At 43.2% G+C, this 144,179-nt stretch overlaps 2 protein-coding genes across 2 annotated transcripts; both read left to right on the forward strand.

The window, feature by feature from the left end:
- The first annotated feature begins 24,016 nt into the window (after positions 1 to 24,016).
- Positions 24,017 to 111,499, forward strand: LOC120063035 (glutamate receptor ionotropic, delta-2-like). The gene is made up of 5 exons (XM_039013151.1): positions 24,017 to 24,138; positions 35,165 to 35,360; positions 86,164 to 86,330; positions 100,019 to 100,259; positions 109,032 to 111,499. Exons 1-5 carry the CDS (start codon positions 24,035 to 24,037, stop codon positions 109,458 to 109,460), a joined length of 1,137 nt encoding a protein of 378 aa, XP_038869079.1. The 5' UTR covers positions 24,017 to 24,034; the 3' UTR covers positions 109,461 to 111,499.
- A 5,396-nt stretch (positions 111,500 to 116,895) lies between these two features.
- Positions 116,896 to 117,795, forward strand: atoh1a (atonal bHLH transcription factor 1a). Its single transcript, XM_039013886.1, has one exon. The coding sequence runs from the start codon at positions 116,896 to 116,898 to the stop codon at positions 117,793 to 117,795; it is 900 nt and encodes a 299-aa protein (XP_038869814.1).
- The last annotated feature ends 26,384 nt before the right edge of the window (positions 117,796 to 144,179 follow it).

Consider the following 144,179-nt stretch of genomic DNA (forward strand, 5'->3'; position numbering starts at 1 on the left):
TAGCACAAGCAAGTTTCATGCTACGTTTGTTCAATAATGGACGGGTGGGTTAATAGATATGGACAGACATTGTCTATGGCTGTTGCCTATATGTGCATCCCAAATGGCACCCTATTCCCTGCAATATGCCCTAGTCAAAAGTAGTGCACTATAGGGAATAGGGTACCATTTGGGATGCACAGATAGGCAATAGCCATAGACAATGTCTGTTTGAACACTTGCAGCAGGATCGTCGATGCGAAGATGAATCATGCGGCAGGTCCCTCTCAGTGCTGCAGAATTTAATATTTATTCATTCCCCTCTCTGATTCACTTCTTGGAGCATCACTTCAGCTGCTCTTTACTGCAAATGTCACACCCAGTTGGTGTTCTAGTGTGAGGAAAAGGAGAGAGGAGGGATTGGAGGAGTTCCAGGCCCTAGGGAACAGTGACTGATTTGAGAACAGAATCTGCAGTTCAAGAAACTCTCTGTTTCTGACTTTGTATTGTACTACCTCTTCACAGGTACACACACGCACACACACACACACACACACACACACACACACACACACACACACACACACACACACACACACACACACACACACACACACACACACACACACACACACACACACACACACACACACACACACACACACACACACACACAGCCTAGTATCTCTCTGCATCTCTCCCACGTACATTCTCTCTGACTCTCATCTTAATGGATAGCTCTGACAGTGCCAAGTCTTCCCTCAGTAATGGAGAGAGAGAGAGAGAGAGAGAGAGGGGGCAGTGTGTGTTGTGGTCTGTGTTGCGGTGTGTGTGTGTGCTTAGTTAGCCTCACTATGGGAGGGTTACAGACTAAATCCAGGCCCAGATAGGCTAATTTCCCTTCCACCTCAGCCCTTTCTCTTCTGATTATTCTGATGTGAGAGACAACAGTGAAGCTGGCGCGAAGCCGGACGCCCTGCTAGCATGCAGCACCTCCCAGCACCTCCCAGCTCCTAGCTGCTACCAGTAATTACAGCTGACACATCACCCGCTCTCGCCCTAATCCCATCTCCCAGCATGCTCTCTGAGCACTGCTGACCTCACTGCTCAGCTCCCTGAGAATGTGTGCGGCAGACGTTGTTTGGCGGTGTGGGTGACACACGGCAGCGTCGGAAGGCGTTCCGCCACACCTGTCACATCCTGTTGAACACGACCAGTGTCAGAGCTGACATCACATTTGTTTCACCTAATGGGACCATGGCTTGAGCTCACATGAGACAGGTCCTGTGGGGAGGCATCTTCGTCACTTCCTGTTTTGACACCACAGACGGCCAGCTGCAAACCTCAGGGTCAATACTCATTTGTCAAGGTGTCAGGACCCATTTATTTTTTTTCCCCCTTCTAACTTTGGGATTTGAGGATTTTGTCACAGAATTTTGTCTAAGGGTGAATTCTAAAAGTAAAACTTGGTTAGTGTGAATTTGTGGTCATATTAAGATTCACTTTCACTCAGACTGTAGAAAAAGAGCAGTGTTTTAGGCAGGGCTGTTACACTTTGCCTTTAATCTCTTTTGGTGACTGAGAGCTTCAACACTATTAAATCAAATAAAAAATGAGATTCCTGCAAGTATGATTTTAATGAATCAAAATGTAATTGAATCTGCACGACAAATTGAATTGGAAGGATCAGGTGTCAATTTAATTCTACATTCGTGTTTCAATCGGCAGCAGTATTTAAGTACCTCTCTGTCTTTTTCCCAAGTAAGAGAGAGATATTATATTGGAGGAGCATAGAGTTACCTTCAGATATTTCCTACTTATTTTTATTCTTCTCAGTCAAAGTGGGTTTGGAGATTGAGCAGACATATTACCAAACAAATGAATAATACATTCTGTAGCCCTATCCCCCCAAAAATAGCAGGCTGAAATAGAACCTATGCCGCTGATGATTGTCAACCCCTCTCTGGGCGATACTAACAGACAGACAGTGATTCTACTGTAGGTTGACATTATATATGTCTGATTAAGTGTGCCAGTCCTGACTGAGGATAGCAGTCCATCTTCCATTTCGTATAATATGCTACGAATTACAATTAGTATGATATGATTACAATTCGTATGATATGTTACGAATGTGCAATACGTATGATATGTTACGAATTCCAATTTGTTGTGGCTGACGTTAACTAGGTGTCTAGGTGGCTAACATTGCCTAGTCTAGGGGTTGAGGTTTAAGGTTGGGGGTTAAGGGGTTTAAGGTTAGGGTTAAGAGTTAGGATTATGGGTTAAAGTTAACAAATTAGCTAACAAGTTAGCTAACAAGTAGTTGCAAAGTAGCAAAACAATTGTAAGTAGTTGCAAAGTTACTAATTAGCTAAAATGCTTAAGTTGTTCGCAATGTGATTTGAACACACAACCTTTGCGTTGCTAGTCGTTTGCATTAAACACCCACCCATCCTCTCTGACCAACCTTCCTCTTTAATTTTTTGGGCTACTGACTTATCTAACCATACCAAACATAACATATCATAGTAATTTAAGCATCACAGCTTTTCATTTACTATGTAACGTCTAAGCTTTGAGGCCAGGCTGGAACAATAATGAGTAGCGCCATGTCTGAGAGGGGGGCGGCTCTGTCATACCGGTACAGCATTTGTGTGTGAATGGGCGGTGGGATTTCAACATGGGGGGGAATTTAACATGGGCGGGATTTCATCATGGGCGGGATTTCATCATGGGCGTGATTTCATCATGCCACACAATACAGCATGTGTTTCCATCCAACTTCTTTCTAACCTTCAAGAACCACTGTCCTTCATGACTACTACTTCAGGACAAGATCTCGAGAACTCATCATGAAATGATTATAAAAAATTCAGCTAGCCTCTGTCTCCATCCAGGGATGATGCCTCAGTACTAAAGTAGAAGTTAAATATTGAGAGTGACACAACTTCAATTGAATATGAGCTTCTCATACAAAATTACCGTCAGACTATGAGCTGAAAGAGCTGAAAGAGCGTGACGAGTCACGGGAGATCTGCTGAGGCAAGACAGACTTCAAATGTTCAAGTCCAAAACAGACATTGGCCGCAATTTTCTCCTGTCTTTATTGTGTCAGCAGACTCCAGATCCCAAGTGTCAACTCATCTCGTGTCAAAACTAGCATAAAGGGGTTTCGACGATATCAAAGTCTCAACCTTTTATGTGATTGTTTGAAGTAGCCAGGTCTGTCTGCACTGATGTACTGTAGTCATGTTTTAACCCTGTGAAATGGGATATTTGAAGGTAAGGAAATCAGTAAGGCCTCAAAGAGGTGCACTCAACCTCAAGGAGCACGTCCACAACCCCTGTTCACTGCCAGGCAGAACCACTTTGTTTACACACGCTACTACCACCACCAGTGCCAAGTCATATCCATTGAAATAGTGCTTTTACTTATTTTTGCGATTCAATGTTTCAAACATATTGCTCACCATATTTCTGCTGCAGAGGGAAAAGAGAGGGGCCATGAGAAAACAAGTGTTGGTCAGTCATGTAAAAAGTGCAACAAAAAGAATTGGCTTCCTATCCTATTTTGCCTTCAAAAACTTAAACCGAAATTCTTTGTTCGGTATTTGTTGTCCGTTTCAAATATGGGTCCGCTTGCTACATACTGTATCGGCTACTGTACTGTGTACAGTGTCATCTATATTTATGCAAGCAGCCGTATTAACAGTGGCAAAACTGGCTCTGAATTTCCCCATTGTTATACTGCGAAACCTGAAATTATAAACATATTTTCATTGATTCCGAGATGGGGGGGAACAAACCAAGTAAATAAGCTGAAAGGATTAGCTGACTCTGTTATTTTCCTTTTCAACATCAGAGGGATTTTGCTGATGTGGTTCAAAAGGAAATTTGTGTTTTCCATAGAATTGTGATGTCAGGCTTGGGAGTTTATCTTCCACCTCCATATGTGGCAGCCAGACAGGGCTGGATTCACACCGGATATTTTTTGCAAGGAATACCATTTTCCCACTGGGCTAAAGACAGCCGTTCAACTGATTGTGGACTATTGATGACACAGCAACCTGCTCCTAAAGGCAGACGTAGGTGCAACCAGTTCAAAAAGGCTGCGTTTCGGTTTCTACATGCACCTCCACTTAAATGGTGTGCGATAAAGGCAGACGTAGGTGCAAAAGTGCTTCATAAGTACACTTCCACGTTGCCTCATCAACATCTGTAAATGTAAATGGCAATCAATTTTGATTCATGACAAATATACCTATCCCCTCTGGGCAAAGGTATGTTGAATCAAAAATCGGTCAACATATTCTTTCAACACACTGCCGTTGAATGTGAATGGATATTTTGGTTGAACTCGCCAAAAATGGGTCAATGTACAATCATTTTAACTAGATTTCAACCACAAATCAACAACAGGATGACAAGAGTTGGTTTGTTTCACGATGAGCTAATTAAAATAGCCACCAATATCTGCCCGGGCGGTTTCCTCTCTGTTCTCCGACATGCTGTAGTGCGACGCCGTGTCCTCTAATATGTTCTTGAAATCAAACACTCACTTTAGCAACAGATACATGACAAATATAACTTTTTCCTGTCTGTTCCAGGAAGTAGTGTGATGTCTTGTTCTCTGATATTCTTCGAATCAAACATTCAAAAAGATGTGAAAATGCAAGGAAGTGTAATAGACAATTATACAGCGAGCTCTGCAGGTATAATTTAGCGTAGGATCTTTTCTGGGGCTCCAGGAGCCATACAGGGGAATCGATAATACAGTAGGTGGGAATATCAGGCATGGCCATCCTCCTACTGTCTTACTGGCCATCAACTGTTCCAGGAACTGTTTCATTAGCTAAAGGTTGGGACATACAGTATGAGAAGACCGTAAGTTAAAAAATCTATTTAAGTAGTTCCTGTTCCAATTATGTTCCTATCTTGGGAAGGCTTAAGACCTTTTCAGTGGTGAAACATTAACTCTGTGAAATGAGTCCAATATCTCTCCAGACTTCATTCAAGAAGAAATGCCTCAACTCGAAACCCGACTATTGAATAATTAGAATTTCGATCATTTCTTAATTCAATGACAAATTGCGTTGACTTTCACATATGAGACCAATTAAATGCAGAGCTCCCCTGGGTGAAAAAGGACCATTTGAATATATATATTTTTTATTTTTATTTCACCTTTATTTAACCAGGTAGGCAAGTTGAGAACAAGTTCTCATTTACAACTGCGACCTGGCCAAGATAAAGCAAAGCAGTGCGACGAAAACAACAACACAGAGTTACACATGGGATAAACAAACGTACAGTCAATAACACAATAGAAAATCTGTATACATGCAAATGAAGTAAGGAGGTAAGGCAAAAAATAGGCCATAGTGGCGAAGTAATTACAATTTAGCAATTGACACTGGAGTGATAGATGTGCAGATGAGGATGTGCAAGTAGAAATACTGGTGTGTAAAAGAGCAGAAAAAAAACAAAAAAACAAATATAGGGATGAGGTAGGTAGTTGGTTGGATGGGCTATTTACAGATGGGCTGTGTACAGCTGCAGCGATCGGTAAACTGCTCTGACAGCTGATGCTTGAAGTTAGTGAGGGAGATATAAGTTTCCAATTCGTTCCAGTCATTGGCAGCAGAGAACTGGAAGGATAGGCGGCCAAAGAGGTGTTGGCTTTGGGGATGACCAGTGAGATATACCTGCCGGAGCGCGTGCTACGGGTGGGTGTTGCTATGGTGACCAGTGAGCTGAGATAAGGCGGAGCTTTACCTAGTAAAGACTTATAGATGACCTGGAGCCAGAGGGTTTGGCGACGAATATGTAGCAAGGACCAGCCAACGAGAGCATACAGGTCGCAATGGTGGGTAGTATATGGGACTTTGGTGATAAAACGGATGGTACTGTGATAGACTGCATCCAATTTGCTGAGTAGAGTGTTGGAGGCTATTTTGTAAATGACATCACCTAAGTCAAGGATCGGCAGGACAGTCAGTTTTACGAGGGTATGTTTGGCAGCATGAGTGAAGGAGGCTTTGTTGTTAAATAGGAAGCCGATTCTAGATTTAATTATGGATTGGAGATGCTTAATATGAGTCTGGAAGGAGACACCTAGGTATTTATAGTTTTCCATATATTCTAAGTCAGAACAGTCCAGAGTAGTGATGCTAGGCGGGCGCTCGGGTGCGGGCAGCGATCGGTTGAAGATCATGCATTTAGTTTTACTAGCGTTTAAGAGCAGTGAGTCGGCCCGAGAATTGAACTCTGTGCCACCCCCATAGAGACTGCCAGAGGTCCAGACAACAGGCCCTCCGATTTGACACACTGAACTCTATCTGAGAAGTAGTTGGTGAACCAGGCGAGGCAGTCATTAGAGAAACCAAGGCTGTTGAGTCCGCCGACAAGAATACGGTGACTGACAGAGTCGAAAGCCTTGGCCAGGTCGATGAAGACGGCTGCACAGTACTGTTTTTTATCGATGGCGGTTATGATATCGTTTAGGACCTTGAGCGTGGCTGAGGTACACCCGTGACCAGCTGGGAAACCAGATTGCATAGCGGAGAAGGTATTCGAGATGGTCGGTGATCTGTTTGTTCACTTTGCTTTCGAAGACTTTAGAAAGGCAGTGCAGGATGGATATAGGTCTGTAACAGTTTGGGTCTAGAGTGTCTCTCCCTTTGAAGAGGGGGATGACCGCGGCCACTTTCCAATCTTTAGGAATCTCAGACGATACGAAAGAGAGGTTGAACAGACTTGTAATAGGGGTTGTGACAATGGCGGCGGATAATTTTAGGAAGAGAGGGTCCAGATTGTCTAGCCCAGCTGATTTGTAGGGATCCAGATTCTGCAGCTCTTTCAAGACGTCAGCTGTCTGGATTTGGGTGAAGGAGAAGTGGGGGGGTGGCTTGGGCCAGTTGCTGCGGGGGGTGCAGAGCTGTTGGCCAAGGTTGGTGTAGCTAGGTGGAAAGCGTGGCCAGCCGTAGAGAAATGCTTATTGAAATTCTCGATTATCGTGGATTTATCGGTGGTGACAGTGTTTCCTAGCCTCAGTGCAGTGGGCAGCTGAGAGAGGTGCTCTTATTCTCCATGGACTTTACAGTGTCCCAAAACTTTTTGGAATTAGTGCTGCAGGATGCAAATTTCTGTTTGAAAAAGCCTTCGCTTTCCCAAATGACTGTGTATATTGGTTCCTGACTTCTCTGAAAAGTTGCATGTTGCGGGGACAATTCAAAGCTAGTGCAGTGCGCCACAGGATGTTTTTGTGCTGATCAAGGGCAGTCAAGTCTGGAGTGAACCAAGGGCTATATCTGTTCTTAGTTCTACATTTTTTGAAAGGGGCATGCTTATTTAAGATGGTGAGAAGGCACTTTTGAAGAACAACCAGGCATCCTATACTGACGGGATGAGGTCAATATCCTTCCAGGTTACCCGGTCCAGGTCGATTAGAAAGGCCTGCTCGCAGAAGTGTTTTAGGGAGCGTTTGACAGTGATGAGGGCTGGTCGTTTGACCGTGGACCCATCACGGACGCAGGCAATGAGGCAGTGAATGAATGAATGAAAACAGCAGAGGTGTATTTAGAGGGCAAGTTGATCAGGATGATATCTATGAGGATGCCCATGTTTACGGATTTGGGGTTGTACCTGGTAGGTCCCTTGATAATTCGTGTGAGATTGAGGGCATCTAGCTTAGATTGTAGGACAGTCGGGGTGTTAAGCATATCCCAGTTTAGGTCACCTAACAGTACGAACTCTGAAGATAGATGGGGTCAATCAATTCACATATGGTGTCCAGGGCACAGCTGGGAGCTGAGGGAGGTCTATAACAAGTGGCAACAGTGAGAGACTTATTTCTGGAGAGATGGATTTAAAAAAAATAGTAGCTTGAACTGTTTGGGCATAAACCTGGATAGTAGGACAAAACTCTGTAGGCTATCTCTACAGTTGATTGCAACTCCGCCCCCCTTTAGCAGTTCTATCTTGATGGAAAATGTTGTAATTGGGGGTGGAAATTTCAGAATTTTTGGTGGCCTTCCTAAGCCAGGATTCAGACACGGCTAGGACATCAGGTTTGTGAGTGTGCTAAAGCAGTGAATAAAGCAAACTTAGGGAGGAGGCTTCTAATGTTAACATGCATGAAACCAAGGCTTTTCCGGTGGCAGAAGTCAACAAATGAGAGCGCCTGGGGACACACAGGGCCTGAGGTAACCTCTACATCACCAGAGGAACAGAGGAGGAGTAGGATAAAGGTATGGCTAAAGGCTATAAGTACTGGTCATCTAGTGCATTCGGAACAGAGAGTAAAAGAAGCAGACTTCTGGGCGTGGTAGGATAGATTCAGGGCATAATGCACAGACAAGGCCATGGTAGGGTGCGAGTACAGTGGAGGTATACCTAGGCATTGAGTGACGATGAGAGAGGCTGCATCTCTGGAAGCGCCAGTTAAGCCAGGTGCGGTCTCCGCATGTGTGGGGGGTGGGGCAAGGGAGCTAACCGAGGAATGTAGAGCGGGACTTGGGGCTCCGCAGTAAAACAAAATGAGAGCTACCCTAAACAACAGTATACAAGGCATATTGACATTAGAGGGAGGCATAAAGCAATCACAGATGTTGATTGGGAGGGCTAAGACAACAACGGGTAAACAGCTAAGACAACAACAACAACGGGTAAATGGCGATGAACAGGCAGAGAGGGTCAGTTAGCTACACACAGGGCCTGAGTTCGAGGCTGGGGCCGACAGATAAACAAAATGAAGTACCGTGTTAATGAACAGTTTAGTAGGCATCAGCTGTGTAGCCGAGTGATCATAGAATCCAATCAGCAGCAATGGACGTCAGTTTGAATATGTCTGTTGTATATGTCAGTTTGTCTGTTTCTCTGGCTGTCTGTCGATCGGAACTGTTCAGTCAGTCATGTTGTGAACATAGCACATTATGACAGTAGGGGTTGCATCCCAATTGATAACCTATTCCTATTACTGTGCACTACTTTTAACCAGAGCCCTATTTGCCCTGGTCAAAAGTAGTGCACTACAAAGGGAATAAGGCGGTCCATTTGGGACGCAGCCTAGCTCTGATGCTGAACCTGAGATGCTCTCCGTCCTTTAAGCTCTTCCACAGACACATGAAACATGTCTGAGAGATACATGAATGTGTATGAGGAGTCCGTTTGAATGCGATCACACAATGTACCCCCGCTGTATCGTCTGTGTGTGTATGTGTGTGTGTTGTCTGTGCATGCGTGTGCGGTTGTAGCAGTTTGTATGTGTGTGTGTTTGCCTTTGGGAAGCTCTTAGAGCTCCATGTGTGTCTGGAAGCATGTACGTCTCCTCCATTATAATGAGACCTGCTTCTTCATTCACCTCCAGTCATTTTAGGTGTCAGTGTTTAGACATGACCTGAATCACAGAGCAGCGCCAGGAAGTCATTGGATGGCTTTGAAATGGGTTTGCCCCTGATACAATCTCTGAGGCAGGTTAACTTTTTAAAAAAGTGCCTTACAGGGTGCTAAAATGGCTTCACGGTGAATGAGACAAGAAAGCAGCAGCTTCTCACCTTGCCGTCACGATATGGTGTGAATTGAACAAGCAGATATTACAACACAACATTAATTTCCTTTCTTCTGCACGTTACTTCCTGAGGACGGTGAATCTGATGAAAGTAATAACTCTTGGGACCTAGCCATGCTCTGACACGTTTATCGAGGAATAGATTGCCTCACATTCAAACAGGCTCATTCCACAACATTCACCCCACTCCTCCCCCACCCCCCTCCTCACAAAGGAAAATTATGCTGCCAGAGCCCGACAGCGATGCTATTTGTTTGGATCAAAGGTGAAACCATACATTATCATAACGTGAACAAGTACCACAGCATGTTCAGTAGTATAATGGTTAAAGATTGTATTTGTGTCTGTCCTTGGCAATACATGTAATACCTTGTACTCAATCTTAGACACACAGAGGCCTACACACAGCGAACAACTAAACCCACTAGACAATAATCCAGCGCCATGGCAACTATGTAATCCTGTTTATTTTGAAGTAGCGCTCAGGGCGAGATAATGCTTCCACAGTAGATGATACATATTCAATAGCTCTCTTTGGCGACTGTGCACCCGTGGGATGTGTCCCGTCATTATTGGCACTCTCGCTCGCACTTCGCGTGCCAGTAACCCCTTGCGCTTCTCTCCCGGCAGCTGCAACTAAAGAGATCTCCTCTGACTCGTCATTTTTTATTTAAAAAAATGTATTTTGATGATTTACCGCAGCTGAAAGTTCCAGTGTGGTTGCGTGGTACACTTTGAGAGCGGGGACCGGGCATCAAAGCGTAAACTGTATGCAAATTGATGGCATTATTTGCCAGCTAGCCTCATAATGGGATACTTGATGGGTTGAATAAATTGCAGTCACGCGGAACCTGCCGGTTTGGCTTGGTGCCGGGAAAATGAAGGTGACATGCAGAGGAAGCTGTACTCCCCACCCGGGAAGTTTTCCTTAAGTTAGTTATCATCAGGGAGCTCTTGGAAAGAAAAGAAAGAAAGAAAGAAAAACAGATAACAGCACTCATCAAGAACTACAATCTCTGCTTCTCAAGGTGCCTCCGAGATTTAACGCTTTACAAGGTAGCTACGTATAAAACCTTTGGATGTTCTGCACCAGTAGCTTCAAAGCACTTATTTGAAGTTTTCTTTAACTACTGAGTGTCAGAGTTGGAGTGGGAAGATATTTGGTGTATGTCAAAGCAACCAGTGCTTCCATATTTTATTAATGTCCTGTTCTTTTTTTTGCTCTGTTCCTGCTAATTTTGCTCACAGCAGAAAATGCAAAAGGAAAAGCAAAAACCACAGTGAGAGAGAGTACTTTTTTGACTTGCAAAAAAACGTTTCACTTTTGGATGAAAGGGTAACTTCTCTCTTGAAGATAGATCCACAACATGTAACAACATCGGTGATGTCGTGAAGGTAGTGTTGATGTAGTATTGTCGCATAAATAAATAAGAATCATCCTAAACGGGTCAAATCAAATCAAATTGTATTTATCACATGCGCCGAATACACTTTTACAGAGAAATGCTTGCTTAAGAACCTTTCCCAAAGATGTAGAGTTAAAAAATAATAATAACAAATAAAATAGTAACTAATGCAGGAGGAATGAAATGGAACAATGGAGCTATATACAGGCAGTACCAGTACCAGATCAATATGCAGATGTACGAGGTATTTGAGGTAAGTATGTACATGAAGGCAGGGTAAAGTCCAGATAGGCATCCAGATAGATTATAATGAGTAAAATAAAGAACAGAGTTGCAGGAGCAAATACGGTGCGTGTGTGCGTGTGCGTGTGCGTGTTGTGTCGGTATGCCAGTCTGCATATGTAGTGTATGTGAATGTGTGAGGGTTTTGTGTGGGAATGACAGTGTAGTGTGTGAGTGACTGTGTATACTGTATGGTGTGTATATCAAGTCTAGTGAATGTGGGTAGGGTCAGTGCAGATAGTTTGGGAACCATTCATTTACTATTTAGCAGTCTGGTTATTTACCAGTCATATGGCTTAGGGGTAGAAACTGTCTCGGAACCTGTTGGTCCGAGAGCCAATGCTCCGGTACCGTTTGCCGGACGGTAACAGAGTGAACAGTCTATGGCTTGGGTGACTGGAGTCTTTTTTCAACCTTCTTCTGACACCGCCTGATATCGTCATCATGGCGGAGGTGTTGTTGCCTACCCTCACCACCTGGGGCCGACCCGTCAGGAAGTCCAGGACCAGTTGCAGAGGGAGGGGTTCAGTCCAAGGGTCCTTAACTTGGTGATTATCTTGGAGGGCACTATGGTGTTGAGCACTTAGCTGTAGTCTATGAAGAGCATTCTGACATAGTTATATCCCCTCTTGTCCAGGTGGGAGAAGTGCAATTGAGATTGCAGATGACATGGCATATGTCAAGTGCAGACAAGTACTTGGGCACACATGTAGTCACATAAACCCTTAACACCCATCCTGATTTCACCCTTGTCTGAATAAAGCCAGTTTTATTTTAGTAACAAACTGACAGGAGTCGTCTGGTGGTGACAAGTAATTATACTGAATGACATTCACACTCATAAACCTTAGGTTACAGTCGGCAATATCATATGAATAAATGCTACTGAAAAAAATCGACTGTCTCTCAAGCTCATGGAGAAGTTATGACTAGTGGTGTAGTGGTGCCTGGAGAAGTGGGTATACTCTAATTTTGCACAAAACGTCACTGCCAGAAGAAGGAAAGGTACCCTGTGTGAAATGTTTTATAAGAAACATTTCTTATAAATGACCTAAAACGTTAACTCCAATATTGGTCTTTCACAGTAAGGCCAACCCAAGCTGTACTATGCAAGTAGGCTAATAGTAGGACTACTATTGAAATCAATAAATGAGGCTGTACACTGAGTCAGAAATTAACAGGTTTAAGATTTCTTTAAAAAAAAAAAAAAAAATGTATCAATTGCATGTCTATAACAATGCATAAACCACATCAGGAGACCACTTTGGAGGTATGGAAAAAAAATTGAAGAAATTTCGATTTGTGATTGTAGTAATCCTTTAATTAAAGTGTGCAGGCACCTAGCACTGTTGTTTGGTTAGCTGTTTCTGTAGCACACGAGATGAAGTTTGCAAAACAAATGGCTATAGGATTGATGCAAATAATCATGATGTCATTCTGCCAGGTAGGTAAGCATAGGCTACTTTGTAACTAGTTAACATTTAATTGAGAAGACAATTAGGCCTATCATTAGCATCGCTATATTTTTCCTGTTTCTTAATTGTTTGAAACCTGGACATTTTACCTCATATTATGAGGCATGTCTTACCTTGCTTCAAAGAAGCCTATTGCCAAAATCAGATGACGCAATCTCTATTGCACTCCACACTGCCCTTTGCCACCTGGACAAAATGAACACCTACATGAGAATGCTATTCATTGACTACAGCTCAGCGTTAACCATAGTGCCCTCAAAGCTCATCACTAAGCTAAGGACCCTGGGACTAAACACATCCCTCTGCAACTGGATCCTGGACTTCTTGACGGGCCGCCCCCAGGTGGTAATGGTAGGCAACAACACATCTGCCACGCTGATCCTCAACACGGGGTCTCCTCAGTGGTGCGTGCTCAGTCCGCTCCTGTACGCACTGTTCACCGATGACTGCATGGCCAAGAACGACTCCAATACCATCAGTTTGCCAACGATGCAACAGTGGTAGGCCTGATCACCGACAACGATGAGACAGAGACCTGGCCGTTGGTGCCAGGATAATAACCTCTCCCTCAACTTGATCAAGACAAAGGAGATGATCGTGGACTACAGGAAAAGGAGGGCTGAGCACGCCCCCATTCTGTAGTGGAGGGACGGGCTGTAGTGGAGCAGGATGAGAGCTTAAAGTTCCTTTGTGTTAACATCACCAACGAACTGTCAAGGTCCAAACACACCAAGACAGTCCTGAAGAGGGCACAACAACACCTATTCCCCCTCAGGAGACTGAAAAGATTTGTCATGGGCCTCAGATCCTCAAAATGTTCTACAGCTGCACCATCGAGAGCATTCTGACTGGTTGCATCACTGCCTGGAATGGCAACTGCTCGGCCTCTGACCGCAAGACACTACAAAGGGTAGTGCGTACAGCCCAGTACATCACCGGGGCCAAGCTTCCTGCCATCCAGGACCTCTATACCAGGCGGTGTCAGAGAAAAGCCCTAAAAATTGCCAAAGAGTGCAGCCACCCTAGTCATAGACTGTTCTCTCTGCTACCACACGGCAAGCGGTACCGGAGCACCAAGTCTAGGTTCAAAAGGCTTCTTAACAGCTTCTATCCCTAAGCCATAAGACTCCTGAACAGCATACCAAATGGCTTCCTGGACTATTTGCACTGACCCCCCCACACACACATTATTACGCTGCTGCTACTCTCTGTTTATTATCTATGCACAGTCACTTTAACTCCATGTACATATTACATCAATTACCTCAATTAACCTGTCCCCCCACACATTGACTCTGTACCGGTACCCCCTGTGTATAGGCCTGTTACTGTTATTTTATTGTTGCTCTTTACTTATTTGTTATTTTTCTATTTTATTTTTTATTTTTTATTTTCAGTTTATTTCGTAAATACTTTCTTAACACTCGTTTTTTCTTAAAACTGCATTGTTGTTTAAGGGCTTGTATGTAAGCATTTCACGGTAAGGTTGTATTCTGCGCATGTGACAAATACGATTTGATTTGAATTGCTTATGGTCATTATCCTGTTGTCTGTGGGCCTGAGCGCTCTGGGGCAGGTTTTCATCAATGATCTCTCTGTACTTTGCTCCGTTCATCTTACCCTCAATCCTGACTAGTCTCCCAGTCCCTGCCGCTGAAAAACATCCCCATAGCATGACGCTGCCACCACCATGTTTCACCGTAGGGATTGTGCCGGGTTTCCTCCAGACTTCACGCTTGCCATTCAGGCCAAAGAGTTCTATTTTGGTTTCATCAGGCCAGAGAATCTTGTTTCTCATGGTGTCTTTTAGCAAACTCGGCCATCTCTGGGAAGAGTCTTGGTGGTTCCAAACTTCTTCCATTTAAAAATGATAGAGGCCACTGTGTTCTTGGGAACCTTCAATGCTGCAGAAATGTTTTGGTACCCTTCCCCAGATCTGTGGCTCGACACAATCCTGTCTCGGAGCTCTAAGGACAATTCCTTATTCCTCATGGCATGGCTTGGCTTGGGACCTTATATAGACAGGTGTGTGCCTTTCCAAATTATGTCCAATCAATTGATTTTGCCAGTTGGTCTCCAACTCAAGGGTGATCAATGGAAACAGGATGCACCTGAGCTCAATTTCGAGTCTCTTTACCAAATGGTCTGAGTACATAAGTAAGTAAGGTATTACTGTTTTTTTTATATAAATATATATTAGCAAACATTTCTAAAAACCAGTTTATTTGATCCATTTTAGAATAAGGCTGTAATGTAACAAAATGGGAAAAGGGAAGTGGTCTGAATACCTACCGAATGCACTGTATGTACTGTATATGATGGTTTGTATAGTGTTAAGAGAATTTTGTTCTCAATGTTCATAAACTGAACTTCAATTAAACTACTCGGTCTGTTGCCAAGAATTTGTAAGGTTCTTTGTTGAAATGAAACAGACAGAGGCCAGTCTACAATAGTCAGAATGTTTATTTACGAGAGCTCTGCCCATCCTTACATGTACATTGGTTTATATACCTCTCATTTCGTCATAACTGTCCCTCCTCTAAGACAATGACAATATAGTTCACAAGTCTTCTCCTTCTCATACATTGCCTGCCACCTGTTATACAATCTACAACAAGCCCAAGACTTCCTTCCCTGTTATCAGTTCCACAGTGGTCACAAGTTGTCTGCCACAGTTCCTTGCCTGCTAACAGTCCCTCTTTCTTATGGACAAACATTATTTATTATTATACAGAGACAGGGTAGAATTCTGTTAGTTATAGTTCTACGTTAAATGTATACATCATTTAGTCATTATTTATAAAATTCATAACATATAGACACTATGGACAGTATATGAATAGAAAAGGTGTGTACAGCAGTAGGTATATTGACTAAAATTGTCACGCCTACTCCCGCTCTCCCTCCCTAGCGCCTCGAAGGCACCAGGCTCCCCAGCGTTCCGCACCCCTGCCACCATCATTACGCACACCTGCCTTCCCTCGTCACGCGCATCTGCAAATTATTGGACTCACCTAGACTCAGTCACCTGTTTATTACCTCCCATATATTTGTCAGTTCCCCAGCTCAGTTCCCCGCTGCTACATTGATTGTAGTTTGTCATTGTGCACCCATGTGCTGACGCTGTTCCTGATTTGTTCTTTGTCTGTCCCTCATTAAATGTTCTACTCCCCGTACCTGCTTCTCGATTCCAGCGTCGGTCCTTACAAGAATACAGTATACACAGTACTGGTCAAAAGTTTGGACACACCTACTCAGTCAAGGGCTTTTCTTTATTTTTACTATTTTCTACATTGTAGAATAATAGTGAAGGATTCAAAACTATGAAATAACACACATGGAATCGTGTCATAACCAAAAAAGTGTTCAACAAATCAAAATAGATTTTAGATTTTAGATTCTTCAAAGTAGCCACCCTTTGCCTTGATGACAGCTTTGCACACTCTTGGCATGTTCTCAACAAGCTTCACGAGGAATACTTTTCCAGTCTTGAAGGAATTCCCACAAATGCTGAGCTCTTGTTGGCTGCTTTTCCTTCACTCCATCTCATCCCAAACCATCTCAATTGGGTTGAGGTCAGGGGATTTTGGAGGCCAGGTGATCTGATGCAGCACTCCCTCACTCTTATTCTTGGTCAAATAGCCCATACACAGCCTGGAGGTGTGTTTTGTGTCATTGTCCTGTTGAAAAACAAATTATTGTCCCACTAAGCGCAAACCAGAAATGATGGGGTCTCGCTGCAGAATGCTGTGGTAGCCATGCTGGTTAAGTGTGCCTTGAAATCTAAATAAATCACTGACAGTGTCACCAGCAAAGCACCCCAACACCCTCACACCTCCTCCTCCATGCTTCGCGGTGGGAGCCATAATGCGTTTGATTGGCTCAAATGCATTAAGGAGGAAAGAAATTCCACAAATTAACTTCTAACAAGGCACACCTGTTAATTGAAATGCATTCCAGGTCACTACCTCATGAAGCTGGTGGAGAGAATTCCAAGCATGTGCAAAGCTGTCATCAAGGCAAAGGGTGGCTAGTTTGAAGAATCTCAATTGTATAATATATTTTGATTTGTTTAACACTTCTTTGGTTACCACATGATTCCATATATGTTATTTCATAGTTTTGATGTCTTCACTCTTATTTTTACAATGTAAAAAATTGCCAAATGAGTAGGTGTGTCCAAACTTTTGACTGGTACTGTACAGTACATATGAAGTCGGTTAAATAGTATGTGAACGTTATTACAGTGACCAGTGTTCAATGACTGTTCATAGGGCAGCAGTCTGATGCACGGTTGAGTACCGTGTGGTAGCCGGCTAGTAAAAGGGACTAAATTTCAGGGCAGGGTACTGGGCGGGAGCCGGTTAGTGGTGACAATTTAACAGGAGAAAGAGTCGTTTTTCGATCTCTCGGTCTCATCTTTGATGCACCTGTACTGTCTCTACGCCTTCTAGATGGTAGCGGGCTGAACAGGCCGTGACTCGGGGGCCAAGCCGAATTTCTTCAGCCTCCTGAGTTTGAAGAGGCCCTGTTGCGTCTTCTTCACCACACTGTCTGCGTTGACCATTTGTCAGTGATGTGTACGCCGACAAAGTTGAAGCTTTTCACCCTCTCCACTGCGGCCCCGTCGATGTGGATGGCGGTGTGCTCCCTCTGCTGTCTCCTGAAGTCCACAATCAGCTCTTTTGGTTTGTTGACGTTGAGGGAGAGGTTATTTTCCTGGCACCCCTGTTCCAGGGCCCTCATCTCCTCCCTGTAGGCTGTCTCGTCGTTTTTGGTAATCAGGCCTACCACCGTTGTGTCGTCTGAAAACTTGAGTTGGAGTCGTGCGTGGCCACGCAGTCGAGGGAGAACAGGGAGTACAGGAGGGAGCTGAGCATGCACCATTGTTGCAGAGGGCAGGGTTCTAAAGTAGTGTCCCAGACAGTATGACTACTGAGGTAGTATTATTCTGGTGTTTCAGACAACATGACTACTGAGGTAGTGTTAGTCTGGTGTTTCAGACAACATGACTACTGAGGTAGTGTTAGTCTGGTGTTTCAGACAACATGACTACTGAGGTAGTATTATTCTGGTGTTTCAGACAACATGACTACTGAGGTAGTATTAGTCTGGTGTTTCAGACAACATGACCACTGAGGTAGTATTATTCTGGTGTTTCAGACAACATGACTACTGAGGTAGTATTAGTCTGGTGTTTCAGACAACATGACCACTGAGGTAGTATTATTCTGGTGTTTCAGACAACATGACTACTGAGGTAGTGTTAGTCTGGTGTTTCAGACAACATGACTACTGAGGTAGTATTAGTCTGGTGTTTCAGACAACATGACCACTGAGGTAGTATTAGTCTGGTGTTTCAGACAACATGACCACTGAGGTAGTATTATTCTGGTGTTTCAGACAACATGACTACTTAGGTAGTGTTAGTCTGGTGTTTCAGACAACATGACTACTGAGGGAGTATTAGTCTGGTGTTTCAGACAACATGACTACTGAGGTAGTATTAGTCTGGTGTTTCAGACAACATGACTACTGAGGTAGCGTTAGTCTGGTGTTTCAGACAACATGACTACTGAGGTAGCGTTAGTCTGGTGTTTCAGACAACATGACTACTGAGGTAGTGTTAGTCTGGTGTTTCAGACAACATGACTACTGAGGTAGTATTAGTCTGGTGTTTCAGACAACATGACTACTGCGGTAGTGTTAGTCTGGTGTTTCAGACAACATGACTACTAAGGTAGCATTAGTCTGGTGTTTCAGACAACATGACTACTGAGGTAGTGTTAGTCTGGTGTTTCAGACAACATGACCACTGAGGTAGTGTTAGTCTGGTGTTTCAGACATGACCACTGAGGTAGTGTTAGTCTGGTGTTTCAGACAACATGACCACTGAGGTAGTATTAGTCTGGTGTTTCAGACAACATGACCACTGAGGTAGTGTTAGTCTGGTGTTTCAGACAACATGACCACTGAGGTAGTGTTAGTCTGGTGTTTCAGACAACATGACCACTGAGGTAGTGTTAGTCTGGTGTTTCAGACAACATGACCACTGAGGTAGTATTAGTCTGGTGTTTCAGACAACATGACCACTGAGGTAGTATTATTCTGGTGTTTCAGACAACATGACTACTTAGGTAGTGTTAGTCTGGTGTTTCAGACAACATGACCACTGAGGTAGTATTATTCTGGTGTTTCAGACAACATGACCACTGAGGTAGTATTATTCTGGTGTTTCAGACAACATGACTACTAAGGTAGTGTTAGTCTAGTGTTTCAGACAACATGATTACTGAGGTAGTATTAGTCTGGTGTTTCAGACAACATGACTACTGAGGTAGCGTTAGTCTGGTGTTTCAGACAACATGACTACTGAGGTAGCGTTAGTCTGGTGTTTCAGACAACATGACTACTGAGGTAGCGTTAGTCTGGTGTTTCAGACAACATGACTACTGAGGTAGTATTAGTCTGGTGTTTCAGACAACATGACTACTGAGGTAGCGTTAGTCTGGTGTTTCAGACAACATGACTACTGAGGTAGCGTTAGTCTGGTGTTTCAGACAACATGACTACTGAGGTAGTGTTAGTCTGGTGTTTCAGACAACATGACTACTGAGGTAGTATTAGTCTGGTGTTTCAGACAACATGACTACTGCGGTAGTGTTAGTCTGGTGTTTCAGACAACATGACTACTAAGGTAGCATTAGTCTGGTGTTTCAGACAACATGACTACTGAGGTAGTGTTAGTCTGGTGTTTCAGACAACATGACCACTGAGGTAGTATTATTCTGGTGTTTCAGACAACATGACCACTGAGGTAGTGTTAGTCTGGTGTTTCAGACAACATGACCACTGAGGTAGTATTATTCTGGTGTTTCAGACAACATGACTACTGAGATTGTGTTAGTCTGGTGTTTCAGACAACATGACCACTGAGGTAGTATTAGTCTGGTGTTTCAGACAACATGACCACTGAGGTAGTGTTAGTCTGGTGTTTCAGACAACATGACCACTGAGGTAGTGTTAGTCTGGTGTTTCAGACAACATGACCACTGAGGTAGTGTTAGTCTGGTGTTTCAGACAACATGACCACTGAGGTAGTGTTAGTCTGGTGTTTCAGACAACATGACCACTGAGGTAGTATTAGTCTGGTGTTTCAGACAACATGACCACTGAGGTAGTGTTAGTCTGGTGTTTCAGACAACATGACCACTGAGGTAGTATTAGTCTGGTGTTTCAGACAACATGACTACTTAGGTAGTGTTAGTCTGGTGTTTCAGACAACATGACCACTGAGGTAGTATTATTCTGGTGTTTCAGACAACATGACTACTTAGGTAGTGTTAGTCTGGTGTTTCAGACAACATGACTACTGAGGGAGTATTAGTCTGGTGTTTCAGACAACATGACTACTGAGGTAGTGTTAGTCTGGTGTTTCAGACAACATGACTACTGAGGTAGTGTTAGTCTAGTGTTTCAGACAACATGATTACTGAGGTAGTATTAGTCTGGTGTTTCAGACAACATGACTACTGAGGTAGCGTTAGTCTAGTGTTTCAGACAACATGACTACTGAGGTAGCGTTAGTCTGGTGTTTCAGACAACATGACTACTGAGGTAGTATTAGTCTGGTGTTTCAGACAACATGACTACTGAGGTAGCGTTAGTCTGGTGTTTCAGACAACATGACTACTGAGGTAGTATTAGTCTGGTGTTTCAGACAACATGACTACTGAGGTAGTATTAGTCTGGTGTTTCAGACAACATGACTACTGAGGTAGTGTTAGTCTGGTGTTTCAGACAACATGACTACTGAGGTAGTATTAGTCTGGTGTTTCAGACAACATGACTACTGCGGTAGTGTTAGTCTGGTGTTTCAGACAACATGACTACTAAGGTAGCATTAGTCTGGTGTTTCAGACAACATGACTACTGAGGTAGTGTTAGTCTGGTGTTTCAGACAACATGACCACTGAGGTAGTATTATTCTGGTGTTTCAGACAACATGACTACTGAGGTAGTGTTAGTCTGGTGTTTCAGACAACGTGACCACTGAGGTAGTATTAGTCTGGTGTTTCAGACAACATGACTTCTAAAGTAGTGTTAGTCTGATGTTCCAGTCCCAGACAACATGACTACTAAGGTAGCAGTAGCGGTAGTGGTGTTGAGAGGCAGTGCTCAGCCAGTTAGGCAGCAGCAGGCTCTACGTCGGTCGGCTCACTAACCTTGGACTGATTGGCATTTTCTTCCCCTCCCTGAGAGAGGTAGGAGCAGAATAGCCTCTCCAGTTGCCCTTAGAGAAATGTACAAGCATTCCAACAGCCGTGAAGGGTTCTTGACAGTGTTTCATGGCTTTTTCTCTTTGATTGGAAATCCACTCTGGGCTGAGTGTCCTGCCTGCACTGGCAGGACTGCCTGGCGGAACTTAAAGGGCCCTTTTTAGTGAGATGCGGACTCCTTGACTGGCAGACTGATCAGCTGACAGTCAAAAACAGCCATTTTCTGACCTTGGACTCACTTGTGGCTGTGGGAGAAAAAAAATTCAAAGCTAGCCCTGTGGACTGAGGTTGCCTGAAACCAAGCTCACTCACTCTGGGCAAACATGTTGAAGCCTTGAGGGCATGACTTTGATCACTGCCTTCACTGTGTATTAGGTTGGAGCTGAGTTTAACAAATCAACCCATGTGTTCTTGCTATTTTCCTAGATGGACCTGCAGCAGTGTCTCTTTCTCACTCTTTCTCTCTCTCTCACCCCATCCTCCCTCTTTATCTCTCTTCTTATCTTCCCCCCACACTCTACTTGTCTAAATGCATTTGTGGATTAGAAACGTGGTGCTGCTTACAGAATGATTTGTGTGAATGTATGTGCATGTATATGTATGTTTGCAAAGGAATGAAACGAAGGAGGGTGGAAGGGAGAGAGAGAGAGAAAGAGTGAGCTGGGTGGAGTAGCAGTGAGGAGTATGTTGCCCCTAGCCTGGCTGGAAATGGAAATCAAAGGCAGGCAAGGAGAACCTGGTCAAAATGGAGCAGCTGATTTGATGTGCATAGCAGGGTGGCTTTGAACCGAGTCGCAGGACTCCCTAATAAAAGTTGCATTACACTCTGGCTCATTTTCTAAAGATCAACATGCTACAGCCGAGAAAATGGGATGCAATCAGCTTCAACTACATCCTCCCATAGCAATCTCTCTCTCCATGGCAGGCTTTATCTTCAGAGGAGAGCTTTTCTCACTCACGCTGAGATTCCACCAAATAGTCTCCCTCTCTCTTGTGCTGTCCGTCTGAATCGTCTCGGTGTTATTCTAGTGTAATGGACAAGCATATCTGCACTCTTTGGCCATGTGAACATAAAGGGCTTTCACGTGAGACCGCTATGATCCAGATGGATCACATTAATTCTCTACGTAGAACACTGTCCTTTCTACTGCCACATTTGGACCCAACAGTCCGGCTAGGTCAACTGTACAGCAACAGGCACTTTGTTTACAAAACTCAACATAAGCAATCAATGTTCTAGTGGAAATTGTATTTTGGACAATGTTACATCCATCACACATTGTTATGTATACATTTGAGCAGCATGTCTATGAAGAAACAACCTATTCTGAAGTTCTGTCGGATGACGTCCCAGGTCAGGACCACTCAGAATACTTTCACAATCAAAGAACGGTCTCTAGCAGATCAATTTACATCCTTTTTTCCAAATGTGACTGCCCCTACCGGATGTCTTAATACTGTAATATGTTACTGTCTAGATATGGTTGACAATTCCTTTATTTTCTGTCAGAAATGATGGATGGGGTCCATAAAATGTATCATGTTGTGTCCCTCCAAAATGTTTTTTACTGATATTCACATGGCAGACAATGAAACTGAAATACATGGATATTACAATACATTAACAATAATACATTCACGTTGTAATCACAAGTGAAATTCATGACAATGTGTACATTCAGGGCACTCTGAATGTACACATGTACACACAGGGCACACACTTGAAAAAGCTCAAGGTCAAGTTCAAGCATCAACCAATCAGACAAGCATCGGGAAAACGCAGTGAAATCCTTGACATTTGGAAAATAATGAACAAGTGGATGGGCATGACCGATATTGTCCTGCTCAGTACCTACGGTTCTGGGATATTGCAATCTATATAAAAAAAAAAACATCCTTTCTGCAAATTCAAGACTCTCAAAAGGTTGAAGTTTGCTGTAAAAAGTCCTGAATTACAGTACCAGTCAAAAGTTTAGACACACCAGGTTTTTCCTACATTGTAGAATAATAGTGAAAACATCAAAGCTATGAAATAGCACATATGGAATCATGTAGTAACCAAAAAAATGTTAAACAAATCAAAATATATTTTATATTTGAGATTCTTCAAAGTAGCCACACTTTGTCTTGATGACAGCTTTGCACACTCTCAACCAGTTTCACCTGGAATGCTTTTTTTTAAGCAGTTCCCACATATGCTGAGCGGAAGCACTTATTTACTCAAGTGTTTCCAATATTTTGGCAGTTACCTATACAACATTATAGCCTACTTATCATATGTGTTTTATGAAAGCCTAACATACAGTCAAAGCACATAAGAATATTCAAACTAGTCTACAATAGCAACACCATTTTAACAGAACACAAATAGCATTCAGGCTATATGAGCTCATGTCAGCTGGAAATTTTATTCATAAGACAGATTAACCCAGAGGGCAGCACTGGATAGAATGGGTGTCAAATATTTTATTGAGTCTTTGCTGAAGGGATTGAAATGACTGGCACTTATTCCACATGTGAGCACAATGATCTGCGAGCTACAAGGATAAATTAGGCACATTTGTAACAGGCTTCAATAAAGGTGAGGCTGAAGCTCTACAGATCCATCACGGAGCTACAGTTGTCTTTCCCAGGAAGAGGCTCCCCTCTCCCTCCCATCTGCAGTGCAAAGTAAAGGTTTTGCATTAATACAGAGAACAAACCGGTGTGCCTTAGTCCTGACTGGCCTGTCTGCCTGGCTGGGGAAATACACACTCTACATAGAGCATACATTTGTCTCTTTATGAAAATGCAAAAAATGGAAGAAAACTATATTATATTGTCGAGTTGCACTGGAAAGTCTGCCTTTGTGGGTCGTAATATGTTGTCATGTGTGGAAATTTGTATACCTGACATCACAAATTAAGTTCCCTTGGAGAAATGTAATAATTTTATTTTCTCATGCCCAACCATACCTGCCATTTGGCTGACATTTTTCTTTTGTCTCTCGTCCTGGTCTTGTTATCAGGTGGTGAGGTTCCGTATACCACCCTGGCCACGAGGATGATGATGGGGGTATGGTGGCTCTTTGCTTTGATCGTCATCTCCTCCTACACGGCCAACCTGGCTGCCTTCCTCACCATCAGCCGCATCGAGAACTCCATCCAGTAAGTAACTGACACATCACCGCTCAGGGTGAAGTTTCCCCTAGGTACAAATCTAGGATCAGCTTTCCCTCCCCCAATCCTAACCAAAACCATTCGTGGGGACAATTTAAAACTGACCCAAGATCAGCTTCTAGGGGCAACTTCATCCTTCACCCCACAAAACCTCTGTCTTCATGTTTTAGTGAAACCTGTCACACTGTACCAGAAACAGTTTACAGGCCCAGGTTGAGAAAATGAAGTGGGGGAAATACTTTACATTTTAATTGGGACTAGACTATTGGTTCCAAATGAGTGTGGTTTATTCAATCCACATGCTAGATAGACATTGTGTTATGAATTTGTGGTAATGTACATGTTTGTGAAATTGACAGTCAACTGAGGACCTTATGGCAAGGCTTTCAGACAGTAAGTGTGTGCATTGTGTCTTCTGGCTAGTTCTCATTGTAGCAATTATTATGGAAGATCAAACTGATGCACAAGACAGACACACATACAGTAGGTTTACCTGTACCCAGACACATACATTTAAGATTAGGGAGGATAATAATTGGTTTATGAGCATGGCCTTATTTCAATTACAACCTAGCATACGAATGAACGTTTACAGCGTAGGTGCACAGGTTGAGAGAAAAATGTGAGTAATCAAGGTGACAGACAGACACATTCAATACCGCCTTGCACACTCTTGCCTGCATCTAGCTGATCTAGGATGTAATCATTAGTCCAAACAGTTGCAAACGAGAGTTTCTATTGGACAAATTCAGGTATGTTTATGCCCGTTTTGTTCCGTTCGCTTCCATTTAAGATTTTTTTTAACAGAATCGGCAGAATGAATGCACCCTGATCACCTGCAAACAGAGTTCACTTTCCTAGCAGCCACATGCTAGGAAATCACTTTGCTCGTTGTGTAATTCCTTCTCTCATCTACGCTCTCTCCCCCTTTCACCTTTTCCCTTCGCTTGTGGACTTCAATGCACAACACAATAGCTCTCTGTGACAAGGCGAAAAAACCTTTCCAAGCCAAACCTTCATACCATCACCGCTAACCGCTATACACAGCCAACATCATTGTCACCATATTAGCTAATGTCATAGTAAACATTGCTACTAGAACTAACACGTTAGTAAACCCACTACAATCATGCAGTACAGTGTACAGCAAGCAGTTCAGCAGTTACTCTCTGTTTCAGAAGTGCGAAAAAAATCCCCTGGCCCTGATGATCTAGACCCCCGCTTCCTACACCTAGCTGCAGACATCATTGCTCCCCCTTAACATGTATTTTTAACCTCACGCTTGATGTTAAGGAAATGGTCCAAGTTATGGAAATCTGCTTTTGTACTGCCTCTCCTGAAAGGTGGAGATCCTTCGCTACTTGACAACTATCGACCCATATCAAAATTGTCTGTACTGTCTAAGGTACTGGAGTCCTTAGTTAGTAGGCAGCTGAAGACCTACCTCCAAGAAAACAACATCTTAAATTAATTGCAATCAGGTTTTAGGTCTGGCCACAGCACTGTTTCAGCAACAGTTTTTAAATGACATCCACTGTGCTCTTGACAAGAAGTTACATTATGTGTCTGTCTTTATTGTTTTTTTGAAGGCATTTGACACTGTGGACTGTGTTAGTGCAAAGGTTAAAATGTTGTGGAATTACTGTTCATGCTCTAGATTGGTTTATAAATTACCTATCAAATCACACACAATGTGTAATGGCGGATGGTTGTAAATCTGAGTCCATAGAGTTGTGCTCAGGTGTTCCGCAAGGCTCCATTTTGGGCCCACTGTTGTTCAGTTTGCATATCAACAACATTGGGGATCATATTGAAATAGCGGGTGTTCATTTTTATGCAGATGATACTGTTCTTTATTCAAGTGGTAGTAGTTTCTCTTTTGCTTTTGAAAATGCCCAAAGAGCATTTAACATTCTACAACAGAATCTGTATGATTTAAAGCTGGTTCTATCAGGTATCAAGGTAAGACCCAAGTGCAGAATGTGTGAAGTAACAATGTTTATTGTAACAACCAGGGCAGGCAAACGACAGGTCAAGGCAGGCAGGGGTCGATAATCCTGAGTAGGAGCAAAGGTACAGGACGGCAAGCAGGCTCAGGGTCAGGGACAGGCAGAGTTCAGTAATCCAGAGGTGGAGCAAAGGTACAGGAGGGAAGGCAGGCGCAGGGTCAGGGACAGGGACAGGTGGAGTGGTCAGGCGGGCGGGTACAGGGTCAGGGCAGGCAAGGGTCAAAAACCAGGAGGACGAGAAAAAGAGAGGCTGGGAAAAGACAGGAGTTGACAGGACAAAAGCTGGTAAGCTTGACAAACAAGATGACCTGGCACAGACAGATAAAAAACACAGGTATAAATACCCAGAGGATAAGTGGGACACCTGGAGGGGGTGGAGACAAGCACAAGGACAGGTGAAACAAATCAGGGCGTAACATGTTCTGAATTTGGGTAAGACAAAATGCATGGTATTTTCAAATGCCAGGCATGTTACTAATCATGTCATTGCTACATTGACTGGACATACTATAGAGCAAGGCAAAGTGTACAAATATGTGGGTGTGTGGGTTGATGATAAGCTGAGCTTCACTGTTCATGTGGAGAACTTGATAAGAAACTCAAGCTGACAATAGGTTTTTATTACCGGCAAAAGGCTTGTTTTTCTCTGGAGGCCAGGAAGGAGCTGGTACGATGTACATTACTGGCGGTTTTAGATTTTAGTGATGTTATTGTTTTTATTTTATTTATTTTTTCAGCTTTATTTAACCAGGTAGGCCAGTTGAGAACAAGTTCTCATTTACAACTGCGACCTGGCCAAGATAAAGCAAAGCAGTGCGACAAAAACAACACAGAGTTACACATAAACAAACGTGCAGTCAATAACACAATAGAAAAATCTATGTACAGTGTGTGCAAATGTAGAAGATTAGGGAGGTAAAGCAATAAATAGGCCATAGAGGCAAAATAATTACAATTTAGCATTAACACTGGAGTGATAGATGTGCAGATGATGAGGTGCAGGTAGAGATACTGGGGTGCAAAAGAGCAAGAGAATAAATAACAATATGGGGATGAGGTAGTTGGGTGTGCTATTTACAGATTGGCTGTTTACAGGTACAGTGATCGGTAAGCTGCTCTGACAGCTGATGCTTAAAGTTAGAGAGAGAGATATAAGACTTCAGCTTCAGTGATTTTTGCAATTCGTTCCAGTCATTGGCAGCAGAGAACTGGAAGGAAAGGCAGCCAAAGGAAGAATTGGCTTTGGGGATGACCAGTGAAATATACTTACTGGAGCGCGTGCTACGGGTGGGTGCTGCTATGGTGACCAGTGAGCTGAGGTAAGGTGGGGCTTTACCTAGCATAGACTTATAGATGACCAGTGGGTTTGGCGACGAATATGTAGTGAGGGCCAGCCAACGAGAGCATACAGGTCGCAGTGGTGGGTAGTATATGGGGCTTTGGTGACAAAACGGTTGGCACTGTGATAGGCTACGTCCAGTTTGCTGAGTAGAGAGTTGGAGGCTATTTTGTAAATGACACCACAGAAGTCAAGGATCGGTTTGGATAGCCAGTTTTACGAGGGTATGTTTGGCAGTATGAGTGAAGGAGGCTTTGTTGCGAAATAGGAAGCCGATTCTAGATTTCATTTTGGATTGGAGATGCTTAATATGAGTCTGGAAGGAGAGTTTACAGTCAAACCAGACACCTAAGTATTTGTAGTTGTCCACATATTCTAAGTCAGAACCATCCAGAGTAGTGATGCTAGTTGGGCGGGAGTGTGCGGGTAGCAATCGGTTGAAGAGCATGCACTTAGTTTTACTTGCATTTAAGAGGCCTCGGAAGGAGTGTTGTATGGCATTGAAGCTCGTTTGGAGGTTTGTTAGCACAGTGTCCAAAGAAAGGCCAGATGTATGCAGAATGGTGTCGTCTGCGAAGAGGTGGATCAGAGAATCACCAGCAGCATCATTGATAGAGTTGAAGTCGGATGTTTACATACACTTAGGTTGGAGTCATTAAAACTCGTTTTTCAACCACTCCATAAATTTCTTGTTAACAAACTATAGTTTTGGCAAGTCAGTTAGGACATCTATTTTTCCAACAATTGTTTACTGACAGATTATTTCACTTATAATTCATTGTATCACAATTCCATTGGGTCAGAAGTTTACATGCATTAAGTTGACTGTGCCTTTAAACAGCTTGGAAAATTCCAGAAAATGATGGCATGGCTTTAGTAGCGTCTGATAGGCTAATTGACATCATTTGAGTCAATTGGAGGTGTACCTGTGGATGTACTTCAAGGCCTACCTTCAAACTCAGTGACTCTTTGCTTGAAATCATGGGAAAATCAAAAGAAATCAGCCAAGACCACAGAAAAGAATTGTAGACCTCCACAAGTCTGGTTCATCCTTGGGAGCAATTTCCAAACTCCTGAAGGTACCACGTTCATCTGTACAAACAATAGTACGCAAGTATAAACACCATGGGACCATGCAGCTGTCATACCGCTCAGGAAGGAGACGCATTCTGTCTCCTAGAGATGAACGTATTTTGGTGCGAGAAGTGCGAATCCATCCCAGAACAACAGCAAAGGACCTTGTACAAGATGCTGGAGGAAACAGGTACAAAAGTATATATCCACAGTAAAACAAGTCCTATATTGACATAACCTGAAAGGCCGCTCAGCAAGGAAGAAGCCACTGATCCAAAACCGCCATAAAAAATGCCAGACCACGGTTTGCAACTGCACATGGGGACAAAGATCGTACTTTTTGGAGAAATGTCCTCTGGTCTGATGAAATAAAAATAGAACTGTTTGGCCAGAATGACCATCGCTATGTTTGGAGGAAAAAGGGGGAGGCTTGCAAGCCGAAGAACACCATCCCAACCGTGAAGCATGGGGGTGGCAGCATCATGTTGTGGGAGTGCTTTGCTGCAGGAGGGACTGGTGCACTTCACAAAATAGATGGCATCATGAGGTAGGAAAATTATGTGGATATATTAAAGCAACATCTCAAGACATCAGTCAGGAAGTTAAAGCTTGGTCGCAAATGGGTCTTACAAATGGACAATGACCCCAAGCATACTTCCAAAGTTGTGGCAAAATGGCTTAAGAACAACAAAGTCAAGGTCTTGGAGTGACCATCACAAAGCCCTGACCTCAATCCTATAGAAAATGTGTGGGCAGAACTGAAAAATTGTGTGCGAGCAAGGAGACCTACAAACCTGACTCAGTTACACCAGCTCTGTCAGGAGGAATGGGCAAAAATTCACCCAACTTATTGTGGGAAGCTTGTGGAAAGATGCCTGAAACGTTTGACCCAAGTTAAACAATTTAAAGGCAATGCTACCAAATACTAATTGAGCATATGTAAACTTCTGACCCACTGGGAATGTGATGAAAGAAATAAAAGATGAAATAAATCATTCTCTCTACGATTATTCGAACATTTCACATTCTTAACAAAGTGGTGATCGTAACTGACCTAAGACAGGGAATTTTTACTAAAATTAAATGTCAGGAATTGTGAAAAACTGAGTTTAAATGTATTTGGCTAAGGTGTATGTAAACTACCGACTAAAACTGTATATACAGAGAAAAGAGTCGGCCCGAGAATTGAACCCTGTGGCACCCCCATAGAGACTGCCAGAGGTCTGGACAACAGGCCCTCCGATTTGACACACTGAACTCCCAGCACTGCAGGGAGTGCTGAGATGTTGGCCGGGGTCGGGGTAGCCAGGTGGAAAGCATGGCCAGCCTTAGAAAAATCCTTATTGAAATTATCGATAATCGTAGATTTATCGGTGGTGACAGTGTTTCCTATCCTCAGTGCAGTGGGCAGCTGGGAGGAGGTGCTCTTTTTCTCCAAGGACTTTACTGTGTCCCAAAACTTTTTGGAATTAATGCTACAGGATGCAAATTTCTGTTTGAAAAAGCTATCCTTAGCTTTCCTAACTGACTGAGTATATTGGTTCCTGACTTCCCTGAAAAGTTGCATATCGCGGGGGCTATTCAATGCTAATGCAGAACGCCACAGGATGTTTTTATGCTGGTCAAGGGCAGTCAAGTCTGGAGTGAACCAAGGGCTATATCCTGTCTTAGTTCTACATTTTTTGAAAGGGGCATGCTTATTTAAGACAGTGAGGAAAGCACTTTTAAAGAGCAACCAGGCATCCTCTACCAACGGGATGAGGTCAATATCCTTCCAGGATTCCCGGGCCAGGTCGTTTAGAAAGGCCTGCTCGCAGAAGTGTTTTAGGGAGCGTTTGACAGTGATGAGGGGTGGTCGTTTTACATTGGACCCATAACGGACGCAGGCAATGAGGCAGTGATCGCTGAGATCCTGGTTGAAAACAGCAGAGGTGTATTTAGAGAGCAAGTTGGTCAGGATGATATCTAAGAGGGTGCCCATGTTTACGGATTTAGTGTTGTACCTGGTAGGTTCATTGATCATTTGTGTGAGATTGAGGGCATCTAGCTTAGATTGTAGGACGGCCGGGGTGTTAAGCATGTCCCAGTTTAGGTCACCTAAAGGATATATATGCAGGCCTCAACCACTACCCTTAGAGCACTTGATTCAGTATATCATGCTGCCCTCAGATTCATTACAAATCAAAAACATCTAACACATCATTGTGATCTCTATCTACAGTGCTGTTGGCTGGTCGTCATTGACCTTGCGTAGGCTTAAACACTGGTATACACTGATTTATAAGGCCATACTAGGTAAAATGTCATTTTATCTCGTTTCTTTTTTAATCATGTCTGTAAATAAATATCATTTACGGTCCCATTCTCATTTACTTTTAACAGTACCAAGAATTAGAACAGGTCATGGAAGAAATAGTTTTAGTTACTCAGCTCCATGGTCCTAGAATTCTCTCCTGAACATTGTAAAATTTGATGATCTAGTCTCTTTGGTGGAGTTTAAACACTTGATCGATGTAAATATCATAGAAGAGTGTAATTGTCTTTAGGACAGCTGTTTTTTAGTCAAGACATTTGTGTTTTTTTAACGTAATATGTAATTGTTGTACTGTATGTGTGTCTATAGTTTTGTTTAATGTTGTGTATGTACGTTTTATCGTTTTTTGTCTGAAACTTTGTTCCCACTGCTGCTATTGGACCAGGTCTCTGAAAAAGAGATGTTAACTGAATGAGAAAAACCTGTATAAATAAAGGTTAAATTAAACAATAAAAAAAGTTAACTTGGAAGAGTTCCAGTGTTGGATAGCTTTAACCATCTAACTAACATAGTATCCCTCTCTGTTTGAGCCGGTTGCTTGAGTAGACTAAACTAGCTAGCTGCATTCGCTAGCTAAGTAAGTGAAAGTGAAAAAAAACTAACAAATATAGCTAACTCTCTCACTCTCTCTTGCGTCTCCTTCATTTTTGAAGAGATCATTTGTTAAAAACTGTTAAACTATTGTCTTTCTCTCTCTTCGAGTCAACTACTCACCACATTTTATGCACTGCAGTTCTAACTAGCTGTAGCTTATGCTTTCAGTACTAGATTCATTCTCTGATACTTTGATTTGGTGGACAAGATGTCAGTTCATGCTACAAGAGCTCTAATAGGTTGGAGGACGTCCTCCGGAAGTTGTCATAATTACTGTGTAAGTCTATTGAAGGGATGAGAACCATGAGCCTTCTAGGTTTTGTATTGAAGTCAGATGTCCTCCAGCTTTTCGTCCTCCAGCTATACCATGGTGCTACCACAGAGAGTGTAGTTGTGGCTACTGTAGACCTTGTGTTTTGATACATTTTGATAAATTATTTGATGACGTGAATATATATCGTTTTATCTAGAACTGATTACTTTTTAAATGTTTCGCTGTTTTTATGAAATTCACTGAGGAGGATGGTCCCCACCCTTCCTGCTGTGAGGAGCCTCCATTGCCTCACACTGCAGTTGACGGAGTGTGTATAAATGAATCCACGTGGGAATATACATTCGTAGCACTGCTCACTGCTCTCTCTAGCACTCTCTGTATCAATCAGGCAGTCTGCTGTTTCTGGAGAGATGGAGTGTCTGTCTGGGAAGAAGCCACATGGGCACATCCCCTCTCTAGGGGCCAGTGAGGGCCCTCTGTTTTTAATTTCCTGTGTGGCACAAATCAGATCTATCATCCTGTGGGTGACGTCACTCTCCCGGGCACAACGGGTAACTGGTTTACGAGGACTCCACTGTGGACTCTACGGTGTTTTAGGAGGATGAAACTCTGTGCACTGTGCCCACGCTGAAGGAAGACTAGAGCAGATCTGAGGGAGTGTGTGTGAGTTGTGGCAGGTAGAGGGGCACCGAGTCAACAGTTAGGAACCTTCTTCAACACCACGTCGATGTCTTCAACACCACATCCCACACCACGTCGATGGACATTGCATGTCTTTCCTAAGCCTTGTCTCTGTTTGCCGTCTCGTTGTCATCATTTGTTTGCTCCCCTCACGGTGCCACGCCTAAATCCCCACCGCTCATTTGGCAAATCAGATTCCGGAATGCCTAGCAGTAGTAAGTTAATTGTGCTTTAGCGAGAATATCTCATCTCCCTGCTCCATCTCGCTGAAGAAGGTTAGGGAAATAAAGAGAGAGGGAGAGAGAGTGGGAACGCCCCCCCCTTTCCCTTTTTTGTTTTGTTTTTGCATGAGATGTCATTAATGAGTCCTTCTCAAATTGCTCCGTTCTACTTCTATGCAGCTAATTATGATTTCCATACATTTCAATGTATTATCTTTAATGTGTAGACTCTTCTGGGATCATTACTGCAATAATTAGAGCCTAAACTTCACACCCAGGGGCCTGTTGTTTGAAAGATGAGAGATGTGCTACCTCAGACAGGAAACCCTCAAGATTTATGGAATGTGAATTTGAGATGGGAGGGGGAAAAGGGAAACAAACTCTGATCTTGTAATTAGATGGTCTGTAATCTGATAAATTTGATTACCATTCTTGCACCGAGTTTGGAAAGTGGATCTCTTGGATCTCTGCCCTCTTTAGTCCTTACACACATTTCAATCTGTTTCTATCCACAGATAAGGAGGGTCATATAGATAGTATTTTAATAGTGCTCTGCTACGGTGTGTCAGTGCAGCCAGTAAAGCTGAATGGCTTGACACAGTGACAAGAAAAAGTGACCGATTAAAAAAAAATAATAATAATAATACTCCAAGGTTGAGTTTTGTGGATGATTGTTTTTGTTAGATAGTGTTGCGAATCCTTTAGGGGGAGATTGGAGGACAGTGGAGCTGAAGCAGCAGAGCTGGTAGGAACAGAATGTGTGAACAGTGAAAAGATAGGAGTCGGCGGACATTGTGGGCGGATTGATCGAAGAGGAGAGATGGAGGACTGAGGATTGGGTTTAGAAAAAAGAAAGAGAGGAGAGGAGAGCGCACCCGTTTAGAGCGAGAGGAGATGGAGTGGAAGGATGAGCATAAGGATGGAGGGATGGATTGACGGAGGGTGTGTGTGTGTGTGTGTGTGTGTGTGTGTGTGTGTGTGTGTGTGTGTGTGTGTGTGTGTGTGTGTGTGTGTGTGTGTGTGTGTGTGTGTGTGTGTGTGTGTGTGTGTGTGTGTGTGTGTGCCTGCGTGTGTGTGTGTGTGTGCCTGCGTGTGTGTGTTGGGGAATTGGGCAAACACCTGCTTTGTCAGGGACAACATTAGACATTTAAGGGGCTGTCAATGTGTCTTTGAGTGTCATGAAAAGCGCTACACAAATACCAATGTATTCTTAGTAAACACCAATAAACCTACAGTGGACACATCACACACGGTGGCTTCACAAGGTGAGGGACATGTTTGAGAGAGGGGTGTATTCATTAGTGCACGCTGTAGCAATTTTTTTTGCAATGGACAGCATTTTGCAACTAAGTGTGTGTAGTAAACAAGTCCCGGCTCTTCCCTCTCTGTTTCTCCCCTTTTTCTTTTCTGTTTGATTTCTACACCCCTGCTGAACAGGTATTTAGTTGTTTTGACCCTTTTCAAAAGTGGTGCACTACATAGGGAATAGGTTGCCATTTGGGACACAAGCATATCGTCTACCTTAGTCTACGACTCCTCCACCCACCCCACCATCACTCTCCCTATATCCCCATGTGCCCACACATTATTTAAGGAGAATTTCCCCCTTCAAAGAGAATGCAAATGATAGACACGGGCACGTCGAAACGTGGAAGAGGGAAGTAGGAAAATTAAGGGCAAGGATTAATTGACAGCAATAAAAGATTAACATTTGGCAGCCAGGTTCATTAAAACCTCAAAGAGGGTTCAAAGTAGCTGCAGAGAGCAGGGGGAGTAGTGTGGGAGGGGGGGGGGGTGACAGTATGCTGATGTAACGATATTCAATTAATGAATTCTCCGGTAAACTCGTCGTGTGATTGTACTTACTTACTTTGGAGTTCTCTTTTACCGGACTAAATCTGTCCCCCCCAAAAAACAGTCTTGATAACAACAGAAGTGTAACAATACTGACTGCGATGCAATTGTTGTTCTCCTAGTCACATCGGCAGCTTGTGTTGAAGCAATTTGACAAACAAACAGTAATTAGTCCCAGTAATGGTTTTCTATTACAGTTATAAATGGTGAGTGTTTGAATACTTATCAAACCGTAGCATTGTAATTAAAATACCTTCATTTCCCTGGAGGTGGTGATGGTATGAGAGTGATTTTATTACATTCCTCTATTATTCCCCTTTTAGTTGAACTACAAGGAGCTTCTTGCCAGTTGATTGGCTGGTTTACCCTTAACTATATTCAGGTTATTAACTCAGCGCTGACAAAACAACTATTTGTTTAACTAATGTATGTGTGTGTGTGTGTGTGTGTGTGTGTGTGTGTGTGTGTGTGTGTGTGTGTGTACTTTTCTGTTGTGTGTGCGTGCGTGTGTCCCTCTATGCATACTGTAGGTGAATGGGTTTGGAGTGTGATTATTTGCACGTGTGTCTATCATTCCACATCATCGTCATGTTGTATCTTTGTACATGTTGAACTACATTTCCCCTAACCTCCCCCTCCTGTATTTGTCTATAGGTCTCTCCAGGACCTGTCCAAGCAGACAGAGTTGCCCTACGGGACGGTGTTGGACTCAGCTGTGTACGAGCAGGTGCGCAGTAAGGCCATGAACCCCTTTGAAAGGGACCCCATGTACTCCCAGATGTGGCGTATGATCAACCGCACCGGAGGGGCCGACAACAACGTGGAGGAGTCCAAGGAGGGCATCCGCAAGGTAGGTGGCCATACTACACTAAACAAAACACCCCCATTATCATGCAATAGTGGGCGAGTCCAAGGAGGGCATCCTCAAGGTACCAGACTTCACATAGCCTGTGCCATTTCGCAGATGCTTTTATCCAAAACAGCGTACATTACAGTGAGCTCATACATTTTAGTATGTGTGAACCTGGGGGAATCTGGCTAACTAATGCAGGATGTGAACCCATGACCCTAGCATTGCTAGCACCATGCTCTTACCCACTAAGGCTCACAAGATCATGTGTGTTCTAACATTATTTAATATGCTGTGTCCTAGACCTCTTACTAGTCATGAATGTTTCATAGGGTTTCATATACCGCACCTCTGGCTGGGTGACACGTGTGACGTGTTTTTACATGTGTTCCTTATTGTCAGTAGCTTGTTAAGCATTCATTTCTAAACAGCAACTACAGACTGAATACTAGCGTGTGAGTCACGGAGAGAGTGAAAGGGAGGGAGAGCAAACGATAGAGAGTGAGTGAGTGAGTGAGTGAGTGAGTGAGTGAGTGAGTGAGTGAGTGAGTGAGTGAGTGAGTGAGTGAGTGAGTGAGTGAGTGAGTGAGTGAGTGAGTGAGTGAGTGAGTGAGTGAGTGAGTGAGTGAGTGAGTGAGTGAGTGAGTGAGTGAGTGAGTGAGTGAGTGAGTGAGTGAGTGAGAGAGAGAGAGTGAGAGGAGGCTGTACTCTAGCTCTCTAAATGTTTCTTGTGAGATACATGTATGCATGGTTTAGTGCTCATTCCCCTAGATATTTACTTACTACCATAAGTGCCTAGTACTGGTACATAAATGCATCATTTGTAAGCCTCAATACACGTACAGTATATCCTCCCTGATGTTTTAATTCCTGAATTAGAGCTGACATAGGCTCCGTGTCCTAAATGGTACCCTATTCCCTATTTAATGCACTACTTTTGATGGGCCATGGTCTAAAGTAGTACACTAAACAGTATAGGGAGTAGGGTGCTATTTGGGACATACACATGGTAACAGCAATTAAAGCAATGGTAAATGAGTATGACTTCAAGTATGACTTCAAGTCTTCATCTCCTTGCCTTGAGGATTATTAGGGCTGAATATCTTATTAGTGGGTTTGGTTTCATGAATTAGTCAGCAATTTGTTGAGGTGATCAGCACTCCCAGGTGCTCAGATAAATATTGCATGACAGGGGTGTCACCCCCAGAGTAGCAGACAAGTACAACGACTGTGAAGCTTAATGCAGGCCACCACACCCACTGCGCTCTCTCTACCTGCCTTGCTTTTTTTCCCCTTATTCCCCCACCCTCCCCCTCACTGGGCTGTAGGCTCAACGCCTCCCTCTAGTGTGATACTGGTGTCCCTGACTCTCTCCCTTGCAATGACAAGAATCGTTTTTTCCCCCTTTCTTTAAAAAAAAAAGATAGTTTTTACATTTTGAAGCAGTATCTCTGAAAAGCAGTATCTTTTGTCTGAAGGTCCAGTGACTCCGGCAGCCATGAGTGCATACCTTCCTTATGTATTTTATGCCTCTCTCTCCTGCTCCATGTTTTGTTGGTTGGGTGTTGACAGTTGGATATTCCACACACTGTCAATACACCCCTCAGAATCACAGTCCCAGGCAGTATGGATTTTCTCCACCACACTTTTCAGATTGCAGTCATTGTAGCAGAATAATATGATCTGTCAGAGCCCCTGCGTTTCTTTTATCAGGAACATATAGCAGGACCCTGAAGGACAATCTTAGAGGTACCAATCTCTGCCACTTCAGTCAAAGCTCATTACGTTCAATACTTTTTTAGGTTCCCCTCAAGCAGCATACCTCCCTGCATCCAGCTGCTGGCTTACCTCAAGCTAAGCAGCGTTGGTCCTGGTCAGTCCCTAGATGGGAGACCAGATACTGCTGGAAGTGGTGTTGGAGGGTCAGTAGGGGACACTCTTTCCTCTTAAGATAATGTCCCAGGGCAGTGCAGGGGACATTGGCCAGCTTATGGTGCAGTCTTTCAGATGGGATGTTAATTGTGGTCATTTAAAATCCCATGGCACTTATCACAAGAGTAGGGGTGTTAACACGTTTGTCCTGGTTAAATTCCCAACCTGACCCCGTTCTATCATGGCCATCTAATCATCTCCTTCATTCTCACCTCTCCACCAATCATGACAGCTTATGTGTAGTGAGCGTTCTGGCACAAAATGGTTGGCGTGCATCAACCAAGTGGGTGCCACACATTGGTGGTGGATAAGGTCAGTTTCCGCCTTACTATGTAAAAGCGCTTTGAGTAGGTAGAAAGGTGCACAGTGTATTCGGAAAGTATTCAGACCCCTTCCCCTTTTCCACATTTTGTTACGTTACAGCCTTATTAAATAAATACCCCATAATGACAAAGCGAAAATCGTTTTTTAGAAATGTTTCCAATTTCTAAAAAAAACTAACAACAGAAATACCTTCTTTACATAATTATTCAGACCCTTTGCTATGAGAATCAAAATTGAGCTCAGGTGCATCCTGTTTCCATTGATCACGCTTGAGATGTTTCTACAACTTGATTGGAGTCCACCTGTGGTAAATTCAATTGACTGGACATGATTTGGAAAGACACACACCTGTCTATATATGGTCCCGCAATTGGTCGAACGAATTTCCGTAACAGGATTGTGAGACAGGATTGTGTCGAGGCAGAGATCTGGGGAAGGGTACCAAAAAATGTCTGCAGCATTGAACGTCCCCAAGAACACAGTTGCCTCCATCAATCTTAAATGGAAGTTTGGAACCACCAAGACTCTTCCTAGAGCTGGCCGCCCGGCCAAACTGAGCAATTGGGGGAGAAGGGCCTGGGTCAGGTAGGTGACCAAGAATCCGATGGTCATTTTGACAGAGCTCCAGAGTTTCTCTGTGGAGATGGGAGAACCTTCCAGAAGGATAACCATCTCTGCAGCGCTCCAGCAATTAGGCCTTTATGGTACAGTGACCAGAGAAATACCACTCCTCAGTAAAAGGCACATGACAGCCCGCTGGGAGTTTGCCAAAAGGCACCTAAAGGACTCTCAGACCATGAGAAAAAAGATTCTCTGGTCTGATGAAACCAAGATTAAACTATTTTAGCCTGAATGCCAAGCATCACGTCTGGAGGAAACCTGGCACCATCCCTACGGTGAAGCATGGTGGTGGCAGCATCATGCTGTGGGGAAGTTTTTCTGCAGAATGGACTGGGAGACTAGTCGGGATCGAGGGAAAGATGAATGGAGCAAAGTACATAGAGATCTTTGATGAAAACCTGCTCCAGAGCACTCAGGACCTCAGACTGGGGTGAAGGTTCACCTTCCAACAGAACAACAACCCTAAGCATACAGCCAAGACAATGTAGGAGTGCCTTCGGGACAAGTCTCTGAATGTCCTTGAGTGACCCAGCCAGAGCGCGGACTTGAAACCTGATCAAAAATCTCTGGAGAGACCTGAAAATAGCTGTGCAACGACACTCCCCATCCAATCTGACAGAGCTTGAGAGGATCTGCAGAGGATAATGGAAGAAACTCCCCAAATACAGGTGTTCCGAGCTTATAGCGTTATACCCAAGAAGACTCGAGGCTGTAATCGCTGCCAAAGTTGCTTCAACAAAGTACTTAGTAAAGGGCCTGAATCCTTGTGTAAATGTGAAATTTCAGTTGTTTATTTATTTATAAAGTTACAAAAAAAATGTACAACCTTGCTTTGTCATTGTGGGGTATTGTGTGTAATTTGATAACGGGGAAAAACTATTTAATACATTTTAGAATAAGGCTCTAACATAACAAAATGTGTAAAAAGTCAAGGGGTCTGAATACTTTCCGAATGTACTGTAAATCTAATCCAAAATCTATTCTTGGAATCTTAGCAATATATTATTATTAGATTTTTCACATATTTTTTTTTTTTTTTTTTTTTTATTTTTTTTATCCCATTTACTCCCCAATGTTCGTGGTATCCAATCGCTAGTAATTACTATCTTGTCTCATCGCTACAACTCCCGTACGGGCTCGGGAGAGACGAAGGTTGAAAGCCATGCGTCCTCCGAAGCACAACCCAACCAAGCCGCACTGCTTCTTAACACAGCGCGCCTCCAACCCGGAAGCCAGCCGCACCAATGTGTCGGAGGAAACACCGTGTACCTGGCCCCCTTGGTTAGCGCGCACTGCGCCCGGCCCGCCACAGGAGTCGCTGGAGCGCGATGAGACAAGGATATCCCTACCGGCCAAACCCTCCCTAACCCGGACGACGCTATGCCAATTGTGCGTCGCCCCACGGACCTCCCGGTCGCGGCCGGCTGCGACAGAGCCTGGGCGCGAACCCAGAGACTCTGGTGGCGCAGTTAGCACTGCGATGCAGTGCCCTAGACCACTGCGCCACCCGGGAGGCCCCACATATTGTTGATATCATACCCATTTGACTATCAATCTTAAAATCCTTAAGAGTCAAAGTGGGGGGGTTCTACTAAGTTAACATATGGAATTGTTTTTAAATGTTCATACCAAGGATCATTTAGCTATTTCATTTAGAATTGAAGGACCCCTTTAGGTATAAGAAAAACAAAAACTACTTCCATATATGCTTCCATAAAAATGTTTAACTGGTACCGTGGTGCCTTCAGACGAGTTTTGTGAGGCTTGTGGGCGTCTGACATATACATGTTTGTGAGAGTCTCACCTTTCCATAGAGGGGTCATATTAGTTTGTAGGCTAACGTCTGGAGCGTTTCCGACGCCACAGATGTTTTTGTTAGAAGACGGCGAAACGCCTCCATTGGCGGATGCGGTGGATCCAATACTATGTATAACCATAGAGAAATCCTATAATAGTTAATAATAGTTAATAATAGTATAACAAGTTACTTTTTTTGTGTCTCACGCAGCCAATGCAATGAAAATGTAGATCTCTAGCTTAAACAGAAGCAAACTACATGTAGCAAATAAACCATCCATTTTTTGTTGACCAAATTTGATACTCTCATTGAACTCCATATAAAAACTCCTTGCTTGGTGGGAGAGAAAGTAAAAACACATCCTGCTGGAGGGAGACAGAGTTGGGCCTCTTTCTTTACGTCTTCCACTCTGGCGGAAGTAAGCCATCTAGTGCGAGAGACTCATTGGAATGGAGACTAGAGCAGACACAGAAGTTTTGATTGAATAATCTCAAAAATAAAATATACATAAAACACTTTTTTGGTTACTACATGATTCCCCATGTGTTATTTCATAGTTTTGATTTCTTCACTATCATTCTACAATGTAGAAAATGGTCAAAAAAAATAATAATTATCGAATGAGTAGATGTGTCCAAACTTTTGACTGGTACTGTATATAAAAGTCTTGGACACACCTACTCATTTCAGGGGCGCTCAAATGTGCGTCTGTTCAAAGTATCAACCCTTTACCTTGATGATAGCTTTGCACACTCTTGGCATTATCTCAACCAGCTTCATGAGGTAGTCACCTGGAATGCATTTCAATTAATAGGTGTGCCTTGTTCATAGTTCATTTGTGGAATTTCTTTCGTTGATGCGTTTGAGCCAATCAGTTGTGCTTTGACACAAGATAGCCCTATTAAGTCCATATTATGGCAAGAACAGCTCAAATAAGCAAAGAGAAATGTACGAAGCTGTCATCAAGGCAAAGGGTGGCTGCTTTGAAGAATTGCAAATATAAAATATATTTTGATTTGTTTAACACTTTTTTTGTTACTACATGATTTCATATGTGTTATTTCATAGTTTTGATGTCTTCACTATTATTCTACAATGTAGAAGAAGAAGATTTTACTGTAGTTTATTATATACTGTTGGGCTTTCAAGTATATCCTGACATAGTACTTTAATAGCATGGCTCCCATCACTGCTCATTTTCATGTGGCCGGAGGCCGAGGCTGTACGTCTTCTCTTTCACTACAGCAGTGTCCTCTAGAGAACTAAAATTGCCGTCGATTCCACATATGCATGCAGCTCTGTCTGGAATAACGAGAGTAGCTATGAAGATTATGCTAATAACCCAGGTAATGGTGAATCATCCTTCTGCTAGTTGGTTCTTTCTGGATGCAGGAGGAAATGGTCATGGCTCATCTCTGGAGAGATATAGAGGGAGGGAGGGATGGAGGGGGAGATGGAAGGTGTCTTTTGCTGACTACAAATGAGGTCGTCCTTCACACAGCAGTGCTAAAAGTGATCTCAGTCATTTTTCTCATTGTGCCGACTTCATTACCAAGGGCTTATATTGCAAACATGTCCCTCACACTTAAGAGAGAGGGACGGGGTAGATGGAGATAGAGAGGGGATGATAGATGAATAGATGGATAGATGGATAGACTACATGACCAAAAGTATGTGGACACCTGCTCTTCGATCTCATAAAAAAAAGAATGGGCATCATGGAGTTTTATACCACTCCAGCCGACGCTTAGCATTGCGCATGGTGATTTTAGGCTTGTGTGGAGCTGCTCTGCCATGGAAACCCATTTCATGAAGCTCTCGACGAACAGTTCTTGTGCTGACATTGCTTCCAGAGGCATTTTGGAACTCGGTAGTGAGTGTTGCAACTGAGGACAGACGATTTTTACACACTATATACTTCAGCATTCGTTCAGTGAGCTTGTGTGGCCTACCACTTCATGGCTGAGCCGTTGTTGCTCCTAGACGTTTCCACTTCACATTAATAGCACTTACAGTTGACCGGGGCAGCTCTAGTAGGGCAGAAATTTGACGAACTGACTTGTTGGAAAGGTGGCATCCTATCATGGTGCCACGTTGAAAGTCACTGTGCTCTTCAGTAAGACCATTCTACTGCCAATGCTTGTCTATTGAGATTCATGGCTGTGTGCTAAATTCTATACACCTGTCAGCAACGGGTGTGGCTGAAATAGCCGAATCCACTAATTTAAAGGTGTGTCCATGTACTTTTGTATATAGTATAGTGTAGGGTAGGGTAGGGTAGGGTAGGGTAGGGTAGGGTAGGGTAGGTAGGTAGGTAGGTAGGTAGGTAGGTAGGTAGGTAGGTAGGTAGGTAGGTAGGTAGGTAGGTAGGTAGGTAGGTAGGTAGGTAGGTAGAGTGATAGAGTGAGTGATAGAGTGAGTGATAGAGTGAGTGACAGAGGGGGGGAGGGAGGGGAAGAGAGAGCATGGGAGAGTAATGGCAACAGTGGTGTGAATTACAGTCCAGAGTGTGAATTACACCATGATATTTGGGTGGGGGTCTCTATTGAGATGAGATTTATTTATATGGGCCTAATAATAAACTGTAAAAATGAATTACCTTAATGTGGCATGAACACAACTATTCATGAAAATGTGGAATGTTCGTCCACTCTAAAATAGTTCCAGCATCCAAACTGCATGTATACTCATGCTATTTGATGAATGGAAATAGACATCTGTTACAAAACACCAAAAGGTGTGCCTATTGTACAGAATACCTCAACTAGCCTGTATCCCTGCACACTGACTCGGTACCGGTGCCCCCTGTATATAGCCTAGTTATTGTTATTCTTATTGTGTTACTTTTTATTTTAGTCTACTTGGTAAATATGTTTTTCTTCTTGAACTGCACTGTTGGTTAAAACTTCTTATGGCTGCAGGGGCAGTATTGAGTAGCTTGGATGAAAGGTGCACAGAGGTGCCCATAGTAAACTGCCTGCTCCTCAGTCCCAGTTGCTAATATATGCATATTATTATTAGTATTGGATAGAAAACACTCTGAAGTTTCTAAAACTGTTTGAATGATGTCTGTGAGTATAACAGAACTCATATGGCAGGCAAAAACCTAAGAAAAAATCCAAACAGAAAGTGGGAAATCTGAGGTTGGTCGATTTTTAACCAAGCCCCTATTGAATACACAGTGGGATATGGATGAGTTTCCACTTCCTACGGCTTCCACTAGATGTCAACATCCTGTAGAACCTTGTCTGATGCCTCTACTGTGAAGTGGGGCCGAAGGAGACAGGAATTAGTCAGGTCTATCATGACCTGACCATGCTCTGACCATGCGCGTTCACATGAGAGGGAGCTCTGTTCCATCGCACATCTGAAGTCAATGTAATTCTCCGGTTGGAACGTTACTGAAGATTTATGTTAAAAACATTCTAAAGATTGATTCAATACATCGTTTAACATGTTTCTACTTACTGTTACGGAACTTTTTGACATTTCGTCTGCTTTTAGTGAACGCGCTTCCTGACTTTGGATTTGTTTACCAAACACGCTAACAAAAATAGCTATTTGGACATAAATGATGGACATTACCGAACAAAACGAACATTTCTTGTGGAAGTGGGAGTCCTGGGAGTGCATTCCGACGAAGATCAGCAAAGGTAAGTGAAGATTTATAATGCTTTTTACGAGTTTTGTTGACTGCACAATTTGGCGGCTAACTGTATGGCTTCCTTTTGTGGCTGAATGCTGTTCTCAGATTATTGAATATTGTGCTTTTGCCGTAAAGCTTTTGAAATCTGACACAGCGGTTGCATTAAGAACAAGTGTATCTTTAATTCTATGTAAAACATGTATCTTTCATCAAAGTTTATGATGAGTATTTATGTTATTTGACGTGGCTCTCTGCAATTTCTCTGGATATTTTGGAGGCATTTCTGAACATGGCGCCAATGTAAACCGAGGTTTTTGGATATAAATATGAACTTTATTTGAACAAAACATATATGTATTGTGTAACATGAAGTCCTATGAGTGTCATCTGATGAAGATCATCAAAGGTTAGTGATTAATTTTATCTCTATTTCTGCTTTTTGTGACTCCTGTCTTTGGCTGGAAAAATGACTGTGTTTTTCTGTGATTTTGCGGTGACCTAACATAATCGTTTGTGGTGCTTTTGCTGTAAAGCCTATTTGAAATCGGACACTTTGGTGGGATTAACAACAAGATTACTGTTATAAAATGGTATAAGATACATGTATGTTTGAGGAATTTTAATTATGAGATTTCTGTTTGAATTTGGCGCCCTGCACTTTCACTGGCTGTTGTCATATCATCCCGTTAACGGGATTGCAGCCATAAGGGCTTGTAAGTAAGCATTTCATGGTAAAGTCTACACTTGTTGTTTTCGGTGTATGTGTCAAATACAGTTTGATTTCATTTGATTTGACATTCAGCGCTTGCCATTGATTAGGCCTACATTAACTGATGCATCTTGCTGACAAATGTACATTTTTTGTGGCCTGAAACGTCGGGACAACTGAAATGGGGCTGAAACTGTCCCGGGAAAAACAGGATGGTCACTCTAACACACATGGTCAACTTACTAGACTAGGCTACAAAGTGTATTACCCTGAACTTCAAATAGGCCTTCCGTTAGCCAGTGATGTAGTTTAATAAAAAAAATAGGTTGTAAACTCCGATTGCTGGTCACGGTGAAAAAAGTAACGCTCCTTATACTTTCAACGCATTTTTTGGAACACGGTGGGTAAACAGCGTTTACTTGCATTTACCCTCCACTAGGTCTACACCACTGCTGGTAGCCTACCCTCTCAGCCAAGGCAATTTTAAACACATGAACACACGCAAAATAGGTAGTCTACATTCAATACAATAGATGAGTTGAATCAAAATGTGTTTTACACCCTAGTTCATGAGTTGTCCATAATTCATGAGTTAATGCTTGGAGTCGTCACAGATCGTGTGACATCAAACACAACCTTTTATTTCTTTACATTAACGACATTTATGACAGTATTATTTTTCATTACTAAGCATTTAACAATTGAACTAACATGGAACTTGAACCTTTGTTTAGATCGTGGAATCGTGGAAAAATGTGCTATGCCTACATTATGTGTCATTACGTTTCACTGTGAAAACAGTACTCATGGGCAGTCAAATCCAAAATAATGAAGACCTATGCCATTGCAAAATCTAATGCTTCTAACTGAAAGAGTCAACTAAAGGCCTACTGTTATGAACGTGTACTTGTTGGATGGATTGGATGTGCATTGGTGTCTAGCTGTAGGCTAGTTGTCTAGTGATATTGTCGACCATCATCAGCTGATCCAGGAAAAAAAAACTAATATTGATTGAAAATAGTAAAGCTAAATAAACGGTCTCCTACTTCCGGCCATGGATGGCACGGAGAACACCAGTAGTAAATGGTTTAATCCATGGTTTCATTGTGATATTTTATTTTCATATTTACCACTGTAAAACACATTAACCACTTCATTTTAAACAAATAGGAAAATAGTTCAATCAGCATTATTTTGTTGCATTTAGGGGAGATAACGTCTCATTATGGCTCCTCTGTAATTTGCACCATGGCTGAGTCTCTCTAGTGCCACTGCATAATTAAAGAAAAGAAAAGAGAAGCTAGAAGAAAAGATGCAAACAAAAGAGTTTAGTCTTCACATTGTAAAAGCTCTTATTTACTTTATCTTTCTCACCCCCCCCCCCCCCCCCCCCCACCCCAGTATGCTCATTAGTTTCTTGTCATATTGAAATATGTTAAACGTGGTGCAGTAAGAATGAGAGACATTGTTTACACCAGAGCATATCAATGAGCTGTTCTTCTCCTCTCTGCCTGTCTGTCTGTCTGTCTTCCACTGTGTGTGGTCTCTGTGCGGAGTGGCTCAGTGCTCCGAGGGCCTCTCTAACACCTGTTTCACTGCCGGATGGCTCTCTTAAAACACACTGTGTGTGTGTGTGTGTGTGTGTGTGTGTGTGTGTGTGTGTGTGTGTGTGTGTGTGTGTGTGTGTGTGTGTGTGTGTGTGAGGGTTTGATTTGCTAACATCGGTTCGTCTGTGTACAGTCATGGATTCTGACGACAATAATACATAGCCAGAAGTAAATAATGGATTATTGGGGATTCTGTCACCATGGGCCTTCCTACACAACTCAAGGTAAGGGTAATTCGACACAAATATATATTTTGCATAAACTATCCCTTTAACCAAACTGAGTATGCTTTACAGTGTACTTTACTTTTGTAGGGGTTGAGTTCATCTCTAAAGCACTTAAAAGTCGCATTTCACGGTGATATGTAATTAGATTTCAATTAGATTTCAAAACCACAAACATAAATCGGTTCCGTCCTTTGATGCAGATAACAGTGTGCCTTTGTTATCCTGTCCCTCAGAATACTAAGAGAGAGGATGGGAGAGAGGGAGGGAAGGGTCAGGGAGAATTTAGACTGAACATTGAAGGAGGAGTAGAGGGACAAATAAAAGACAAGACGGGCCCGAGAGAGTGTGCAGCTGTAGAGGGAGAGAAAGACAGAGGGAGAAAGAGACTGGCCTGCCTGCACTGATCTCACTCTCTGCTGATTGATTTAGTTCTGGGATGGTTGCTAGGCATCTGAAGGACTGGCTGTAAGTGAAAGAGAGAAAGAGCAAGAAAACAAGGGGGATGATATGGGGACAGGGCTAAGATAGTGAAATAATAAAGTGTGTGTGTGTGATTGAGTGAGTGAGAGTAAGAATGGGCTATGGCTGCATCGCCGTGGCCCCTGGGTCTGTTAAATAGCCTGATCTGTCATGACTTAACCGCATCCAGCCCTCGCCGCAGGAGTTTGTAATTATAGAAATGCATAATAAGAAAATCAATGAAAGAGCAGGGATGGAAATGGCAATTAGGGGTGGGGGTTTGGTACGGGTGTTAGGGGGGGAGGTTGTATAATATCCTGCAGCGAAGAAGAGGAGGCTGAGGGGCAGAGGGAGGAGTGATGTTAATTGATGGTGTATCGGGCTGACTTTTCATCTTCTTCCCTCTCTCCTCAGCTCCCCAGCCACCCTGTGTATACACTTGTCCTGGAGGAGACCTAACTATCGTGGAGTGGGTGGTGGTGGTGGTGGAGGGGGATGTGCCGTCAGTCACGGATCCCAGTAATCTAAGATAACTTGAGCTTCAGCTCTTTTTCTAAAATAATGTGTTTCCACCGCAGAATACTGGGAGTACTGAGTCTATTGGGACTGCTAATATGGATGCTGTATTTGAGAGTATTTTTGCATGTGGAAATGTTGAGATGCTACCGTGGTAAAAATGACGTGCAATGGATGTGTGAAACTATGTTCAGTTATTGTTCTCTTTACTCGGCACCCTTCGAGCAACAGTGTTAATGTTTGCAGTTGAGCTAATGTTCTTTTGGACTCTCGCCCTGTTCGTTTAGCATTCTTTTCCCCTTCACAAAGGACATTTGTATGGTTAGATCGTTTTGACACTCTCCCTTAACGAGCCACTTGAGATAAATACAGATCATTACCAGATTAAAGGAGTACACGGAGCACACGGAGGGAAAGGCAATCACACCACAAAGGAGGTTAAATGTTGCAAAAGCTTGACTGCATAAATTGAGAGGGAAACATCAATGCAAAAACGACAAAGAAAAACTATCTTCTAAAGACAAGCTTAATCTTGACCCGCCCAGACCTGTGTTTTCCAGCAAGATGACCCAAATTGAATCATTCAATTTCACATTGGTATTCCCCCAGACGAGAAGGAAAAGAGAATGAATCGCACCACCTTCGCTTTGTTTTGTGCCCCAAGGTCAATGATTGGATTGTAAATAAATTACAAAACAAAGAGGCCGTGGATCTGATGGAGGATACAGCGTCTGTATAAATTGTGCAGGTGGAGCCTTCCCTGACCCTCTCTCTGTCTTGCCTCCCTCCCGATGCTGGTGATGCCATCTCATTCTCATTCTGTTTGCTCTCACAACCTCCACACGTCTTTATCTCTGTATGTCTGAGACAAGATGGCGCCGGGCCAAGGCCTAATGGGACTTTTGGAACAGGGAGACAAAATTACATCACGGTCCAGAACCAGGGAGGGAGCCAACCCAGCGCTCTCCTCTTCCCTCCTCCCACCCACGTAGGGGTGTGGGGGTAACCTCAGCCTTAGGCCAGATCAGATAACAGACAGAGTTTCTATAGCAGGCTGGGACTGGAGATTCTCCACAGAGCCATCAAACAGGCAAAAGGACAATATAGGAACAAGGTAGATTACAAAGGTAGACCTAGCCGTGATCTATCCAACGATGCCTGTCTACCAGACGAACTCAATCTATTTTATGTATGTTTCGACATAAGTAAGGTTTTTAATCTGGTCAACACTCGAAATACCGTGGGGCCGGTATTCCAGGGCATGCCAGACCAGCTGGCAGGCATCTTCACTGTCAATTTCAACCCCTGCTTGTTCAAGTCTATAATCCCCACGTCTTAAGCTGACCACCATCATTCTTGTTCCCAAAAACTCTTAAAACTACCTGCCACAATGACTACTGACCTGTAGCACTAACATCTGTAATAATTTTGTGTTTGGTCTTTATTAGGATCCGGATTAGCCACTGCAAAAGCATCAGCTACTCTTCCGGGGATCCACATGAAACATGACATGATACATACAGTACCAGTCAAAAGTTTGGACACACCTACTCATTCCATGTATTTTTACTATTTTCTACATTGTAGAATAACAGTGAAGTCATAAAAACTATGAAATAACACAAATTGAATCATGTAGTAACCAAATAAGTGTTAAACAAATCAAAATGTTTTATATTTGAGATTCTTCAAAGTACAGTAGCCACCCTTTGCCTTGATGACAGCGATGCACACTCTTGGCATTCTCGCAACCATCTTCACGGGGTAGTCACCTGGAATGCAATTCAATTAACAGGTGTGCCTTTTTAAAAGTAAATTTTCTTTCCTTCGTAATGCATTTGAGACAGACAATCAGTTCTGTTGTGACAAGGTAGGGGTGGTATACAGAAGATAGCCCTATTTGCTAAAAGACCAAGTCCATATTATGGCAAGAACAGATCAAATAAACAAAGAGAAATGACAATCCACCGTTACTTTAAGGCATGAAGGTCAGTCAATCTGGAAAATTTCAAGAACTTTGAAAGTTTCTTCAAGTGCAGTCGCAAAAACCAGCAAGCACTATGATGAAACTGGCCACAGGAAAGGAAGAACCAGAGTTACTTCTGCTGCAGAGGATAAGTTCATTAGAGTTACCAGCCTCAGAAATTGCAGCCCAAATAAATGTTTCACAGAGTTCAAGTAACAGACACATCTCAACATTAACTGTTTTTTTGGAGATTGCGTGAATCAGACCTTCATGGTCGAATTGCTGCAAAGAAACTGCTACTAAAGGACACCAATAATAAGAAGAGACTTGCTTGGGCCAAGAAACACGAGCAATGGACATTAGACTGGTGTAAATCTGTCCTTTGGTCTGATGAGTCCAAATGTGAGATTTTTGGTTATAACCGCCGTGTCTTTGTGAGACGCAGAGTTTGTGAACGGATGATCTCTGCATGTGTGCTTCCCACCGTGAAGCATGGAGGAGGAGGTGTGATGTTGCAGGGGTGCTTTGCTGGTGGCACTGTCTGTGTGTGATTTATTTAGAATTCAATGCACACATAAGCAGCGATACGCCATCCCATCTGGTTTGCCCTTAGTGGGACTATCATTTGTTTTTCAACAAGACAATGACCCAACAAATCTCCAGGCTGTGTACGGGCTATTTGACCAAGAGGAAGAGTGGTGGAGTGCTGCATCAGATGACCTGGCCTACACAATCCCCCGACCTCAACCCAATTGAGATGGTTTGGGATGAGTTGGACCGCAGATTGAAGGAAAAGCAGCCAACAAGTGCTAGAGTTCCCACAAAAACATTCCAGGTGAAGCTGGTTGAGAAAATGCCAAGAGAGTGTAAAGATGTCATCAAGACAAAAGGTGGCTAGTTTGAAGAATCAAAAATATAAAATATATTTTGATTTGTTTAACACTTTTTTGGTTACTACATGAATCTATATGTATTATTTCATAGTTTTGATGTCTTCACTATTATTCTACAATGTGCAAGTGTGTCCAAACGTTTGACTGGTACTGTAATACAGAACATTATTAGTCAAGGACTGAAATACATAAATTAAAAACGCCACACATAGCCTACATATCAGTACATACACAATATCTAGGTCTAATATATAGTACAATGCAAATTACAATACAAGATATATCAAATGGCTGTGTCTCTCTCCACAGTCCCCTGTGCAGTAAGGTGTTGTTTTATCTGTTTTTTCAACTGGTTTTATTGCAAGCTTGTTACCTGGGGTGGCAGAGAGTTCCATGTAGTCATGGTTTTATTTAATGCTGTGCGTTTCCCAGCCTCTGTTCTGGACCTGGGGACCGTGAAGAGACCTCTGGTTGCATGTCTTGTGTACTGATGAGTGTCTAAACTGTGTGCCAACTGCTTGAACAGACAGTTCGGTACCTTTAACACATCAATACCTCGGACAAAGACCAATAGGGATGCAGTCAATCTGTCCTCAACTTTGAGCCAGGAGAGACTGACATGCATGCTACTGACACTTTCCCTCTGTCTACATCTAAGTGCGATACGTGCAGCTTTAGGACCTGTCTGGTCGACTGAGATGTCAAGAAGGCAGAGGAACGCCTTATTATGGATAGACCTCTTCCCATTTTAGTAACCATTGAGTCTATATATTTTGACCATGACAGCTTGCTATCTAGGGTTACATCCAGCAGTTTAGTCTCCTCAACTTGCTCAATAGCCACATTATTCAATAATAGATCTAAACGAGGTTTAGCGTTGAGCGAGTGATTTGTCCCAAAAAGTATGCTTTTAGTTTTTGAGATATTTAGCACCAGCCTAAAACTGACAGGAGCTCTATGTTAAATGTCTCAGTTATTTATTTTACTGTTGCAGCCGACGTGTATACTGTTGAGTCATCAGCGTACATAGACGCACAGGCTTTATTCAAGGTCAATGGAAAGTAATTTTTAAAAACTCGAAACAATAATGGCCCAAGCTGGCTGCCCTGCGGTACACCACACTCAATGAAATTAGCACGAGAGAGGCTTGCATTAACAAAAACCCTCTGTGTTCTATTAGATAGGTAACTCTCAATCCATAATAAGGCAGAGGATGCAAATACATAACACCTACATTTTTTCAGCAATAGGTTATGATCAGTGACATCAAAAGCTGTACTGAAGTCTAACAAAACAGTTCCCACAATCTTCTTAACGTGAATTTCTTTCAGCCAATCATCAGTCATTTTTGTCAGTGCCGAGCATGTTGAGTCGCCTGTTTGAACCATTGAAGGGTGCTCTGCTATTCTTGGGTAGCAGAATGACATTTGCCTCCCTCCTTGTCTGAGTGCACACACCGTCTTCAGAGGCTTAAATTGAAAATGTGGCAAACAGGAGTCACAATGTATTCCACTACCAACCTAAGAAATGTACCATCGGTACCAGGTGATTTGTACTTATTTATAGATAGCAACAATTTTTTCACCTCTTCCACACTCACTTTGTGGAACTCAAAACTACAGTGCTTGCATTCCATTATTCGGTTCATAATGCATGAATATGAAGGCTCTGCATTTGTTGTTTGCATGTCATACCTAAGTTTGCTAATCTTGGCAACAAAAAAGTTAAAGTGGTTGGCAGTATCAAAAGGTTTTGTTATGAACAAGCCATCTGCCTCAATGAAGGATGGAGCTGACTTTGCTTTCTTGCCTAGAATCTCATTTAAAGTACTCCAGAGCTTTTACTATCACTCTTTATATCATTTATCTTTGTTGAATAGTATAGTTGATCTTTTTTGTTTGGTTTAGTTATGTGATTTCTCAATTTACTCTATGTTTGACCAGTTTGCTGTTGTTGTCAGACTTATTTGCTATTCCCTTTGCCTCATCCCTCTCAGCCATACAGTTTTTCAATTCATAATTTATCCATGGGGATTTGGCAGTTCTAACATTCAATTTCTTGATGAGTGCAAGCTTATCAGTAACCGGAAGAAGCAGTCTCTTACATGCTGACCACACCACTCACGTAGCGTGCACTCACGTTGCAAAATAAATGTACACATACATGTTATTCAATCATTGCACCCACACTGCTCGCGATCGCCAATGTATGTCTGCATTGCCAAACACTAAAATATAAGTCAGTTTTATTTGTGGCGCTGAACCCTGTGCAAGTCCTGCCTCTCCCATCTCCTCATTGGTTTATAGAAGCAGATACCCACATGCCATCTCCTCATTGGTTATACCCACGTAGGTGATTGAAAGATGAACTGAGGTCGGTCGGTCATGGTAATACACCTTATTATGAAAGTTAGATGCCAATCGCCATATAAAGTCCAAAGAAGAAACAGCCTGGAAGGAGGAGAGATTACTAGAAATGATTCGGTTGACCGTTTAATGTGTGGATTAATTGTTGGAGTAGAGGACCTTGTGCATTTCAGGTAAAATAACAACTCAACGTTTATATCCCAGGACAAATTAGCTAGCAACAGCAAGGTAGCTAAATAGGACAGATTAGCTAGCAACTGCAAGCTAGCTAGCTAAATTGCCATGAATGTTTAATTATTTTTGACCTGTCCCCAAATTAATATATTTGGTTCGGAGTTTGTTTGGATATTTCAACCTGCGTGTCGTGAGGGTGACAAAATCAAATTGCGCACGATGTGGTATGGGTATGGTGTCACAAAATAACTTGTGTGTGAAACATTGTTGCATTTGAAGTGGAACTGACAGCATTATAGTAACTTGACATCTTATTAAAATCTGTTCACATACACCCCCAGGAAGAACAACCACCCACTTATGGTCATTTTCACATTTTCATACATTCATAGAATGTTTGGGAATTACGTATACTAAGGCATTTGTGAAAATTCTGTAGCAATATCGAATGGGAAAGTGGCCGTGCGTTTGGACAATTAATAGACAACACAATAAATAAAACCGAAATAAAATATCTGTCTTGTCCAGGACCGGAGTCTACACAGACCGGTGCGCTATAGCCAATCAGAGTTACAGTAGACCATGATACAAACAAGCCATTTGCCACACGGGCTAGCCATCATTCACTTTGAACTGGACTGTGTGTTTACAGGCAGCAGCAACAGCGCAACTTTAGATCATTAGAACGCATTCGCCAAAAGCCACAAAATACACCTGAATGGATTTCTGCAAATATGTGACCAACCGCCTCGATTCGGTCATAATGTAGCAAAACTTGAAATTGTGATTTTTACATTGGATAAAAGTACACTGAGGTTGAGGAACAATGGGAAAGTCCTTCTGCTTTGAAAGTTGATAGACTTGAAACCCCACTTGAGAAAATGGCTCTTTAATGTTTTAATACACCTACTGGAGAGCTCTTCTTTGTCTACGCCCATTCAGCATCGTTCACACTCTCTTAAGCCTTAGCCCCACCCATCTCTTTAAGGTTTTCACATGTGTGACCATGTGGTAAACACACGCTATATCAAATAACTTTTGATTTTAAATTATTAAAGTGTATTTGTCACATGCACAGGATACATAAGGTGTAAACTGATATCAAAAAGAGAAAGTGTCCAGATACAAATATTTTATAATTATTAGATGATGCTTACCTGAAACATTTGTCTAAATTGATGGGCCATGTGAAAGAAATGCTGTAAGCAGCCTCCAGCCACATCTGGCTAAGTGGATGGGCCACTATTGTCTAGACATGTTGATGAAATACAATAGATGGCCGTAATCACCCCCAGACACACCTGGCTAATTTGATGGCTCATGTAATAATCTGGCCAAAGTGGTGTATTTTGTTTAGACATGTAGCTAGCTAGCTAAACAATGATCCCAACTCATACTACTACCAATACAAACATTGTCATAGCTGTAGTGTGAATCTGCAGGTACAGTGGCTTGTGAAAGTATTCACCCCCCTTGGCATTTTTCCTATTTTGTTGCCTTACAACCTGGAAATTAAATAGATTTGATTTACACAACATGCCTACCACTGAAGATGCAAAATATTTTTTATTTTGAAAAATACAAGAAATGAGACTGAAAAACTGCAAATGATGGGTGGATGGGTTCCGCTGGTGTATAGCAATCTTTAAGTCATACCACCGATTCTCAATTGGATTGAGGTCTGGGCTTTGACTAGGCCATTCCAAGACATTTAAATGTTTCCCCTTAAACCACTCAAGTGTTGCTTTAGCAGTATGCTTATTGTCATTGTCCTGCTGGAAGGTGAAACTCCGTCCCAGTCTCAAATCTCTGGATGACTGAAACAGGTTTCCCTCAAGAATTTCCTTGTATTTAGCGCCATCCATCATTCCTTCTATTCTGACTAGTTTCCCAGTCCCTGCCGATGAAAAACATCCCAACAGCATGTTGTGTTGGGATGTTCTCGGGTTGATGAGAGGTGTTGGGTTTGCGCCAGCCCTAGCGTTTTCCTTGATGGCCAAAAAACTCAATTTTAGTCTCATCTGACCAGAGTACCTTCTTCCATATGTTTGGGGAGTCTCCCACATGCCTTTTGGCGAACACCAAACGTGTTTGCTTATTTTTTTCTTTAATGGCTTTTTTTTCCTGGCCACTTCTGTAAAGCCCAGCTCTGTGGAGTGTACAGCTTAAAGTGGTCCTACAGACAGATCTCCGCTGTGGAGCTTTGCAGCTCCTTCAGGGTTATATTTGGTCTCTTTGTTGCCTCTCTGATTAATGCCCTCCTTGCCTGGTCTGTGAATTTTGGTGGGCGGCCCTCTCTTGGCAGGTTTATTGTCGTGTCATATTCTTTCCATTTTTTAATATTGGATTTAATGGTGCTCCGTGGGATGTTCAAAGTTTCAGATATTTTTTTATAACCCAACCCTGATCTGTACTTCTCCACAACTTGTCCACCTGTATGGAGAGCTCCTTGGTCTTCATGGTGCTGCTTGCTTGGTGGTGCCCCTTGCTTAGTGGTGTTGCAGACTCTGGTGCCTTTCAGAACAGGTGTATATATACTGAGATCATGTGACAGATCATGTGACACTTAGATTGCACACAGGTGGACTGTATTTAACTAATTATGTGACTTATGAAGGTAATTAGTTGCACCAGATCTCATTTAGGGGCTTCATAGCAAATAGGGTGAATACATATGCACGCACCACTTTAATTTATTTTATTTTTTTGCATTTTTTGAAACAAGTAATTTTTTTACATTTCACTTCACCACTTGACATCCTCCTAGCAGCTAGCTAGCTATCTTGCTAACGTTAGACTGTGTTTTTAGCTTGCTACATATAATAGATGCGCTAGCCTATTAGCCACGTTATGACTGACTTGTGATCATTGCCCTTGATAGTTTGATTGTATTGACGTTCCCAGCCTTAGTTACATTCGTCCATCTTTTCCAGAATATTGAGTCATTGAAACTGAAACAGTGGATCCCGAATGGAGGCAGCAAACAATGTAGCAGGCCAACTGTGATTTACAACATGATAGCAATATTTTATGGGCTACCAAGAAAGGTATTGGTGATTTATATTAATCATGCATTAAACTGCAACCATATATTATGCCAACAATGCCTTAGTGTATTTCATGAAACTGTTTTGTAGCATAAACTGGGAATTTTATATATTTTACTGATATTATGATTGTCTGTTTGTTTCATATCTGCAAAGTAGTTAAAACACTGTCATTTCCACTTTATGTCACCAGTTACATTGTGTGCTAAACATGAAATGTTGTTTGCAATTGAAAGTAATAGTTGTACATTTTGATTATGAAATGCTTAGTGGTTGTGTTTTTTGTATTCTTGTGATTGGGACCTACTGGCTTATTATGTCTGAGTTCATGGACTGCTTATCCTTTAACATCATGATGTGTGTGACTGCTGTCTTTCCATTGGCCCTATGCAGTGGTGTAGTGGTGCCTGGAGAAGTTGGTATGCTCTAATTTTGCCCAAAATGTCCCTAATGCCCTGCCCAGTGAAGGAAAAATGTGTGAAAAATCCTATGTTTTCCTATGTTTTTATTTTTCCTATAGATTTTTGCAGATATTCACATTCAAAATATTTTGTATGAAAAAATACTAAAATGTGATGGTCTGTCCACAACAATGCTTAAACCACAACAATCTGATTGGGTGGGCCTGTCAGGGCCTGGCTCCCCAGTGGGTTTGCCCTCTGTCCACCCAGGCCCATCCGTGTCTACTCCCCTGATGCAAACAGCACATGATGACAATTGCGCAACACAAATAGCCTACTAACCAACACTTCGGCCAAAAACAATTCAATACCTGGTTTGCCTTGTTGCCTTAGTTAGAATTTACTGGTACATATAAGTTGAAACGTCTTTCCTACCCTACTGGCTACCGATGTCATTCTTCTGTGAGCTGCTCCATACCAAAACCAGTTCAGAGCTGCACATTCTTGCTACCTGCAGATGATATTCTGCTGAAACTAGGCTATGTGTGGCACGCATGTGAATATATTTCAAGTGCTTTGCGATTGTGTAGTCTACTTTGTGCTTGACTTCTCTACTGTACTATATAAGTCGCATACGTTCACTACACTACTTTGATACACATCAGTAGGGATTAAGAAGTGAGTATAAGCAATGCCCACTGAAAAAAAAGTGAGTATACAGTTTACCTGCGTATACCCTCTACTCCACCATTGGCCCTTTGTGTTTTACAAAAAGTGTACTCTCCTACATGAGGGTTTATGTCCTTTCAGAATCATGAACCTGTCACACACTGAAGACCTATAGGTTCTCCACTGTACTAACCTGTCACATACTGAAGACCTATAGGTTCTCCACTGTACTAACCTGTCACACACTGAAGACCTATAGGTTCACCACTGTACTAACCTGTCACACACTGAAGACCTATAGGTTCACCACTGTACTAACCTGTCACACACTGAAGGCCTATAGGTTCACCACTGTACTAACCTGTCACACACTGAAGGCCTATAGGTTTGCCACTGCGCAAATATGTCTATAATAGATATAAAGGCTGGTAAGTTTCAAGAAAGAAGTATTTATATTTGGCCTGGCGAAGCAGTTTTATGCGCTGACTGAATGGAAGCTGATAATGAGTTTTTTACTCCGCTGGTCTTTGCTGGTCTCGGGAAGAAAATGATGAGTCCTCATTGTCTGAGACAAGAACGAGTACAAATGTATCCAACACCGAGACAAAACCAAGATATTAAATACCGCATCAGACTATTCTCAATTTAATCTTGTCTTTACTAATATGTACAATTAGTTTATATTTGAATGGCCGATTATGAAATGGGCAGGAACAGGGGCAGGGGGAAAAAGATGTCATCTGTATGCACTCAAATAGCAAATGGAGGCAGTGAGCTTTCCCACTGGTCTGTTTTGTGGGCTAATTCAGGTTTATAGTAGAGCAGGTGCTTAATATGAGCAGCTGAGAAATAAATAAGAACACTTAGGGTATTAGGGGGTAACTAGCCCCCCCCCAAGAACAATGTCTAATTCCTAACACATAAAAAGCAATGTTTTGAGAAAAAAAATGGTATGTGGATGAAGGTCATGCTTAGGCGAATAAACTATATGTCACGTTGTTCGTAATAATAAATGTCGGACCAAGGCTCAGCGTACTTTGAGTTCCACATACTTTTGTGGAATAAAAGTTAAAAAGTTTGTGGATTAAAAGTGAAATAAAGTGAAACTTAAGCAAATACAAAACAAATACAGAATGAACGAACCGTGACAACAATGCAGTGCTAACAGGCATCTAAACATAAACAATATCCCATAACCCACAGGTGGAAAAAATGCTCCTTAAGTATGATCCCCAATTAGAGACAATGATAACCAGCTGCCTCTAATTGGGAATCATACAAATCACCAACATAGAAAATAAACCTAGAACCCCACATAGAAAATATAAACTAGAACAACCCCCCAGTCACACCCTGACCTACTCTACCATAGAAAATAAAAGCTTTCTATGGTCAGGACGTGACACTATAAAGGGAAATAAATGACTGCAGTGTACACTTTAGTTATTTCATGAAATGTTTTTTTTTTTTGGAAAAGGGGAGTTTTTCAGTTTTTTTTTAACTGCCCCCAGAGGTGCAAGTTACCCCAGTAGAAGATTATGCCATGGGGTTTCACACAAGTGTGTTAAAAATCCATTTAATCAGTTTTATTTAGAAATTCTTTAGTAATTAATACTTAAAAGCTAAGTATAGTTGTCTTATTTTAATTAATTAAATAAAACATGGGGGGGGAATGGTGTTGCACGTGTCACCATTAATATCTGCACTATGAGGAGATTTGATGTGAAGTCCCTCTTTTTAACTGCATATTAATTTCATGTGTTCTTCCTTTGTTTTGTTTTTTTCCCATACAATCCATTATGTACAACTACACTAAATATGATTTGGATAGGTTTTTAAAGGTTTTCAATAGTTGTTTTTAATTCCTTAAAACATATAACATTTCATAACAACAACTTAACTAATTCATTCAGTGTAACATTGATGTGGAAACTCTCTTATGCTCTGCTTTTGCACGATTTTTCATCATATCAAATCAAAGTGAAACGCTTACTTACAAGCCCTTAACCAACAAGGCAGTTTTAAGAAAATAGAATTAAGAAAACAAGCCCTTAACCAACAAGGCTGTTTTAAGAAAATAGAATTAAGAAAGTATTTACTAAATAATCGAAAGTTTAAAAAAATGTTATAAAAAAAGTAACACAATAAAATAACAATAATGAGGCTATATACAGGAGGTACTGGTACCGAGTCAATGTTCGAGGGTACAAGTTAGTTGAGGTAATTTGTAGGCAGGGAAGTGCTTCATTTGTAAATTGGGAGGTGCCGGAACAAAAAGTGAGCCCGAGAGAGGGTGGTGACCTGGGAGGCTGAATTACTGGAATGCATGAAAGGAAAAATCACTTTTATAATAAAGCATTGCATGTATTATCATCGCTTTTGCGTACTGGTGTAGAGCAGTAGACTAGAGAGAGGCGCTTTCAGGAGTTAGGGACTGGGGAAATTTTGTGCGGCCTTTATAAACACAAATTGGCCTTTATAAATGCATTTCATACAATTCTACATGGTTTCAGATGACTGGAGACTTTAGCAGAATATTTTTTACTACCTCACAAATGATCTAAATGACAGGCTTTACTTTGACACTGACAAACTGAGAATCTGAGATCAATGAAAATGACCTTGTCTTGAATCCATCAATAGCCCAGGCCGAAGTATGTGGAGACACACATATTGTACAATATGAGGAGGGCATTTTTGTTCTACAAAAGCTTTCATTTCACTGACTCACTCAGTGATGCCCACCTCAATCACCGGCAATAACCGATGTGCTTGTGCCGAAAGCTTACCTCTCTTTTGTTTTACTTTGTAGGTCTCAGTAGGTCTATTTGGAAGTTGATAACTTCGTAGCCTACAGACAGATTAGTCTTCTCTTTTCAGCAGGATCTGAGTTTTTCCTGCGATTGTATTTGAAATATTGCAAAAGGCCTGTTTTGTCTGACAGCGGTAATTCTATAACTTTGGCAAATGTATTTAAATGTGTCAGGGGTTCTGTGATACCTCCAGCACCCTTCACGTGGCTATGATTCTATAAGGAAATAAATGATTACGTGCAGGGTTGGAGAGATGCTCATGTCTAGCAGAGCAGGGAGAGAGATCATAGATCATATGCTTTTGTTATCATTTTTACATTACAAACAGTGAAAATAATGTTTAATGTCAAGAGAGGTACCGGATCCTGGCAAATGGGTTCTGGAACAAAACAGTTCAAAACTGAGCACTGAGGTTAGGGGTAAAGTGTCTATGGGTAGATAATAAACAGCGAGTAGCAGCAGTGTAAAAACAAAGGGAGTGGGGGGGGTCGATGCAAAAAAGTCTGAGTGGCCATTTGATTCATTGTTCAGCAGTCTTATGGCTTGCGGGTGGAAGCTGTTAAGGAGCCTTTTGGACCTAGACTTGGCACTCCGGTACCACTTGCTGTGCGGTAGCAGAGAGAACAGTCTATGACTTGGGTGACTGGAGTCTTTGACAATTTTTGGGGCCTTCCTCTGACACCACCTAGTATATAGGTCCTGGATGTCAGGAAGCTTGGCCCCAGTGATGTACTGGGCTGTACGAACTACCCTCTGTGGCACCTTATGGTCAGATGCCGAGCAGTTGCCATACCAGGCGGGGATGTAACCGGTCAGGATGCTCTCGATGGTGCAGCTGTAGAACTTTTTGAGGATCTGGGAACCCATGCCAAATCTTTTCAGGCTCCTGAGTGGGAAAAGGCGTTGTCGTGCCCTCTTCACAACATTCTTGGTGTGTTTGGACCAACTTGAAACTCTCGACCTGCTCTAGTACAGCCCTGTCGATGTAAATGGGGGCATGTTCGGCCCTCCTTTTCCTGTAGTCTACAATCATCTCCTTTGTCTTGCTCACGTTGAGGGAGAGGTTGTTGTCCTGGCACCACACTGCCAGGTCTCATCATTGTTGGTGATCAGGCCTACCACTGTTGTGTTGTCAGCAAACTTAATGATGGCGTTGGAGTCGTGAGTGAACAGGAAGTACATGAGGGGACTAAGCACACACCCCTGAGGGGCGCCCGTGTTGAGGATCAGCGTGGCAGATGTGTTGTTTAGTCCCAGCGTCCTTAGCTTAGTGATGAGTTTTGAGGGCACTATGGTGTTGAACGCTGAGCAGTAGTCAATGAACCGCGTTCTCACATACAGTTGAAGTCGGAAGTTTACATACACCTAGGTTGGAGTCATTATAACTCGTTTTTCAACCACTCCACAAATGTCTTGTTAACAAACTATAGTTTTGGCAAGTCGGTTAGGACATCTACTGTACTTTGTGCATGACACAAGTAATTTTTCCAACAATTGTTTACAGACAGATTATTTCCCTTATAATGTATCACAATTCCTGTGGGACAGAAGTTTACATACGCTAAGTTGACTGTGCCTTTAAACAGCTTGGAAAATTCCAGAAAATTATGTCATGGCTTTAGAAACTTTTGATAGGCTAATTGACATCATTTGAGTCAATTGGAGGTGTACCTGTGGATGTATTTCAAGGCCTACCTTCAAACTCAGTGCCTCTTTGCTTGACATCATCATGGGAAAATCAAAAGAGATCAGCCAAGACCTCAGGAAAAAAATTGTAGACCTCCACAAGTCTGGTTCATCCTTGGGAAGAATTTCCAAATGCCTGAAGGTACCACATTCATCTGTACAAACAATAGTACGCAAGTATAAACACCATGGGACCACTCAGCTGTCATACTGCTCAGGAAGGAGACGTGTTCTGTCTCCTAGAGATGAACGTACTTTGGTGCGAGAAGTGCAAATCAATCCCAGAACAACAGCAAAGGACCTTGTGAAGATGCTGAAGGAAACAGGTACAAAAGTATCTATATCCACAGTAAAACGAGTCCTATATCGACATAACCTGAAAGGCCGCTCAGCAAGGATGAAGCCACTGCTCCAAAACCACCATAAAAAAAAGCCAGACTACGATTTGCTGCACATTGGGGACAAAGATCGTACTTTTTGGAGAAATGTCCTCTGGTCTGATGAAACAAAATTAGAACAGTTTGGCCATAATGACCATCGTTATGTTTGGAGGAAAAAGGGGGAGGCTTGCAAACCGAATAACACCATCACAGCTGGTGTAGTATGATTCAATCTTAATCCTGTATTGACACTTTGCCTGTTTTATGGTTCGTTTGAGGGCATAGCGGGATTTCTTATAAGTGACTGGATTAGTGTCCCGCTCTTTGAAAGCAGCAGCTCTAGCCTTTAACTCAGTGCGCATGTTCCCTGTAATCCATGGTTTCTGGTTGGGATATGTACTTACTGTCACTGTCGGGACGACGTCGTCGATGCACGTATTGATGAAGCCGGTGATTGCGGTGGTAGACTCCTCAATGCCATTGGATGAATCCCGGAACATATTCCAGTCTGGGTTTTAGCAAATAGTCCTGTAGCGTAGCATCCTCGTCATCTCACCACTTTTGTATTGAGCGAGTCACTGGTACTTCCTGCTTTAGTTTTTGCTTGTAACCAGGAATCAGGATGACAGAATTATGGTCAGATTTTCCAAATGGAGGGCGAGGGAGAGCTTTGTATGTGTGTGGAGTAAAGGTGGTCTTTTTTTTCCTCTGGTTGCACATCTGAATTGCTGGTAGAAGTGATGTAAAACTGATTTAAGTTTGCCTGCATTAAAGTCCCCGGCCACTAGGAGCGCCACTTCTGGATGAGCATTTTCTTGTTTGCTTATGGCCTTATACAGCTCGTTGAGTGCGGTCTTAGTGATTGCACGTTGGCCAATAGAACAGATGGTAGAGGCGGGTTAGCCACTCGCCAACAAATTCTCACAAGGACCCCTGATCTCTGCCCCCTGTGTTTCCTTATTTTCTTCATGCGAATGACGGGGATTTGGGCCTTGTCTGGGAGCAACCTTATATCCTTCACGTCAGACTCATTAAAGAAAAAATCTTTGTCCAGTTCGAGGTGAGTAATCGTTGTTCTGATATCCAGAAGCTATTTTCGGTCATAAGAGACGGTAGCATCAACATTATGTACAAAATAAGTTACAAACAATGCAAAAAAACACACACATTATAGCACAATTGGTTAGGATCCCGAAAAATGGCAGCCATCCCCTCCAGCGCCATTCTTTCTCAACATAGGTCACAAATAAAGCTATCCAATGTAAAATTGGAGCACAACTCATGAGCCCACCTCCTGCACTGCTCACACCTAATTCAGTCCCAAATTGTCACTGAAAGCAGGGGGAAAGTTGCCAATTGAAAAGCTCTCTCTTAAAAACGTAACTAGCTATCCAGCAATATGATATAAAATGCTGTGTTAAATAGCTCAAAGGCTATAAAGTAACATTAACTGTAAAGCTATCAGTCAGCAGTGGAAACATTTACAACTGCAATTAAGTCACGTTATATTTTTTATGTATTTTACCTCAGACAATCTGGTAGTAAGGTTGCTAGCTAGCACTCATAGCAGCTTATGCTAACTAGCTAGCTGGCTAGCATTTACTGATAGTGAAGTTGCTAACTAGTAAATTAGCATAAACTAGCACTAACTGGGCTAGTCATTGTCTAAATGACAGGTAGAAACACATTCATAACCATAAAGGGGTAACTAGCCCGCAGGGGCCAGGGAGGCGAGTTGCCTCCAACACGCTCATCCAACATATTACTGCTTTACTCAAAAATGATCTACATTTTTCTCGAAACATGTGGATTATTTATTTTAAGGCTTTCCTACTTGTATATTTAAAAAACTATTTTAGATCTAACTTCATTGAAATATATCTACAACTTTCTCAAAATGTCAAAAAAATGTAATACATTTACCACAACTGTTGAAGTATCTCCAAAAGTAGTTGTGACACAGGACATTTGTTGTTGAGCAAGTGCAGTGGCAGCCAGGGAAAGTATTGGGGAAATAATTTGGTGACATCTTGTGGTCTTTATGTGAATTACAGGGGGTGGCAGTTACCCCAGGGGCTAGTTACCTCCCAGGACCCTACTTCACTTCAAGCATCAACCACTGTTTGAGGGGCATGCTCTTGCTGCCCAACAACTGATATTCCGCCCAAACTGTATGCCATGGACTCTCAAACCTTGTTCCTGCAGCTACCCAGTGCTTAATTTGGGAAACCAAGTGAAATCTGTTCAGGAACATCGATAGTAACATGTTTTCGCAACGCAACATATTTCACTAAACTGTTGACAGCCTTTCTGCGCGCTCGAGAAAGGAATGAAGGAGAGAGAGGAGGAGATGGACACGCATGGTGGTGAGATATTCTGTAGAGCTAAAAGTAATGTGTCACCCTGTAATTATGAAAATATAAAAATTACTGGGCTCATAAGCCTATGAAAATATTACTAGGCTATACAAAATCAAATACAAATTTCCTAGGTGGCAAAGGTCTGGATGGATGATGTAATTTATCGGCGTAGTAACAAACCCCCACCTCGCAACCCATGCGACCCCAAACTGTTCACACCCCTCTTGTTGGCAGAGAGAAAATGTTGCAGTTATTTTTTTTAAATGTAACCTTTATTTAACTAGGCAAGTCAGTTAAGAACAAAGTATTTTTTACAATGAAGGCCTATCCCAGACAACACTGGGCCAATTGTGTACCACCCTATGGGACTCCCAATCACAGCTGGATTTGAACCAGAGACTACTGAAATGCAGTGACTTAGACTGCTCCACCACTCGGGAGTCCAGGTGTTTTAAAGCTAATTTCCTGCAATTCTATGCATTCTTCCATGTCTTATGTGTGTTTATATGATACCAGGGGTCGAAGCCCGACCTGCAGTCCGTATTGATCCTGTTCTGTGTCCGGATTCAGTCCGCGGTACGCCAGTTGAGTATGGAGGGCCTCGGCTATATGTTCTCTCCCAGGCTCATGGATATCATTTTTGGAGCATAAGGTAATCAGTCCATCCAGTATGCATAATAATACAGTACACACTCAAAGGCGATTACTAAAATTTGTTTAATTTTGGAGAATAGGCTAAAGCAATTATGTACCAAAGACATTAAATCAGTTTCGTTTGATGTTTTTCTGCCATGCATAATATGCGGTAGACTGGGTATTGTATAAAAGCACAATCATCATTTTAATTCAGGTTGTTTTTTTGGGCTTGGGCTCATAAGCCTATGCATATGCATAAGCTCTAATATGTATATGGGTGTTTTGAATGAATCATCCCCTTAGATAGCGCTGTCCATTTCGTTGTGTTAGGCTTTGAAACAACATCCACAACAACCATGTTATACACTGTTTCAACCTGTTGTTGAACTTATTTCTTCCGATTGATCATAACAGTGAGGTGAGTTTTACAAGTACAGTATGATAGGCCTACTGTTTTAGTGTTTGATGTGATTTTCAATTGCATTTGCATTGATGTCAGAGTGGTTAGGGACAATATAGCCTGAGTACCAGGCCATTAGGACCTGATGGAGGGACAATAGAGCCTGAGTATCAGGCCATTAGGACCTGATGGAGGGACAATAGAGCCTGAGTATCAGGCCATTAGGACGTGATGAAGGGACAATAGAGCCCTGAGTACCAGGCCATTAGGACCTGATGGAGGGACAATAGAGCCTGAGTACCAGGCCATTAGGACCTGATGGAGGGACAATAGAGCTTGAGTATCAGGCCATTAGGACCTGATGGAGGGACAATAGAGCCTGAGTATCAGGCCATTAGGACCTGATGGAGGGACAATAGAGCCTGAGTATCAGGCCATTAGGACGTGATGAAGGGACAATAGAGCCCTGAGTACCAGGCCATTAGGACCTGATGGAGGGACAATAGAGCCTGAGTACCAGGCCATTAGGACCTGATGGAGGGACAATAGAGCCTGAGTATCAGGCCATTAGGACCTGATGGAGGGACAATAGAGCCTGAGTATCAGGCCATTAGGACCTGATGGAGGGACAATAGCGCCTGAGTACCAGGCCATTAGGACCTGATGGAGGGACAATAGAGCCCTGAGTATCAGGCCATTAGGACCTGATGGAGTTACAATAGAGGCCTGAGTATCAGGCCATTAGGACCTGATGGAGGGACAATAGAGCCTGAGTACCAGGCCATTAGGACCTGATGGAGGGACAATAGAGCCTGAGTATCAGGCCATTAGGACCTGATGGAGGGACAATAGAGCCTGAGTATCAAGCCATTAGGACCTGATGGAGGGACAATAGAGCCTGAGTATCAGGCCATTAGGACCTGATGGAGGGACAATAGAGCCTGAGTATCAGGCCATTAGGACGTGATGAAGGGACAATAGAGCCCTGAGTACCAGGCCATTAGGACCTGATGGAGGGACAATAGAGCCTGAGTACCAGGCCATTAGGACCTGATGGAGGGACAATAGAGCCCTGAGTATCAGGCCATTAGGACCTGATGGAGTTACAATAGAGGCCTGAGTATCAGGCCATTAGGACCTGATGGAGGGACAATAGAGCCTGAGTACCAGGCCATTAGGACCTGATGGAGGGACAATAGAGCCTGAGTATCAGGCCATTAGGACCTGATGGAGGGACAATAGAGCCTGAGTATCAAGCCATTAGGACCTGATGGAGGGACAATAGAGCCTGAGTATCAGGCCATTAGGACCTGATGGAGGGACAATAGAGCCTGAGTATCAGGCCATTAGGACGTGATGAAGGGACAATAGAGCCCTGAGTACCAGGCCATTAGGACCTGATGGAGGGACAATAGAGCCTGAGTACCAGGCCATTAGGACCTGATGGAGGGACAATAGAGCCTGAGTATCAGGCCATTAGGACCTGATGGAGGGACAATAGAGCCTGAGTATCAGGCCATTAGGACCTGATGGAGGGACAATAGCGCCTGAGTACCAGGCCATTAGGACCTGATGGAGGGACAATAGAGCCCTGAGTATCAGGCCATTAGGACCTGATGGAGTTACAATAGAGGCCTGAGTATCAGGACATTAGGACCTGATGGAGGGACAATAGAGCCTGAGTATCAGGCCATTAGGACCTGATGGAGGGACAATAGAGCCTGAGTATCAGGCCATTAGGACCTGATGGAGGGACAATAGCGCCTGAGTACCAGGCCATTGGGACCTGATGGAGGGACAATAGAGCCCTGAGTACCAGGCCATTAGGACCTGATGGAGGTACAATAGAGCCTGAGTACCAGGCCATTAGGACCTGATGGAGGGACAATAGAGCCTGAGTATCAGGCCATTAGGACCTGATGGAGGGACAATAGAGCCTGAGTATCAAGCCATTAGGACCTGATGGAGGGACAATAGAGCCTGAGTATCAGGCCATTAGGACCTGATGGAGGGACAATAGAGCCTGAGTATCAGGCCATTGGGACCTGATGGAGGGACAATAGAGCTTGAGTATCAGGCCATTAGGACCTGATGGAGGGACAATAGAGGCTGAGTATCAGGCCATTAGGACCTGATGGAGGGACAATAGAGCCTGAGTATCAGGCCATTAGGACGTGATGAAGGGACAATAGAGCCCTGAGTACCAGGCCATTAGGACCTGATGGAGGGACAATAGAGCCTGAGTACCAGGCCATTAGGACCTGATGGAGGGACAATAGAGCCTGAGTATCAGGCCATTAGGACCTGATGGAGGGACAATAGAGCCTGAGTACCAGGCCATTAGGACCTGATGGAGGGACAATAGAGCCTGAGTATCAGGCCATTAGGACCTGATGGAGGGACAATAGAGCCTGAGTATCAAGCCATTAGGACCTGATGGAGGGACAATAGAGCCTGAGTATGAGGCCATTAGGACCTGATGGAGGGACAATAGAGCCTGAGTATCAGGCCATTAGGACCTGATGGAGTTACAATAGAGGCCTGAGTATCAGGCCATTAGGACCTGATGGAGGGACAATAGAGCCTGAGTACCAGGCCATTAGGACCTGATGGAGGGACAATAGAGCCTGAGTATCAGGCCATTAGGACCTGATGGAGGGACAATAGAGACCTGAGTATCAGGCCATTAGGACCTGATGGAGGGACAATAGAGCCTGAGTACCAGGCCATTGGGATGGAGGGACAATAGAGCCTGAGTATCAGGCCATTAGGACCTGATGGAGGGACAATAGAGCCTGAGTATCAGGCCATTAGGACCTGATGGAGGGACAATAGAGCCTGAGTATCAGGCCATTGGGACCTGATGGAGGGACAATAGAGCCTGAGTACCAGGCCATTAGGACCTGATGAGGGACAATAGAGCCTGAGTATCAGGCCATTAGGACCTGATGGAGGGACAATAGAGCCTGAGTATCAGGCCATTAGGACGTGATGAAGGGACAATAGAGCCCTGAGTACCAGGCCATTAGGACCTGATGGAGGGACAATAGAGCCTGAGTACCAGGCCATTAGGACCTGATGGAGGGACAATAGAGCCTGAGTACCAGGCCATTGGGATGGAGGGACAATAGAGCCTGAGTATCAGGCCATTAGGACCTGATGGAGGGACAATAGAGCCTGAGTATCAGGCCATTAGGACCTGATGGAGGGACAATAGAGCCTGAGTATCAGGCCATTGGGACCTGATGGAGGGACAATAGAGCCTGAGTACCAGGCCATTAGGACCTGATGAGGGACAATAGAGCCTGAGTATCAGGCCATTAGGACCTGATGGAGGGACAATAGAGCCTGAGTATCAGGCCATTAGGACGTGATGAAGGGACAATAGAGCCCTGAGTACCAGGCCATTAGGACCTGATGGAGGGACAATAGAGCCTGAGTACCAGGCCATTAGGACCTGATGGAGGGACAATAGAGCTTGAGTATCAGGCCATTAGGACCTGATGGAGGGACAATAGAGCCTGAGTATCAGGCCATTAGGACCTGATGGAGGGACAATAGAGCCTGAGTATCAGGCCATTAGGACGTGATGAAGGGACAATAGAGCCCTGAGTACCAGGCCATTAGGACCTGATGGAGGGACAATAGAGCCTGAGTACCAGGCCATTAGGACCTGATGGAGGGACAATAGAGCCTGAGTATCAGGCCATTAGGACCTGATGGAGGGACAATAGAGCCTGAGTATCAGGCCATTAGGACCTGATGGAGGGACAATAGCGCCTGAGTACCAGGCCATTAGGACCTGATGGAGGGACAATAGAGCCCTGAGTATCAGGCCATTAGGACCTGATGGAGTTACAATAGAGGCCTGAGTATCAGGCCATTAGGACCTGATGGAGGGACAATAGAGCCTGAGTATCAGGCCATTAGGACCTGATGGAGGGACAATAGAGCCCTGAGTACCAGGCCATTAGGACCTGATGGAGGGACAATAGAGCCTGAGTATCAGGCCATTAGGACCTGATGGAGGGACAATAGAGCCTGAGTATCAGGCCATTAGGACCTGATGGAGGGACAATAGCGCCTGAGTACCAGGCCATTAGGACCTGATGGAGGGACAATAGAGCCCTGAGTACCAGGCCATTAGGACCTGATGGAGGTACAATAGAGCCTGAGTACCAGGCCATTAGGACCTGATGGAGGGACAATAGAGCCTGAGTATCAGGCCATTAGGACCTGATGGAGGGACAATAGAGCCTGAGTATCAGGCCATTAGGACCTGATGGAGGGACAATAGCGCCTGAGTATCAGGCCATTAGGACCTGATGGAGGGACAATAGAGCCTGAGTATCAGGCCATTAGGACGTGATGGAGGGACAATAGCGCCTGAGTACCAGGCCATTAGGACCTGATGGAGGGACAATAGAGCCCTGAGTATCAGGCCATTAGGACCTGATGGAGGGACAATAGAGCCTGAGTATCAAGCCATTAGGACCTGATGGAGGGACAATAGAGCCTGAGTATCAGGCCATTAGGACCTGATGGAGGGACAATAGAGCCTGAGTATCAGGCCATTAGGACCTGATGGAGGGACAATAGAGCCTGAGTATCAGGCCATTGGGACCTGATGGAGGGACAATAGAGCTTGAGTATCAGGCCATTAGGACCTGATGGAGGGACAATAGAGCCTGAGTATCAGGCCATTAGGACCTGATGGAGGGACAATAGAGCCTGAGTATCAGGCCATTAGGACGTGATGAAGGGACAATAGAGCCCTGAGTACCAGGCCATTAGGACCTGATGGAGGGACAATAGAGCCTGAGTACCAGGCCATTAGGACCTGATGGAGGGACAATAGAGCCTGAGTATCAGGCCATTAGGACCTGATGGAGGGACAATAGAGCCTGAGTATCAGGCCATTAGGACCTGATGGAGGGACAATAGCGCCTGAGTACCAGGCCATTAGGACCTGATGGAGGGACAATAGAGCCCTGAGTATCAGGCCATTAGGACCTGATGGAGTTACAATAGAGGCCTGAGTATCAGGCCATTAGGACCTGATGGAGGGACAATAGAGCCTGAGTATCAAGCCATTAGGACCTGATGGAGGGACAATAGAGCCTGAGTATCAGGCCATTAGGACCTGATGGAGGGACAATAGAGCCTGAGTATCAGGCCATTAGGACCTGATGGAGGGACAATAGAGCCTGAGTATCATGCCATTAGGACCTGATAGAGGGACAATAGAGGCTGAGTATCAGGCCATTAGGACCTGATGGAGGGACAATAGCGCCTGAGTACCAGGCCATTAGGACCTGATGGAGGGGCAATAGAGCCCTGAGTATCAGGCCATTAGGACCTGATGGAGGGGCAATAGAGCCCTGAGTATCAGGCCATTAGGACCTGATGGAGTTACAATAGAGGCCTGAGTATCAGGCCATTAGGACCTAATGGAGGGACAATAGAGCCTGAGTACCAGGCCATTAGGACCTGATGGAGGGACAATAGAGCCTGAGTATCAGGCCATTAGGACCTGATGGAGGGACAATAGAGCCTGAGTATCAAGCCATTAGGACCTGATGGAGGGACAATAGAGCCTGAGTATGAGGCCATTAGGACCTGATGGAGGGACAATAGAGCCTGAGTATCAGGCCATTAGGACCTGATGGAGTTACAATAGAGGCCTGAGTATCAGGCCATTAGGACCTGATGGAGGGACAATAGAGCCTGAGTACCAGGCCATTAGGACCTGATGGAGGGACAATAGAGCCTGAGTATCAGGCCATTAGGACCTGATGGAGGGACAATAGAGACCTGAGTATCAGGCCATTAGGACCTGATGGAGGGACAATAGAGCCTGAGTACCAGGCCATTGGGATGGAGGGACAATAGAGCCTGAGTATCAGGCCATTAGGACCTGATGGAGGGACAATAGAGCCTGAGTATCAGGCCATTAGGACCTGATGGAGGGACAATAGAGCCTGAGTATCAGGCCATTGGGACCTGATGGAGGGACAATAGAGCCTGAGTATCAGGCCATTAGGACCTGATGGAGGGACAATAGAGCCTGAGTATCAGGCCATTAGGACCTGATGGAGGGACAATAGAGGCCTGAGTATCAGGCCATTAGGACCTGATGGAGGGACAATAGAGCCTGAGTATCAGGCCATTAGGACCTGATGGAGGGACAATAGCGCCTGAGTACCAGGCCATTAGGACCTGATGGAGGGACAATAGAGCCCTGAGTATCAGGCCATTAGGACCTGATGGAGGGACAATAGAGCCTGAGTATCAAGCCATTAGGACCTGATGGAGGGACAATAGAGCCTGAGTATCAGGCCATTAGGACCTGATGGAGGGACAATAGAGCCTGAGTATCAGGCCATTAGGACCTGATGGAGGGACAATAGAGCCTGAGTATCAGGCCATTAGGACCTGATGGAGGGACAATAGAGCCTGAGTATCATGCCATTAGGACCTGATGGAGGGACAAGAGGCCTGAGTATCAGGCCATTAGGACCTGATGGAGGGACAATAGAGCCTGAGTACCAGGCCATTAGGACCTGATGGTAGTTAGAAAGTTGGGTACTACCAAAGCATGTCCAGAGTGTATAAAAGGAGATTACCGTGACCGTCACGTGGAATTTGACGGCAGTCATGACTCATCACTGCCGGTGTGGCGGTAACAAGTCACCGCAACATCCCTATTAGCAGCATCATGTTATGGGCATGCTTTTCATTGGCAGGAACTGTGAAACTGGTCAAGATTGAGGGCAATATTGATGGAGCTAAATAAAGGGACATTTTAGAGGAAAACCTATTTCAGTCGGCAAGAGACCTGGGACTGGGGCGGAGGTTCACCTTGCAGCAGGACAATGACCCTAAACACACAGCCAGAGCTACACTGGAGTGGTTTAAAAACAACAATCTAAATGTCATAGAATAGCCCAGTCAAAGCCCAGACCTCAATCTGATTGAGAATCTGTGGCAAGACTTGAAAATTGCTGTTCACCAATGGTCCCCAACCAACTTAACCTAGCTTGAGCAATTTTGCCAAAAAGGAATGGGCAAAAATTACAGGATCCAGATGTGCAAAGCTGGTAGAGACTTAACCAAAAAGACTCACAGCTGTAGTTGCCGCCAAAAGATGCTTCTATCAAGTATTGCCTCAGGGGGGTGAATTTTTGGGGACGATTTTTGTTTTTGTTTAATTAACTTTTGTGTCACCCCAAAAAATATTTTGCACCTTCAAAGTGTTAAGTATGTTGTGTAAATCACAATTAAATACATTTTAATTCCAGGTTGTAACACAACAAAATGTGAAAAAGTCCAAGGGGTGTGAATACTTATGCAAGGCACTGCATGTGAGAATGCTCTTCATTGACTACAGCTCAGTGTTCAACAACATAGTGCCCTCAAAGCTTGTCACCAAGCTCAGGATCCTGGGACTGAACACCTCCCTCTGCAAGTGGATCCTGGACCTCCTGATGGGACGACCCCCGGTGGTGAGAGTAGGCAACCACACCAACACCCTCAATCACGGGGGCCACCAGGGGTGTATGCTTAGCCCCCTCCTGTAGTCCCTGTTCACCCACGACTGTGTGGCCACACACGACTCCAACTCCATCATTAAGTTTGCTTATGACAATGGTGGTAAGCCTGATCACCAACGGCGATCAGACAGCCTACAGTTAGGAGGTCAGAGAAATGGCAGTGTGGTGCCAGGACAACAACCTCTCCTTCAATGTCAGCAAGAACTGACATGGACTACAGGAGCTGATCGTGGACTACAGGGAACAGGGGGGTGGGTGCACACCCCCATCCACATTGACGGCCCACTGCTGAGAAGGTCAAGAGCTTGAAGTTAGTTCCTCTGTGTCCACGTCACTGAGGACTTAACATGGTCCTCTCCCACCAGAACAGCATGAAGAAGGCACGACAGCGCCGCTTCTGCCTCAGAACAGCGTGAAGAAGGCACAGCGTGAAGAAGGCACGCAACGCCGCTTCACTGAGCTCTTCAGTAAGGCCATTCTACTGCCAATGTGTGTCTGTGGAGATTGCATGGCGGTGTACTCAATTGTATACACCTGTCAGCAACTGAAATAGCCAAATCCACTAATTTAAAGTGGTGTCCACATACTTTTGTAGATATAGTGTACTTGCATTCCCGTGTTTCTATTTTTTTTTCTATTATAATCTATATTATTATTATCACTGCATTGTTGGAAAGAAAGGAGAAAGGGGAAAGGGGGATACCTAGTCAGTTGTACAACTGTATGCATTCAACTGAAATGTGTCTTCCGCATTTAACCCAACCCCTCTGAATCAGAGAGGTGCGGGGGCCTGCCTTAATCAACATCCATGTCTTCGGTGCCCGGGGAACAGTGGGTTAACTGCCTTGCTCAAGGCCAGAACGACGGGCTCTCAAGGTAAGAATTTCACTGTCCTGTTTTACACCTGTTATATCATCTGCACATGGCTAATAAACTTTGAAACTTGAGATTCACCTGGTATCGTCACATCCTGCCCATGTTGTCGGTGTCCTGACCCCTCGTGTCAGGAAGTGAAGTCGCAGCTGTGTAGGGGGCAAACACTGTCACAACACCAGATAATACAGAGGGAGAGAGATGGGGGGGGGCGCTGATTCACTGTCAGAGGGCCACCGGCTGCTGCGTCCGAAGTACCTTCACCTATGGCTGTGCCCCAAATGACACCCTATTCCCAATCGGCCCTGGTCAAAAGTAGTGCACTATATAGGGAATAGGCTGCCATTTTGGACGAAACCCATTAGTCTCAAGTATCATTTTTTAATCCGAGTGGCGCAGCGGTCTAAGGCACTGCATCTCAGTGCTAGAGGCATCACAACAGACCCTGGTTCAATTCCAGGCTGTCTCAGAACTGGCTGTGACTGGGAGTCCCATAGGGTGGCGCACAATTGGCACAGCGCCGTTAGGGTGTGGCTGGGGTAGGCGGTCATTGTAAATAATAATTTGTTCTTAACTGACTTGCCTAGTTAAATCAAAAAAATTGTCATGCTTTAGCATGTTTCCACTACCTGTGCTGGTAAACGAAGAGAACAGCTCAACAGTACCAAGTGTGTGGTGTGGTGCCGGATCCACTGGTGTGAGCCTATTTGAAAGGTCGTGGCTGTGTTGGTGAGAGCTGAAGGAGGGAGAGAGGATGAACATTTAAATCACTTCATAGATGAGACAGGCCTGTTAATGTCGATGAATAGGTGGCCCCACTGGAGCTGTGACTCAAGCCACTGTGTCTGGGCGAGGCACCTCACTCCCTGCATGTCGACCGACTGTTTTGATTAAGTTGCCGTCTGTGTGCCAGGGTACTGTCATTCTTTTGGAGAGATGGAGCCCTAAGAATTGTCTCAGACATGAAAGAGTGATACTGGGGAGAGAGGGAAAGAATGAGAGAAGGAGAAGATGCTACGCCTCTGGCCCATTCAACTGACTCATGGCTTTAACAAGAGTAAGTCATACTACCAAAAGTTCCTAACAAACAATAGGGGGCTCTGTATTTCTTTCCTCGCGTTGATTTGTTTTGCTCAGCACAAGTCGAATATTATGCAATTAACTCTGCAGCGGAGAGGCGATGACAAATGGCGTTTGAGGCTAAGAAACCCCCTTTGAGGAACTAGCAGCGATGCAATTTCATGCGGCTTGTGCCAAATAGTGTGTGTTCAAAGTCGACAACGTTGTAATTATGTCACTTTTGCAACGTCTCAGTTGTTTAAGTAATAAAAAAACATAACGGGTTTATGCAGCGGTTAAACCCTACTTCCTTTGTCAAATCAATAACCAAATCCTCTTAGGTAAAACTCATTGTTGCTCTGCTGTTTGGCTCAGATTATGTGCTCCTGTTCTTTGTTGGGTATTAGAGAGACGATTCAGATCCCTCCCCCACTGTTTAGTGAGATTAATTTTACCTACGTGTTAGCTGAAAAGATCAAAGAAACAACGTAGCGTAAATGCTAAATACATTTCAAGCGTGGTTTTGTGATTAGATGGTGGTGTTAACCTTTTATTCCGATATACATAGATTCAAATCGAGGGGAAGATCATTCCTCGATCAGGGGGTCCGGGGATTGGGAAGAGGAATTTTGAGGTTAGATGATTGTGCAGTTGGATGTAGAGTAGCAAACGGGCCCTATTTTGAAATTCAGCAGGCTTTGACACACCGGGCTATTGTCCCAATGTTGTCCCTGAAAGTAACAGATAAAGACTTTTCCCACCCATCTTCACAATCACAAATGTTCATATCCTCACACACGCACCTGTTTCTTAGAGGGAGCTTGATCAAAATAGTGCAGTCCAAATCATTGGATATAAAGTTTTTGGAAACTGTTTCTTTCAGTTCAGAAGTGTCCAACCTCATTGAATAAAACATTCTGGTAAATTCAAATTAACCCAATATTTTTCCCCTGATAAAAGTGTTTCCCTCTGAAAAGCAGGAGGTGACTACCCTGCCAAAAGGAGGTGGGTGGCTTAGGCTGCCATGTTACATTAGCCTTGTGAGGTTCCTGCGCCAGGCCCCTTATGTTCCTCTGTCAAATTACTCTGTAAGGGAGAAGAGGCAGAAAGGCATGTTCACCAATCCAGTAATTGTGTTTACTCCGCTCTCCCCAGCATGCACCATACTGTAGCTGGTGGTCCAATGGGTAGCCTATTTCATATGGACCCATCCATTGTAACATGATTTAATTTGTAACATGATTTCATTTGTAACATGATTTCATTTGAAACGAGCACAATTACATATTTCAAAAGACAAAAGTACATACTTTTGAAACAACTGAGCAGGAAAGAAAGAAAAAATTTAAATATTTTTTTTTCATGCCAGATCCTATTAGCAAAAACATTTTAGTTCTAGCCCAGTGAGCTGTCCTGGACTGTTTCTCCAACATCTGTTTCTAATTATTCTGGGTTTTGTTATCAGATCCCCGTCTTTGGAAATTGCTTTGCAGATTTGCATATGGTTGGTGATAGACTATTAATTGCTTTTTATATTTTCCTAAGGAAACAAAGAGAATTAATGACAGCTCAAGGCCAATTAAGGCGAAAAACAAGTGCAGGAGGAGAAGTTGTCACACACAGCATCGGTCTGTCGCCGCTGTCACCGTCGAGTGCATATGCGGTGGGCGGGAATGCCACCTGTGTGCCAACTGGTGCTCACCACCGCGAGAGAGGTACTGCTGGGAAAGACTATCTCCACCGAGCCCAGAGACCAACCATAGTGGAGAATGATCAGAGTAAAAACTCATTGTGGTTTTACCACACAATACTTCCTGGTTCCTTGAAAACAAACACATGCATAGATGGAGAGAGTGAGAGAGAGAGAAAGAGAGAGGGAGTATGAGGCATCTCAGCAGATGCAGGGAGAGCCTGGAGAGGGAGCTGGAAGGCGGTGAGGGACAGTTGTGAGCTGGCATGTTGAGAGAGGCTTTAAGAGATGAAGCTCCATCAGTATAAACAGAGGGTTGAGCCAGCCGGGAGGGAGGGAGGGAGGGAGGGAGGGAGGGAGGGAGGGAGGGAGGGAGATTGTTGGCTCTCTGAAGAGGAGAGAGAAGGAAGCTGTAGTCTAAAAGGTCAGACTGTACCTGAAGAAACCTTGGTCTGTCTCAGGTAGCCAGACCTTTCTCTGAACTGAGACTACGCTTGAAAACACTACCATAGAAGAAAAGTTGTTGCTTGCACCCACATTGTGTAAATCTGCCCTTAAGTCTGCCACAGTTTCATGAATCCTTGATTGCAATACCCAAGTGTTAACCTCTGGAATCGTCAACTTTTTTTTACATTTGAGACCAGACATAAAAAACAACAAAGCACAAGCTCTCACAACCATGTTAGAAACGTAACAACCAAGAGATAAAACCCAAAAAATTAGCCCCTTCAAATGAACTTAAACTGATTGGTAGAAAATACCACTTTATATACATTATGTGTGAGTTGCAGTCAGTTTTGGAATGGGTGGCTAGTCATGAACTAGTCCTGAACATGTTTATAACTAAAATCATTGTATTTGGTACAAATCATTTCCTAAGTTATAGACCTCAGCTGAATCTGGCAATGAATGATGTGGCTGTTGAGCAAGTTGAGGAAACTAAACTTCTCGGTGTCACCTTGGACTGTAAATTGTCATGGTAAAGGCTTATTGATTTAATTGTTGTAAAGATGGGGAGCATTTTTGTCTGTGATAAACAGATGCTCAGCATTCTTAACACCACAGTCAACCAAACAATTCCTGCAGTCTCTAGTTGTATCTAATCTTGACTATTTCCCAGTGATATGGCCAAGTGCTGCAAAGATGGAACTAGAGCAGCACGTCTTGCATTTCAATGTACACAGAGGGCGAATGTCTACAGGATGCATGTCAGTCTCTCTTGGCTCAAAGTAGAGGAGAGATTGACTGCATCAATTCTTGTTTCTGTGAGAAATATGAATGTGTTGAAAATTCCAAATTGTCTGTGTAATGAACTTACTTATAGCTCAAACAAACATACTTACCCCACCAGACATGCCACCAGGGGTCTCTTCACAGTCCCCAGGTCCAGAACAAATTCAAGGAAATGTACAGTATTATGTAGAGCCATGATTGCATGGAACTCCTTTCCATTTCATATAGCGCAAACCTGGTTTCAAAAAACAAATAAAGTAACATCTCACAGCACCACGCCTCTCCCCATGCGACCTCATTTTTGTGTGTATGTACTGACATTGATGTGTAACTGGTAGATGTACACACACACGCAATCTAAAACACCATCTATGCACACCCACACATTATTATTCTTTAGTTGTATTGCTTCTTTTCTTTGTGTGTCATTTGTGTGTTTTTGGTTGTATTTTTTTTTTAAAATACATGTAAATATATAGGTCTGTAATGTCTATGTTAATGTTTTTTAAATATATGTACATTCTTTGTGTCCATAATGTTTTTTGTTATGTATTGGACCCCAGGAAGACTAGCTGTCACCATTGGCGTCGGCTAATGGGGATCCTAATCAAATAAAATACAAAATTTAAAAAAGTGTTAAGAAGCAAGATTATGTGCCCCTGTTTGTGTGTGGTTAGTCGTTGAACCTCCTCCCCTTGGTGAACATGTCGTTAAGTGTTTCAGTCTTTTGATGTCTGCTACAGAACATGAGCTGAACAAGCCACAGAGAAGTCTGTGTCAGAAATGGAACCCTGTTCCTTATGTAATGAACTACTTTTAACCAGAGCCCTTTGGGCCCTGGTTAAAAATAATGTGCTATATTGGGAATAGGGTTCCATTTGAGATGCATAGGCCTACTATAGCTCCAGCCTGTTCTCCCAATGCCTCTGTCTGGTAGTTGGCAACATAGTAGTTCTTATAAATGAGCAAAATGTTCAAAAAATATTATTAACAGATCTCAAAATAATTGACTGGATGGTAAACACACAGTTAGCAATCTAAAGCAGTATAGTATGTTCCAAAAGGGAGAGTTTGCCCTTTTGAAAATGATATTGCTTATGTGTTGGAGTTGATTGTGATTTACAGTATTTAATAACCCCAAACTTGAATTTTATTTCGTTTATTGTGCTTTTAATGTTCTGTATTTACTTGTTCTCTATGTATCAGTGTAGGCTTCAGTATCTTGTGTTTAAATGCCCACACCAATAGAAATCCACCTTTTCAAGCTGAAAGATGATGGCCAGAGCATACCCATGATGTCGCACAACAGGCATCACTTTAGTCAAAGTATGATTATATATATGGGCTTGAAGTGACAAATCCGAACTGCCTACTTCGTGCAAATCCGTGTGAATGTGGTGTCTTTCCCTATGGTATGACATACAAATATTTTCAGCCTACGTTTCGTTTCAGGGCAAGGTTTTATTTGAATGTTACCACCCGGCAGCATGGCATTGTTTATTAATCAGAAACAGCTGCAAAGTTCTTCCTCTTCGTGACTGAGATGAGCCAAGCAGCCTTGTGTCCACTTTTGACCTGAAAATGATCATAATCCATTGGATCATTTGTCATTTGTCAAATTTTCACTTATTTTTGAGCTAGTCTGTATTAAAAATATATATTTATCTTCCCCCGTTGCCCCAAGATGAATGGTTTTGGCCCCAAGATGAATGGTTTTGGCCCCAAGATGAATGGTTTTGGCCCCATAAGTTTTGCTTCACTACACACACCACTGTTTTGATTGGGGTAACGTTAGCTGGCAACCACGAGTGTCTATCCAGATAATGAAAAGGCACCCGCAAAAGAAAATGTAAGGAACTTATAGTTAGTGACATGTCATTTGCGGCATGCACGATCACTAGAAAAGTCATTGTAGCCTATCATTTCACTTCCCCTGTGAGAACCATGAGCACGGGCTGGCCTGGATGCCAGCAACCTACAGAGGTTGCACCATGTCCATTACAATGTAGAAAAACATATCAGCGATCTTTCAATAGTTATCCATATCACCTTCTTATTCGTTCTAACTATTTCTACGTCAGAGATAACAATAGATTGCGACATCAAAAATAGGCCAGTGGTTTCCATCGGAGGCGAAGTTTTCCCGAAATCAATGCTTATGACAAATCCAGCTGACTAATCTTTTGAATACGGTGTAAAAGAAAACCAGCAACAACAGATAACATTAGCTAGCTAGATAAGGTTAGCAAGATAACTAGCTAGCTAGATAAGGTTAGCAAGATAACTAGCTAGCTAGATAGCTAGCTACGGTTAACATGCTAGCTACACTGACAACTAGCAGTGCCCTATTTGTTGATGTTTATCAACTCCACGTGGAAATTCCCATTCCCAATCCTTGAATATGTATAAATAGCCTTTGTCATTCATTGGAGGTGGAACCTAAACGTGCATTTTATGTCTAGGACAGGTAATTTAAATTGTGGTGGCAACTTCCTCTGGGGGGGGGGATCCTTTAAAGTCGCAAAACCAAGGAGATTCATAAAACGTTAGCATTAAACGTTCTGTACACTCATGTTGCAGTCATTACAAATCAGTTTAGAGGCCATCACCTCCTTTTAAATGATGCAACAACAACAAAAAACGCTCTACAGCCAATAACAAAATAACAACAAGCATGGATCACGTAAACAACATCAAGCTACACCAGCGTTTTTCTCTGAGCATAGAGGGAGGGAGGCGGAGAGGGGAACAGATGGATGGCTTTCATTTTGTGATTATGAATCTAGTGGGTTATTTAGTCATGTTTCCGGGAATAAACAATGCTGTGATTAGGATTCACCAGACGCCCTGTGTTTGATGAAAACGGCTTTTAATAATTATCTTGGCACAATTAGAGTCACTGGGCCCTTCTGATTGCCATGGCTCCTCCAGGCAGGCAGCACTCCTCATGTTCCCTCTCTTTTTTCAATGTCTCTACTAGTCTATTTATAGTATATATTTTTTCTTGGAATCACAACAATAAGGCGAAGACTTTGTGGTACCTGCATGTAGAGTTGCAAAATTCCTGGGATTTTGCAACCCTAGCTACGTTTTTTCCCCCCTTTTTCCTGTTCTCTGAAATGGATTAGGAATCAATAGGAATCTCTACACTTTCTTCCCTTCCTTTGCGCAATAGATGTTGGACATTATTAGAGATAAAAATGGCAATGCACACATTTTAAAGCGCATAAAGTGTTCATAAAAGGAATGAAATGCATAGAAATAAAATAAATTGAATGGGAGTCCCCATTGAGTTTGAGTTTATTTTTTACAGGGACAGTGCACATTAATCAACGTTTCAGTAAAAGTGCCGGTTTTAGCCAGCCGGCTGATTTTCAACCGCAGTCCCTGGGCAGGTTATTAAGAACAATTACAATATAGACAATAGCAACATAGAACAAGACATAGCATACAGACATAGCAACATAGGACAAGCAAGACGTAGCATACAGACAGAGCAACATAGAACAAAAAGCAGCAAGACAAAATTCATAAAAGCAACAAAGTGTTTCCACACCTCACAAGTTACAGACAACAGACATGGAAAGCGGCAACACACAGCTAGGGACCATGTTCACAAATCTGATTGACCTTTAGCCATGTCTTCAAGCATTTTGTGAAAGTGTGATATGTGGTGCAGTTATGTGTGTCTGATGGCAGTGTATTCCAGACATGGGAAGCTCTCACAGAAAAAGCGGATTTACTAAAGGTGCTTTTCCTTAGGGGAACTACACAGTCACCTCTCATGGCAGACCTTGTGGATCTGCTGCCATATGTTTGGGTTTTCTGTTTAACAAAAATACCGAGTGGAGGGGGAGCCAAGCCATTTAGGATCTTGAATACAAGACATGCATCGGTGTATTGCACAAGATTTTCCCAACTCAGGAGCTCATGCTTTCTGGGGATGTGACAGTGATGATGGCTATTGGGCTTCCTATCAAGCACTTTGAGAGCCTGTTTAAGTCAATGATTAGTCTGTTCTATTCATTCTATTTATGTGCATTTAATCCTACCCAATAGTCGAAATCCAGATAGATAACCTTTGAAAAACTGGGCCCTGATGTGATTCCAACTTCCAAGCCTGTAGAATTGATATAGCCAACAACATTTTTCTGGAAGCAAAACTGTAAGACCCTGTGATATACAGTGCATTCGGAAAGTATTCAGACTGTCACGGCAGTCTAAGTCGTCCTCCTCCTCAGACGAGGAGAGGCGAGAAGGATCTGAGGACCAATGTGCAGCGTGGTAATTTTCCATGATTTAATTAACACAAAACAAGACACTATACAAAATGACAAAACAAACTAACCGTCACAGTCCTAGCTGGTGCAAACAAAACACAAAGACAGGAAACAACCACCCACAATCCCCAACACAAAACAAGCCACCTATATATGATTCTCAATCAGGGACAACGATTGACAGCTGCCTCTGATTGAGAACCATATTAGGCTGGACACAGAAACAGACGAACTAGACACACAACATAGAATTCCCACCCAGCTCACGTCCTGACCAACACTAAACAAGCAAAACACATAAGAACTCTGGTCAGGACGTTACACAGACCCTTGACTTTCCCCACATTTTGTTACATTACAGCCTTACTCTAAAATATATATATTTTTTAATGATCATCAATCTACACACAATACCCCATAATGAAAAAGCGGGGGGAAAAAATGGTTTTATTGAAAATAAAAAACAGACATACCTTATTTACATAAGTATTCAGACCCTTTGCTATGAGACTCAAAATTGAGCTGAGGTGCATCCTATTTCCATTCATCCTCCTTGAGATGTTTCTACAACTTGATTGGAGTCTACCTGTGGTAGATTCAATTGATTGGACATGATTTGGAAAGGCACACACCTGTCTATATGAGGTCCCACAGTTGACAGTGCATGTCAGAGCAAAAACCAAGCCATGATGTCAAAGGAATTGTCCGTAGAGCTCCGAGACAAGATTGTGTCGAAGCACAGATCTGGGGAAAGGTACCAAAACATTTCTGCAGCATTGAAGTCCCCAAGAACACAGTGCCCTCCATCATTCTTAAATGGAAGACATTTAGAACCACCAAGACCCTTCCTTGAGCTAGCTGCCCGGCCAAACTGAGCAATCGGGGAAAAAGGGCCTTGGTCAGGGAGGTGACCAAGAACCCAATGGTCACCCTGACAGTGCTGATGGTCACTAACAGAGCTCCAGAGTTCCTCTGTGTAGATGGGACAACCTTCCAGAAGGACAACCATCTCTGCAGCACTCCACCAATCAGGCCTTTATGGTAGAGTGGCCAGACGGAAGCCACTCCTCTGTAAAAGGCACATGACAGCCTCTTGGTGTTTGCCTAAAGGCACCTAAAGGACTCTCAGACCATGAGAAACAACATTCTCTGGTCTGATGAAACCAAGATTGAACTCTTTGGCCTGAATTCCAAGCGTCACGTCTGGAGGAAACCTGGCACCATCCCTACGGTGAAGCATGGTGGTGGCAGCATCATGCTGTGGAGACATTTTTCAGCGGCAGGGACTGGGAGGCTAGTCAGGATCGAGGGAAAGATGAACGGAGCAAAGCACAGCGAGATCATTGAGGAAATTTGGAGAATCTCCCCAAATACAGGTGTGTCAAGCTTGTAGCTTCATACCCAAGAAGACTTGAGGCTGTAATCGCTGCCAACGGTGCTTCAACAAAGCACTGAGGTTTGGAAAAGGTCCCCAGATCCTCAAAAAGTTATACAGCTTCACAATCGAGAGCATCCTGACCGGTTACATCACCGCCTGGTATGGCAACTGCTCGGCATCCGACCATAAGGCGCTACAGAGGGTAGTGTGTACAGCCCAGTACATCACTGGGGCCAAGCTTCTTGCCATCCAGGACCTATATTATATTAGGCGGTGTCAGAGGACAGCCCAAAAAATGTCAAACACTCCAGTCATCCAAGTCATAGACTGTTCTCTCTGCTACCGCATGGCAAGCGGTACCGGAGCGCCAAGTCTAGGTCCAAAAGGCTGCTTAATTCTTTGGGCTGCAAGCCCGAAGCCGGGCACAAATCAGTGGAGTGAGCTGAAATCAGTGGTTATACATTGTGCTAACGTAGCATCTTTTTCCCAGAATGTGCGGATATTTTTATGACACTCAACTATTCTGACCAAATAACTATTCATAAACGTTACTAAAAAATACATGTTGTATAGGAAATGATAGATACACTAGTTCTTAATGCAATCGCCGTGTTAGAATTCTAAAAATAACTTCATTACGACATCCAGCTTAGTTATAGCGAGAGAGTGCCCAAAATCTGGGCGCAAACTACTAGTACACATGTTCGACAGATATATGAAATAGCATCATAAAATGGGTCCTACTTTTGATGATCTTCCATCAGAATGTTATACAAGGGGTCCTTTGTCGGGAACAATCGTTGTTTGGTTTTACAATGTCCTCTTCTCCAGTCAATTAGCACGGAGAGCTAGCAAAGTGGCGCGAAGCTCTCCTTCGTGAACAAACGCAGACAAAGCAACACGCCTAACGTCCCGAAAAAATGTCAATAATCTAATAAAACAATATTGAAAAAACATACTTTACGATGATATTGTCACATTTATCAAATAAAATCAAAGCCGGAGATATTAGTCGTCTATAACGACAGCTTTACAGAAGGCAATACCAGGTCCCTTCTCGCGCGTTCCAGAAAACAGGAAATTGGGGTCACGTCATGCCAAGAGCTTTTATTCGACCTCAGATCATGTTATACACTCCATTTCTTCTCTCACTGCCTGTTGACATCTAGTGGAAGGCATATGAAGTGCATGTATAGTAATAAATATCAAGCACATTTATAGGCAGGCCCTAGAACAGAGCATCGATTTCAGATTTTCCACTTCCTGTCAGGAAGTTTGCTGCAAAATGAGTTCTGTTTTACTCACAGATATAATTCAAACGGTTTTAGAAACTAGAGAGTGTTTTCTATCCAATAGTAATGATAATATGCATATTGTACGAGCAAGAATTGAGTACGAGGCCGTTTGAAATGGGCACCTTTTATCCAGGCTACTCAATACTGCCCCTGCAGCCCAAACAGGTTAACAGCTTCTACCCCCAAGCCATAACACTGCTGAACAATTAATCATGCAGACTATTTACATTGACACCCCCCCGCTGTTTATTATCTATGCATAATTACTTTACCCCTACCTACATGTAGAAATTACTTCGACTAACCTGTACCCCCACACATTGACTCGGTACCCCCTGTATAGAGCCTCATTATTGTTATTTTATTGTGTTACTTTTTCTTTTCTTTTTTTACTTTAGTTTGTAAAAAATTTCTTCAAACTGCATTGTTGGTTAAGGGCTTGTAAGTAAGCATTTCACGGTAAGGTCTACACCAGTTGTATTCGATGCATGTGACAAATACAATTTGATTTGATTTGAGTAAAAGGTCTGAATGCTTATGTAAATTTGATTTTTTTATTATTATTTATTTTTTTACATTTGCAAAAATTTCTACAAGCCTGTTTTTGTTTTGTTATTATGGGGTATTGTGTGTACATTGATGAGGGGGAAAAAACATTTTCATCCCTTTTAGAATAAGGCTGTAACGTAACAAAATGTGGAAAAAGTCAAGGGGTCTGAATACTTTCCGAATGCACTATAAGAGCGATCCAGGAGAAGGAAGATGATGCGTTACAAATGGCCCCCTATTCCCTATATAGTGCATCATTTTCACCAGGGCCTATATGGGCCTATTTAAGGAATAGGTTGCCCTTCAGGACGCACATCCATAGTGCTGTTTGAACCAAATCACAAAATTAGAGGATTTCTGATTCAGACAAGAGTCATTCTGCAGAGGGCAATCACCTTGAACCCTGTCCAGACGCAGACTGGAGTGAGGTGACTGAAAATGTCATAAAGTACCATTACAATTAATGAGACGTCAGAGTCCAAACGCATGTAGAGGGCCAGGCAGGCAGCCCTGGTGCATCTCTTACAGCGGTAATAACAATGAATCCTCAAAAGATTCACAGAATCTTAAAGGAAGCGGCCATGTCTCAAAAGTGTGTCAAATGTGAATGTCCTCACACCTGGGTATTTTTTCTTTGAATGGTGAGTTGATGTGGATGGTAGGTGTCCCATTAATAGGAGCTGCAGAGCTGCTGTAAAATGGGTGATGATTTGGTTACCTCTGACCATATTAACCTTGACTTCCGCTCTGCAAACAGACACTCCCATCTAAGCAAACTAAAGAAAAAAGGAATGACATATTGGTGATGAATATAAAGCTAGAATGTGCACTCGCTACATATTCAAATGAAAATAACATATTATATTCCAATTATAGGATAGGCTAATCACGCATGTCTTTTTGTTTTTCATTTATTCTGTTCAATTGTCAGGGACCATGTACAATTAAAACAAGAAGAAAAATCATGACACTGACTATTACTGGGTAAAATACAAAACTGACCGAAGATCAGTGTCTAGGGGCAACACTTTACCCTACTCCACAATGCATGCAACAAAATTGTCATGGTAAATGTTCATGTTCAATCATGTTACCATCTCTCGACTGGAGTGTCAAATAATAGCTTATGTGTTTCTATATCTGTTTCTACCTCTAGAAATAGAATTACAATAAAGGGCGTAGCCCATCAGTCCACAACAATTTGACTGCACCCTCATGGATACACTCAGTAATTATATTTCTATGTTTCTACTTTTCTCTCAGGTGAAGTACGGGCATTTTGCCTTTGTGTGGGATGTGGCGGTGCTGGAGTATGTGGGCATCAACGATGAGGACTGCTCCTTCTACACTGTGGGGAACAAGGCACCAGACCGGGGCTACGGCATCGCCCTGCAGCACGGCAGTCCATACAGGGACATCTTCTCCCAGAGGTACGTTGAACATTTAAGGCTTTATACGTGCTAATACATGCTTAGAACAAGTAATATGTCATATAATATATGCTATTTATTCAACAGGTTTATCCAAAGCGACTTACAGTAATGCATGCATATATTTTTTGTATGGGTGGCCCCAGAGGGTATCGAACCAACAAACCATGCTGTAAACAGTGCCATGCTCTACCGACTGAGCCACACAGAGCTGCAAAAAGCATTAAACACAGTACACTATAAAGTGTACAAGCAGCAGGCAATACAGTGTGCAAACATACAGGCTACCCTAACTACACCATTGCCACATCTACAGTGTGAGAAGGATTTAGTCGTTTCTGTTTTTGAAGTCAACTGCTGTATGGCCTTTCAGTGAAATGTCACCTTTGTTCAGTGGACTGGAGTTTGTCCAAGTCAATTTGTGAAAGGACATCAAATGTTGTGATGGAATTACAGGTGGTTGATAGTTTGACAAAGTACACCAAGACAAAATGCTAAATCACTTGTCCATTAGAAATGAGCTTATATATGACTGACAAGGGCATGTAGTAAAGCTCAATCATTATGACATGCTCAAGTGCCCCATCCACCTGTAATGATGTGCTACTGCACTTGTCTTTGATTTCTATACACACTAAGAGAGGATCCTTCACGCCATCAAGAGGCAGATGCAAGCTGGATTTGTATTTAAAATGAACAAGTGTGTTTGTGTGCATGTGTAGGTCCGTGCGCGTGTGTGGGCGTCTGCTGCTCCTGTGTGTGTCTGTGTGTGTGGGCGTCTGGATGCTCCTGTGTGTGCGTGCGTGTGTGTGGGCGTCTGGATGCTCCTGTGTGTGCGTGCGTGTGTGTGGGCGTCTGGATGCTCCTGTGTGTGCGTGCGTATGTGTGGGCGTCTGGATGCTCCTGTGTGTGCGTGCGTGTGTGTGAGTGCCGTGTGTGTGAATGAGTCCCAGCGTGTGATTCAGTATTTCTGTTTATTCTATTTGCACCTCTTTGTCTTACTGATGCACACAACTGCAGAATGTTGCCACTAATGGTGGTTGTGAAAGTAAACAAGTTATTAATTGACAGTCCTATTTAATTCCTTGTCATTATTTCCAGGACATTGTCAGGCTCTTGGGGAGCGCGTTGGGGGGGGGGGGGCTCTGCGTACGTGCGTGTGTGTCTCAAGGACAGTTTGTCGTTGATAGAGTACTGCCGTTACATTACTCATCACAAATACAACTTGTTGCTCACCTTTAATAGAATCAAACAACCCAGATGAAAGTTCCAAGAAGGAAGTCATGTTTCCCCACTTACCGGAGAGAGTATAGTGTACTGGTAATGATGTGTGTTACCCAGACTGAGGTGATCATCCAGATATAGTGCAGACGGAGTCAGAAAGCTGCAGTTTTCAGGAATTCGATGAAAACGACTGATTTCCGGTGAGAAGCCTATGAGCCTTGCACTTAAATAGCAGCAGCATGCGCACACAGCCACACAAACATACATACAGTGCTTTCGGAAAGTATTCAGACCCCTTGACTTTTTCCACTTTTTGTTACATTATAGCCTTGTTCTAAAATTGATTAATACATTTTTCCCCTCATCATTCTACACACAATACCCCATAATGACAAAACAAAACAGGTTTTTAGACATTTTTGCTAATTTATAAACGTTTTAAAACTGAAATATGACATTTACATAAGTAATCACACCCTTTACTCAGTACTTTGTTGAAGCGCCTTTGCCAATGATTACAGCATCAAGTCTTCTTAGGTATTACACTACAAGCTTGGCACACCTGTATTTTGGGAGTTTCTCCCATTCTTCTCTGCAGATCCTCTCAAGCTCTGTCAGGTTGGATGGAGAGCGTCGCTGCACAGCTATTTTCAGGACTCTCCCGAGATGTTCGATCGGTTTCAAGTCTGGGCTCTGGCTGGGCCACTCAAGGACATTCAGAGACTTGTCCCGAAGCCACTCCTGCGTTGTCGTGGCTGTGTGCTTCGGGTCGTTGTCCTGTTGGAAGGTGAATCTTCGCCCCCAGTCTGAGGTCCTAAGCACTCTGGAGCAGGTTTTCATCAAGGATCTCTCTGTACTTTACTCAGTTCATCTTTGTCTCGATCCTGACTAGTCTCCCAGTCCCTGCCGCTGAAAAACATCCCACAGCATGATGCTGCCACCACCATACTTCACCGTAGGGATGGTGCCAGGTTTCGTCCAGACATGACGCTTGGCATTCAGGCTAAAGAGTTTAATCATGGTTTCATCAGACCAGAGAATCTTGCTTCTCATGGTCTGACAGTCCTTTAGGTGCCTTTTTGCAAACTCCAAGCGGGCTGTCATGTGCCTTTTACAGAGGAGTGGCTTCCGTCTGGCCGCTCTATCATAAAGGCCTGATTGGTGGAGTGCTGCAGAGATGGTTGTCCTTCTGGAAGGTTCTCCCATCTCCACAGAAGAACTCTGGAGCACTGTCAGAGTGACCATTGGGTTCTTGGTAACCTCCCTGACCAAGGCCCTTCTCCCCCGACTGATCAGTTTGGCCGGGCGGCCAGCTCTAGGAAGAGTCTTTGTGGTTCGAAACTTCTTCCATTTAAGAATGATGGAGGCCACTGTGTTCTTGGGGACTTGCAATGCTGCAGAAATGTTTTGGTACCTTTCCCCAGATCTGTGCCTCGGCACAATCCTGTCTCGGAGTTCTACAGACAATTCCTTCGACCTCATGGTTTGGTTCACTGTCAACTGTGGGACCTTTTTATATAGACCGGTGTGTGTCTTTCCATATTATGTCCAATCAATTGAATTTACCACAGGTGGACTCCAATCAATTTGTAGAAACATCTCAAGGAGGATCAATGGAAACAGGATGCACCTGAGCTCAATTTCGAGTCTCATAGCAAAGGGTCTGAATACTTACATAAATAAGGTATTTCTGTTTTTGCAAAAATGTCTAAAACCTGTTTTCACTTTGTCATTATGGGGTATTGTGTGTAGATTGCTGAGGATATTTTTTTTTAAATCCATTTTAGAATAAGGCTGTAACATAACAAAATGTGTAAAAAGCAAAATGGTCTGAACAATACAGGTATCGACCACATTCCTTTTTTTCAATTTTTTCCTAAAATGACATAAAACCCTAATCTAACTACCTGTAGCTCAGGACCTGAAGCAAGGATATCCATATTCTTGATACCATTTGAAAGGAAACACTTTGAAGTTTGTGGAAATGTGAAATTAATATAGGAGAATATAACACATTAGATCTGGTAAAAGATAATACAAACTTACGTTTTTTTTTGTTTTTTTCATCATCTTTGAAATGCAAGAGAAACAGCAGGGGTTCAACCTTTAGAACCCTGTTCCTATATTTGAATATAAAAATAGATTTTATCAAACAGAACTATGCTACATTTTATCTCTGGGACCCTCAGGATGACAAATCAGAGCAAGATTACTGAATGTAAGTACAATATTTACCTTCAGAGGTGAATGTATCAAACCAGTTGCCGTGATAAAAGTTTTTTGTTGTTATGCACTCTCCTCAAACAATTTCATGATATTTTTTCACTGTAATAGCTACTGTAAATTGGACAGTGCAGTGGAGTGGAGGGACACCGATCCCTCCGGTGGAGGGAAACCGATCCCGTAGAGGATAAATTGCCTAAAAGAGATGGGAATGCTTTGCCAGGAAACTATTACTTGAATTGTATTGTATTTCTGGAATCAGTGTCGGTGGAGCCCTCGCAAAGTGGTGGGGATATTGACCCTAGTAATGGCATTTAGTCACCAATGGCACAGTGAGTGACAGCGTTTTTCTTAGATCTTGAGGGTCCTAAGCGCTCTGTGCATGTGTGTGTCTTTCGGGGTCGATTTCCAGTTTGTGGAAATTACTTGATTTTTGTGGAAGCTCCACTGTGGCAGCGGTGAGAATGAGATCGACACCTGACATTGTCAATCTCTCGTCATCTGGAACAATGACAGAACTGTCACTTACAGTCCCATCCATCAACATTAGGCAAACTCACGCCCCTGAAACTCTCATTAAAACCCATAAGTGGGATTTAATGAATGAGTAGTTGACATTTCTGCTATCTTATCAGAGATTCCCTCAGTTGTATGCTTCGTCCCCATAAATGGGTCGCTACACTGTCAAAATACGTTTGCAAGTACAGTTTGTGACCTAAGATTGCTTGTATGTTATATAGGGATTTGTTCAAAGTTCTAGAAATCATATTCTTGTAGCTGACTGAGATTTGATCAGCTAGATACAAAAATATTGCAAATGTAGTGGAGATATGTATTCATCACCAAACATGCAATGCAGTTAGGTAGTTAGCCATTTGCTTTCTGTTCGTATTCTTATTTTGTACTATTTCTTATTCTTGCATTTGGGGGGCAGGTAGCCTAGTGGTTAGTGTGTTGGGCCACTAACCAAAAGGTTGCTTGATCAAATCCCCAAGCTGACAAGGTAAAAATCTGTTGTTCTGCTCCTGAACAAGGCAGTTAACCCACTGTTCCTAGGCCGTCATTGTAAATAATATTTTTTCTTAACTGACTTGCCTAGTTAAATAAAGGTAAAATTAAATTGTTGAGAAGGAACCTGCAAGTAAGCATTTCATTGGACTATGTACACCGTATACCATGCTTATCCCGTACATACGACTAATAAAACTTGAAGCTCTCTGGACTCTTTTCCCCTCTTATACCGCTTTGTATGATTCGAATATTGTAGTGGCCTAATTATACCACTAATTATGATGATTTGTGACTGTGAATCTGGAATGGGCATGAGTGGCATTGTGAAGACAAACTCTTTGGAGGTAGCAGTCAGACAGTGAGAATACAGTTTGGCTGGCTGTGTGGGATTAGTACCATGGCCGTTACGCCTCCATTGTCCTCATTTAATAAGGAGTTGCTACTCAGAGTGCACTTTATGCAAGGAGCTTATTTTAGAACAGTTTCTCTCCTGTGCTCCTTTTGACATTGTGTAATCATGTTGTCAGAAATTCTCCCAGATGGAACATACTACCATTCCCTGTTTTTGCTATTTTTGTCAGATTTAATTGTTTCTTCTAAAGTTTGGATGCAATGGAACAAGTTTGCACCATTTTGCATAGGTTAGAACTAGAGATAAGAGAAGAGCAGAACACGATAAGATAATGAATTTATTATCCACATGGGGACATTTTGTATGCGGCTCTGTGCATACATTAAACGCATACATATCAAGCATAGACAAAAGACAATAAACAATTATTACAAACAATAAATACAACCAATGAGGGTAGACAAAGTGCAGTTCATGTGGGAATCCTAATTATTCTGAACACATTACACATTCGTACACCATCGACTACAGCATTGTTTCTCAACTCCAGTCCTTGAGTACCCCCAACGGTACAGACTTTTTGTAGTCCTGGACAAGCACACTTGCCAACTAATCATCAAGCCCTGGATGAGTTGAATCAGGTGTGTTTGTCCACCCCCCAACAGCACAACAATGGACTGGAGTTGGGGAACATTGGACTACAGTATCAACTAAAGGCCTGCCTGCTGGATCTACCAGTGTTTGTCATTTAGAAGCCTTATTGCCTCTGGGATAAACAATTGTTTGACTCTATTATTTTTATGCCCTGGTGCCCAGTATTGTCAACCTCAAACTCCTGATATAGAAGATGTCTGGGGCCCAAGAGAACCTTCTATAAATGATCTGTCTCCGTGAGAAGCAATTTGCCTATGAATACGAACCTGAGACACAATTCTGGTTTAGACTTTGGACCCCAGATTTATCATGTGTGTGTGTGTGTGTGTGCGTGCGTGCGTGCGTGCGTGCGTGCGTGCGTGCGTGCGTGCGTGCGTCCGTCCGTCCGTCCGTCCGTCCGTCCGTCCGTCCGTCCGTCCGTCCGTCCGTCCGTCTCTGAATGTGGGTATTATGTGCCTTTTTCTGTGTTCAACTGAAATGTAGCATCTCAGATGTTATAATTTGTTTGCATCACCTTGGAATTTCTGCTGTTCCTTTTTTTCCTTTCTTTTCTTTTTTCCTCGTCTTCTCTTTAGTCCTATCAAGTACGGTAGTTTGTCTGCCTCCGTCGAAACCATCTAATAACGTATGATAATTTCTGCAGCAGCTGGTTGCCTTGGCAACAGCTCCAGTAGTCCACACTAATCGCCATGCAGAGCCCAGGAGGCATAAAGGCTGGTTGGTACAGCAGCCAGGTTACCCGTGATACAAGTCAGTGTTCGACGTCTATCCAGGTCTGAGGACATCGGGAGATGACGTGGAAACGGCCACTAGGGGCAACAGTGTTACCTTTAAGTATGTTTCGGTTTTGCTAGGGTGTTGTGGACAGGGATGGGTGTAAGCATCTGCCTCTGATTCCAAGTTCGAATCCAGCGATAGAAAGTTGTTTTTTATATTTTGGTTTGAAGCCTATCCCAAACCTTTGGAACATCTTCTAAATTTGACGTTTGAGAAACATGGATGGACGTCTAATTCTGACGTGAGACGGTGAGAGCTGGTAGGGTACAGAACTTCCCACCTACCTCCAGTGATAGAAACATGTCAACAGACTGCATACATTATATGGTGTGACATTCGATCATTTTCCTGGAATGAGAGCTTGGCCTAACAACACCGAACTCCTCGGCAACACTGTGATGTCATGAAGTGTGTGTGTGTGCATGTGTTGTCACCAGAGAGCATGTGTAAGAGTGATCAGCCCTTTACAATCGGTTATGGACTAAAGCTAGGTCACTATTCAGAGTTCTCTACAGCCCAGGTCATGCAGAGCCTGAACGAGGAGAAAACCAACCAACCTACTGCGCACACACACATGCACACATTTTATAACTAACCCCAAGTGACACATTGGTGAACCCCTGATCCAGTCACTAGAATGACACGGTGGTTGAGAGGGACAAGGCTGTTCTTATTGTGTACAGGCCCAGATCAGCCATCCAGTCACATTGGAGGTGAAATTTCTCTAGCCCCAGTTGGAGCTCATCTGTTGGGTGATACCTCCTGTCACCACTGCACAGGGCCAGGGGGAACGTAAGCCCTCCATTGCTCCGTTCCCGCTCCATCACTCCATCTTACCGCGCGGTGACATATACAGTATAATTGGGGTGAGGAGGGGACGCCTCTTTTGTATTGCCTGTGTGTGGCTCATGGTAGCTAATGGAAACACATAGTGGAAAAATAACTTTTATTCTATTTGGAAGTCACAGTGTGCTGTGAGTACACCAGATGCATAGGAGACAGATCTTAATAGTAGTTGCAATAGAATAAATAATTTTTTAAGTAAATAAAAACATGTCTTATTCTGTATATACCACATGAGGTGAAAATAGGGTGGCAGTTAAGAGTGTTGGGCCAGTAACCGAAAGGTCACTGGTTCGAATCCCCTAGCCAACTAGGTGAAAAATCTGTCATTGTGCTCTTGAGCAAGGCGCTTAATCCTAGTCGGTCTGGATAAGAGCGTCTGCTAAATTACTAAAATGTAAATTAACAACTTGATGTGATATGTCTGTTTTGGAGCAAAATATGGCATTAATAGAGCAACATTTCCACAGAGATAAAACATACAGAAAAATGTTATCATATTACTCCAATTAGTGCAGGAAAGCAGTGATAAACGACTAAGCTCTTAGGGTAGCTTTCCACATTGACCAATCTTCTTTGGCCACGATCTCAAGTATTTTGTTTACTCTAAAGTATAATCACTTTTTTCCCAGTTCTTTTCTTTTAAGCTACTAAAATGCATCCGTCGTATGTGTCTGTGTGCGTGCGTGTGACGGGGGGGGTTGGGTTAAAGAGCAAAACACATATTTCTGTGCACTGTAAGGGAAATAAAGGACAATGAAGTATTCTGAAATATTGAAAAGCAAGCAAAAACCCGTACTTGAAAAATCTTAGCACTTGGATGATTTCCGAGATTGATGGAATTGAATATGTTTGACGGAATTGCTGTCTGCATTTTGATAACCTTAGGTATCTCCCTCATTCCATTCCATTAGATTGAGTGAAATCCCTCTTTCCATTGTTTTCCTTTTCGGACCTGTCTTTGTCGGCGGCATAACAACTACAGTATCAATCGTCGAGCTCAAATCTCAGACCGACTTTGATTAATCAAGACGACATTTCTTCCAATATCGAATCAAATCAAAAATCAAATCAAATTGTATTTGTCACAAGCCTAATACAACAGGTGTAGAGCTTACTTATGCTTACTTACAAGCCTTTAACCAATGCAGTTTTAAGAAAAATACCTAAAAACATAAGAAATAAAGTAACACGTGATTAAAGAGCAGCAGTAAAATAACAATAGCGAGGCAATATACAGGGGGTACTGGTACAGATTCGATGTGCGGGGGTCACTGGTTAGTTGAGATAATTGAGGTAATATATGCACGTGGGTAGAGTTATTAAAGTGACTTATGCATAGATAATAACAGAGAGTAGCAGCAGCGTAAAAGAGGGGGGCAATGCTAGTAGTCCGGGTAGCCAATTGATTAGATGTTCAGGAGTCTTACAGCTTGGGACTAGAAGCTGTTTATAAGCCTCTTGGACCTAGACTTGGCGCTCTGGTACCACTTGCCATGCGGTAGCAGAGAGAACAGTTTATGACTAGGGTGGCTGGAGTCTTTGACAATTTTTTCGGCCTTCCTCTGACACTGCCTGGTATAGAGGTCCGGGATGGCAGGCAGCTTGGCCCCAGTGATGTACTGGGCCGTACGCACTACCCTCTGTAGTGCCTTGCGGTCGGAGGCCAAGCAGTTGCCATACCAGGCAGTGATGTAACCAGTCAGGATGCTCTCGATGGTACAGCTGTAGAAGCTTTTGAGGATCTGAGGACCCATGTCAAATCTTTTCAGTCTCCTGAGGGGGAATAGGTTTTGTTGTGCCCTCTTTACAACTGTCTTGGTGTGCTTGGACCATGTTAGTTTGTTGTGCTCAAGAAACTCGAAGCTCTCAACCTGCTCCACTACAGCCACGTCGATGAGAATGGGGGAGTGCTCGGTCCTGCTTTTCCTGTAGTCCACAATCATCTCCTTAGTCTTGATCACATTGAGGGAGAGGTTGTTGCCCTGGCACCACACGGCCAGGTCTTTGACAACCTCCCTTTAGGCTGTCTTGTCGTTGTTGGTGATCAGGAACACCACTGTTGTGTCATCGGCAAACTTAATGATGGTGTTGGAGTCGTGCCTGACCATGCAGTCATGAGTGAACGGGGAGTACAGAGGGAGGTGTTTAGTCCCAGGGTCCTTAGCTTATTGATGAGCTTTGAGGTCACTATGTTGTTGAACGCTGAGCTGTAGTCAATGAATAGCATTTTCACATAGGTGTTCCTTTTGTCCAGGTGTGAAAGGGCAGTGTGGAGTGCAATAGAGATTGCATAATCTGTGGATCTGTTTGGGCGGTATGCAAATTGGAGTGGGTATAGAGTTTCTGGGATAATGGTGTTGATGTGAGTCATGACCAACCTTTCAAAGCACTTCATGGCTACAGACGTGAGTGCTACGGGTCGGAAGTAATTTAGGCAGGTTACCTTAGTGTTCTTGGGCACAGGGACTATGGTGGTCTGCTTGAAACATGTTGGTATTACAGACTCAGACAGGGAGAGGTTGAAAATGTCAGTGAAGATACTTGCCAGTTGGTCAGCGCATGCTCGGAGTACATGTCCTGGTAATCCGTCTGGCCCTGCGGCCTTGTGAATGTTGACCTGTTTAAAGGTCTTACTCACATCGGCTGCGGAGAGCGTGATCACGCAGTCGTCCGGAACAGCTGGTGCTCTCATGCATGTTTTAGTGTTACTGCCTCGAAGCTAGCATAGAAGTAATTTAGCTCATCTGGTAGGCTCGTGTCATTGGGCAGCTCTCGGCTGTGCTTCCCTTTGTAGTACAATAATAGTTTGCAAGCCCTGCCACATCCGACGAGCGTCGGAGCCGGTGTAGTATGATTCAATCTTAGTCCTGTATTGATGCTTTGCCTGTTTGATGGGGAATAGCGGGATTTATTGTAAGCTTCCGAGTTAGAGTCCCGCTCCTTGAAACAGCTCTACCCTTTAGCTCAGTGCGGATGTTGCCTGTAATCCATGGCTTCTGGTTGAGGTATGTACGTACAGTCACTGTGGGGACGACGTCATTGATGCACTTATTGATGAAGCCGTCAATGCCATCGGAAGAATCCCGGAACATATTCCAGTCTGTGCTAGCAAACAATCCTGTAGCTTAGCATCTGCTTCATCTGACCACTTTTTTTTACTTACCGAGTCACTGGTGCTTCCTGCTTAAATTTTTGCTTGTAAGCGGGAATCAGGAGGATAGAATTATGGTCAGATTTCCCAAATGGAGGGCGAGGGAGAGTTGCACGTGTCTCTGTGTGTGGAGCAAAGGTGGTATAGAGGTTTTTTTCTTCCTCTGGTTGCACATTTACCATGCTGATAGAAATTAGGTCAAACAAATGTAAGTTTCCCTGCATTAAAGTTCCCGGCCACTAGGAGCGCTGCCTCTGGATGAGCGTTTTCCTGTTTGCTTATGGCGGTATACAACCTGCATCGGTCTGTGGTGGTATGTAGACAGCTACGAAAAATACAGATGAAAACTCTCTAGGTAGATAGTATGGTCTACAGCTTATCAAGTCTCTGTTTCTGATTGGACGTTTCACTAGCATGTATTCCTCTTTTTCATTCCATCTGAGCCAACATCTGAGTCATCTGTTATGTGGGCCTTATCTAAATAAGATCCCTTAGTCTCCCAACAGTAATCCCAAATCAGACCTTACGATTCTATATGTGCCTATGTAGCAGAGGTTAAAGAGGTTAAAATAATGTCTATATTAGAGAATTTTATGTTATTGAAATAAGATATGCACCTCTGCTATTATTCATTTTCTAATTATGTAAACTACCTTTACACTACATTTGCATTTGAGATACTTTGGCAGCATTTTTTATTTGTTATACTTTGTAGAGGCACAGTCAAAGATAAGTGTTGTCATTCAAGTCACTCGTGTGTCTTTGTCCGTGTGTGTGTGTGCTGTTCATTTTTCCCCCAGCGATACCGCAAGCCACACCTCTGAAATATAGTTCTGTAAATGAACAGAAGGCTCCAATCAACCTTTGAGGGTTTTTATTGGATGTCATTGTTATGCTTAGCTGGACAGCATAACATCATTAGAGAAAAGTAATAACACTCTGCTACAAAACATATTCATATTTCTTATAATTATTTTGACAGGTTAATACAGCTGTCAGTCTGTGGCATCATTATTTGTCCGATATTGCCCTCTAGTGTTTGAGGACCATTCAAACATCTGCAGAGAATCAGGGTGAATCTCATGTATTTTTTTGATTCCTAGTGTCCTCCCTCGCATTGGAGGAGAAGAGTCAAGGTTTCTACTCTGACCTTCAATGTGTTTTGAGAATGAGGTGAGGAGAGAGGATGCGAGGAATCCAGGAAATACAATTGAGATTCACCCCTCAGATCATCATACAATGTGAATGACATGGATCATACTCAGTGCTTGCCTTTGAATAGAAAAACCTTCTTTTAGTCTAGCCAGAGTCATATATATGGCATGGACTCTACAAGGTGTCGAAAGCGTTCCACGGGGATGCTGGCCCATGTTGACTCCAATGCTTCCCACAGTTGTGTCAAATTGGCTGGGTGTCCTTTGGGTGGTGAACCATTCTTGATACACATGGGAAACTGTTGAGTGTGAAAAACCCAGCAGTGTTGCAGTTCTTGACACACACAAACTGGTGCGCCTGGCACCTACTACCATACCCCGTTCAAAGTTACTTAAATATTTGGTTTTGCCCATTCACTTTCTGAATGGCACACACACAGTCCATGTCTCAATTGTCTGAAGGTTTAAAAATCCTTCTTTAACCTGTCTCCTCGCCTTCATCTCCACTGATTGAAGTGGATTTAAGGGACATGAGTAAGGGATCATAGCTTTCACCTGGTCAGTCTATGTCAGTCTGTTTTGTACTCTCAGTTTGTATGCCTCTGTCTAGACTGAAACAAGGTTGTTGTATTCCATATGGCACCACTCCGCCAGGGCCCTCACCACCTCCCTGTAGGCTGTTTTGTTGTTGTTGGTAATCAGGCCCACCACTGTTGTGTTGTTTGCTAACTTGATGATTGAGTTGGAGACGTGCATGGCCTAGCAGTCATGGGTGAACAGGGAGTACAGGAGGGGGCTGAGTATGCACCCATGTGGGGCTCCTGTGTTGAGGATCAGCGTAGCTGCACAGGGCCCGGGTTCAGACCCAGGGCCCCAAGCTTAGTGGTGAGCTTGGAGGGCATTATGGTGTTGAAAGCTGAGCTGTAGTCAATGAACATCATTCTTACATAGGGATTCCTCTTGTCCAGATGGAATACGACAATGTGCAGGGCGATGGCACCATCAGTGGATCTGCTGTATGCAAATTGTAGTGGGTCTAGGGTGTCTGGTAAGGTGAAGGTTAGATTATCCTTAACTAGCCTCTTAAAGCACTTAATGATGACAGAAGTGAGTGCTCTGAATTACTATTGCAATTTAACGTTAGAATGTTGCAAAACGAGTGACCTAAGCAACTTTGAGCGTGTTATGATCGTCGGTGCCAGGCGTATCTCAGAAATGTCCGGCCGCCTGGGCTTTTAACGGACGACAGTGTCTAGGGTTTACCGAGAATGGTGCAATTAACAAAAAACATCCAGTCAGCGGCAGTCCTGTGGGCGAAAACAGCTCGTTGATGAGAGAGGTCAAAGGAGAATGTGAAGAATTGTGCAAGCTAACAGGTGGGCCACAAACAGGCAAATATATATTTTTTTATTTAACTAGGCAAGTCAGTTAAGAACAAATTCTTATTTACAATGACTACCGGGGAACAGTGGGTTAACTGCCTTGTTCAGAACAGATTTGGACTTTGTCAGCTCAGGAATTTGATCCAGCAACCATTCAGTTACTGACCCAACGCTCTAACCACTAGGCTACCTAGCGGCGCAGTACAACAGTGGTGTGCAGAATGGCATCTCGGAAACGCACAACTCGTCAGTCCTTGTCATGGATGGACTATTGCAGCAGACGACCACACCGGGTTCCACTCCGATCAGCTGGAAACAAGAAGAAGCGGCTCCAGTGGGCACACGATCACCAACACTGGACAATTGAGGAGTGGAAAAACATTGCCTGGTCCGATGAATCCCGGTTCCTGTTGCCTCATGCTGATGATAGTCAGGATTTGGCGTAAGCAGCATGAGTCCATGGCCCCATCCTGCCTGGTGTCAACTGTACCGGCTGGTGGTGGTGGTGGTGTAATGGTGTGGGAAATGTTTTCCTGGCACACGTTTAGGTCCCTTGATACCAATTGAGCAGCGTTTGCATGTCACACCTTGTGTCCCGAAGGGGGGTCCGACCCAGTACTAGATGGGTGTACCTAATAAATATGGCTCTGAGTCTAAGCTACTTACTCATCAGGGGAAGTAGATTATAACCTACATCCTGAAGAAAATGTGATGCAGTCCAATCTGAATGAAATGTAGATTTTGCCCTATTCCTGTATACACCTGCAGACAATAACACATCTGTACTCAATTTGTTTGTGTGTGTGTTTGTGTGTTTTTGTGTGTGTATCTGTGTGGGCGCATCCGTCTGTCTGTCCGTGCGTGCATGTGCGCGTGTATGTGCATCTATCTGTGTGTGTGTGTGTGTGTGTCAGGATCCTGGAGCTGCAGCAGAACGGGGACATGGACATCCTGAAGCTGAAGTGGTGGCCACGGGACAGCCCGTGTGACCTGTACTCTGCGGTGCACACTAAACACCGCGGCAGCGCCCTGGACATCCACAGCTTTGCCGGCGTGTTCTGCGTGCTGGCGGCGGGTGTGGTGGTCTCCTGTCTCATTGCCATGGTGGAGACCTGGTGGACAAGGAGGAAGGGCTCACGAGTCCCCTCCAAAGAGGTGAGGAGCTGGGGGAGGCCAGGGTGGTTGTGTGGGGGTCTGTGTCTGGGGGTCTCGGTAACACTTGACTTGAACACTCTGTTTTCCGGATGTATGTCATGGTTGTCATGTCTACTGTACATGGTGTCAGTGTCATGATGTAACAGATGTTTGTACGTAGTCAGGAGAGCTGTCGTTAACCTGTCAGTCAAGTGGTCTGTCCCTTGCTGTGGTGTCAAAGCTGTCCCTGGCTAGCTGGTTAGGACGGACAATAAACAAACATTTGGCGTTTGATAAGATGAACACAGTGAAACTGCGGCACACTCCAGGGTTTTCCATCTATGCCACTGGAACTACATAAGGCGTGGGAACAAACCTCTTTTTATGTTGCTGTGACTGCACATGACATGGAATGCGTCCCAAATGGCACCTTGTTCTCTATATAGTGCACTACTTTTGACAAGGACAACCAGGGTCCATATGATTCTGGTTAAAAGTAGTGCACTATATAGGGAATAGGGTGCCATTTGGGACGCACCCACACTGTATATGAGGGGGGGGTAAAATGTCACCAGTTTCAAGTGTATTTGCAAAATTCAGAAAACGAAAAGGGTCCGGAAGCTCACACAAGCTACACTGACTAGAATGGTCATTGTTTCAGGTCTTAAACCACCATGAGCATCATCAATTGCAGCAACAGTTACTCACTCAAAAGACAAAAAGTTCTCTTTAAACTGCATTTGGAATGTGGCTATCTAAATATTTCCTTGAAAGTCTGATTCCTCAAAGATAAGGTATTTTTATGCCACATATTTATGGCCGTATAAAGACAGCCTATGGGATTGCTCCAGCATGCTCTAACCCAGACAGAGACAGGTACCAGAAATCAGTGCAGGCATTTCTAACAAACTGGTTCATTTTCTTCCTCGTGGCCCTCAAATAAGGACCATTCTGCCAAAAGCCCAATTTAGACAGGCCCACTGGGCTAAAGATGGACCAGTCCATCTGGCATTTATGTCTCTGTCCAGTCCATTTTCGGGACAGAGACATAAATCCAGACTCTTGTGTTAACAACACCACAGAGTCATAGAGAAGAAGGCGTACCAGCTTGAAACAGAAACGTATCCAATGTTAAAGGGCTGTATTGAGTTCTGATATCCCCTGTACATTTGATTGCTAACACAAATGATTGTGCTATGCATGGCTGTACCTTGTCTCTCCTATCTTTCTTTCTGACGTATCTCTTCTTCCACTCGTCCACCTAATGAACAGGTAGGCATAGTCAAGACGTTTTTGTCACTTCCAGAGCCAAGCACAGTGGTTGTGGAAATGATTGTCCCCGAGTCTCGAGGACTGTGACATCCCACTCGGCAAAGCTGATGTGAAATGCAAATGTACTAACGAGCAGAGAGTTATGCAATTATGGAAAATAAATATTGTCATGCCCAGTTTAGTGTTCATTAGTCATGTATAAATTAGAATCACAAATTAAATCAAGCCATGGAGTGGCACTAATTTAGGAGAATTTTTTTGAAAATGCATTTTGTAATAAAGCAAAGTAAATCTTAGAATGAGGGTCAGTTTACCGCTAAAATAATAGTTTACTCCATTAACATTATACATCTTTTTTATTTCACATTTAATTTCTTATGTTGCCGAGATCCCTCTCAACCCACCTATCAAGCCACAACCAACCATGCACACACCCTCATCAATAAATACCTCTGCCATGCTCTCCTCTCCTTCCCTTCCCACCTCTCCTATCCCCTCCTATTCTGTCCTCTCAGCTGGTGTCTGTGTGTTGTTGACTGGGTCACGACATCGTAGCCACGCCACAGGAAGCCGGGTGCTCAACAGAATGCCTGTTTCATCTCTTCAGCTCGGCAATAATGAAAGCTTTTGATCAAGGCAGCGAGGCCTGTGTCGTCTCAAGTCTGTTCCCCATCATAGCACCCCACCCCAGCTTTCTATCCCCCTCTACCCCCTACCCATGACCCCCTGCACTCACAACAGCTTTCATGTGTCAGGTTAACTAGTGAGCCTGTCTGGCCAGTGGTCATATACAAAGAATCCCAGTAGCCCCCTGCCATCTTTATTAACCTTCAATACAAGGACCCTGACTGACCAGTGTGTCGGTGCCTGGGGTTCAAGGTCTTTGTAATGGAGAGCGTTGAGAAATCAATGTGATCACATCACTTAATTTAGCACTCAAATAGTCCTATCAAAATTGCCCTTTACTTTGGTTAGGTACTGCATGGATATTGGTTGCATTTGTTTAAAAAAAAGACTGTATTTGCATGGTATTGATTTTAAAGAGTGAGTTTTGTCAAAAGCTGGGTAGTAGTGATCTGTTGCGAGCCCTCGTCCTCTTTGAATATTGAACTGATTTGGCTAATTCACATAGAACTGGATATAGAGTGCTGCATTATAAACTTTGAACTTCATACCATTTACGGAATCCAAGAGTTGTTGGGGTAGCCTAAAGCTGCCATGGTGAAAGTAGTGGTGTCTTAGCCATGTTGTTTAGTTGAGCCCTACACTTCACCCTGCCCATGGCCCACAGCGACGCTGGTGACTGTGGTTACGGACCGTGGTTACGGTCGGCAGGGTAGTGGTGGTGAGGTCACATCCTGCTGGGCCCGGTGCAGTGTGTCAGAGTGACCCAGTGTGTCTGCAGTCAAGAGGATATCACTAGGAGCCATCAGCTTCCTCAATATACTGCACTACTGCCCTTTCTCATTAGGAATAGCCCTTCCCTCCGGTCCTCAATATAGGCTTCGTCCCAAATGGAACCCTATTTCCTTTATAGTGCACTACTTTCGACCAGGGCTTGAAACCATACGGTCAAAAGTAGTGCACTATGTACTGTAAGGAATGCTCCCTAGCTCTCTCACACACAGACAGACATACAACAAGCTTACAGCGTGTATCAGTAGTATGATATCAATCGCATTAGGCTTGTCGCAATTAAGCTAGTGTTCCTCTTTGAATGAAACCTGTACTTTGCACTGTACTTTGCACCTGTACTGACCTCGCCTTCTGGATGATAGCGGGGTGAACAGGCAGTGGCTCGGTGGTTGATGTCCTTGATGATCTTTTTGGCCTTCCTGTGACATCTGGTGCTGTAGGTGTCCTGGAGGGTGGGTAGTTTGCCCCCGGTAATGCATTCGGCAGACCGCACCACCCTCTGGAGAGCCTTGCGGTTGCGGGCGGTGCAGTTGCCATACCAGGCGGTGATACAGCCTGACAGGATGCTTTCAATTGTGCATCTGTAAAATTTTGTGAGGGTTTTAGGTGACAAGCCAAATTCTTTAGCCTCCTGAGGTTGAAGAGGCTCTGTTGCGCCTTTTTACAACACTGTCTGTGTGGGTGGTCCATTTCAGTTTGTTAGTGATGTACAGTCGTGGCCAAAAGTTTTGAGAATGACACAAATATTCATTTTCACAAAGTCTGCTGCCCTAGTGTCTTTAGATATGTTTGTCAGATGTTGTTATGGAATACTGAAGTATCAAAGGCTTTTACTGAAAATTACATGAAGTTGATGCAAAGAGTCAATATTTGCAGTGTTGACCCTTCTTTTCAAGACCTCTGCAATCCGCCTTGGCATGCTGTCAATTAACTTCTGGGCCACATCCTGACTGATGGAAGCCCATTCTTGCATAATCAATGCTTGGAGTTTGTCAGAATTTGTGGGTTTTTGTTTGTCCACCCGCTTCTTGAGGATTGACCACAAGTTCTCAATGGGATTAAGGTCGGCGGAGTTTCCTGGCCATGTACCCAAAATATTGATGTTTTGTTCCCCGAGCCACTTAGTTATCACTTTTGCCTTATGGCAAGGTGCTCCATCATGCTGGAAAAGGCATTGTTCGTCACCAAACTGTTCCTGGATGGTTGGGAGAAGTTGCTCTCGGAGGTTGTGTTGGTACCATTCTTTATTCATGGCTGTGTTCTTAGGCAAAATTGTGAGTGAGCCCACTCCCTTGGCTGAGACGCAACCCCACACATGAATGGTCTCAGGATGCTTTCCTATTGGCATGACACAGGACTGATGGTAGTGCTCACCTTGTCTTCTCCGGACAAGCTTTTTTCCGGATGCCCCAAACAATCGGAAAGGGGATTCATCAGAGAAAATGACTTTATCCCAGTCCTTAGCAGTCCAATCCCTGTATCTTTTGCAGAATATCAGTCTGTCCCTGATGTTTTTCCTGGAGAGAAGTGGCTTCTTTGCTGCCCTTCTTAACACCAGGCCATCCTCCAAAAGTCTTCGCCTCACTGTGCGTGCAGATGCACTCACACCTGCCTGCTGCCATTCCTGAGCAAGCTCTGTACTGGTGGTGCCCCGATCCCGCAGCTGAATCAACTTTAGGAGACTTTCCTTGCGCTTGCTGGACTTTCTTGGGCGCCCTGAAGCCTTCTTCACAACAATTGAACCGCTCTCCTTGAAGTTCTTGATGATCCGATAAATGGTTGATTTAGGTGCAATCTTACTGGCAGCAATATCCTTGCCTGTGAAGCCCTTTTTGTGCAAAGCAATGATGACGGCATGTGTTTCCTTGCAGGTAACCATGGTTGACAGAGGAAGAACAATGATTACAAGCATCACTCTCTGTTTGAAGCTTCCCGTCTGTTATTCGAACTCAATCAGCATGACAGAGTGATCTCCAGCCTTGTCCTCGTCAACACTCACACCTGTGTTAATGAGAGAATCACTGACATGATGTCAGCTGGTCCTTTTGTGGCAGGGCTGAAATGCAGTGGAAATGTTTTGGGGGGATTCAGTTCATTTGCATGGCAAAGAGGGACTTTGCAATTAATTGCAATTCATCTGATCACTCATCATAATATTCTGGAGTATATGCAAATTGCCATCATACAAACTGAGGCAGCAGACTTTGTGAAAATGTATATTTGTGTCATTCTCAAAAATGTTGACCACGACTGTATATGCCGAGGAACTTGAAGCTTTCCACCTACTCCGCTGCGGTCCCGTCGATGTAGATAGGGGGGTGCACCTTCTGCTGTCTCCTGAAGTCCACGACCATCTCCTTTGTTTTGTTGACGTTGAGTGAGAGGTTGTTTTCCAGGCACCACACTCCCAGAGCCCTCACCTACTCCCTGTAGGCTGTCTCTCCCTGTAAGCTGTCCCATTTGTTGTCCGTTTTGCATAACACCTCGATGATTTCCAGTACTTCCATTCTCCTTTTCCTTCATCAGTTGCAATCAGAAAAATGTGTCACCTAAAGATTCAACAATAGAAAAAATAATGTATAATGTATTATTACTCTATGGGAACAAACACACACACACACTCACGGTCCACAAACACACAGCTCCCACTGAGCTCCAACCCAAAGCCACGTTAGCTGCCTGGGGACGAGCTGCGTTTGTATCTCTGTTTCCCTCCTGGTACATGAATGCTGCATTCTGTTCATCCCAATGTGTTAGACGCCTGTCCCTGTTCAGGCCTCTGCTTCTATGTGATCACTGTTAGTGTTTCTGTGTTGCGTCTCTGTGCTGTGTATTGTTGTATTGTTGACACGGTTGTGAGGTCACACACTCCAATGAGGCTTTACTAAACTCTACCCTCCAAGCAGATATATGATTTGGGTATTGGGGGTCTCATAATTAAATGAAAGCATTTCAATCCTTCAATGTTGCAGGATTCATTTCCAACACAAACAGATTGCCAGATGCATTTTGACATATCTAGCACATACATTAATTAGTTCATGTTAGTGTTGGGATAGGTCCCTTGCTCATAGGCACAACAGTAATATAGGCTACACACAGTATGGCCAACTCTGTCTTTTAACCAGTTTAGTTAAGTTTATTAGGATCCCTATTAGCTGTTACTCATTCAGCAGCTACTCTTCCTGGGGTCCACACAAAACGTAAAATACATGACACAGTACAGGGCAGTTATAGAATAGCACAAAGGCAATACTTCATTAAATCCTTATCCTCTGTCCACCAATGCATCTCCTTTGCTGCTGTATTGTATGACTGTGTTTCTGTGGCTGTATACATGTACCACAGATGTTGATGTTACTTGGAGTCGTTTGGGTGGTGGGTGGTGGATCTGTCTTGCTATATACAGTGTGTAATGATAAAGGAAGAGAGGGTGGCTAAGGAGTATTGGACACTACACACAATGGACGGCCACTTGGTTCACAATACTGAGCACAAAATGTTTGATCATGTCTGATTTACTGTCCCTGCTGGCTGAAAGCTCTCATTCCCTTTTGGTTTTGTTTTGTAGATAAGTACACTGTGTTGAGGGTAAAGCGGGCGAGGGAGAGCAATACAAAATGCCATTTTTCACCCTTCCAGGTATATCTTCGAAGGCTCCTCCTCGGACGTAAAAAAAAAAAAAACACAGAGTGTGTGTGTGTGTTTGTATGGGCTGACTGTGCTGTCTTTTCTACTCACCCCCGCCTCTCCTCCGACAAAATCCCTCCTTCATCCTCCCATTTGCCTGCTCTCATCCTTTCTCTGTCCGTCTGTACGTCTGTCTGCCACTGTCTCTCTGTCCTTGCACAAACACCCACAAACACACATACACAGACACAGGCCGATGGCACTTCCGCCAGGCAAGCTGAACCGTGCCACCACCAACATGACACCCATCACGACATCCCCCTCACCACTCTCAGGACTGCCTCCTCCCCCCATTATCCCCAGTCACCCGCATGCTGTGACCTCCCATGTGCCTTGATCGTCCAGCACAGGGTCGAACCCGACTACGAGCCCTCCCAACTCGTCCCTAAAATAAGAAGGACCTCTTTCGCTGCCTCTCCTCCCACCTCCAGGGTATACCTATGACAGAAGCTTTAAATAGGAGCGGATGCTGTGAGATTCTTGTTAGAGCGAACTCAAACCATTCGGTTGTGGGAATACAACCCAGATTGTCATATTTATTGCTTTTCTGCTGACAACAACAGAACTATCGCATTGATGACATTTCTAGTCACTGGCACTGCCTGCCAATATGTGAGCTATGATGCCTTTCCTCCACTAGAGGGCTTGCAGCATGCTCTCGCCGACCAAGCATAATACGGTTTAGTGTGCAGTCATGTAATGGGTTAACAGGTGCATGTTATGCTCTATGGAAATGCATGTTTAGCTAAGGTCTGCAGTGCGGATCTGTACATTTCAATTCATATGAATGAAAGTGAGCCACTCAAACGTGAATGAGTTCCCCCCAAAATGGAAGCCTACACATCTGATTGAAACAGAGGCCAATCGCTTAGAACACTTATTAACTCTGTCTTATATTTTGCTTTGTGTGTTAGCAAAGTCCTGCTACACATGACACTCTTCAGTTGATCCAACAGGCAGGTCCTCTCGTCGTACGGTAGTTACCCATAAGGTAACCTGGCTCTAGCAGTCAACTGACTGGCCCTCTGTCACTCACTGTTTTTCTCTCGCCACCTCCTTCCTCGTTCCTTTACTTTCAACCACCCCTCCTTCCTCAATCCCCCACTCCTGGGTGTGTGGCATGACCAGATCACCACAAACAGTACCCCCTCCTGCCCCCTCCCCCTCTGAGACGGAGAAGGTAACCGGGGCAAGACCCCCCTCCACTCCACATGGTCAGTAGCTCTGTCAGTGACTCTGTGTCTGTACCCACCACCGGGGATGCCCTCTCCCAAAATGGAGTAAGCGCTATGTGTTCCCTCCACCTCCATCCAACGGTACCCCACTCCCTGTTCCCCCACAAGGGACGCAATCATCTTGCATCTTTCCTCTCAGCGCAAGCATGAAAACCCCTCTTTGAGTGTGACCATCACAAAGATGTGAACCAATCATTTTATGTGGATGTAGTAGTGCTATTTATATGTCTGTATCACACATTTTTTTACAAATCTAGTTTTTGTTCAAGATGAACATATGGGAAAGATGGGTAAACCCCTTTCCCCTCTAACTGTATTCACAAAACCAATCATTAAATACATGTAGCTACCTTGCACTTTAACTAGTGTGTAGATGTAAGCATCTGCACACATTTAATGCCTACGCAACAACGTGGCAAAAAACATTACTGAATCCTAATCTGACCGTTGTGTCGCATTTATAATCTATTTTCTCGCCAACTTGCTCCAAAAGGAGCGGTCAGTAATTAATAAGACCATATTAATGCTTGATTGGTTGTTCGGCATGGCATGCTCAAATCTAACAGCACGTTGCCTTTAGCAGTGTGTGTGTTTGGATTCCAGAGGAGCTGCAACCCCCTGTAGACCCTGTAGATATGTCTGTTTGTGTGTTCTCCTTACTGCAGCTCAGACTTCTCTGTCCCTACCTACCTCTCCTTACCTTACCTCCTTACCTTACCCCACCTATCCCTTTCGGCCCACCTACCCCACCTATCCCTTTCGGCCCATCACTTCAATCCCATCTCACTCTTACTTCATCTCACTGTCACTCCATCTTTGTCTATTTTCCTCTGAGTTCATCAATCTCTATTGGTCTCTTCTCCTCCTCGCTCATCAATCCTCGTTTCCTCCTTCTCTCCTCTGACTTTTTTTCCCTGATCTCCCTCAATGGATGTCCTCACTACTCCTCAATCAACAACCATACTCATGCACTTTTCCCTCTTCAATCACCTCACCGTTCCATCACTCCGCTCTGTCCTCCCCTTTCTCCTTTCCTACTTTTCTCCCTTAACAACCTTCACTCCTTTTCCTCTCCCTCCTCCTTCTCCCCCTTTTATCCTCACTCTCCTTTGACCCTGTCCTCCGCCACCTCTCTCTCTCCCCTCGCCCCCTTTCCTGCGCACCCTGTCCCCCCCTGCAGGATGATAAGGAGATCGACCTGGAGCACCTTCACCGCAGGGTTAACAGCCTGTGCACAGAGGACGACAGCCCCCACAAACAGTTCTCCACCTCCTCCATTGACCTGACGCCACTGGACATGGACTCTATGCCGGCCAACCGGCAGGCCCTGGAGCAGATCAGCGACTTCCGAAACACGCACATCACCACTACCACCTTCATCCCCGAGCAGATCCAGACCCTCAGCCGCAGCCTGTCTGCCAAGGCCCAACAGGGCTTCGCCTTTGGTCCCGTGCAGGACCACCGGACTGGGGGGCCCTTCAGGCAGAGAGCCCCCAACGGAGGCTTCTTCCGCAGCCCCATCAAGACTATGTCCTCCATACCCTACCAGCCCACTCCCCAGCCCAACTTCGGCTACGGCAACGACCCAGACCGGGGCACGTCCATATGAGGCGAGAAGGAGTATGCCGCACAGCGAGAGAAGGATGAAATTAAACGCACTCAAAAAAATCTATGTACATAGGAATCTTTTTCAGTTCTGATTTTTTGAGGGGCTTTGCTTTTGTTTGGTGGGGGGGGTGATTTTCCTGCTGAAACCTGGTGGTGAGAGGTCGGGGACTTGAATATTTGCTTTATTGTCATCATTCTCATGGTTGTCTAGGGATCATTTGGGTGTGACGGGGCTCTGTTTTCTCTTTTTTGTTTCATGGCATTTGAGGACTGCCTTTCTGAAGAAGCTTTTGGACCCAACAAGGAGGACATGTATTTGTTTTTTACAACAGAAAACACTTTTCTGTTCTTGAAATCCACAAATCGGCAACAACCCTATGCTCATTTGAAGGATGTTCTTGTCTTTGCCTTTCACCATATGGGACTCCATCCCACTCAGTTCTCTGGTGTTGATCATCAATGCCTGTACTCCAAATCTGAAATCTGCCCCAAAATGGGTGTCCATTGGCTCCACTACCCTGCAGACTGAGACCTCACTGTCTGAGCTCTGGGCACGCTTCGTCATTTTTGTGCACATAAGGCTCCATCAATTCCACTGCACTGTACCAGTGCCCATAGACCTGTATTTGATTGTATGTAGTTTGGATCTTTTTTTCTCACCTGTACTGTGCTGTCTATTTCAAGGTGAGCGCCTCAGCCTCTAAACAAACACTTGAGAGATGCATAGAGGGACAAAAAGGAACTGAAAATAACAGAGATAAAAGACAACAGAAAAAGGACTTTAAAAAGCAGCTGAGGCTATTGTATGTATTTTATTGAATTTGTTTTGAAAATCTATTTCAATCCGTGGAATGTGTTTGGTCAGAATGTCACACCCAAAAAAAATTTGGCGCTGTCTCAGTTTTTTTTCTACCAATTTTGAAAAGCGCTAAATGACTGCTATAGTCTTACTCTGGTTTGCATCATCAATCATATTCAAAAAACTGTTGTTTTTTTTTTTACCTAATTTGTAGTTCTACCAGGGCTCAGTCAGAAAAAAAGTCACATTTCATTCTCCAGTCCACTAACTGACTGTTGTGTAGCTGTAAGGGCAAACAGTTGAGCTCAGAGTGAGGAGAACCCCTTTCAGATAACATCCTCAGTACAAGCCATATCAGTACAGGCTGGCTTCACCTTGCCAGTTTCCTGCTTCAATAGGATTTCTTGCCATTGGAACTGTAGAGCTGATGGCATTCATTTTGAAAGATCTTTCTTCATTTCTTAAATGTTAAGGGTACTGTTTATCTAACTTTTTTTAAAGTGCCAATTGTTTAATTGAGGCCATTTAAGGTGCAGTTTGGAGGGAGGGGGTCAAAAAAGATATATTTTGTGAAGGGAAAAGTGGAACCAAACCTTTTCACTAACACTGTATTAATATTTAATAATGTTTGTTGTTTAGAATGAGCTTTCAGTTTGTTATCTTAAGACTAAACCGCAAATGTTGTGCGTAGAGAACAGAAGCCGTGTTTGATGCAAGCCTTCTAGATTTTCTTTTCTTAAGCTACGGTATGGCTATCGAATGACAATAGGACACAGACGATGTTTCAAGAAATTTTATTTCCTATTAATGACAGACACATTATGAAATATGTATATTTTACATGTTGATGCTATATTTGTTTAAAAAAAAAAAAGAATATATCATATGAGCATTGAGTTAGCAGTCACCCTATACATTTGGTTTCCCTCAGTTCCAGCCCACACATAAGCTCTCTCATGTCATCTTGAGTTCATTTTGATTTGCTGGTTAATAACAGAGGAGGCAAGTTCTTAAAAAGAAGCATGCACAACTTGCCATGCCCCGTGACATGTTTTATTTCATACATAGAACGTACAGGATTACTTGATAATTTTCAACTGATTATGATGTGCAGTATTTAATATAGGCCTATTTTGTTGTATGTGTTGCATATTATTCAAACGGAACAAACTGAGGCCTCTGTTACAAGTGGCAAAGCTTTCTGTGTATAATTTGTCTAATAAACTTGTTTTCTACAGTGGTATGGTTGTTTGTAGTCTTTGCTGTGACTGCGTAGGCCTGCCAGACAAGATGTTACAGTTTTCCATGTATTGTCATGGTGTTGTGTAGCTCTGGTCCTGGGCATTAGTGTATGTTTTGGAACTCACGCTAACGTCCCTGACCAGAGCTAGGTGTTCGGGTGTGAAGTACACCTAGCCTGTGCATAATGGGTTTCTGGGGCCTCGTTTATCAAATGTTCTGAACTTTTATATACTCAATTTCTACTTATGATGATTTCTTAAAATATCCGAACATTTGATTTATGTCTTTGCACCAATGGAAAATGTTGTGTTAGTCACAAACAAGCATGTTTGCTTTATACATCACAAAAACGATGTGTGGAGAGTGGTTCGCACACAAATGTTCCTTGTGCGTTTTTCTAGTGATTTTTTCTTGCTTTTTACAACAGGCAGGGCGATGGAAAAGAGCGCAGACATTTGGGTGTGTGTCTTCAGCGTCTTCATTACTTTATATATCACATAAGGTGTAAATTGCATGTTTTCATGATTAGTTCAAGATTCATTAAACATATCTATTGTTTGGTGTGGATTTCTATGTGTGCACGATTTACGATCAAATCTGTGAATGTTTTACAAATGAGGTTCCCCAGGTTCTAGGTTATGTTAATCTTCATCCCAGTGTGTTCTTCATCACTTTCAATGACACATCATAAGAAGGATACTCCCTCTTGGAACAGCTGGGCCCATTACTGGGTTGGGAGAGCACATCAGATACCAAGCAAGTCAACGTCTGTCTAGTTGTGCCGTCATGCCACCACATGTCATGTTTGGCGTGACAATGAGTGATAAGGTGTAGGCGAGAGCACAACATATCTGGGACCAGGTTTGCTGGTTTATGTGTAAAGGAGGTGCTTTTGTTAACTCCGAAGACATTATTCTGTACCTTTTATGAAACTCTGGGAGTATTGAAATGGTGTCTGTGAAAGACCATCCAATAGCTTTTGAAACTACACTTTTGTAAAAGTCATTTTTGTCTGTTCTTCACAATATGGTGAGGAATAGGCTAACTCTCATTACTCAAGCAATTGTGTTGTTTCATTTTTAAGCATGATGTGGCGCTGTTTCACTGGAAACCATTTTGTAGACAATGTTGTGCTATCTGATCTGAAGAGAGAGAAGGAGAGCCCTTTGAATTGAATTGAGAGCGCGAGAGCGAGAGTGCGTGCACGTGTGTACAGCACTTTATTTATGATAGAACCTTTATTCAACAAAATGGAATATGAAACTAAAACATGAGGGATATTTTTCAAGGTCTGCACTTGCCATTGCCTAAAGTTGTGCCTAAAAACAAAAGGCACCTAATCATCCAAATTCTGGCTGTTCCATGAAGGCCTTAGAATTCCAAAGTAAATAAATACCAATGGTACACAGATCCATTATTATTATTAGGCTATTATTATGATTATTGTTGTTATCGTTATTATTATTGTTATTATTAGTAGTAGTAGTAGTAGTATTAGTAGTAGTAGTAGTATTAGTAGTGTTATTATTATCAGACTATTTCTGCATCCCTCCAGTGCACCTCGTTTCCCCGGAGACAGGAATGAGGTGAGCAGCATGCAGACTCCATCACGCTGGAAGCCCCCACTGGGTCACATTTTGAGCCCATTTTCCAAAGAGTCCCCCAAGCGTGTCGAATGGAACATAGAGTCGCCATTGTGCATGCGACATTTTAATAATCGACAGCTACAATATCCAACCTGTTGTTTGCTTTAGGAGCCATTCCATGCTCACTGGACGGCCACTTGTAGGTGGAGAGACGGACCTAGGCGCCAGTCCCCAAGCCTCGACGCCTTATGAATACATGAATAAAAAGTGAAAAGATTCATGTAATTTAATCTCAGAAATTGTAGGATTTTGTCCGCTGTCCTGCATGGACGAGCTGGTCTCACATGTTTGATATTGCTAAACTTTCAGTAGGCTATATAGTCTTTTACAGGCTACAATTCTTTCCGTTTTTGCTTAGGCCTACCTCATATAGCCAAGATCATGTCTAAAGACATTACAACTTATTCAATCATTCCTGCTATGTATTTATTTGTATGACTTCATTTTCTCAATAATTATTATCATTGTTAATTTATATTGTTATTCAGTAGCCTAGTCTATTTTCCTTTTAATAACTGAGTGTTAGGAAATGTGACATTGCGGCTGGTTTACGTATAGGCTATCTGGTTGCCTTTTCGGCTATTCTTTTATTTGATACTAGTTTCTAGCCTATAATATTTTATATTCTTAGAGATACCCATATGATTTGTATATTTAATTCGTTTAGATATATAATGTTCTTATCATTCTATAAGAAGGGAGGGGGGGGGGGGGGCTGCGAGTGTCACTGTCCGAGCACTGTTCCACGCACACACTACTTCCTCCTCGCTTGCCACTGCTTCTGACAGTAAAAGCGCTGTCGAGCCCCCTGCTCATCTTTCCGATCCCTGTGAAGCTCTTTTACCAACAGGGCGTTCCGTAAACCGGATCAAAAGGTTTTGAACCTGTACAAAAGAAAATGAAACTCGAGATGGCCTTAACATTCATAGAATGGAGGAGCGGATCGGTGAATTGACAATGAGCACGAACCCCAGGAGCCGAGTTCTTTGGTCAAACTGTTTTCAGTTCCTAGAACCAGGATGGAATATTATTTGCTTAGTTGGCGCCCTTTTCGTGGACTAAATTAATTTCTGAATTTCTATGAGTCTGGAAATGTTACCTTAAATTCACGCATAGGCAGATTTTTGGACATGGGAGCTACAGATCTTGAAGTATCCACACCCCTTGACTTTTTCCAGACTTTGTTGTGTTACAGCCTGCATTTAAAATAGATTAAATTAAGATTTGTTTTGTCACTGGCCAAAACACGATACCCCATAATGTCAAAGTGAAATTAGGTTTTTCGAAATTTTTAATAATTAATTAAAAATGAAAAGCTGAAATGTCTTGAGTATATAAACATTCAACCACTTTATGGCAATCCTAAATAAATTCAGAAGTAAAAATGTGCTTAACAAGTCACATAATAAGTTGCGTGGACTCACTCAGTGTGCAATAATAGCGTTTAACATGACTTTTGAATGACTACCTCATCTCTGTACCCCACACATACAATGTAAGATCCCACAGAGACCAGGGAGGTTTTCCAATCTCTCCCAAGGAATGGCACCTATTGGTAGATGGGTAAAAATATAAAAGCAGACATCGAATATCCCTTAGAGCATGGTGAAGTTATTAATTACACTTTGGATGGTGTATCAATACAACCAGTCACTTCAAAGATACAGGGGTCCTTCCTAATGTAGTTGCCAGAGAGGAAGGAAACCGCTCAGGGATTTCACCAAGAGGCCAATGGTGACTTTAAAACATTTACAGAGTTTAATAGCTGTGATAGGCGAAAACTGAGGATGGATCAACAACATTGTAATTACTCCACAATACTAACCTAATTGACTGAGTGAAAAGAAGGAAGCCTGTACAGAAGAAAAAAATATTCCAAAACATTCATCCTGTTTGCAACAAGGCACTAAAGACATATTGCTAAAAAAAAAAGCTATTCAGTTTTTGTCCTGAATACAAAGTGTTATGTTTGAGGCAAGTCCAATAAAATACATTACTGACTACCACTCTCCATTTTTTCAAGCATAGTGATGGCTGCATCATGTTATGGGTATGCTTCTAATTGTTAAGGACTGGGGAGTTTTTCAGGATAAAAAAATAAACGGAATGGAGCAAAGCACAGGCAAAATCTTAGAGGAAAACCTGATTCAGTCTGCTTTCCCCCAGCCACTGGGAGATTAATTCATCTTTCAGCAGCACAATAACCTAAAATATAAGGCCAAATCTACACTGGAGTTGCTTACCAAGAAGCCCGTGAATGTTCCTGAGCGGCCGAGTTACAGTTTTGACTTAAATCTGCTTGAAAATCTATGGCAACTTTGGCAAAACATGAAAATGGTTGTCTAGCAATGATCAACAACCAATTTGACAGAGCTTTAATATTTTTTTTAAGAATAATGGGAAAATATTGTACAATCCAGGTCTGCAAGCTCTTGGAGACTTCCACAGAAAGTCTCACAGCTATAATCGCTGCCAAAGGTGATTCTAGCATATATTGACTCAGGGGTGTGAATACTTATGTACATTAGATATTTCATGTTCAAGAAATGTGCTAAAATGTCTATAAACATGTTTTCACTCTATCATTATTTTAATATTGTGTGTAGATGGGTGAGAGAGAGAAAAAAATATTTCAACCATTTTGAATTCAGGCTTTAACAACAAAATGTGGAATAAGTCCAAGGGGCATGAATACTTTCTGAAGGTACTGTTTATGGAAAATATTGTCAGTGTTTCAAAAGTTTTGCCTTAGACCTAATTTTATTTCATTGTTGACTAACTTACAACCGGGACAAAATGTAGGCAAGGCCCTATAGCCACAAGGAACTTGATGATGATGATGATGATGACACGGCTTTATGATCTCCATTTTCGTTTGACAAATGTAGGTTTTAATGACACTTTTCTGGATATTAGTCCTATGTCTTCTCTTAGAAGAGATGCATACAACTGGACACAGACCCCAGTTCAACATCTAGTTTACATTTGGTTGAGTTGTGAACTAAAGTGAATTCATGGCGAAATCAACAACACAAATGTCACCACTTCATTGGATTTAGGTTAAACGTTGGGTGAAAAAATACGAAATGACCTTAAGTTGATGACTTTTTGCAAGTCCAATTAGTTTTTCACGTTGATTGAACTGTCATCAATTTTATTTGTTGAGGTTGAAATGACGTGCTACGTCGTTGATTCAAGCAGTTATTATCCGGTGGGATAGGCCTACATTGTCAATTTCGAAATGACTGTCTTTAGTATTGAAGATGGGTTTTTTTAGGAGCCAAAGAAGTTATTGATATGCCTGCGGTATTGGACAGGTGCATGGACATCCTCAAACAGTCCACGAGCTGAAGCTCGCGCTGTCCACACTCCTAACCATATAGCTATATCCCTGCGTGTGACCTGAGGGACTGCCCTTTGTGCGGTTAAACAGTCTTTAAACCGAGGCATTATCATAAACAGTCTTGGCATAATAACCTCTCTCGGGTTTTCCGAGACTTCTCATTGGTCGCCAACACGCGCCTGCCCCAAGTGCTCTTATTGGTCAAAGCGCCACGCGACCAGCTGAGAAAGGGGGCTCCCAGGCGCGTGCCGCTTTTTAAAGCGATGCCGCGCCTTGAGACACTAGAGAAGGAGTCCTGCACGCGACATAGTGCGAGCACAGTGTGCAAAATAAACGTTCTTGACAGCATTTTATATTTTGCAAAGTTTTTAGTCCAAGCCACCTGATTTATAGTTTTTTTTTTTAAATGGATGTTATCAGTGTTGAGGAATGGAGCAAAGGCGCAAAGGAGATGTGCGAGGTGCAGCACTCGAAAATGGAGAGGGGGGAGCAGAGCGAGTACCCATCAAGTCTGGCACTCATGGACAGCAGTGACCCACGCGCCTGGCTGGCTCCCATGCAGTCTGGCACCTGCGCGGCACACGCCGACTACCTGCTGCACTCGCCCAGCTCCAGCTTGGAAGGCGGGTTCCCCACATCCGGCCACAGCCCAAACTTTAGAAAGAGTTCCAATAGTCCGCTCAAAGTGCGGGACTTGTGTCGGCTAAAGGGATCGGTGAGCGCCGAAGAGGGCAGACAGAGAGCTCCATCCAATCCCGGTAACGTTGTGCAGAAGGTGAGGCGCCAGGCAGCCAATGCGCGGGAGAGGAGACGGATGCATGGCTTGAACCATGCCTTTGACGAGCTGCGCAGTGTCATCCCTGCTTTCGACAATGACAAAAAGCTTTCCAAATACGATACCCTGCAGATGGCCCAGATCTACATCAACGCGCTGGCGGACCTGCTACAGGGTCCCGGTGTGGACTCGCCAAAGTGTGACCTGTTGTCCGCCACGGAGAGTCCCCGGGGATCCTCAGCCTCCACCTGCCAAAGGGGCGCAGGCACTGGGCTACCGGTCCAGGTTAACGGGATCCCATTCCCCGTCGAAGACGGCTCGTTCTCTACTTTGATGGAGCAAGAAATGCGGTCTTCCTCGGGGACACCCAGTTCCAGCTCCGAGAGCAGAAAGGACTCCCCCCAGTCGAACCGCAGTGACGGAGAGTTCTCCCCGCATTCCCATTTCAGTGACTCGGATGAGATGCAGATGGAGCTCCTGAGTGAAGATGAGCTCTCTGAACTCAAGCTTTCCAGCCTTCACAAATTTTGAAACTTCACCCTGGACTTTCAAATCGTGTCAATCATATCTGCTGGCATATGCCTACATTTTATACGATAATAGATTGCTTTCCAAAATCATTTTGTTTTGTTTGAGAGTTATATTTGATCAACTGTTAGATAAAGATGATTTTATGTCAGATCATTTGGTTCTGCCAATTAAATTTACCGTCTCCTCGGGACCAGGGAAAGACCCCTTTGCCATGTCGACTGTAGCGCGCAGCATTGCCACGGGCTTTCCCAATCTCACGTCATGGACAGAACGTAGTCTTCCAAGAATTTGCCTGATATTATTTATGTACAGACCTTTGTAATTATATTTTCCATATAGCATACTGCTCATGATTTAATTGTTTATTTGTTTGTAAATGTCCCTGTATTAATTTGTTTGCGACTTCTAAAGTTAACAATGAGCACTTTAAAACACGAGTCAGAGGCTTGGAGCAACATGACTTTGTTATTGAACAACTGTTTTTTTGTAGTAGTAGTAGGCCTAATGCCAATTTAATATTTAATTTAGCCATTTTTTGTTATTTTTGTCTTTTTGGCTATTCACTTTAAATGCATTTATGTGTCTGTGCTTTCATTTGGATGATTTAAGTTGATTTATTCCTAATTGTGTTCTATTGTTTTTCCAATTGAATGTGTCATTTCAAATGTTTCTAAAACCTAGTGATTTACCGTTAACTGGTTCATTTTCTTTTGATTTTGAGAATAAAATAAGCAAACTGAAAACCATAATTTTCTGTTGTTTCGTGTTTCAATATGTTGATACTAGCTTAATCGAAGAAAATACATATCCTACACTTCAAAATCACAACTGTCATACAACTATTCCATGAAGGACCATGTTAACAAATCTTTTTCCATTGCATGACATGCAGAATCACTTGCGGGAATGAGGGGAATATTAACTCTAACTAACCTATAGCCTGTTTTGCTGATATTAATTATGAAACCTAGTGTAAAGATCTAATAACACAGGTATAAAATATGTTTCTTTGTGATGATGAAGCTATTATTCTTATTCTTATCTCAAATGCATTTAGAAATATGCTGTCTCTAGAGGAGTCATTTTTTATATATATTTTAAAATATTACTCTATCCACCATAATCGACTTCAGGTTGACTTCCTTATTTATAAACAAAATCCAAGTATGTGACCTTGTGGATATTCACGTTAATTCGGTTTATCTTGTGTATAAGGCTAATAAATATATTGTTATTTTCTTGTGGTTTTGTCTCACCTTTTCCTGCATATTCTACGCATATTAAGTAGGATATTGATTGTTGGCTTGAAATAAGTTAAATGGTGTCAAATCCTTATATCAATCGTAATTTAAATAGTTTGCAAATACAATATATCCAGAAAACCAACCACTTAGGCCAAAGACACTTGGGTGAAAGCTAATTCCATCGTTAAAGTACATTGATAGGACATTGATGTGGTGAAGCAGAAGGCAAACAAATATATATTTAATTATTCTCTTCATGTAAATATCTCAAATCAATCAAAGGCACGGACACTCAATTATTCCGATAATTTATCTAAGTGAACAATGTTTTGAACAGCGTGTCCTCAAAGCGCTCGCTCTCCATTTTTGGGTATCTGGTCGAGCAATTATACATTCTAACTTGAGTGTTTAGAGCAACAGTGGCACTTCTCTCAAAATTATTAGGCTAGAATTAAAACTTTGAGTTTTGGCGACATTTATACAATTAATTGTAATCGGAGTCTGCATTCATTTCAGGCTATTGTTGGCAGGCCCGTGGTCCAAGGTGTTGTATCGAAACACGCGCTGTCAGCTGGTGAGCGCTCGGTTCTCCTCCGTACACTGTGATCTATGTCCCTCAGGACTTGACTCACTTTCTAACCCCGCCATGCACATGCACACTTCTGCTTGCTTGCTCGCAAGATAGCCACACACAAACGCTCTCTCTCTCTCTGTCTCTCTCTCTCTCTCTCTCTCTCTCTCTCTCCCACTTTCTAAATAATTGATGTACACTCTTTTACCCTCATTTGATGCATTAATTTTCGGCTTAGACTAAGCTACAGTGCAGACTGTCAGTGACATTTTCATGTATAGCCAGCCTGGTCTCTTAGACTAAACGTAACATAATAAATGTACATTTGCAACACTCAAATTAGTATGATATGCAGTGGCGACCAGTCATTCAGCCCCACCTGTTTTGAGATCCAGATTTTTCGCAACAAAATAATATGTATAAAAATAAAATTGGGGGGGGCTTGCATGTTATTTTGGAATTAATACGTGTCACATATCAGTTTGCAAACAATGTAAAAAAATATATATATATAATTGAGTTAATAAAGTTGCATACCAACATGGTCTCTTTTTTGTTTTTTTTAGTAAGGCAGCTCCAAAATACAGGTGTTTCAGCCTAGCTCAGTGCTTTCTGTGGTGCTGGGCTGGCCAGCAAAAAATTGGAGCATTGCACCGTGATTGGCTCAGTATTCTGTCACTCATGAAGACCTTGCGCAATCGCCACGCTTCAGTCTTTAGTAAGGGTAGACATCCAAAATTTCAGCCCTTTGGATCCTACCACATAGAGTTATATTACAAAGGCTCAAGGTCATTGGCCACAGAAATTATGTCAAATCACATTATATGTACAGTATCTTTGATTGGATTGATCATGTCAACATCTGACTTTCACAATCTTAGCTAGCAGTCATCATCGTGAATCAAGTCTAATGGTGGCAAATCCTTTTCAATCCTTGTCAAATTAAGAGAAATAATGAAGAGAAAATATAGATAAAACGTATCGGTGTTCATCGGCCATTGGACATAAACATTACACAACAAGTTGGAAATCGCAAATTCAACAATGACTGGTTTGTAAGGAATCGGTGGCTAACTGTGAGTTCAAGACAACTGAGAACTCGGGAAAAACGAGCTACGACTGGTAAAGTACGTTTTGAACTGTCAATCAAATCGGAATTGTAAATCCTGCATCTTTCTCTTTGATGAAAAAATTTGCCCACGAAGGACCACGGCGCCAATTTCCTGTTCAAGCACATCGCAACAACGTTAGTCCAAAAATGTCTTCTGTTGCTTCATAAATTATGTAGGATGCCAGAGAGATATGTACACTGCAGCTAAGAAAGTAATACTAAGTGTATGTTGTGTAGTAAGCTGTTAGTAGCCCATGTGCCTCACCCTAATAATTTTGTCTATTTTCACCAATGCGGTATTGTAAACACATCGTTCATGGCCGGTGTGTGCTTGTTTGCCTATAACTTGTTTTGAAGAAATGTAATCATTGAATATTGTAAGAGCTTTCATTGGCTGTTTATATGCCCCCTTTATTTATGCTACGGTTCTGACTTGTTGTTCAGGGAGTACACTGTAAGAACGGCCCATGTTTTGAATTCTGTCGCTGTACATTTCAAAAGTGCTGAACAAATAGTTATATTGACTACATCCGTCATCGCTCGCTCATTAATGTCTTAATCAAAATGACGGATTGCCTCTTATCCGTTCATTGTCCCCTTATGCCATATTTGTTTAAGCAAGTCAGTCATATCCACTATGTTTTTTAAAAAGACAGTAAATGAGGCTGAAGTAACTGTTTCGTTGCCAGACAAGGCTCCTTTGAAAGCCAGGTGTAGCCGTGGTAAGGTGTTGGGACTGCTGTTGGGACTCTGCTGTTGGGACAGCTTTTTGTAAGCCCTAACAGTTTGTGGGCACCGTTTGTTACCGTTATAGTTTAATTAATGTATTGTTTAGTGTTGTGTTGTGTAGTGGCTTTGCTGGCATGCATCCCACATTTTTTGTTTGTTTGCCCCATCAAGATTTACATGCTAAAATCGCCACTGATGATATGTTAGCTTTGGTAGGGTTACATAAGACAGAAGGTATAAAGTGAGTGTCTAGCAGCCCAAAAGTTGCATGTTTGAATCTCATCACAGACAACTTTAGCATTTTAGCTAATTAGCAACTTTGCAACATAGCATGTTAGCTAACCTTTCCCCTTCCCCTAACCTTAACCCTTTAACCTACCTACTAAACTTAACACCGACCTTAATAAAACTCTAACTCCTAGCCTAGCTAATGTTTGTCACCTAGCTATTAGCACAAATCTCTCTCGGTTAAGATGACTTATCAATATATTCGGCTCTATTTATGCTTATATTTGAAAATGCTAATTAGCATCAAAGTAGACATTATGCAGGACGACAAATCAATGCAATCTCCTGCATGTCATCTCTAGCTGAAACCTTTGATAAACAGGTATTGTGTCAATTTACAACTTGCACAAGACAGTTCAGAGAATTGTCGTTTTAAAGAAATATAGCAAATGTATTAATTACTACGTTAAGCTAACATTAGATAGTTAATCCAGAGATTCTTACCTTTGCCTCAAATCGGCAGTCTCATCCAGATCACCATGGTCTTTGTAGTTGTTTATGATAGCCACATTAGCAGCTAATTAGCATTTCCTTTTACAGGTGAATATACAGGCGAATATATTGATAAAAATCATCTTGTCCTAGAGAGATTCACACGATTATCAAAACGTCACGCCGGGGTAAGACTACAGGAAACACAGCCCTTATTAAGTGTTACTATAATCCCCTATGGGAAAAAATTAATAGTGGAAAAACGATTGGAACCATTTCCGTTTGACTGTTAGGTTTTAATGGTATTATGACTCATACTGTGGTACTCTATAGCAGATATTCACAAAGTAGGTACACGTGCAATGCCGTCGGGGGTACGCCAAATAAAAATGTGATTCACATTTTTTTTAAACGTTGGTAGTACTGCTACTACCAGCAGTACTACACCTGCACCTGTCGACGACACAAGTTGTTCTGCTTCCACGAGCACATCCATTGCTAGCATCAGTAATTCTAAATTTGTTGTTAGCCCAGCTAGCATGGAAAGTTGTTGTGAATCTGATGCAGCCAAAGAGCTACTGCCCCTTACCCGGGAAAGCACCGAACAACAGACAGGGATGTTGGTCCATCGAAGAGGCACAAATATTATGAGAACTACATTGATTTGGGGTTCACTTATATTGGGAGTAGTGCCTTTCCTCAGCCACAGTGTGTTATATGTGCAAAAGTACTATCTCACAACTCGATGAAACCTTCACTCTTGCGCAGACATTTAGAAACAAAACATGCCAATTTGAAAAATAAGCCACGGGAGGTTTTTAAGTATTAAGACGACTTTTGAGGAGTAAGAAATGTATAAAAGCAACAGATACCATTAATAATAAGGGTCTAGAAGCGTCTTATATTGTGAGATACTGAGTGGCTCGGACATGCAAGCCCCATACTATTGTGGAGGACTTCATTCTTCCTGCTGCCGCGGATATGGCTGGCGCAATGCTGGTGGAAAAGGCCAAAAAAACTATACAGACAATGACTTCACGATGCATCAGTGACATGACAGGAGATGTTTTGAAACAATTACTGCTTTGCATACAAGCCAGTGAATTCAATGCTTTACAGCTGGATTAGTCAGCAGACGTGGCGGGCCTGGCACAGCTCCTGGTATATGTCCGTTACAATTATGGGGGGTCAATTAAGGTAGACATCCTCTTCTGCAAACCCCTGGAAAATGGAGAGGATATTTTTAAAGTACTGGACAGCTTTGTGACATCAAATGGACTTTGGTGGTCAAGATGTGCTGGTATCTGTAATGATGGCGCAAAAGCCATGACAGGGAGACCATAGTGGAGTGGTAATGCGCGTGCAAGCAGTGTCTCCCAACGCCACTTGGGTACACTGCAGCATCCACCAAGAGGCTCTTGCTGCCAATGGAATGTCTGACAGCTTGAAATACGTTTTGGACACTACAGTAAAAATGTTTAACTTTGTTAAAGCAAGGCCCCTGAACTCTCGTATATTTTCTGCACTATGCAATGATATGGGTAGCGACCATGTAACGCTTTTACAACATACAGAAGTGCGCTGGTTATCAAGGGGAAAAATATTGACACTTTTTGGAATTGAGAGAGGAGCTTAAAGTTTTCTTTACTGACCATAATTTTCACTTGTCTGACCGCTTGCATGATGACGAGCTTCTCACATGACTTGCCTATCTGGATGATGTTTTTTACGCAACCATATTCAATGTGCGGGACAAATTTGAGGCTATGATTAAGAAGTTGAAAACTTCTCTGTCTGCATTAACAAGGACAACACACAGGTATTTCCATCATTGTATGAATTTTTGCATTAAAATGAACCCAAGCTTACAGACAATGTCAAATGTGATATAGCGAAGCACCTGAGTGATTTGGGTGCGCAATTACGCAGGTACTTTCCCCGAAACGGACGACACAAACAACTGGATTCGTTATCCCTTTCATGCCCTGTCTCCAGACCACTTACCGATATCTGAACAAGATAGCCTCATCGAAATTGCAACATTTTTTTTTTTTTAAATTTAATCAGAAGCAACTGCCAGGTTTCTGGATTGGGCTGCGCTCAGAGTATCCTGCCTTGGCAAATCGCACTGTTAAGACACTGATGCCCTTTGCAACCACATACCTATGTGAGAGTGGATTCTCAGCCCTCACTAGCATGAAAACTAAATACAGCAACTGAATGTGTGTGGAAAATGATCTAAGACTGAGACTCTCTCCAATACAACACGACATTGCAGAGTTATGAGCATCCTTTCAAGCACACCCTTCTCATTAACCTGTGGTGAGTTATTCACAATTTTCGATGAACAGATAAGGTTTTATATGTAAGATGGTTAAATAAAGAGCAAAATTATTGATTATTATTATATTAGTATTTGTGCCCTGGTCCTTTAAGAGCACTTTGTCACTTCCCACGAACCGGGTTGTGACAAACTCTCATTCTTATGTTTAATGTTTTAATAAATGTATCGTATAGTGTGTGTGGCAGGCTTACAATGATGGCAAAAAACAACAGCTGACCCTGGTGCTAGAGGGGGTACGCAGCTGGAGGTTGCATGTTTGAAGGGGTACGGGACTATAAAAAGTTTGCGAACCACTGCTCTATATGATCATATGTAGGCAAAATGTTCAGTGGACTAGCCCACTCTGTGGAAAGGAGTTTATCGAAAAGTGTTGAAAAATATATATTTTTTAAGATACTTTCCGCTTCTGCTCCCGCCCTCTGGTTTTAACCAATCGCACAGTGTGCCCCGTGATCCCGATTAACGTGGAGAATAATAGACAATAATTGGGTGTTAAATTATTTAGAGAATTTATCCACACACCTTTATCTGGTTTTGAACATAGCAGCCATCTGTACTTGCTCGACTCTTGTGACCCGCTATAACCTAAATTATCGGATTTCCAGCGGTGCTCAGGTCCTATCATAGTAGCGTACTGATGTCTGCGTTCCGAACCTATAGCCTACTTATATCTGTAGCCGATATCACCAAATGTTTTCTACTTCCTTGTTTTTATTCGTCCACAAAACATTTAAACACCACTCTTTTTAAGAACAAACCAAATTCAAAAGTTGTCAAAGTTAAATGCCTATTTCATGAAATCTCACAAATAACGTTGCTCATTTAATGGGGAAGAAAAGCATTGGCAGTTGCAACCGTGTTGGAAGTTAGTGTTTTCAAGTTGTATGGTCAATAAAGTTACCTTTTTACCATCATTATACCTATTACCAATTCTTTTTTCACAATTATTTATTTGTGCATTAAAGACACTAGTGGTTGAACCCGGGGTCTACCAGGCATTGTTCTTACTGGGATTGTCATTTTTTGTATGCCACCTTCAAAGCAAATGTACATGGACTAACATGAGTCTTCTTGGGTAACCGTCCTATTCAAAAGCACACAATGGTAAGCCCATTATCCCCATTCTCAATGCTAGGTATAATCATTATACCTATTACCAATTCTTTTTTCACAATTATTTATTTTGTTAAAAACTTATTTCATTTAATCAAAGTCCAGACTGACAGTAACGTGTGTCTCGGGAAAATCCTCAAAAATAACACTGACATGCAAGTTATGCTATGGGCAGACCACCTCATTTCAATGTTGATAATTGGGTAATATTTGGTTGAGACGTTGCTCAATGCGATTACAACCTATATTCACCACTTGAAGAGACAGACAAAAAAGTTCATTGAATTTCCAATGTGCTATCACTAGGATTTCAACCATCTAAAAGCACAACCAAATTCCAATGGAAAAACAATGTCTGGTTGTTAGTTTAGTTGTCACCCAAATGTCTATCACGGAGCTTTAAACCATTTAAAAGTACAGCAAAGTTAAAATGGGAATACATTGTCAGATATTTTGCTTATTTATACAACATATTAATGTGTTATCACTGTGCTTCATCTAATAGCAGAACCAAATGACCTGGTTTGGAGTTGAGATTACTTAAAAGTACATGGTGCAAGTGATCAATGCCATTCAGAAATTCTATGTAGAAGCAATTGTGAAAGATCTGCACAGACCTGCAATAACCTATGCATGCAATCTTGAACCTGCACGCTTTATATGATTACAAAATAATACACTTATAGTTATAGTAACCTCAACATGTGGCCATGGATGTGTTACTAATTCAGGTTGAATGTTACATTGGTTTGTAAGATAGCCTTAACTTTATGCGATTTACTGTGTTACAAAAGTAATATTGAATTGTGTTTGGTTGACAAAGCAACCAAATACCAACATTTACAGGACGTGTATCTACTGCTTGGATAATTCCATTAATCCCATTCTTTAATTTTTACTTTTGGTTGAGTTGAATCCAACATAATTTGTTAACTTGTCTACAAGTTAACAGTCCATTTATTGTATTTCAGCTTAGATAGTTCCATCTGTGCCACTGACTCAATTCTGGTTTGTCTACAAATTAATAATTGATATGTTGGATTTACATCTTCCTCTCAACCAAAAATCTAAGTTAAAGAGTAGGACTAAATCAAATCAAACTTTAAATGCACTTTAAATCAAGTTAAATTTGATTCAGTCTTATTATTTAACTTAGATTTTTGGTTGAGATTGGGACCCGAATCCAACATATCAATTATTCATTTGTAGACAAACTGGAATTAAAGACAGGCTAAATGAGTGGCACAGACGGAACAATCCAAGCAGAAGGCACATCTCCTTCAAATGTTGATATTTGGTTGAGTTGACCACCAAACACAATTCGATACCACTAAATTACATCTGAAATCAACCAGAGCTTGAAACCATATGCCTATTGTACTGTCTATTTTTAGTTGAATTCTGGTTTGAATTGAAACAATAGCTGTCGATGACTTTGCAAATGCTATATAGGCCTAAATAGTCTCATTGATGATATATGACTTGTAAAGTATGGTCACATTTAATTTGCTCTTTTAAACCTACCGTTTGGAATGACTTCAATAGCAACAGTGAATCTATTTCGCTTTTTAGTGGAGATCTCCCAAAAATCATTCTCACTATGGCACATTGGTAATAGTGACAAATAGCATGTCTGGACTTGGTTAAAACCCTGAATGGGAGACCAAAGGGTAGCTGTAGATAGATTAGTTCTCCAGTAGGAGGGGCTGCCCAGCCTAGTGATAGTGGATACAATGTTGAAGATCTGACGTTGTGTTAAAGTTACAAATTCAACGTATTTTATACAAGTTTTGTCTATGTTTAATTTTTGTTACGATGATGACATAATCCTGTGTTTGAAATTTCACCTTCAAAACAACACTTTACATTGATGAATTTTTTAAAATCAAATATATTTTCACATATATTCCACGTCACAATACGTTGACAAATTACCTTGAAACAACGTTGATTCAAGTGTGTTTCCGGTGGGAGCCCGGTGGGTACCCTCTCCATTTATGTCCCAGTGTAGGCTACCTAATCTTTATGCATCTCCACTCATCAGAACGCAACTGGTGGTATCACAGGGCTGGCTCCAGGCATAAGCGACATGAGCGGTCTACCAGAAAATAAATAAACATATATTTCTTTCTTTCTTAGGAACTCAGTAGGGGTTGAGAGTTAGAATTGTTTAACACACAAGGTGCAAGTTCGACATCTGGTTGTTTGTGCAATTTTTTTCTATATATATTTGTAAGTTAGTCTAGCCAGCAGTAGCGGTGCGTGGGTAAAATCACCAGGGAAGCCAAGCCAGGGAAAAAAGCCATATTACAACCTATGTGTTGTGATAATTGCATTGTTTGCTCCTTATCCTGCTAGTTCACATGCCCTGAGATCGTGATATATAGGCCTAAGGCCGAGACAATAAGAAGATACAGTGGCAGAATAAATTCAACCATGCCTTTTTTTTCATCACAAAACCGGAGAGCAACATCTATCTATTGAAGTCCACATTGAAGTCCACAAAACATATTGCATGTAACTAACAGTTACTAACATGTAACTAAATCTGCTTAAGGCCCCCAAAAAAGTCAATCTAGCGCTGGGTATCATGTCAATTCAAAATAAACAACTGTCTCCAAAACAGCTGGGAGACAAGACGGTTTGAGGTTTCACGCTCATAAAAAATGTAGATGTGGGTGTTATGAAAAACAAAAACAGCCATTCCATACCCTTCTTGCGCAACAGTGGTGCAAGGAGAGAACCCGAGACGCAACGCTCGTGCAAGTATCCTATGGCTTCACGTGCACCATCATGTTTCAACAACATCATTTCACTTTTTGCATGCTGTCAGTCACACTCTCTATCAGTCTGTCAATAGCCATACATGAATGGTAACAAAGTTGATGGGTGGTTTTGGGTGGCTACAATACTTTAACTTAATTAGTCCTTTTTTTTTATTTTGTAAAAGCGATTACAGTTATAGTGGTAAAAAAGGCAGCGAAATTATAATAAACTCTTGTTGCACTTGCCACCGACACAAATTGGTCTGTGTAATGGCATAATGAAAAAGATCCTCAACTTTTATTCTGCCAATCATAACATTGCACTGGTATTGTTTCTCTTACTCCAGCTTGGTAGTGGAAGGCTAATGTTCTTTGTTGACTCCAAAAACATATCATTTTTGAAGTTTCCAATGACTTAATATTGTCTTTGGAAGAATAAAAGTACTAATATTTAATCATATTCTTTCCATCAGCATTGAGGAGTGATATCATGTGCAATCATACTGTCCCATAAGAGTCCAAGCAACTGGCCAAAATGTAATTCAAACGGATTCAAACGGATTCAGAAGCAAGTGCATTCCATGGCTTTCTAAAATGAAAAGAGAGAGGCCCTTGAATTTCGTTTGAGATATGGAGTTCAGCAGTCCAAAAAGCTAGTACTCTCTGGGGACTCCAAAACAAAGGGTAGAACTGGGCTGTACTCCCCATCTGCTGAAGGAGAGAGGAGAGCAATGGGTTAAAAGAAAGAGCAACAAAACACAGGACCTAGGAGAGAGAGAGAGAGAGAGAGCGAGGGGGACAGAAAATGACAAAGCTACAGCAACATGCAGAGGGACAAGACACGTATGAAAAATATCTATTTGGATCATAAATCATGATATTGTGATGACATCCTTTCCATCACTTTGCAATGCCCATCAGAACTGTTGCTAAACTGCTGCAGTGCAGAGCGGCAGAGCAGCATCAAGTGTCTATGGTCCCTGTATTAGCGTAGCCTAGCCCACACTCAGGTCCACATAAGGCAGCTGGCCACGCAGAGAGCACCTGTCACACAGCCACCCTGGTCCAGCTCACCTGTAAATGCTGCTATTGAAATATTAATGGCCGCCATGCTAAGTGTGGGCGAGTGTGGAGTGTTTGTGTGGAGCCATTCACACACCTGCAAGCATATCTAGATATGGGGACTGCTTTGTGTCCTTTTAAAAAGATTGTTATCTAAGCAGGGTGGGGGAAATAATAGAGACGGTCACATGAGCCAATGAGTAAGAGGCGTGAATAATGCATTAACTTCCGAAGAACACCAGGTCTGTTGTCTGTTATCAACGCAAACTCCATGTCTCCCAAATATCTCGAGGCAGCGCTTCCAAAGTTTGCAGGTGATAGATCATGGAAATGTCTTTATGTTTGTCTAAGATCTGCAATATATCAGGAGAGAGGTGACCAGAGTGTCTTGAAGCCAAGGCATTGCCAGTGCTAAAATAGATAGCGGATGACTTCTTTAAATATACACTGAGTGTACAAAACATTAAGAACACCTGCTATTTCCATGACATAGTCTGACCAGGTGAATCCAGATGAAAGCTATGATCCCTTATTGATTTCACTTGTTAAATCCACTTAAATCAGTGTAGATGAAGGGGAGGAGACAGGTTCAAGAAAGCCTTGAGACAATTAAGACATGGATTGTGTGTGTGTGCCATTCAGAGAGTGAAAGAATTGAAGTGCCTTTGAACAGGGTATGGTAGTAGGTGCCAGGCGCACCGGTTCGTGTCGGGGGTTGCAACTCAACATTAGGAAGGTGTTCCTAATGTTTGGGATGAGCTATTTTGATAGATATTGATGAATGATGCCCATACTGTGGTTCCCATTGTGTGGAGCCTAGCCCAAACACACTTCTTGACGTTTCTGGATGGGGATGTAGCGGATGTTCATTTGTCTCTGTGCATTAAAGACACTAGTGGTTGAACCCGGGGTCTACCAGGCATTGTTCTTACTGGGAATGTCATTTTTTGTCTGCCACCTTCAAAGCAAATGTACATGGACTAACATGAGTCTTCTTGGGTAACCGTCCTATTCAAAAGCACACAATGGTAAGCCCATTATCCCCATTCTCAATGCTCGGTAAGCATCAGTTACATGCTTTGTGTTTGCGTTGCGGGGGTGTGTGTGCGTGTGTGTGTGTGTGTGTGTGTGTGTGTGTGTGTGTATCTGATCCATATAGGAAACACCTCAACTGTATAGCTATTTCCTCTTTTGACACATTATGACCTCCACAGGGGTTGGCTTACTTTGAGCGTGCAGCCCCCCTTCAGAGATGTAATGGAGTGCAGTTTGACTGGGGGGGGGGGACGTGAAAAAGAAGCCCATCATTTTGGAAGTGATTGCGCTCGAGGCACTTTTCCACTCTCACACCTTTGAACACGAGGGAACTCCTTCTGAGCAGGAAGTCAAAAGGTCTGACCTGGGTGAGGACTGTGGGGTCGTGTTGACACCAAAGGCTAGCAATGTTCTCCACACCTAACCTTTAATAGCTGCCAAGTAGACCCATGTACAAAGCATACATGCGCATGCAAACCTGGGGAGTAACCCATACGTGATGGGTGACAAAGACCTCACTGATGAAACCTATGTTCTATAATAGATGACACATAGCTAGCTACGCTGCAGGAATGTCCATCACCATATTTAGTATTTAGTGTTTTATTAGGATCCCCATTAGGTACTGCTAAAGCAGCAGCTACACTTCCTGGGGTCCACACAAAACATAAAACATAACATAATACATCATATTAATAGACAAGAACATCCCAAGGACATAACTACATACTGTACATGTAACATAAGTATACACCCTTTCATACATTTATGCCTTAATAATAATAATAATGTGGTTCATAGATGCACGTAAATGCAATTGCCAAATGCTATATCCATCCCAAAAGTCTTGTAAACTGTCTGAAAATGTTGAACGATGACATAACATTATTGTCCTTGAATTACATCAATGAGACCACCTACACAGTCAGATGAACTAGAAATGGTTTGGGATCATGTACATTTTTACGTATCCTGTCCGTGTAAATGCTCCCACCTTCCAAAATTGCAATCAGCGCACAGCAATTGTTCGCTGTACAAAAGTATACAGTGAATGATCCGTAGAGAAGGCAGCTGAATGACCCTGTAGTAAATCTGTTGGAGATTTTGTTGTAACACTGGAGTGTCTTTAAAGTCCCAAGAAGATCCTCCTGATTCCCTGGATACAATAGCTTGAACTCATTACAGTGATAAGGTTGAGAGCAGAGCAGTGCCTGTCCCTCACACTCACTCTGTCCTTCCCTATTGTACAGTGGCTGTACAGATAATATTTCAGCTGGTCGCCCTGCTCTGGGGAGGGATACTGTATATTGTAGGAGTTTTCTTGTATTTGATTCCACTCCCTTTCATTGCCAGTGAAAGCCTCCCCCTAGTCCATTTCCCAGGAGAGCCCCCACTCTCAGGTATCCACAGGGTGGAGCAGGCCGGAGTGGGGCAGGCTAGAACAGACAAGGGTATCGCTTTCAGCTCCGTGAACAGACAACCCGCCCTCCTCTTTCCCTCCCATTTCCAATTAGAGATGCATGTCCTAGCCCTTTTATTTCGCTTTCCAAGATCTCCCATTCACCTCCAAATGAAAAAGGCCACCCCACAATAGGAGGGAGTTGGGGCAAGCGATTTATTTCATATTGAAGATTGGCAACGAACTAGGGGCGGCAGGTAGTCTAGCGGTTAAGAGCTTTGGGCTCTTGACTTCAATGTAAAATGTTACTAAGCAGTTGCATAAACTGCAGCAGCCCGCCCATTAGGGCGTTAGGGGTGCCCCACTTGTGATTTCTTTGTTTGTTAATATTTGTATTTAAAAACATATATTATATAATTCATGGATTATGTTTTAAATGCTCATAAAAGTGTGGTAAATGCGTAAATGTTCCTGTTTCAAAAATATATTGTTTAAAACAAGTTGTTCAGTTACTTACTACTCTGCCCCTCAGTGACTGCCAGCAGCAGCTGCTCCGCCTCCGTGAGCACATAGGCCATAAGAACATTGCTTGGATTGATTTGCCATCTATTTGCTATGAGGGGGAACTGCCCCAATGAAATTGTAGGATTTCCTAGCATAAATTATAACAGCACAAAGTAAATGGACTGTCCTAGGGCGCTCAAATGTGTGACCGTTCAGTCAGAACTTCTGGGCCTGGTCTAGTCTCCCTCCCAATGATGAGTCTCTCGCTTCCCTCATCAACTCATCCCTGACCACTGGCTGTGTCTCCTTTTACTTCAAAATGGCCCTAGTCGCTCCTCTCCTCAAGAAAACAACACTAGAGTCCTCCGACGTCAAAAACTACAGACCCTCTACAGACCCTCTCTCCCTTCTTTCTTTCTTTTTCAAAAACACTTGAGGGTGCTGTCTCTGATCAACTCTCTAGCGATCTCTTTCAGAACGATCTTCTTGACCCTAACCAGTCAGGCTTCAAGAAGGGTCACTCAACCAAGACTGACTGTTCTCCTCTGTGTCACTGAGGCTCTCCGCACGGCCAAAGCTAAATCTCTATCCTCTGTTCTCATCTTCCTAGATCTATCCACTGCCTTCGACACCGTGAACCATCAGATCCTCCTCTCCACCTTCTCAGGGCTGGGCATCTCAGGCTCTGTACACTCTTGGATTACATCCTACCTGGCAGGCCGCTCCTACCAGGTTATGTGGAGAGGATCTGTGTCTGCACGACGTACTCTCCCGACTGGTGTACCCCAGGGCTGGGTTCTAGGCCCTCTTCTCTCTATACTCCAAGTCACTCGGATCTGTCATATCCTCACATGGTCTCTCCTATCATTGCTATGCGGATGACACTCAACTACTACTCCTTCCCCCTTCTGATATCCAGGTGGAGACACTCATCTCTGCGTGCCTGGCAGATACTGTATTTCAGCTTGGATGTCAGCCCACCACCTCAAGCTCAATCTCGACAAGACGGGGCTGCTCTTCCTCATGGGGATGGCCTGCCTGCTCAAAGAGCTCTCCATCATGGTTGAAAACTCCACGGTATTGCCCTCCTAGAGTGCAAATAATCTTGTCGTGACCCTGGACAACACCCTGTCATTCCCTGCAAACATCAAAGCAGTGACTCACTCCTGCAGGTTCATGGTCTACAACATCCGTAGAGTACGACCCTACCTCACACAGGAAGCGCCGCAGATCCTAATCCAGCCACTTGTCATCTCCCGTCTGGACACCTGCACACTCCAGTCGAAGTTCGCATCCTCTAAAAGACCCCGGTACTTGCCTACAGAGCAGCAAGATGAACTGCCCCTCCCTACCTTCAGGCTACGCTCCAACCCTACACCCCAACCCGAGCACTCCATTCTGCCACCTCAGGTCTCATGGCCCTCCCACTCCTATGGGAGTGCAGCTCCCGCTCAGCCCAGTCCAAGCTCTTCTCTGTCCTGGCACCCCAATGGAGGAACTAACACTCCCACACAGCCATGCAATCTCCATAGGAAACATTGCCAGTAGAATGGCTTTGCGGAAAAGCTCAGTGACTTTCAATGTGGCATTGTCATAGGTTGCGACCTTTCCAACAAGTCAGTTCGTTCAATTTCTGCACTGCTATAGTTGCCACGGTCGCGAATGATAGGCCACACAAGCTCACAGACCGGAATCATCTGGTGCTGAGACACGTAGAGTGTAATAATCGTCTGTCCTCAGTTGCAACGCTCACTAACAAGTTCCAAACTGCCTCTCGAAGCAACATCAGCACAATAACTGTTCGTCGGGAGCTTCATGAAATGGGTTTCCATGGCCGAGCAGCCGCGCACAAGCCTATGATCACCATACTCAATGCCAAGCGTCGGATGGAGTGGTGTAAAGCTCGCTCTGGAGCAATGTAAAGCGCGTTCTCTGGAGTGATGAATCACGGTTCACCATCTGGCAGGCCGACGGATTAATCTGGGTTTGGTGGACGCCAGGAGAACACTACCTGACCCAATGCGTACTGCCAACTGTAAAGTTTGGTGAGGAGGATTAGTGGTCTGGTGCTGTTTTTCATGGTATGGGCGCTAGACCCCTTAGTTCCAGTGAAGGGAAATCTAAACGCTAATGCATACAATGGCATTATAGACAATTCTGTGCTTCCAACTTTGTGGCAACAGTTTGGGGAAGGCCCTTTCCTGTTTCAGCATGACAATGCCCTCATTCACAAAGCTAGGTCCATACAGAAATGGTTTGTCGAGATCAGTGTGGAAGAACTTGACTGGCCTGCACAGAGCCCTGACCTCAACTCCATTGAACACCTTTGGGATGAACTGGAACACCAACTGTGAGCCAGGCCTAATCGCCCAACATTGATGCCCGACCTCACTAATGTTCTTGTGGCTGAATGGAAGCAAGTCCCCGCATCAATATTCCAACATCTAGTAGAAAGCCTGGGCTGAAGTGTATTTGGGTGCACTTTATTTCCATTAATGTCATCCATACAGAAATGTGACACGGAAGGACAGCCCCGTGATGGTCTGTATCTGTTGACAATGCCTGTATGGCGTTCTTAAACTTCATGCCCCCCCTACTCAGACACAAGATGTCAATAAGATGTCAGTATCTACACCAAGCCACTTCCTCATGGTATTAGATCAAGCATGGCCCTCAGGGATACATACAGTGAAAGGAAAACTCATCTAATTAGTTTTAGGCTACTTAGTGGGAGTACTCTCTGATTCCTGCAGTTGACTCAATTCTTTGAAGAAACAATGTTGTAACGATAATACTATTTCATCAATGATTAAAAAATGATTGGATATAGACTCACCCGTTCACGAAATTGTATCGTTCCTAGAGACAGTGTGTCACGTCACATGGCAATGGCTTGGTATAAAAAGCAGCCAGACAGGCATCAAGGCATTCAGTTACTGTAACGACTGTCTAGTTCTTCCTCCTCCTCGGACGAGGAGAGGAGAGAAGGATCGGAGGACCAAAATGCAGCGGGTTGTGAATACATAATGATTTATTTAAACAAACGACGAAACACTAAATAACACTTGATAATAAACAAAATAACAAACTACGTAGACTGACCTAAAACATGTGAACTTACATATAACGAAGAACGCACGAACAGGTACAGACTACAAACAAACGAACAAACCGAAACAGTCCCGTGTGGTGCACATATACGGACACAGGAGACAATCACCCACAAACAAACAGTGTGAACAGCCAACCTATATATGGTTCTCAATCAGAGGAAAACGTAAAACACCTGTCCCTGATTGAGAACCATATAAGGCTAATTACAAACGACCTAAACATAGAAACACAAAACATAGAATGCCCACCCCAACTCACGCCCTGACCAACTAAACACATACAAAAATAACATAAAACAGGTCAGGAACGTGACAGTTACTGTTCGATTGGATGTTAGAATGGGCAAAGCGAGTGACCTAAGCAACTTTGAGCGTGGTACGATTGTCGGTGGCAGGCGCAGCAGATCCAGTATCTCAGAAACGGATGACCTCCTGGGCTTTTCACGCATGACAGTGTCTAGGGTTCATTGAGAATGGTTCTACAAACAAAAAACAACCAGTCAGTGCCAGTCCTGTGGGCGAAAACAGCTCTTTGATGTTGAAGGAGAATGGCAAGATATGTGCAAGGTAACAGGAGGGCCACAAACAGACAAATAACGGCGCAGTACAACAGTAGGGTGCAGAATGGCATCTCGGGAACACACAACTCGTTGATCCTTGTCACAGATCGCTATTCCAGCAGACGACTACACCGGGTTCAACTCCTTTCAGCTAAAAACAAGAAGAAGTGGCCTCCAGTGGGCACACGATCACCAACACTGGACAATTGAGGAGTGGAAAAACATTGCCTGGAACATAATAGTGAGTTCAGTTTACTTGGGTGTCCTGGTCAGTCCCCAGACCTCAACCCAATAGAGCCTCTTAGGGATGAGATGGAAGGGGCTGTTCGCAGCATGAATGAACCGGCGTCCAATCTGCAGCAACTGCGTGATGCCATTGCGTCAGCATGGACCAACATCCATGTGGAACGTTTCCGACACCTTGTAGAATGTCCCAAAGAATTCAGGCTGTTCTGGAGGCAAAGGGGGGTCCGACTCGGTACTAGATGGGTGTACCTAATAAACTGTCTGGTGAGTGTACATTTTTTTTATCTTGTTTGAAAAGGTTGAATCTTGTCCATAACAATTCGAATTTTCTATCTCTCCTAAACGTTTACGTGAGACAGATTTCAAAATGGTTCTTCAAGCATTCTTTTAGTAATTGCTGATTTGATGGAGATTCCTTGATAAAGAGTCTACCTTTTTAATGTGAGAAATTTCAAAGCATTGATTTTGTTGCTTGGAGTACATGACCCTTCCTTATCTCCCCCCTCCTCCCAGATTAGTGCTATAGCTATAGCCTAGTGGTTGCAAGGTCAATTCCCCGAGCTGACAAGTTACAAATCTGTCGTTCTGCCCTTGAACAAGGCAGTTAACCCACTGTTCCTAGGCCGTCATTGAAAATAAGAATTTGTTCTTAACTGACTTGCCTAGTTAATAAAGGTAAAATAAAATAAAAAATACATTCCGTTTTCACACCATCAGGCCAATCCACATCCTTCATCTCCAGGGGGAGCTCCCGTAGAGATCATTACCGCTTCACTGCTCATGTCAATCAATCATTCTCTGAGGAACTCCTTCCATTTGTTTGTCTGTCTGTCATATTGCTCTCATCCCATGGTCCCACACATGCACTCACTTGTTATAAAGACCACTATTTTAATAGGCACCTCTTATGATATTCCATGTTTGTGTCTCTAGGAAAGTGGGAGGATATTGTGAAATTTGTGAAATGTGAACGGTGACAGAGGTACATGTCAACTCATAGCGGTTATACAGTATGTGTAGTATACCAGGTAAAGGAACATAACATAATAGATATAATGGTGTCACAATGAAGTCAAAGGGATCAGTGCTCTCTTGGGGGGGTCACGGACCCTGAGTCAGATGTGAAGCTCTACAGCTCCTATGTAATCCTAGACTTCTTCACTTTGATTTATTGGGATATACTCTGTGAACTTTGACAAGAACACGAAACCTAAAGATTTCACAAAGTTTAGTGTCCTACTAACATACCTGGCTACCAATCCAAATGGAATATTGTCATTGATATGTTACGATGCCGCGTGGTTATTATTTGTTATTAGCTGATATTGAGTATTCAACATCATATATGAATACTGTATGTGTAGTGTCCCCTTATGAATGAAATAAAATGGTGGAATGTTAGCCTACAACGGGAAAGAGGAATAAAGAACACAAAAACCAACCACTCCAAAGACCGTCTTTGTTAAAGAATTTACCTAGCATAACTATTGTGAATGATCATTTTCTCCCAACAACGACATTTTTTACTTCATTTAATGGCTTCATGATCCTCTAATGCCAGACAAAATCAGTAGAATGTTATTATGCTTCTATTATGGCAACTAAGCTATGAGCTACGACTTTATTCACGATCGTAACACTTATCTCTCCATGTTGGCTGTAGACATCCGTATTGGGATCGGCTGACTAAACTTTTGGAAAGTACAGCCTATTCAAGACAATTAAGAAATTCAATAACTTCATTGGATTTAATTGCCTCCATTTGAATGATATTTTATCACCTCAATTGTTCTATTCGCCAAACATTACATTCACAAGTCCTGTAAGGTCAAACTGCTATATAGCAACACCTGGGGAACTGTTACTGTGGAATGCTGCTAACCTGGTCCCATATCTGTTTGTCATGTCAACAATAGTTATGCTAAGTAAATACTTTAATAAAGACAAAAACTATATTTTGGTATTTTTTTAATTAGTCCACGATTGATACAGTCCCAAAACGTTTTGCATGTCAAGCAGTCAAGTATTCAAGATATTGAACGTTCAAGAAGCAAAGTTTCACGGGCCACATCATCATGATGATAAGTTTTGCACAATATGATGCATTTTGCATCATCATGTGGCCAGTGACACTTTGCTTCTTGAACGTTCCGTATGTTTCTCTGGTAATGTGAGTGAGATGTATCACATGTGGGGTTCATTAAGAATCGCCTACTCACAGAATGACCAATTAAAAACCTCTGTTGGATACAGACAGGTAGGGTGGCATATGAGGTGAGACCCCTCACTTCCATAAAATGAGCCACTCTCCCACCTTCTGGTTATTCTCAAGCATGCTTCTCTTCCTCACGCACTTGCTAGCGGAGGAAGGCAGTAATACATTTCTCTCGTATTATCAGAGAACCAAGGTTACGCGAGTAACCTTACGTTCTCTTTCAAATACTAATTTTGATGTATCAGAGGTCCACAAAAACTAAGGGAGTACGCACCAAGGTGCAGAGACAACCCTTCTGGGAAAAAAACTGAGGAGCAGCCTAATATTTTGTTCCAAATCTCAGCATAATGAGACAAAAACAGTGCCGAGATTTAAACTCCTCCTCAGTAGGAGAGGGCCCTTCCAGTCCCCTCTGAAGGCTTTCAATCTTGCCATTATAAATAAATATAATGATCCACAAATCTGGCAGGAAACAGTCGAAAAGAGAAAAGCCTCTTCCAAGGGTGGAAGACCAATGAGTGAAGAGCATGACACCCTTGCCCGAGCTCTCCTACAATCCAAGTGGATGCAAACTACACACACTGAACAACGACGGGCACATCCATCAAGGGAAGGCGACAGGTGAAAAGCCATAGGCTCCAATGTGCGACAATGGGAAATAGTCGACCTGGGGGTTAGGTCATTAACCCATACGCCAAGGGCAGTAGAAAAAAGGAGAAATATGACGTCTCCGTGCTTTTCAGCGGCTAAAAGTTGTAAGCACAATAGTCACATCACAGGATAATCTAAAGCTTAGAGACTGGGCGTAAGCAATGTGCCCCCCCTTAGAGACTGCACCACAGTTAGGGATAAACTGTATCACCGACGATCCTTGGCGGGCCAAGAACATGGTAAAGGACCTTGACAAAATTAACTTTCTCTCCGTCCAAAAGTCCTGCAGGGGCACAGGACCGTGAAAACAGAATGTAGGGAGGAACAATCTGAATACACAACACTTTTCCAATATAAAAATGCATCAACTGTAAAAGCAGAGAGTGCATAAATGTCTGGCACTCTTTTCCAGGAGTCACAGACCTCTCTTTTTCCTTTCTCTTTTTTTTTCCTTTCCCTCACCGGCTATGCCCCAAATGGTAAAGCATCTGGGTGAAGGTGGAGAATTGCTTCGTTCGCAAGGGTATAATGATCCATGATGACATCTCTGAGGATCCTAAAAAAGGGGCTGAGTAGGTTTCCCAGGGAACCCTGGAAAACTGTCCTCCCGTAGAGGATTCAGGGTTCCCCTGCCTTGTACAGAGTAGCAGGGCCCTCTGGTTGGAAACCGGAGTGGCGCATACTCTAACTGGCTTAACTGGCTTAACATCGCAATCAGAGGTAAAAAGGCCATAGGCACGGGGAAAACAGGGCCACAGTGGAGGTTTGCTCCGTGTATGTCGGTGAAACCAGAGAGACGGCTGACATGCGGACTTCGGCCTTGTCTTAACGCAGCCCTGACTGCTGTGAACATTCAGAGCGGAGAAGGAATAGCAACTGTTAAACCCAAAGTGAGAGGGTAGAGCCGTTGGTCTTGCACACTACCCTCCTCAGCCGCCAGGGCTGCGCCCTAGGTTGGCCTATCCTTCTTAGCATTCCTTGGAGGGATAGAAGGGCAGATCCTTGCTGCAGCTGCAACGTAAGGCTGCTTCCCTAAAGGTTTGGCCTGGTCCATCGGCCTAGCCTGAGTCTTAGAAAACTGCTGCTTCGCCGGGGACCTCACTCCCCCCAAAGCCATCTTTTGTCTCCCTCTCAGCTGTGAGGCTAGGGCAAAACGAAAGAACCAATGGGATGCCACTGGTCCCGGGTCTGTGCAGCAGGCAGAAGTTAAAGACTTCTCCTTCCTTTTTGCACGTCACACTTCTGCCGCATGAAGGCGACATTGGACCCGAACAACTCCCTAGCTGTCACATAGGCATCCAGTAGGTCCACTATCTCTTTGTCTGTTAAGCTAGGCTCATGGTATGACCACAGCCTTGGATGGTACTATGGGAGGAATGGAGGCTCAGGTCTGTAATCATACAGATCTTCTCCTAAGCACCTGGGTTTAGGGTCTCCTTCTCCAGTTGCTTTCCTACCTACTCCAGTATCTCAGCCTGATAAGCCAACAATAAAGAGGTAATGTTGAGGGCTCTAATTTCTTGGGGTGAGGCTTTGTGCGTTTTCTGAAATACGGAAGCAGCAAAGTGTTCCACCTTTCCAAGGAGAGAAGCGCTGGTGTCGTTACTGAAATGGCGCAAAGGGGCTGAGATGGTGAACCAGTGACAGCTCCGCCATGGGAGGGTTGCCAAACCAGTAATCATCCATATTGTGCATGTCCAGGTTCAAAGTACCCATAGCAAGAATCCTGCTAGTATGGGGTTTATCCCACAAGCTCCTGTCTTCCCTTGGTACTGCGGGGAGTTCCTGTATTGGGGCTGTGTGGGACTGGAGTTACTTGACGGGCCCTGAGACTGAACAGAAGACAGCCACTCGATGTTGAGTCTGGCTGCGGCCCCCTTGCAGACATGGAGGAGCACAAACTCCACTAGAGGAATGGCAGCTCCACTGCTCTGGGGCCATCGGGTCTGTGGGCCTGAAAGGGCGGGAGAATGGGCTCGTCGGTCCCCAACTCTTGCACTCAAGGATTTCTGTGAGATTGATCCCATCATCATCCTCGTCATTCCCAAACGTGCCTTCCTCTGACACTACATCGTCAGACAGTGAGGGGAGGGATTTGAGGCTATCCATGACCCCGCCCCAACTGGGCTCATTTGCGGAGAGCTGAGACTCAGCTGTCGCTGTTGGCTCGAAGGCAAGGGGAGCTAACTAGACAGAAGCATGTTCAGCCTACTCTTCAGACCTGCTCTAGTAAGCAGTCTGCCGTGCTCACATGACTCAGGGTCCTCGAGTGCCTCCTGGACATGAACATAGGTTAACTAGACTAGAGAAGGGAGCTAGCAATACTTTTAGCTTGCCTCTCAGAAAGCTAGCCAAGTTAGCCTAAGCCTTGCAGCATGGGCTAATTGCGTCTCAATAGCTAGCAGTGACGCTAGCTACCAACAGAGACTGAGAAGTAGAAATTTGAATTTCTACTCGAAAACAAAAACCTTACGATTATTACTCAAACTGTAAACAGGGTCTGAAGACCTACGCTCGGCAGCGATATCCTTTACGGTTCGCTTGTGAGCAGGTAAGTAGGCAATAGGTATCCAGTCGATATAAGGAGAGCTAGAAAAGTGACAGTCTTCTGGTAAGGAACAGAAGTGAGAATCACCAGAGGGCGGGAGAGTGGCTCCTTTTATGGAAGTGAGGGTCTCACCTCATTCGCCACTCTACCTGTCTGTCTCCAACATACGTTTTTGATTGGTACTTCCGAGAGTAGGCGGTCCTTAGCGAACCCCACATGTGATACATTGAAATGAGTATTTGAAAGAGAACCAACATGTCCAAAAGTACCCAGACTCCTCATACTGGTGCATTTCCCCATGCATGCATTCAGACAGAACACCCAGTCTGTGTCCCTCCCCTGCTGTCCCATGCCATCCCCTGCTGTCCCCCTGCCCGTCACCCTGCCACTCCAGTGAGCGGGCTAAGTGTGCACTTTGGGGATGAGCATGTGATGTGAGGGCCTTTAGCTGCCAGAGAAACAGGGAAATAAATGGCCCCCTTAACAAAGATCCTGTATCCAGGCCGAGGCTGGCCATTGTCCTGCCCAGGGCCTGTCGCCGAACGTGAGACGGCCATGTCCCCCCTCCACACAAGGAACCTAATAGGAAATCAAAGTTCTCTGGGAGAATGGGCCAGGCTCAGAGTTACCCTCCCTTGGGTCCCGCTGAAAGAGGAGTGCAGAAAGGCTCTGGCAGTGTTGGGGAAGGTTAATGTAGCGGATTGGCTTTCCCTGCCTGCACCCCTGGTCCCCTTTCGTCTCTGTCTGTGTACCCAGACCACGTATCCGCCCTGCTCCCCGATGCACGGCCTATGTGCCCACTCTTGATATCCTGGCCCTTATAGCGCTTGTGTGCTGGTGTGTTGTCAACCATACAGCCCATGATTATTCAACCTCTCTATCGACACAGGGTACAGTGCAGAATATGTGGGTCGTGTGCACCTGAGGATCAGTGGGTCAGTGTAGTTGTTGGTAAATGTCAAAGGTCAAGGGACCTACTGAGTGGAACATTTGAAATCCCAGGGTTTAGCCCAGGATTAGATGGTGCTGAGGTGGCTCACCCTGCTGTGTTAAGCTGCTTAAGCCCCAGGATCCCTACCTGCCCTGGAGGGAGGTGTATCACAAAGGGGAAGTTAGCTAGGTCTGATGCTGCTGCTGATGCAGTGCCTCAGGCCTCCGCTCCCTCCACAGCTCCTTTCTGGGTTACCTGCAGGAGAGAACAAGAGCTTTTTACAGTTCAGATTCTTGGAAGGTGTTGGATGTCTGCAGTGTCACAACTAACAAAACCATTTGAAAACAAAGTGGCCCGGTGAATGCGCCTGCGCAATCTGATCCTCCGGTCTTTGTGCTGCTAGAGAAAACGGCCCTTGGAATCAAGGCGAGACACACCATTTAAATCCACAGATTTCCCCCTTTTAAGTGCATTCTTCAAAGGTGAACATGCTATCTGAAACAGAGCTGTGTTACTGCCGAGTATCAGATCCTCTCTCCAATTCTCATTGACATCGGTGTAGAATTATTTGCAGTGTTCCAACTGTAAAATCAATAAAGAGAATTGCTGAAAACGAGTTGCACCAAGACGAGCAAGATTCCAGGTAGACTTGTAAGTGGAAATGTGCATTGTGTTAGAATTCTGGGGTTCAGCACAACCCTGTTTAGAGATGACTGAAGAAAAAGAAAAAAAATCTGGGAAATAGTGTTCAACAAAAGAAACGAGTGGGAGAAACAGGGACAATAACCATGAGTCAGTGACAACATTGGACATTTGTGTCATAGTAGAGTCTATCTCATTAGTCATTAGTCGTAGGTCTACTCCTGCTTTCAGTTATAATACTGTACTTAGGCCTGGATTCAATCAGATCAAACATTAACCTGGTGATAGCTGACACCTGCATAGCTGGTGTTTTGGCGGTGTCGGAGGAGAAACTGTGTTAGAACTGTCAAATCGGTGAGCGGGCTCGCCGTGTGGTCATTGTCACGAAGCCATGCCCATTCCACCCGCGTTAGAAGTTCAGAACACTCAAATGTAAAATCATTAAACAAAACGATAAGTATTTATATTAGCGAAATCAAGGTGTAGTATTTAGTCTTTTATAAGGATCCCCATTAGCCATTACTCTTCCTGGGGTCCAAACAGACTATAACACGCATTCCAGTGTTCAAACTTGTAACAAGGCTGCATGGGATTATTACTAATGTCACTCGGGGGATCCAATAGCAATGTCTGCGAGAGATATTTCACCAGCAGCCGCTTGCTGATTTGGCAGCTCTAACGCAGTTCTATCTCTGACACCACCAAAACAACCGCTATGCGCATATTGGCTGGCGCAGATCTGATAGGATCTAGCCCTTACTACACAAACGTGTGGAGAGGCTTCTGCCTCTAAAACAATACACACGCTATTTACTGGGGTAGCTGAAGACTATTATAATGTGGCATAGCAAACAATAATATCCAATCAACTCATTGACAAA

Source organism: Salvelinus namaycush, chromosome 18 (genome assembly GCF_016432855.1).
Source record: "Salvelinus namaycush isolate Seneca chromosome 18, SaNama_1.0, whole genome shotgun sequence".
In the NCBI taxonomy this organism is placed as follows: Eukaryota; Metazoa; Chordata; class Actinopteri; order Salmoniformes; family Salmonidae; genus Salvelinus; species Salvelinus namaycush.

What these genes read in the sequence shown, in the direction of transcription:
- LOC120063035 (XM_039013151.1), top strand. Translation starts at nt 24,035, where the DNA reads ATGATGATGGGGGTATGGTGGCTCTTTGCTTTGATCGTCATCTCCTCC. An exon ending in AGGGACATCTTCTCCCAGAG is followed by an intron (nt 86,331 to 100,018) that starts GTACGTTGAACA and finishes TGTGTGTGTCAG; the next exon opens with GATCCTGGAGCTGCAGCAGA. An exon ending in CACGAGTCCCCTCCAAAGAG is followed by an intron (nt 100,260 to 109,031) that starts GTGAGGAGCTGG and finishes CCCCCCCTGCAG; the next exon opens with GATGATAAGGAGATCGACCT.
- atoh1a (XM_039013886.1), top strand. Translation starts at nt 116,896, where the DNA reads ATGGATGTTATCAGTGTTGAGGAATGGAGCAAAGGCGCAAAGGAGATG.